Raw genomic sequence first — 144179 nt, 5'->3', positions numbered from 1 at the left:
CCCGATCTGACCCCCTTAGACTTTTATCTTTGGGGTCATCTGAAGGCAATTGTCTATGCTGTGAAGATACGAGATGTGCAGCAACTGAAACTACGGATACTGGAAGCCTGTGCTAGCATTTCTTCTGCGGTGTTGCTATCAGTGTGTGAAGAGTGGGAGAAGAGGGTTGCATTGACAATCCAACACAATGGGCAGCACTTTGAACACATTTTATAAGTGGTCAGAAACTTGTAAATAACTCATGAAAGAATAAAGTAACGTTAAAACCAAGCACACCATTGTTTTTCTTGTGAAATTCTCGATAAGTTTGATGTGTCACATGACCCTCTTCCCATTGAAAAAACGAAAGTTGGATACAAAATGGCCGACTTCAAAATGGCCGCCATGGTCAACACCCAGCTTGAAAAGTTTCCCCCCTCCCATATACTAATGTGCCACAAACAAGAAGTTAATATCACCAACCATTCCCATTTTATTTAGGTATCCATATAAATGGCCCACCCTGTATATAGTGCCACACAGCCCTCCCTCTCCTGTTTATAGTGCTACACAGTGCTCCCCTCATTGTATATAGTGCCAGACAGAAATCCACACCTTGTATATAGTGGCACACAGTGCTCCCCCCTTGTATATAGTGGCACACAGCGCTCCCCCTTGTATATATTGGCACACAGCGCTCCCCCCTTGTATATAGTGCCACACAGCGCTCCGCCTTGTATATAGTGCCACACAGCGCGCCCCCTTGTATATAGTGTCACACAGCGCTCCCCCCTTTTATAAAGTGCTACACAGCGCTCCCCCAAAAAATGTTTTACTTACCTTACCCCCCATGTAGATAGCGCCACACAGACAACCCTTTAAAATGATTTTTGTTTCCTTATACCATTGTTATTTTTCTCTGATTTTACTGTATTTTCAGTGAAATTCCCTTTAATTTGGTACAATCTAGTGTGTTACCTTCACATGCATGATCAATAAAGACTATTTCTATCTATAATTCTGGTTTTCTCCGTTTACCATGCCATACATTTAGCAACCCTATATTCTTTGCAATGAGAGAGAAGAAAACCACTATGCTATGCTTGATCTATTGCGGATTGGCAAAATTAAAAAATGTATGAACATGCGATTCTTAGTTTACATTTTGATCGAACTGTATGAGCCCACTTGCCACTTCACGGCAACCTCTTTAAAGTGGGTACCTACTCCAGAGGCAGAGCTGGGTTCTCCTGCACCCAGGGCAAAGATTCAGATTGGTGCCCCCCCAACTTCTTTCCTGACATCTCCTTCCCCCTCGTCGTGTTTGCTTGCTCTACCAATCAATTAGGTGTAGTTTTTTTTTCACCATTTTTTTTATGTAACTCGAGCATAAAACTATTTGTACATTTTACAAGCGATATAGTTCTATAAGGGAGTTACCATAACAATACATTTTAAGAAAATAAATTAAAGAGGCCACACACAGCCCCTTGTTGATAATGCCACACACAGCTGCCTGTAGATAGTGCCATACACGGACCCCTTGTAGATAGCGCCACACACAGCCCCCTCTTGTATATAACGCCACACAGCACCCTGTAGATAGCGCCACGCACAGCTGCCTGTAGATAGTGCCATACAGAGCCCCCTCTTGTATATAAAGCCACACAGCCCCCTGTAGATAGCTCCACACAGAACCCCCCCTTGTAGTTAACACCACATAACCCCCCTGTTGTAGATAGCGCCACACAGTGTCCCCTTGTAAATAGCGCCACACACAGCTCCCCTTGTAGATAGGGCCACACACAGCCCCCACTTGTAGATAGTGCCACACAGCCCCCTTGTAGATAATGCCACACAGCCCCGCTTGTATATAGCGCCACACTGACCACCTTGTAAATAGCGCCACACTGACCCCCTTGTAAATAGTGCCACACTGACCCCCCTTGTAAAATAGCGCCACACTTCCCACCCTTATAAAAAGCATCACACAGCCCCCCTTGTAAATAGTGCCAAACACAGCCCCCCTTGTAGATAGCGCCACACACAGCCCCCCTTGTAAACAGCACCAACACAGCCCTCCTTGTAGATAGTGCCACACACAGCCCGCTGCCCCCCTTGTAGATAGCGGCACACTCCCCCCCCCTTGTAAATAGCGTCACACTCCCTCTTTGTAGATAGTGCCACACACAGCCCGCCAACCCCCTTGTAAATAGCGCCACACTCCCCACCCCTTGTAAATAGCGCCACACTGTAAACAGAGCAGAGAGCGGTAGCCCACCTCTACAACTCTCCATTCTGCCTGACGTGACTCACCGGAGGATCCAAGGAGGTCATGCGGCGCAGGCAGCGGCAGAGTTCCTTCTGACTAGAGTCGGTGACAGCCCGGGAGTGGACCAGTGAGGTCAGGTGACAGGTCAGGCGACTGGTCCACTCCCGGGCCGTCACAGACCCCAGTGAGAAAGCCGCGGCATGAACTCCTGGCTCTTCCTAACGCAGATCGCTGCTACTGGTGTCCGACATACAGGGCACCTATCAGCAGAGATCAGCTGCTCTGCCACGGCACCCCCCCTTCCCTACCACCTAGTTACGCCCGGGGCACATGCCCCACCTGCACCCCCTAGCTACGCCCCTGCCTACTCTATCAAGTGCGATATCACATGGCAAACAGTGCCACTGCAACACAGTACAGGGAGCGGCCCTTTGGCTATGACAGCCAAAGGTAGGCAAAACTGTCATTAGTGAGTTAGCAAAGTAAAAGAATATAGGGTTGCTAAATGTATACCGTGGTGTAATGTGTCACTCCAGCATTATTGATTATGAAGTGGGAGTTGTGATCTCAGCAACACTCATTATAGGCCGGAGAAGATCTTCACACCCTAGGAAGGGCAAACTCTTTAAATACTTGGCATACAGACCAGGTTGTGAGACTAGTAAGTGGTCCACATGATCAGTGTTCATGACGTGAACTTATATTTCAATAATGACCATGCTGAATCCCCACCACAATATTTTGTTACATTTGGAATATTTTTAAGTGATATTGAAGTGTTAGTAAATACATAACTTTATGCACATTAAATCATTATTTTCCATGATTTGCCCTACAGATACCAAAATGCATTTTTAATTTGGTAGACTCATGCAAACTTGATCTTCAGGTCTAGAGAATGATAATAGGGAAGGATATTTACATAGCTTTCCATTTTAAAATGGGGATGAGGCCTGGTGTCACACCGGATAACTGTTTGTAAGATGTTGCAATACACGTAAGTTGAAAAATCTGACAGGTTGAAGTGAATAAATATGTCACCACATTGCATTTCTGACTCATAAATGCAGCCAATGCTGATAAACTGGCAGTGCTAGTTCTACTACTTTCCCCTAGTAAGGGAAAACAATACAACTGTTACCATAGCCTTTTTTTTTTTTTTTTTTTTTACTTTTTGATGTTTCTTCCACAAAAAGAGAACAGAACAGTTCAACATATTGTGCACAGTTAACAATACAGGGTAAGGCAAAGTAAACAGACAGCACAAACAAAGTGTGTGATTTAATATAATAAAAAAAGACGCATAGTACACTACTGGTAAAACAAACAATCATACAATATACACATAGTAATTCCCACTCTTATAAACTAGTATCCATAGCATATTAACCCCTTAATGACCAGCCTATTTTAGACCTTAATAACCAGGCCATTTTTTAAGTTTTTCCATCGTCGCATTCCAAGAGCTATAACCTTTTTATTTTTGCGTCGACATAGCTGTATAAGGTCTTGTTTTTAGTGGGACAAGTTGTATTTTTTAATAGCACCATTTTGGGTGACATATTATTTATTGATTAACTTTTATTAACTTTTATTTGGGGGGAAATAGAAAAAAACCTGAAATTTCGCCACACTTTTTCGCGTCTTAAATCTACACCGTTTACCGTGTGATATAAATAACACAATAACTTTATTCAGCGGGTTGTTACGATTGCAACGATACCAAATTTGTATAGTTTTTGTATGTTTTACTACTTTTACACAGTAAAAACGCTTTTTTTTCAAAATTATTTGTTTTTGTGTCTACATATTTGAAGAGCCGTAACGTTTTTATTTTCTCGCCGATGCGGTTGTATGAGGGCTTTTTTTTTGCGGGAAGACTTGTAGTTTTTATTGGTACCATTTTGGAGTAGATGCGACTTTTTGATCACTTTTTATCACATTTTATTTAAAGTCAGGTTTCACAGAAAACAGCAATTTTTCCATAGTTTTTTATTACATTTTTTACGGCGTTCACCGTGCGGGTTAAATAATGTAATAGATTTATAGTCGGGGTCGTTACGGACGCGGCGATATCAAATATGTGTAACTTTTTAACTTTATTTTGTTTTTTTAATAGTAAAGCATTTTGTAAGGGGAAAAGCTGGGTTTTTCATTTTTTTTCACAGTTTTTTTTAAATGAACCTTATTAAACTTTTTTTTCACTTTTTTACTAGTCCCACTAGGGGACTATAATATGCGATTCTGCGATCGCATTTATAATACACTGCAATACTTTTGCAGTGTATTACTGCCTGTCCGTTTAACACGGACAGGCATCTGCAAGGTCATGCCTGCGGCATGATCTAGTAGGCATTCACTCCAGGCAGACCTGGCGGCCTTTATTAGACCCCCGGCTGCCATTGGAGACACAGACACTCGGCGATCTTATCGCCGGGTGTCGGTGGGAGAGAGAGGGAGCTCCCTCCCTCTCTCCAAAACCACTCAGATGCGGTGCACGCTATTGTGCACCGCATCTGAGGGGTTAAACGGGTGAGAGCAGGGAGATTTGACGTAAAAAGTCTATGGCATCGGAAATTAGGCCTGTTAGTGACCGACGTAGAAACACGATGGGCAGGTCACTAACGGGTTATGGACAGACCAAGACCCGCAGAACTCCAGTTCATTGTCGTTCCTCTTAATACACCAGCAGTGTCGGCCCGGAGTACCTTGGGCCCACCAGAGGAAATAATTCTTGGGAACTTTTAAACTATATACAAATAATGCAAGACCACTCTTAATTGTATAGTAAAACAGTGTAGTAATACAAAGACCAATATTACCTCCGTACAATGACCATATAGTGGTAGATACCAGTTTTACACATGCACACTATGGACAATATAAGTGATTACAGTAAAGTGAAATCCAGTGACTCACAGGTAACATCGTCTCTCCTTGGAGTCGTTCACTTTCCCTTTTCTTTTTCATCCGGTTAGAATGCCATGACAACTTCTTCCAGCCACGACTCACCTCCACAGAATTTGGAAGACAAACATCTTTGGTTCCTCGCTTTTCCAGCACCCTCCCCACCTATTCAGCACCCTCTACAAAAACTCAGCATGTATTGCGCCCCAGACAAAAATAGTGATCCCTCTTGGTGCTTCACACTGTAATAGTAGCCCCCTTTTGTGCTCCATACAGTAATAGTGCCCCACACACAGTAATAATGCCCCATTTGTACATCCTACACAGTAATGCCTCCCTATGTATTCCACACAGTAGAATGTCCCCCATATTGCCCGCATACAGTAGTTAGGTCCTCTTTGTGTCCCTACACAATAGCAGTCCTCTTTTGTGCTCCCATATAGTGGTTGTCTTCTTTTGTGTCCCCATATAGTAGCTAGTTACCCCTTTGTACCCCATATAGTAGTAATTAGGACCCCCTTTGTCTCCATATATAGTAGTCAGATCCCCTTTGGGCCCCCATATAGTATTTAGATCCCCTTTAGCCCCCATATTGTAGTTAGGTCCCCTTTGTGTCCCAATATAGTACTTAGGTTAACCTTTGTGCCTTTACATATTAGTTGGGCCCTCTTTGTGCCCCCATATAGTAGTTAGGCCCCCTTTGTGCCCCTCATAGTAGTTAGGCCTTCTATGGCTCTCATATAGTAGCTAGGTCCACCTTTGTGTCCCTACATAGTTGTAAGGTTACCATTTGCGCCGATTAAAAAACCCAAAAACAATAGCCTTAAATAGCCTGTGGCCCACTAGAGTAAGCGTCAGGGCAAGGAACCAATGACTCTGCTCTGCATTAGTCAGCAGAACACTCAGGGGCTAGGGAGATGCAGTCCGATGCCGGCGGCCCTAGTCTGACACTGCACACCAGTAAAGTCAGCTAGGAGCAGAACGGTTCAGATCCATATCCAGCCCACTGGATCCTTATTGTCATAATAGGGCTAGAGAATCTGTCACCACGTTTAATACCCCCTAATTAATAGAACCACGAAATAGGTGCAAACACCCTAATTCTGAATATATTTAAATATTGTTGGCTAGTCACTAGAAATCCCTTGCTGTAATCCTGCAATTGGTCTGTGCACTAAAGCACCAAAAAGGCGGCAACACTTAATGAAACCTGACAGACCCAATTACCAGTCTATGAGGTTTCTTCAGTGTGTGTCGGAATCCGCATGAACATGGATCCGACGTAGCTGTAATAGACGTTTTGCCCGGAGTCTCTTAAAGTCATGCCACAAATTCTCAATTTAATTAAGGTCTGGGCTATGACTGTCACGATCTGTGGGTATGTGGATCCACTGGGCCATACCGCTGTAGCGGAATAGCAGCTGGCCAAACAGTGTACCAAGTAAAGTCTATAGTCCGAGCAAGGGTACCTGCAGGTCCTCGCGTCTCCATAATAGTGATGAGGTAGTGGCAAAGAAAATTGGGGGTCAGCACTGCCAGGAGGTGTAGCAGGAGGAAGAGCAGAGGCAATAGGAGCAGGTGTCCGGGGGACTGCAGCTTGCATATCCAGCTGATCTGCGATACTGTTCACCGCCTGGAGGAGTTGGTCCTGTCGTAATTGGCAGACTAGTATATCCACCTGCATGGCTTGTGATATCGTCACGGTCTTGGGTTAACCAGCGCGGTCCATGGCCTGAGCGTACTGTCACCATCTGTGGGTATGTGGACCCACTGGGCCTTACCGCCGTAGCGGGATAGCAGCTGGCCAAACATTGTACCAAGTAAAGTCTATAGTCAAAGCAAGGGTACCTGTGGTAGTACAGACAGTAGTGATGGCTAGGCTCAGATGGGACCTTGGCAGCAGACACCAGGCGCTGTGTAACACAACATGACTCCAACTCTTTTAAGGCAGAGGAACAAGGTAGCACGGGATACAGGATACAGGTAGCAGGAAAGGGAACACTTGGAACAGGAAAACACTAAGGGACCATTTGCTAGACTGACACAGGAAAACACAACAACGCTCAGGCAATGAATGAAGGGGCAGAGCTCTTCTCATAGTCCAGGGTGATTAGACAATTCTAAACATGTGTGTGCACTGGCCCTTTAAGGCCGGGACTGAGCTCGCGCGCGCACCCTAGTGGCCACTGCAGGCCAGTATGGCCGCATGTGCTGGCATCTCTGGGAAGGAAGGTGTAGGCAAGATGAGAGGTGTCTGCGGTCTGCGGCCATGGACGTTACAATGACTAGGCCATTCCAAGACTTTGAAATGTTTTCCCTTAAAGGGAATTTCCGGGGAGTAAAAAACAAAACAAAAAAACCCCACCAACTTTCTCAACTACGTGTATATTTTTATTCAACTACTTTCCATTAAAAAAATATCTCTGCGTTACTTACTGATCCCCGTTGTAACGCTGCAGCCGAGGTCCCACTTCCAGTTATTAGTCGGGACTTGTGGTTTCTGTGTGCCTATTAAACTACAAGTCCCATCGTGCACTGCTATCCTCCTCTTGCCATGTGTCCCCGCCCCCTCCCGCTTCCACCCAAGCACACAATACAGATTACATAGTGTAATCCCTGTGCTCTCCCACAGTGTCTCCAGTCCCCAATCTCCTTTCAGCTCTTGTACACCACACACTGTTATGGCAATGTGCATGCCCTTGAATTGGATGTTGTTGAAGCGGAAAAGCTTACTACTGCTGAAATGTCATAGCGCCAGCTCCCTAGTGGTCACATGACCCTCTGACGACACTAGAGGGAGAGCTCAAGTAACCCAATGACCCTGCTACAGCTATCGGTCATGTGACTTCATAATGCTCCGACACCATTGAAGGGGGAGAATGCTATCAATCACATGGTCGTGTGTCGGAGTGTCATCATTTTGACACGAACTACAGAACTTCTGGCATCAGTGGTGGCTTATGAAAATTAGTGAAATGGAGCCAGACTGGCTACACAAGTATAAAGGTAAGTAGGGTCAATTTCTAGTTTTAATAAAATAGGCAATGTTTATTTTGTGCCCGGTTAACCCCTTTAAATCACTCCAGAGTAGCTTTAGCTGTATGTTTAGGGTCATTGTCCTGCGGGAAGGTGAACCTCTCTCTCCTGGTCTTAAATCTCCGGCTGACGAAAACAGATTTTCTTCAAGAATAGCCCTGTATTTACTGCTATCCATGTTTCTTCCAATCCTAACCAGTTTCCCAGTTCCTACCAGTGAAAAGCATCCTCCACAGAATGATCATGCCACTACCATGCTTCACTGTGGTAATGTTGTTCTTGGGGTGATGGGAAGTGTTGGGTTTGTGCCACACATAACATTTCCCATGATGGACAAAATGTAAAATTTTAGTCTCATCTGACCAGAGAACCTTCCTCCATGTGTTTGGGGAGTCAGGCGCATGCTGTTTGGCAAACTCAAAACATGTTATCTTATGTTTTCTAACAGCAATGGATATTTTTCTGGCCACTTTCCATGAAGCCCCACTCTGTGGATTGTACGGCTTATAGGGGTCTTATGGACAGATACTTCTATCTCCACTGTGTATCTTTGGATCTCCTTCAGTGTTATCGTTGGTGTCTTTGTTGAATCTTTGAATAATGCCCTCCTTGCCTGGTCCCGGAGTTTTGGTGGGTGGCCTTCTGTACTCAGGTTTTTAGTTGTGTCATAATCTTTCCATTTTGCAATAATGAATTTAATGGTGCTCCGTGGGATGTTCAAAGCATGGGATATTTTTTTTAAAACCAAACCCTGATCTGTACATCTCGACAACTTTGTTTCTGACCTATTTGGAGAGCTTTTTGGTCTTCATGTTGCTTGCTTAATGATGTTGAAGTCATATTTAGTGGACATCACAAATATCTATCTAGAGTTCCAGTCAACGTTTACATGGTAACTAACCAAGCAAGAAAACACGTATATAAGACTGAACCTCATATATAAATAGAATCATTTTATTACAATATTACATAGTACAAACACAGGTAAAAAAAAATGTATAAACATTTAAGAATGCACCAAGAAGACAAATATAGTAGTCATCCACCAAAGACATGTAATATGTGTGAAAAGATAGACTATATAAACAAACCAAAAACGAAAAAAGATGCAATAAGCAATCTAAAATATATTCTAATAAAAAGGAGGCCCCAAAATCCTCTAGGTGCTCATTTGCTTCTGAGGCCGGTGCTTCAGACCATTTGCACACTAGGGCCACAGGTGGGATATTTCTAAAAACTGCAGTATCTGGGCAATAAATATTGAGTTGCATTTCTCTGGTTAAACCTTTTGTGTTACAGAAGAGAATGGATTAAAATTGATTTTCTGAGAAAAAAAAGAAATTTGAACATTTCCCCTTTACTTTGCTTTAATTCCTGTGAAACACCTAAAGGGCTAAGAAACGTTCTAAATGCTGTTTTGAAAACTTTGAGGGGTGCGTTTTTAAAATTGGGTGTTATGTGGGTTTCTAATATATAAGGCCCTCAAAGCCACTTCAGAACTGAACTGGTACCTATATAAATAGTTTTTGGAAATTTTCTTGAAAATCAGAGAAATTGCTGCTAAAGTTCTAAGGCCTCATGCACACGAACGTGCTTTTGCGGCCGCAATTCCCCCGAAAATCCACGGGAGAATTGCGGCCCCATTCATTCTCCTATGGTGCCATGCACACAACCGTGGTTTTCACGGTCCGTGCAAGGCCCAGGAGCCCGCATCGCAGAAAGAACGGGCAAGCCTTATTACGGCCGTGTTCTGCGGTCCGGGCTCATTGAAAATAATGTCCGCGGCCATGTGCACGACCTACAATTTGCGGGCGGCTCGCGGCTGTCACTCCGTGGCCGGCCGACCCGGAAATCACGGCCGTGCACATAACTACGGTCGTGTGCATGAGGCCTAAGCCTTGTAACGTCCTAGAAAAAAAAAAATGTTCAAAAAAAGATGCCAACATAAAGTAAACATATGGGAAATGTTAATTAGTAACTATTTTGTGTTGTATTGCTATCTGTTTTACAAGCAGATACATTTAAATTTAGAAAAATGCAAATTTTTGCTAATTTTCTCTGAAGTTTGGTATTTTTTACAAACAAATACTGGATTTATTGATCAAATTTTTCCACTAACATAAAATACAATATATCACGAGAAAACAATCTCAGAATCGCTTGGATAGGTAAAAGCATTCCCAAGTGACATATGTCAGATTTTAAAAAATCAGCTGCGTCCACAAGGCCAAAACAGGCTCAGTCCTGAACGGGTTAAAGTGCAAAATATCAAAAGATGCGTAAATATATCTCAATCAATAATAATATATACAAAATTAAACTAATCATAAATAAATAAATGCAAGTAACGAATATGAAGTGAAAAAAAAATATATATAAATTAAATATATACTAAAATACACACACACATATATATATATATATATATATATATATATATATACACAAGCAGTGCAATTGTGAAATAAATATATCAGAATTCGTAAAATGTATACCGTGTGAAAGTGCAAAATATAAAAATATATATGTGTAATATCTAAACATATCAGACTCCATATCCCATATGTGATGTGAAGTTTAATGATATAATTTATGGGTGTAGAAAAAATGTGCTGGGGTAAATATTGAATACATATATGAGTGCACCTAAGTGTGCACAAACATGCACACAATCACTCACCATGTGAACTTGTGGCAGTACAAGTGAAAAAAAGAAACAAATATTCAATATTATAAAAGCAACACCATGATAAAAAGTACTCAGTATATGACTACGCAAAATTCAGACAATAAAAATGCAATACATAAAAATAATACGACAAGCATATATACTTTTTTCTCATATTTAGGCCTCGTGCACACTTCCTTCACCGTTTTAGTGACCGTTTTTGACGGATCCGTGTGCCCGTTTTGTTGTCCGTGTGGTTTCCGTGTGCACTCCGTGTTTCCGTTTCCGAGTGCCGAGCATGGTACTGTCCAGTGTGCTGAAAGAGCAGGGTTGTTCAGCGCTAGTCACTGTACAGGGTGCTGAAAAGGTTAATGGGCTGCACTGATCGGCGGTAACTCTTTTAGCACCCTGGACAGTGACTAGCGCTGAAGAATGACCATGCTCGGCCCTCACAAAATACAATTTTAATGAGATAAAAAAATCAGTTCATACTTACCCAGAACTCCCTGCATTTTCCTCCTGTCCGGCCTCCTGGGATGACGTTTTATCCCATGTCACCGCTGCAGCCAATCACAGGCTGTAGTGGCGGTCACGCCGGACTGGATGACATCAGAAGGCCGGCCTCCTGGGATGACGCTTCATCCCACGTGACCGCCTCCGCAGCCAATCACAGGCTGCAGCGGCCACATGGACTGCCGCGTCATACAGAAAGGTCGGACTGGAGGAAGAAGAGGGACTCGTCACCAAGACAACGACCGGGGTACGTATGTACTGCTTTTTATTTTATTTTTATCAGCAGCCTCTTCTCTCTATCAGTGATGGATAGAGAGAATTGGCTGCTGATTAGTGTAATATCTCTAATGTACTTCTGCCCACCCGCCCGTTGCTAGGCAACGGCTCCGTCACACACGGACGGCACACAGATGCCTTCCGTGTTCCTTCAGTTTTTTGACGGCCTTATTGACTTGCATGGGCCTCACGGTCACGGAATCTCCGACCAAAGTAGGACATGCTCTACATTTGTCGGAACGGAGCAACGGGACCGTCAAGAAAACTGAAGTGTGCATGGCCCCATTGAAATGAATGGGTCAGGGTGCTAGCCGTCAGAAAAAACGCCTAGCAACCTGAAGAAAATGACTGAAGTGGGCATGAAGCCTTAGAATTGATTGTATGTTTTCTTCAATTGCTTCGCACCAAAATACTACATAATTGTAGCAAAAAATTCTGAGCAAATAGAGAAACATTTCTAGGATAAAAAAAAGAGGACCTAAACGTATTAAATGAAAAAACAAAAATTATTAAAAGGCAATCAAAAAATATGTTAAACAACCTAGTATAACTACCACATTGTTAACGGTCAAATAAATGCTGTAAAGCCTCATTCAGACCTTTGGGCTGCATCGTATTGAGTCGCCAGATCCATTTACATTCACATTGTAATAATCTTTTTTTGAGATCACCCCACCCCCGTATACCAAGATTAATATGATCAATTCCTCTGACTTTGAATAATCTATTGTCACATTTATGATAAAGTCGAAAATGTTTAGGAATAGTCTTAAGCTTCACAATATCCTCCACTTCTTGTGCTCCCTTAATATCACGAACATGTTCCCTTACTCTTAATCTCTCTGGTGGTCACATCAATGTAGATTTTAGGGCAAGGACACGTGGCATCATAGATTACGCCTTTGGTGGCACAACTGATTGGCCATTTTATTGAAAAGTCAATGATTTTTCTATATTAGAGCAACTGATACAGTCCCCACAAGGTTTACAACCCCATTTCGGGTTTGGTGCATGAAAAATATTTTTGGGTTTATCTGGGTAAAGATGACTGTTCACCAAAATATCTCTCAAATTTTTAAAACCTAATTCCCTTGATGATACCATATTTAAACCAGCCAATAAAAGCGGAAATGTTGTTATCTGGCCTCGACAAATGTATATAGCGGAAGCTAATAGGCAACTAAGAGACCGTACATGCTATAAAAGATTTACGTATAACCCACTTCTCTCTTTAAAGTTCACAGCTTCAAACCTTGATTCAAATTGATGAGGGTATGATATCCCAAGCTATAGCAGAAACTCTGATCCCATCTGATCCGACAATTGCCACTATGACATGTCAGAAGTTTGTCAAACGTTTAGCTACCCTTTGAGCATTTTTTCACGTTATAGCCCTGATATAATATACATGCATGTTGTCTAATGAGCATATTTAATATTTTGGATTACTGCCCATAATTTGACAGACAGATCATCATAACATGTTTATATTTATTGTTATCTATGTTATACTTATTTTTGTATTTCTTTTTCAATATAATCTAGTTTCATCTTTCCGTCCCCCTCTTCCCTTCCCCTTCTTTCCCCTTTGTTCTAATTCAATTATTGATTTAGGAATTATTGGTACCTTGAATTTGATAGCCAATGGACTTTGAATAAACATTCTGTCAGTTTTATTAATAAATTTGTTAATAATGACTATATTTTATGCTTGATAACTCATAATTGCTTTTTGCATCTTTTTTCGATTTTTGGTTTGTTCATTTAAGAATGCACTACAATGTATCGGACCCAAGTCCTGGCCCCCAGATAAGGCACAAGGACAAATAACTCATGGAAAAACAGAAACAAATAATTATATGTCATGAAGCATCAATTAAAGCAAGTGTAAGTCCACGTATCGTGAAGCAAATATATATTGAGTGCTAGTCACCTTAAACAATCTGAAAGCACAAAACAATAAACATATTCATGCAATATTAGCAGAGCAAACAGAGGTGAATATAATATATATGTGATCTCACAAAAAATAATTGTTTGTCCGAAAGCAGCGGAGTCGGTTCAAGACTCAAACTCCATGAGGTTGAAAATACTCCACGTGTAACGCCATGTCACTGACTTCATCAGGGGTAAGGTCCAAATAAAAACAAATGCTTGTTAAGTCGTATGCTGTATAGAATCTAATACAAGATATGGCAAAAACATCACATATACAAGGAAAAATGCTAAAAGACGGCAGTCCCAATCTCTGGATCCCCGCCCACAGAGTTCTAAGGTAATCAAGAGGAGGGAGGTTTAATGTAATGATATACAAGTAAATTTATACTGACATCATGTGACAGATCATGTGACACTTTGCACACAGGGGGATCTTATTCAACCGATTATGTGACTTCTGAAGTTAATTGGTTTGACAAGACCTTTTTAGGGGTTACATAGTAAAGGCGGTAAGTACATATGCACTCACAGCTGTTCCATTTTTAGTTATTTATTTCTCTAACAATGTATTTTTTTTCATTCCACTGTAACAATTTGGAGTATTTTGTCAGGTCCATTACACAAAATCAAATTTAAAATCTATTTTAACCCATTAGTGACCGCCAATACGCCTTTTCATGGCGGCCACTAACGGGCTTTATTCTGATGCATACGCCTTTTCACGGCGCTGCATCAGAATAAATCTGCGGCGCCGGGAGAAGTTAAAACTCTCTGTTCTCAGCTACGGGAGGTAGCTGAGAACTTGGGGCATCACTGCTCGAGTGGGGGGATCGAAATCCACCCATTTAACCCCTTAGATGCGGTGCTCAATAGCGAGCGCTGCATCTAAGTGGTTTTGGAGAGAGGGAGGGAGCGAGCTCCCTCTCTCACCCCACTGGCACCCTGCTATGAGATCGCAGGGTGCCAGTGTCTTCTATGGCAGCCGGGGGCCTAATAAAGGCACCCAGGTCTGCCTGTACTGGTAGTGGGACTAGTAAAAAAGTAAAAAAAAAAGCTTGATAAAGTTATTAATAAATAAGTGAAAGAAAATTAAAAAACAACTTTTTCCACTTACAAAATGCTTTATTATGAAAGAAAAAAAAGTAAAAAGTTACACATATTTGGTATTGCCACGTCCGTAATGACCCCAACTACAAAACTATTATGTTATTTAACCCGCTCGGCTTACGCTGTAAAAAAATAAAATAAAAAACAATGCCAGAATTGCTGTTTTCTGTTCATCCAGCCTTAAAAAAAATGTGATTAAAAGTGATCAAAAAGTTGCATTGTCCCGCAAAAAATAAGCCCTCATACAGCTGCATCGGCAGAAACTTTTGCAAGGCACTGTATCTCTGTATTCACAAGATGCAATATGTAATTATGTGATATGATATTTTGAGAGAGCTATCTGTCTATGACATATTTTTAATGTGCTATCTGTATTTGCTTTTCCAGTAACTACAGTATGTATAGCACTATACAAAGCAATACATTAATAGTAACCACATGTTCACTGAAAACTTTAAAGAAACAATTGCTAAAAATAATTCAAACATATTTTTCCCGAACTTTCAAGTTAAAAATAAAATTACTAAGCAGCATTTTTGTAGACAACTGAAGCAGAAAATGTGTCAGTATTCCCACTAATGCAACAAAAACTTTTGAAAATTATATGTTTTTGTGTCGTCATCTTCTGATTTTTTTTTTACGGTCGACAGCTCTGAATAAGGGTGACTTGACGCAGCTTTTTTATGAGAAATGCCACATTTTTTGTGCCGTTGTTTTGCGGCAAAAAACACTACTGCCAGACGTAAGCTGGAAGTCAAAGCAGTAATGTTGAACGCACTACAAACGTGGTTTTTCTTTACTGCATTTTTTTCATTTTGTCTTGTGTTTTTTGGCTCAGTTGTTTTTTTTCAAATTGTAACAAGAAAGAGTGGGTTTGGTATTATTTTCAGGCAGCAAAGGTTTGTTGTTTTTTTTTCTCCCATAGACCTCCATTGGTATTTTTATTCCCTCTTCAAAAAACGCATGTGTAAATGTGCGTTGCTTTTATTTATAGCATTTTTTAGAATAGATTACGTGTTGCAGAGAAGAACATTTGCAGCACATAATCTTTTAATCACATGATTTGCAATGTGAAAATTGGCATAAAAAAACGCAGGTAATAAAACACACTTTGTTTGAAAAAAAAAACACATAAAAGACACAACACAAAAGGTGTGTGTTCAGGAAGCCTAATGACTTGTTTTTTTGCAGGACGAGCTATATTTTTCATTGGCAACATGTAAATCTTCTTGATTAACTGTTATTAACTTTTGTTAAGGGAGAAATTGAAAAACCTGCAATTCTTGCCATTGTTTTTTGCGTTTTAAATTTATGCCATTTACCGTGTGGGGTGTTACCTTTTAATGGGTAGATACAATTACGGTATAGCCAAGTATGTATTGATTTTCCAGGTGCTATAACTTTTTCATTCTTTCATCGATTTAGGCTGGGGTTCACACCTGCATTGTGCCATTCCATTATTCTGCTTTGTCAGATGAGCAGAACAAGGGAATAACAGAACCAACTGGTCCGTTGCACAACGGACACCGCCAGTTGCTGACAGAACCCATTGACTTTATTAGATTTCGTCGGGGTTCCCGTGATTTTACCGGACACAATAGCGCAGCATGCGGTAATCTCCGTCAAACCCTGCCAGATCTGCGACGGAGGTCCCTAACGGAGACTCCCATGCATATCTGAACGAAGCATTAGTTGTAGGTGGGCTCGTTTTTTGCAGGGCAAGTCGTATTGTTTTTTTTGTCCTACTAAAAATAGCTTTGATCGCTTCTATAATGCTTTGGTATACTCGATGTAGCAAAGAACTATTGCCTGTCAGTGTAAAACTAACATGCAATCTATTAGGCCATGGCTAATAGACACATCACCATGGCAGGCATGGGGGACTTTATTAGGTCCCTGGCTGCTAACGCAACCCATATTCGCCAGAAACTGTGTCACAGGGCACCGATAGGGTGACAGAGGGAGCCCCGTGGCATCTAAGGTGTTAAACAGCTCCTGTGTCATTCGCTGAGCGTACCATTACATCCTCGAGCATTTAAAAGACTGCAATAAGGACGTAATGGTACGCCCATTTGCACAAGGGGGGTAATGAAGAAGTAGAAAGCACTACAAAAAATACACACCTAGAGAATACTACTTTTTAGAAAAAGTTTGCAACTCACGCAGTTCTTCTGAAAAGGACATGCAGATGATGCTCCAAGAGGGGAGCTGTAAAGGATCTGCCAGACACAGCTTCTGTGTCGTCGCCCGTGGGTAATCAGTCTGCACCTGCTCCTAAGTCTGAGAGAGTGACACGATCTTCTACCAGTCAGGCTGGGAGGCTGAGGAGTGGGAGAGCCTATCACAGCCTGGCCAGACGGAGCTAGCTCCCGCCCTCTGTCTATTTATACCTGCATTTCCTGCTCCTCCTTTGCCTGTGATTCTTTTCTGTTTCCTGGCTCTGCTGCTCCTGCTATGATTATTGACCTTGCTTCATTTTTGACCCTGGCTTTACTGACTACGCTCCTGCTCTGCGATTTGTACCTCGTGCACTCCTGGTTTGACTCGGCTCGTTCACTACTCTTGTTGCTCACTGTGTTGCCGTGGGCAACTGCCCCATTTCCCTTAGCTTCTGTGTACCCTTGTCTGTTTGTCTGTCGTGCACTTATTGAGCGTAGGGACCGTCGCCCAGTTGTACGCCGTCGCCTAGGACGGGCCGTTGCAAGTAGGCAGGGACTGAGTGGCGGGTAGACTAGGGCTCACCTGTCTGTCTCCCTACCCCGTCATTACATAATCACAGGCCCATATACCTTTTCTACCCTGGTCCCTGACACAACTATGGACCCCCTTGAGACCCTGGCTCAGCAAATGCAGGGCCTCTCCCTACAGGTCCAAGCCCTGGCTCAGAAGGGCAACCAGCATGATACTACCCTGGTAGTGCCCCCCACCTCACCTCTCGAACCCCACCTCAAGTTGCCTGACCAATTCTCAGGGGACCGGAAGACTTTTCTCTCCTTTCGGGAGAGTTGTAGGCTCTATTTCCGTTTAAAGCCCCACTCCTCAGGTTCTGAGAGCCAGCGAGTGGGTATAATTATGTCCCGGCTCTTGGACGGGCCCCAAGAATGGGCCTTCTCCTTGGCTCCTGACGCCCCTGAACTTTCCTCTGTTGATCTTTTTTTTTCCGCTCTCGGGCTCATATATGACGAGACTGACAAGACTGCCTTTGCCGAGAGTCAGCTGGTGACCTTACGTCAGGGTAAGAGACCCGTTGAGGAGTACTGTTCTGAATTTAGGAAGTGGTGTGTAGCTTCTTGGTGGAATGACCCTGCCTTGAGGTGCCAGTTTAGATTGGGTCTGTTGAACGCCCTGAAAGACCTGTTAGTTAGCTATCCCTCTTCTGACTCCCTAGATCAGGTTATGGCTTTAGCGGTATGTCTTGACCGACGTCTCAAAAAACGACGACTGGAACGTTTTTGTGTCTTCCCCCCTGACCCCCCCATGATGGCTCCCGAGGTTCCGTTGCTTCATTCTTCCACGGAAAACTCGGATGAACCTATGCAACTCGGGGCCTCCGTCTCTCCCCAACAACGTAGAGAGTTCCGCAGGAAGAATGGTCTCTGCTTCTACTGTGGGGATGACAAGCATCAAGTGAACAACTGTCCTAGGCATAAGAATAAGCAGCCGGAAGAACTTCCGCGCCTAAGTGACCATCGGGGAGGTCATTTGGGCGCACAGGTATTTCCCGTACATATAAAACCTAATAAGATCTTGCTTCTCTTTCAGGTCTCTTTTGAGGGTAGGTCTGCCACCGGCAGCGCCTTCGTGGATTCAGGGTCTTCTGCTAATATTATGTCTGTGGAATTTGCTATGTCTCTAGCTATGCCATTGATTGACTTGCCTAAACCTGTCCCAGTAGTGGGTATCGACTCCACTCGTCTTGCTAATGGTTATTTTACACAGCATACCCCTGTTTTTGAACTCCTTGTTGGCTCCATGCATTTGGAGCAGTGCTCTGTACTGGTGATGCAGGGATTATTGTCCAATTTGGTTTTAGGCCTTCCCTGGTTGCAGATGCATAATCCCATGTTTAACTGGAATACTGGGGATCTTACCAAATGGGGTAATGAATGCATGACGTCATGTTTTTCTGTTAATTTTATCTCTCTCCCTGAGGAGGTGAACACTCTACCTGAGTTTATTCAGGACTTCGCTGATGTTTTTTCTAAAAAGGCCTCCGAAGTGTTACCTCCTCATAGAGAATTCGATTGCGCAATCGATTTGGTACCAGGAGCTAAGCTCCCTAAGGGTAGGATATTTAATCTCTCTTGTCCCGAACGTGAAGCCATGAGAGAGTATATCCAGGAATATTAACCTAAAAGACGGAGTCTGACACACCAAAAAATTTATAAAAAGTTAAACATTTTATTGAAACAAATAACAACAAACACATTAAAAGTTAAAGATGATTGCCACAGTGTGAGAAAGATACCAGACAATGATACGTGCTCATTTAAGGTACAAAAAATGGGAAACAAGATAACACTATATGAATAAGTATTATGACACTTGAGGTGCTTGATATCGAGATCGAAAAAGCACAGACTGAACTTAGAACTAAACTGAGTGATGAAGAATGGAAAATCACATTCCAACAACTTGACTTGGAGATGGATAAATGGGAGAAAAACATTCAGGATACTAAAAGTCGCAAATTTCAACAAGACTTAAATGACAAAATGACAAATCGGATGTATAGGTGGCAATATCCTAAACAATTCAATGAGGATGGTAGAAGATCTCCCTCTGTGTCATCAACAGGCTCCATCTCGGAGCCTGAGGATAATACGCAGAGAGGTAGGACACGGAGTGGAATAGATTACAGAAGACAAAATACGTTCAAACAGAGGGGCCGGCAGAGAGTTAGGGTCGGGGAACAACGTATGCAGATGCACAATCACGATCCGGCCAATAGACAAAGAGGAGAAGGCTGGCGTAATCAAACGCCCACCCAATTGTTCGACAACTCAAGAATGAAGGTAATCAATTTATCTACTCATCATTTATCTGCTATTGATATTGGGGTACTATCTAGGGGGTTGACGTTTGCACCCTCCACTCAATTTGATACCTTTACAGCGATAAAGGATCTACATCTGTTCGCCAGAGGACTGATCTTTAAAAGATGGTTCCATAGGAAGGAGGATAAGATGTTTGATACACCGGAGGAGAGAGAGGCATTACAGGCTCTACAGCAATTACTCAATGAACAAGAAAATCCTGAGACAGGTATGATCCCCCAAACTATAAGGAAACGATCAACTAAATTTCCTCCATTCACTATTTGCCCACCGATTGACTTATTTGTTAAATTGGTAACCCAAGATTTTGAAAGAATATCCACGGGCATCAAGCATGATAATTTAACTTGTGCTGAGCGGAATAGCCTAAAGAGATTAAAAACCCTTGAGAACACCGTAATAAAACCAGCAGACAAGGGTGGCAATATAGTGGTGTGGCCGAGGGATATGTATGAACGGGAAGCCTACCGCCAATTGAGAAATGCTGTTTGCTACAAAAAGTTGACCTTTAATCCTCTCTCTTCTTTCAGTGGTTTACTCGATGATATATTGAGAGAGGCTCTGAATGAGGGCATTATTTCTGCTGCCCTTGTGGAATGTCTCACGGTACAGGACCCCACAGTAGCAAGTTTATACTTATTGCCAAAGATACACAAAGACCCTAAACTACCACCAGGGCGCCCCATTATATCCGGAAGAGGCAACTTGTGTGACAATATAAGTAAGTCTATTGATGCTACACTGAAACCAATGATTGAGACCCTACCATCATATCTCAGAGACTCATCAGATCTCCTCGAAAGATTGGAAGGGGTTCAATTAGTACCCAACATGTTGCTAGCCACTTGCGACGTAGAATCCCTGTACACTAACATCAGACACCAGGATGGTCTTCAGGCAGTGTCATATTTTTTGAGGATGACTGACAACAATTCATCTATATCTCAGTTCATCATTACACTTCTAGAATTTGTGCTCACACACAACTTCTTCACCTTCAATGGATCCTTCTACCTACAGCTCCAGGGCACGGCAATGGGGGCAGCTTGTGCACCTTCGTAGGCCAACCTGTTCCTGGGGCTGTGGGAGAGGGATCTTTTTCTGTCTGATCGGATATCATCAATGGACAAGATGGTCCTTTGGACCAGGTTCATTGATGATATCTTTATCATTTGGCATGGTACTAAAGAGGAGTTTGCTCTTTTTATGACAGAACTTAACATCAATGACCTCAACATCCGCTTAACTTGGAAGACCAGTAAAGTGGCCATTGATTTTTTTGGATGTACTCATCAGGCGTGACAATGACGGTCATATCCAGACAGATATACATAGAAAGGACACGTCAGTTAATTCATATCTACATGCCTCATCTTCGCATCCAAGTCATCTGATTCGCGCCATCCCTATTGGTCAGTTTCTGAGGATTAGGAGGTTATGTTCATCTGAGGATGATTTTGAGAAACAGGCAAATAATCTAAAACAACGCTTCCTTGACAGGGGCTACAACAGAAGATGCATTAACAGGGCATATGAGAGGGCACGGAGGTCAATTCCTTCACCCTGCCACTAAGAGAAATGTGGATCAAAAAATCAGGTATGTTACCACATATCATGATAGATGGGACCAGATGAGGAAATGCCTGTCCAAACATTGGTCAATATTACAAACCGATACGATCTTATCAGAAATTCTACCCATAAAACCTGCGGTAGCATCGAGACGGGCAAGGAATCTTCGTGATACAATTGTCCACAGTTACCATCAACCTCAAGGTGTAACACCAATTTTTGGAGCATCAAAAACAAAATGGGGCTGTCGTCCCTGTGGACGATGTATAGCCTGTCCAAATGTGGCCAATGGTGATGATTTTGTGGATTCTACTGACCAAGTGACATATAAAATCACCTGGCCAATCAACTGCAACACAAAGGGAGTGATTTATTACGCATGGTGTCCCTGTCCAAATATTTACATTGGTCTCACTACAAGAGAACTTAAAATCAGAACAAGGGAACATGTGAATAGCATTGAGGCAGCGAGGGGCACTGCCCCGGAAAATATAGAGTCATTGAAAACTCTTCCAAGACATTTCTTTATGTACCATGGATGTGAATCCAGAGACCTTAAAGTTAAAGGTATAGACCATGTAAAAATTGATCTGAGAGGTGGTTCATTGATAAACAAAACTGTTGAAATTGGAATCCAGATGGATCTGGAAACGAAAGACAGTACAACCTAATGGTCTAAATAAAAATTTGGGATTTGCAGCGTTCCTATAGGGGTGTCGGGGTCTTTCATGGTGTTGGTTTTAATTGTTTGGTAACGAGCTCAGCAATTTTCGTTTCTAACTTTTATCTATTTTTAGCGTTACAGATTCATGAACTTGCTGTGACTTAGTATCCGATGACTTTTTGAGTCCATAACAACTTTTCATCAAATCTTCGAGCAGCCTATTAGGGGATGCATTTAATTCTTTGTTATTGATCATGTACAAATTGTGTGGGTATGGTATTTCCATACATAGATATTCATAATTGTATATTTGTCCATCAATATTGTTTCTCCTGTTTGCAGGGTTTACATAAGTGAGTTTATCAAACTATTTTCACTTTTAATACTGTTTTGCACCACATATTCTATTGCTCACTTTTTTCTTCCACATCTACTTCACACAGTACCTTTACACTTTAGATATTTATGTTCATATACCTGAATACATATTAGTTATTTATTCCTAAAACATTTGTTACAACATGCACCCCACATCACAATTCATTGATAGTTTTTATTTATTATTTATTTATTTATTTCTATATAAAAATGTTAATAAAACATTTTTTTGTCATTCTTGCTTATGTACACGTGTTTTCCTGTGTTTTGTTGTTCAATTTGTACAATCTTTACACCATTTAACATTGGTATGTTCTCGGACATACACATGACTTTTACACTTATGTCCATCAAATACATCCTGGTCATCCCTGTCACCGCTATGTATAAATTATCATCAAGGTTCCTATATTAACTGCAAATCATAATTAGTGGACATTATATCCACGTTAAATGCTGATCTTCTGATTTCATATTCATTACACACATATATATTTTTTGACATATTGTAGATATATATGTATATATATGAGCAATTTATTAATTAATTAATTTTTTAATTTAATGCTATTTCACACCTTTTGATATGTACATAGCGGTTATTAGCACCTCTTGATCATGCAAAAACTTTTTATATATATACATATATATATATATATATATATATATATATATATATATATATATATATATTCCTTTTTCGGATGCGATATGATATATTGGTGTATTTATGTGTAGTTGTATATATGGAGTTTTTTTATATGTATGATTCTTGTGTGTATATATTCATATAGGTTCTGTAATGTTTGTATGCATTATCTATACATTCATATATGAAATTTCCATTTTTTGTATATATATATATATATATATATATATATATATATTTTTTTTTTCTATAGTTTTTATATGCTCCTAATTCATTTGTATGTAACCAAAAGTATTATTTATTATATATATATATTTTTGTATTACTTCACCTTGTAAGTGCAATACAGGTTTTTTTATATATATTTATATGTATTTGCATGTACATTTCATAATATATGCACTTTGTTTAAATTAAATTTTCTTATAACACTGATATTACGCATATTAATTTAATTTTATCTGTATATGCATGTAATGAATTGTATTTGAGATATGTATATATATGATACAGTATGTTCTAATATTTCAATGTTGTAATAGGGAAAGCAATAGGGACAGATAAACAAATAACAAAAATATGGATGTACGAATGATCAATTTTCTTTAATTTATTTATTTGTGCACAATCTTAAAATTTGTTCTTTTAAATATTCCATGTGGGTTTATACATCCCGATATATATATATATAATATGGTGTACAAGGTAATCAATTATACTGTGTCACTTCTTGATTTTTGCTGCCTCTCCCCTCCTTTCTGATGCGAATGCGTGGTGTTTCAGTCCGGGTCTCTGCACCCTGGGCCGGACTGCACTGCGGGACACGTGATCCGCGTGTTCCGGGTCCTGGAACCGTGCCCCGGATGTTGACACGCCGGACTTTCAGTCCGGGTCTCTGCGTCCCAGGCCGGACTGGGCTGCGGGACACGTGACTTTCGTCTTCCGGGTCTTGGCTCCGTGCCCCGGATGTTGACACACCGGACTGGCAGACTGCGGCACATCACTCAAATCTCTAGCAGCTTCAGCTGCTCCCCCTGCCTACGATTGGCTCTTTGTTGTTTAAATGGCTCTTGGTCACTCTCTGACACCACCCCCAGACGAAGGCTCCAGGGCCGAAACGCGCGTCGGGGCTGATGCCAGACAGTGCTGATTGTGATATGGGTAAGGTGCTCTATTTTAGAGCCATTTTTTTTATATATAAGCCTTTATTTGCTTCCCTTGTTGCTATCTCAATGTATACACCCATCAGTGTACTTCTATATGGGTGCAATTGTTTGCTATGTCTGAACCCTTGCATTCAGTGATGATTAATATGTGCCACTTATTTGTGGTCTTTACTGAATAGTCTGGATTCAGGATATTAAGAATCACAGCCATACTTTACCCTCATAATATTTATTCATATAGTGTTATCTTGTTTCTCATTTTTTTGTACCTTAAATGAGCACGTATCATTGTCTGGTATCTTTCTCACACTGTGGCAATCATCTTTAACTTTTAATGTGTTTGTTGTTATTTGTTTCAATAAAATGTTCAACTTTTTATCAATTTTCGGTGTGTCAGACTCCGTCTTTTAGGTTAATATTGCATTAAGAGGGTATCTTCACCGCTACCACCATGCTCACGATGGGCTTGTAAGCCGTGCCCCCCTTCTTTTCTTCTCTCCCCTTCCAGATATTATATTTCATATCTATTATTAACCAAGATATTTATCCATTTATTACTAATCTTTTGGGGACTGTGGGTTGGTTGGCTCTGCTCTTTTGGTGTTCTCCATATAGGCATAGTATATCCAGGAATGCCTGGCCAAGGGTTACATTCGCCCCTCTACTTCTCCGGTAGGTGCTGGCTTCTTCTTCGTAGGGAAGAAGGACGGTGGTCTTAGGCCGTGCATTGACTACCGAAACTTGAATAAGGTCACTGTAAGGAACCAGTATCCCCTTCCTTTGATTCCTGATCTCTTCAAACAGGTTCAGGGGGCCCAATGGTTCTCTAAGTTTGATCTACGGGGGGCTTATAACCTTATCCACATCAAAGAAAGGGATGAGTGGAAGGCTGCGTTTAACACGCCCGAAGGTCATTTCGAATACCTCGTCATGCCCTTTGGGTTGTGTAATGCTCCCGCGGTCTTCCAGAATTTCATAAATGAGATTTTAAGAGACTACCTGGGGGTATTTCTTGTAGTGTACCTTGATGACATACTTGTGTTTTCCAAGGACTGGTCCTCCCACATTGAGCATGTCAGGAAGATGCTCCAGGCCCTTCGGGAAAACAAACTGTTTGCTAAAACCGAAAAATTTGTGTTTGGGGTGCAGGAGATACCATTTTTGGGTCAAATCCTCACTCAAGAATTCCGCATGGACCCTGCCAAGGTTCAGGCTGTGGCTGAATGGGTCCAACCTGCCTCCCTGAAGACGTTACAGTGCTTCCTGAGGTTTGCTAATTATTACAGGAGATTTATTGCTAACTTCTCGGTCATCGCTAAGCCTCTTACGGATCTTACTCGCAAAGGTGCTGACCTCCTCCACTGGCCTCCAGAGGTGGTCCAGGCTTTTGAGGTCCTTAAGAACTGCTTTATCTCGGCCCCTGTGCTGATTCAGCCTAAACAAATGGAGCCATTCATCGTGGAGGTTGACGCCTCCGAGGTGGGAGTGGGTGCTGTCTTGTCCCAGTGTACCAGGTCCCTCACCCATCTCCGTCCCTGTGCCTACTTCTCCAGGAAGTTCTCGCCCACTGAGAGTAACTATGATATTGGCAACCGCGAACTCTTAGCCATTAAATGGGCATTTGAAGAGTGGCGCCACTTCCTGGAGGGGGCTAGGCACCAGGTAACGGTCCTTACCGACCACAAGAATCTGGTTTTCTTAGAAACTGCCCGAAGGCTAAACCCGAGACAAGCTCGATGGGCATTATTTTTTACTAGATTCAACTTTTTGGTCACCTATAGAGCTGGGTCTAAAAATATTAAGGCTGATGCACTGTCGCGTAGCTTCATGGCCAGTCCTCCTTCGGAGGAAGATCTTGCATGTGTTTTGCCTCCAGGTATAATCATTTCCTCTGTTGATTCTGACTTAGTCTCCGAAATTGCGGCTGATCAAGGTTCAGCTCCCGGGAACCTTCCTGAGAACAAGCTGTTTGTTCCCCTGCAATTCCGGCTAAGGGTACTCAGGGAAAATCATGACTCTGCACTATATGGCCATCCAGGCATCCTGGGTACCAAGCATCTCATTGCCAGAAACTATTGGTGGCCTGGGTTGCTTAAAGACGTTAAGGCCTACGTCGCCACTTGTGAAATTTGTGCTAGGTCCAAGACTCCCAGGTCCCGACCAGCGGGCTTACTATGTTCTTTGCCCATTCCCCAGAGACCTTGGACCCATATCTCCATGGATTTTATCACCGATTTGCCTCCATCTCAAGGCAAGTCGGTGGTGTGGGTTGTAGTAGACCGTTTCAGTAAGATGTGCCACTTTGTGCCCCTCAAGAAACTACCCAATGCTAAGACGTTAGCTACATTGTTTGTCAAACACATCCTGCGTCTCCATGGGGTTCCTGTCAATATTGTTTCTGACAGAGGGGTACAATTTGTTTCATTGTTTTGAAGTCCTTAACCCTGTCTCCTTCCGACTGGAGTTACCCCCGTCTTTTCGAGTACACGACGTGTTTCATGCCTCCCTCCTTAAACGCTGCTCCCCGTCCTTGGCTCCATCGAGGAAACCTCCAGTCCCTGTACTCACCCCTGAAGGGGTAGAATTCGAGGTGGCCAAGATTGTGGACAGCAGGATGGTCCAAGGCTCCCTCCAGTACCTGGTCCATTGGAGAGGATACGGGCCTGAGGAGAGGACTTGGGTACCCGCCCGGGATGTTCACGCTGGGGTATTGCTCAGGAGGTTCCATCTTCGCTTCCCCAATAAGCCAGGTCCACCTAGAAAGGGTCCAGTGGCCCCTCTTAAAAGGGGGGGTACTGTAAAGGATCTGCCAGACACAGCTTCTGTGTCGACGCCCGTGGGTAATCAGTCTGCACCTGCTCCTAAGTCTGAGAGAGTGACACGATCTTCTAACAGTCAGGCTGAGAGGCTGAGGAGTAGGAGAGCCTGTCACAGCCTGGCCAGATGGAGCTAGCTCCCGCCCTCTGTCTATTTATACCTGCATTTCCTGCTCCTCCTTTGCCTGTGATTCTTTTCTGTTTCCTGGCTCTGCTGCTCCTGCTATGATTATTGACCTTGCTTCATTTTTGACCCTGGCTTTACTGACTACGCTCCTGCTCTGCGATTTGTACCTCGTGCACTCCTGGTTTGACTCGGCTCGTTCACTACTCTTGTTGCTCACTGTGTTGCCGTGGGCAACTGCCGCATTTCCCTTAGCTTCTGTGTACCCTTGTCTGTTGTGCACTTATTGAGCGTAGGGACTGTCGCCCAGTTGTACGCCGTTGCCTAGGACGGGTCGTTGCAAGTAGGCAGGGACTGAGTGGTGGGTAGATTAGGGCTCACCTGTCTGTCTCCCTACCCCGTCATTACAGGAGCACTGTCATTTAGTGGGTGGGGCTTAGTGAGGGAGCACTGTTATTTGGTGGGTTGGGCATAATAAAAGGGGCATGGTCACACACGGACCGATGCATTTATTATAATTGTCACCACAAATTGGCGTAAATTATGGCGTAAATCTATGCAAGCCCCTGACTGGCATCGTTTTTTTAAGTGTCGCACGGACAGCTGAAGATACGTCAAATTTATTAAGAGGCGAGTGCCTTTTAATAAATTTGTCGTATATTACTCCAGCTAAGTAGAAATGTGGGACTGTCATAACTAATGTTCCCACTAAGCCTTCGTAGCTAGTCAGTGGGACAGTTAGGGATCCGGGCACTGTATCTACTTACATGTTCGATCCAGAAAAGCGTCAATATACACAGTCGAGTCACATTATTATGACCACCAGCTAATATCAAGAGTAACTGCCGTGTGCAGCACGGACAGCAGCTAGACGGGCTGGGAGTGACTCAATAAGGTGCTGGTAGGTTGTCTCAGTTATCTGGAGCCATGTTGACTGTAATTCATCACACATTTACTGGAGGGTGCGTGGGGGAAGATCCATAAAGCTTACAAGACGATTGAGGTGGCCTCACAGATTCTTAATAAGTCTGGCAAATAAGGGGGCCAGGGAAGTACTTGGAAGTCTTGGTCGTGCTTTTCCAACGACTGTCTGACTTTCCTAGCCATGTCACATGTCGCATTGTCTTGCTGGAAGATTCCATCTGCCCCGAGAAAGACAAAAAGCATGTATGAGTGGACGTGATCTGCAACAATGGATTCTTACCCAAATCGGTTCAGAGTGCCTTCCACATGGATGAGTGTGCCTACAGAATGCCATGAAAAAATTCCCCGACCATAAGGCTGCTGCCACCAGCTTGTGTTTTTCGAGCAATGGTTGCAGGGTGTTTGTTCTCTGATGTTTCTCGCCTGACACGCCAACGTCCATCCGTTCGATGAAGCAGAAAACGTGACTCATTGGAGAATGCAACCTTTTGCAAATCATTGGTGCTTGAATTCCGATACTGTCGTGCAAATTGAAGCCTTTTTTCTGATGCACTTGTGTTAGCATATGAGCAGTGACCATCCGTCTGCTTCGAAGCTCTATATGCAGTAAGGTTCGCTGAACTGTTGTTTTAGACACATGTCTGGTAGTCGCCTGGTGGATTTTCACGGTGAACTGCTCCACTGTAGCGTGTCGTTCGGCCCTTGCGCACCTTCGTAGCCGACGTTCACCTCTCACCTGGCACATGGTGCTCCGCAGTCTCCACGTCGGTTATTTCCAATGGTACCATTTGTCCACTCACGATACACTTTCACCACAGTAGCACGCGAACAGTTCACAAACCTTGCTGTTTGAGAAATATTGCCACCCTTGGCCCGAAAGCCAATAATCATCCCTTTTTGCAACTCTGATCGCCCCATTTACCTATGGCAACAATGATTGATATGTGTTGAGACAGCCTATCACATACCTTATATACTCACCAAGCCAGCCCAGGACACATCACTTCCTTCATGGGCTACGCGATGCCGATGTCGAAAGTGTCATAATGTTGTGACTCGACTGTGTATATATTTCTGTATAGCGCCAAATAATTCACTGTACAAAATCAAGATACACAGGGCCACATGGCATCCAGGTGAATAGGTTTATATAGCATCCAGAGGTAAAGTTTCTAGAATGTAGATACTATAAAACTCTATAAAAATATTGCATACAGCACCTAAAACTGGGCAGCCCATAGAACTTCTGGGCCACCTGACAAGGCAAAATGTTGACTCACTAGGGGTGTATTGAGGTGACGGAGAGATTGTAATATCTTCTGTAGTTTATGGTAGTTAAGGGCTGTGGCGTAGCTATAGGGGTCGCAGTAGTCGCAATTGCGACCGGGCCCAGAAGCCAGGAGTGCCCGCAGCCCCCCGCACCACATCAATGAAAAGTTACTAGAGTAACTGGGGCCTATGTAATAAACTACACGGGGCCCTGTTACCATAGTAACTGACAGTACTTACCCCTCCACTTCCAGGAGCGCATTGGAGGCTCTGACGTCACAGCGCTGTGCGCAGCGCATAACGTCACGATGCTATGTGCTGCGCACAGCATCCCGACACTTGATGGAGTGAGGACCTGCGGCCAAAGAGGAGGTAAGTTTAATTTTAGTGTCTTGCTGATGGGTTGGGGTCAGACACCCGGGACCCCCGCTAATCAGCTGTTTTGAAGGGGTTGCAGCTGCTCGTACGAATGCTACTTCCCCTTCATTCCGGTCAATTTCTCACAATGAATCGCCGATTCACGGACGTGTCAGCGATTCACAGTTTGAGCAAGTGAGGAAAATGAAGGGGAAGCAGCACTCGTACGAGCTATGCACCCCCTACAAGACCGCTGATTGGCGGGGCTCTCGGGAGTGGGACCCCGACCCATCAGCTGTTGATGGCCTATGCTGAGGATAGGCCATCAATGTTTAGGATCTGGACAACCTTTAAAGCATACCGTGTGTTAGACATAGATAAAATATTTTATTGAAATAAAGATTCCACACAACCCTCGTTATCCATTTTAGATACAGGGCCCCAGCTTATACTGCATAAGAATACTGTCTGCTGGACCCTGTATTTAAGCCTACATTAGGCTTAGATACAGTGTCCAACAAACAGTATCACACATGCACAAGGGCCCTGTATCTAAGGCCCTGTTCACATCACCGTTGCCCTTCCGTTGAGAGGTTCCGTCTGGTTAACCCCTCAACGTAAAGGCAAACGGAAACCTTAGCTTCCGTTTGCATCACCATTGATCTCAATGGTGATGGAAATTTTGCTAATGGTTTCCGTTTATCACCGTTGTGAACGGGTTCCGTTGTTTTGGCGGAATCAATAGTGCAGTCGACAATGCAAAACAACGGAACCCTGCCACAACGGTGAGAAACTGAAATCTTTAGCAACGTTTCCGTCACCATTGAGATCAATGGTGAGGGAAACTGAAGCGTAGGTTTCAGTTTGCCTTTCTGTTGAGGGGTTAACCCGATGGAACCCATCAACGGAAGGGCAGCGGTGAAGTGAACAGGTCCTTACTAATGGTTTTTTTTGTGTTTTTTTTTACAGGTTCGGTTGTTGGACTACGTTGGATTCGAGGACTTCTTCGATGACAGCTTTTTTATTCTCAATAAAATGGTTAATGAGGGTTGTGTGGGGGTGTTTTATTTAAATAAATCTATTTTTTCTATGCCTTTGTATTTTCTTTTTTAACTTTATCGCTGCCAACTTACTAATGGCCGCTGACAGATTGATAGCATCCATTACTAAGGCGGGGCTTAGTGTTAGCCGGTGAAAAGGCTAACACTAACCCCCATTATTACCCTGGTACCCACCACCACCAGGGGTGCCAGGAAGAGCCGGGTACGATCCAGTACCCGACCATCTGTAGTGATGGTCGGATACTGGGGTGACCGCAGGCTGGTATTATTAGGCTGGGAAAGGCCAAAAACAGTGGACCTTCCCACCCTGGTAATGCTAGCCTGCAGCTGCTGTGTTGTATCTGGCTGGTTATGAAAAATGGGCGGACCCCACGTCATTTTTTTTTTAAATAAATAATTGGACAGCACGATGTTGGGTTCCCCCATTTTGATAACCAGCCAGATACAACATAGCAGCAGCATAGCATTACCAGGGTGGGAAGGGTCACAGTTTTTGGACTTTCCCAGCATAATAATAGCAGACTGCGGCTGCCCCAGTGCCCCTCTGTCACTACAGATGGTCGGGTACTAGATCATACCCAGCTCTAACTGGTGGCGCTGGGTACCAGGGTAATAATGGGGATTAGTGTTAACCTCTTCATGTCTAACATTAAGTCCCCCCTTAGTAATGGGCATTGTGAATCAGTCAGCGACAATTACTAGGGCGGTAGTTATAAAGTTTAAACAAATACAAAGACATAGATAAAATATTTTATTGAAATAAAGATTCCACACAACCCTCGTTATCTATTTTATTGAGAATAAAAAAAACACGCAGTTATCGAAGTCGTCCTCGAATCTGAAGTAGTCCAACAACCGAACTTGTAAAAAAACAAACACACAAAAATAATTAGTATCACGTCAGAAAGGAAAATAATTATTCTTACCTTTCCTGGGTCCAGCGCTGGATCTGCAATGTCAGCGAGCTGGGCCCTATATCTAATCCTATCATGTGTGATACTGTCTGCTGGGCACTATATCTAATCCAATCATGTGTGATACTGTCTGTTGTATCTAATCCTATCATGTGTGATACTGTCTGCTGAGCCACTGTGTCTAATCCTATCATGTGTGATACTGTCTGCTGAGCCGCTGTATCTAATCCTATCATGTGTGATACTGTCTGCTGAGCCGCTGTATCTAATCCTATCATGTGTGATACTGTCTGCTGAGACACTGTGTCTAATCCTATGATGTGTGATACTGTTTGTTGAGCCACTGTATCTAATCCTATAATCTAATCTTATCCATAGCTTTAGGGTTGTAGCAGGGGCGTAACTAGGAAAGACTGGGCCCCATAGCAAACTTTTGACTGGGGCCCCCCCCCTCCCCTGGGTGTCACACAACCCCCCCCCCTTGTAGATAGTGCCTTTTTTACAGCCCCCCTGTAGATAACGCCATACAGTCCCCCCTGTAGATATATACAAAGGGGGCTGTATGGCGTTATCTACAGGGGGGGCTGTATGGCGCCATCTACAGAGGGGGCTGTATGGCGCTATCTACAGAGGGGGCTGTATGGCGCTATCTACAGAGGGGGCTGTATGGCGCTATCTACAGAGGGGGCTGTATGGCGCTATCTACAGAGGGGGCTGTATGGCGCTATCTACAGAGGGGGCTGTATGGCGCTATCTACAGAGGGGGCTGTATGGCGTTATCTACAGAGGGGGCTGTATGGCGTTATCTACAGAGGGGGCTGTATGGCGTTATCTACAGAGGGGTCTGTATGGCGTTATCTACAGGGGGTCTGTATGGCGTTATCTACAGGGGGACTGTATGGCGCTATCCACAGGGGGACTGTATGGCGTTATCTACAGAGGGGGCTGTATGGCGCTATCTACAGGGGGGCTGTATGGCGTTATCTACAGAGGGGGCTGTATGGCGCTATCTACAGGGGGCTGTATGGCGTTATCTACAGAGGGGGCTGTATGGCGCTATCCACAGGGGGGCTGTATGGCGTTATCTACAGGGGGGACTGTATGGCGTTATCTACAGGGGGTCTGTATGGCGTTCCCTACAGGGGGGGTCTGTAGGGAACGCCATACAGCCCCCCCTGTAGGGAACGCCATACAGCCCCCCACTGTAGGGAACGCCATACAGCCCCCCACTGTAGGGAACGCCATACAGCCCCCCTGTAGGGAATGCCATACAGCCCCTCTGTAGGGAACGCCATACAGCCCCCCCTGTAGGGAACGCCTTACAGCCCCCCCTGCAGGGAACGCCATACAGCCCCCCCCTGTAGGGAACGCCATACAGCCCCCCCTGTAGGAAACGCCATACAGCCCCCCCCTGTAGGGAACACTAAACAGCCCCCCCTGTAGGGAACGCCATACAGCCCACCTGTAGGGAACGCCATACAGCCCCCCCCTGTAGGGAACGCCATACAGCCCCCCCCCCTGTAGGGAACAATATACAGCCCCCCCCTGTAGGGAACGCCATACAGCCCCCCCCTGTAGGGAACGCCATACAGCCCCCCCTGTAGGGAACGCCATACAGCGTCCCCAACCCCCCAACAAAAATGCGACCTACAGTGTGAAAAGACAAAAGACAGCGTCTTACTTATGGTTTTGTAGCCCATTCCAGCCTTGTGCAGGTCTATGATCTTGTCCCTGACATCCTTAGAAAGCTCTTTGGTCTTGCCCATGTTGTAGAGGTTAGAGTCAGACTGATTAATTGAGTCTGAGGACAGGAGTCTTTTATACAGGTGACCATTTAAGACAGCTGTCTTTAATGCAGGCACCAAGTTGATTTGGAGCGTATAACTGGTCTGGAGGAGGCTGAACTCTTAATGGTTGGTAGGGGATCAAATACTTATTTCTCTGTGCACAATGCAAATAAATATATATAATTTTGTCTATGTGATCTTCTGTTTTTTTGTTTTTTTTTATAATCTATCTCTCACTGGTAAAATTAACCTAGCCTAAAAATTCTAGACTGTTCATGTCTTTGACAGTGGGCTAACTTACAAAATCAGCAAGGGATCAAATACTTATTTCCTTCACTGTATATATATGCACATATTCATACACGCACACATTTTTTTTGGGGGGGGGTACATTATGAATTGCTATTCCCCCTGATGTTTTAAGTCCTTAGTGACCCCCCTGGCTGCTAGTGCTGCATTGTTGGATCACTTAGGCGACCCAGCGATGCAGCGGAAAGCTGCGGATCGTCTTCCATGAGAAGTTTTGGGGGGGCCCAAGAAGAACCTTTGCATCGGGGCCCATGAGCCTTTAGCTACGCCCCTGGTTAAGGGGTAATGGTACCAACATCTCTAGCCGATTTAATCAGTTAAAGCATTGAACGGAACCGGTCAGCAGTTTTTAGGCCTCAAAATAGGGGATATAGGGGAAAGGGAGGACATTTTAAACATACTTGTGCCGATCGCAAGTGCCACTGAGGTGGGACTTGATGTGCAAGTGCTCCTGCACGCAGCAAGTCTTGCGCCTCTGCTCTGATGGCTCTAGCGATCTCCTGATTGGCCACTAGAGCCGTCGCAGAGTGGCACTTGCGACCGCCACGCCGGGGAAACCAAATGTGGGGTTTCTGACCGAGAAAAAACAGTACGTTTACAATGCCTTTCGGCCTCCCCTATATCACCCTGTCAGCAGTTTTGAGGCATCAAAACTGCTGTCTGGAATAATAGGATTTTATAAGTACTCACCGTAAAATCCTTTTCTTGTCCAGTTCATTGGAGGACACTGGCTGTGGGTATATGCTGTTGCCACTAGGAGGCTTAACACTAAGAATTGAAAAAGTGGCCCCCTCCTACAGGATATACAGCACCCACAGACACTGAGCTATTCAGTCTGTCTGCAAGCAGTAAGAGAAGCAGAGACAAGGTAAGAAAAGGTATGTCAAAACAATAGAGGATAATTCCTCAAAATGAGAACCATAAACAATAGAAAAAACTGAAACAACAATTCGTGGGAGCTGTATCCCTCATTGAACTGGACGAGAAATTTTTTTTACGGTGAGAACTCAAACAATCCTGTTTTCTTGTTCATTACTTTGGGGTGCACAGTCTGTGAGACATCCTAGAGAGTCACCAGGGGCGAGAACAGAACTTAGGACATTGCCAACTACTTCACAGATGCCTGCAAGACCTTGCGACCCAGGGAAACATCAACAGAGGCAAAGGCACCTGATAGAACATGTGAAAAGTGTGTACTCCTGAAGGGCAAAGGCCAGGAAACTCCAACCGCTCTGGTAGAGTGGGCCGTAATCCGAAAAGGGGCTCCTTGCCCGCACCCGGTAAGCTTTGTGAACAGTCATTCAAATCCAGCGAGCGATAGCGGCCTTGGAGGCCATGAACCCCGTCTTGGGACCCTCCTGGAGCATGAAGATGGAATACGACCTCCAGACGAAGCGGTGGCAGAAAGGTAAGTCTGCATGGCGCAAACAACATCCAGGTTGTGGAGGGAACGCACCCTCGAATGACTAGGAGATGGACAAAAGGACGGAAAAACGATGTCCTCTTTCATGTGAAAAGTTGAAAAACTTTAGGCAAAAAGTAAGGTACTGTTTGGAGAACCACCTTGTCCTGATGAAAAGTCAGAAATGGAGAACGGCAAGATAGAGCCACCAATTCAGAGACCAGACAAAACACTTTCCAGAAAAGACGAAGAGAAATTTCTCGCAAAGATTCAAAAAAGAGATGACTGCAAGACCTCCAAAACCAAATTGAGAACCATGGAAGGAATCAGAGGATGATATGGGGGAACCCCATGAGCAACTCCCTGCAGGAAAATCTTTAGAAAAGCATCTTGAGCCGTTGGAGGAGCCAGGGCAGAAGAGGCAGAGTGGCAAAAACGTACAGGAGCCTGAAGTCGGTCCACTGAACAGGCCTCCGGCTCCCGGGCTTGGCAGATGAAGCAGGGAACCTGATGATTGAACCTGAAAGCCATCAGGTCCACGTCCGGCTAGCCCCATCTGAGACATATCTAGTCGAAGCACCACTCCCCGGGATCCACCTTTTCACGAATAAGGGAGTCTGCGACCGCGGGAATGTGTACTGCTATAGTCATGGCCTCGGTCATCACAGTTACGCTGGGAGATCCACCCTGGGGATTGAGATATGCCACGAACTTTGCATTGTTCGTTTGAAACCGCACTGGATGCCGTGACAGCGTTGATGTCCAGTGTAGCAGACAAAGAAAGATGGCTCTCAACCCTAGCAGGTAGATGGGGAGAGAGGATTCCCGTGGCCCCTGAGTTGTGAGGCTCTAAATGATGCTTCTCCACCCCTTGAGACTGGCATCTGTGGAGAGGATCAGCCAGTTTAGGGGAAGGAAGGGGCGACCCCTCGGAAGGGACAGGGAGGAGATCCACCACCAAAGCGATTGACGGATTGCGAGGGAAAGGATGAAAAGTAGATCCAGGGAACAGTTCCACCCGGAGAGGATAGCCCGCTGAATGGGGTGTGTGTAAAACTGTGCAAAGGGGATGGTCTCTATCGAGGCCACCATGGTCCGAAGAACCATCATGCATAGGCAGAGGGATGTCGGAGTGGCTATCCGCAACAAGCAAATCCCGTCCTGAAGGACCGATAGTTATTTCGGGGGAAGAAAGACTCTCGCAGACAGGAACACGATTTGCTGGGAAGAAGACAGGCAAGATTTGGAGGTGTTGATAATCCAACTAAACCGACAGAGGATGTCCAGAGTGATATGGAGCGCTGTCTCGTTGTCCTCCCTAAAGGGGGACTTGATCAAAATGCTGTCCAGGTACGAGGTGACCAACACCCGCGTGGTTTAAAGGAGCGCCATCATGACCGAAAGGACCTTTTTAAAAACTCTCTGGGCCGTGGCTAGGCCGAAGGGAAGAGCCAGAAATTGCTAATGATGGGACAGCACTGCATAGCGTAGGAAGCGCTGGTAATCTGGAAAATAGGAATGTTAAGATTTGCGTGCTTGAGGAAAAAACTCCCCCTGTTCCATGGAAGCGATGACAGATCAAAGGGTTTCCATATGGAAATGACGGACCCTGACGTGTGTTGAGACGATTGAGGTTGAGGATGGGCTGAACCGAGCTGTCTTTTTTCAGTACGGCAAAAAGGTTTCAGTAGAACTCCCAAAACCTTTGGGTTGTGAGTGCCGGAATGATGACCCATGCAAGGAGCAGAGAGTCAATTGCTTGAAAAAAGGTGGCCACACTGGAGGGGGATTGAGGAACAGCAGACTGAAGGAAACGCTCTGGAGGAAGGCTAGTAAATTTGATTTTGTATCCGAAAGATACCACTTCCTGAACCCAGGCATCCAAATGTGTAAGAGCCAGACATCCTTGAAGTGCAGAAGAATGCCCCTCAGTCAAATTGAATTGAGCGGAGGCGCACCACCAGGCGGAAGTGGACTTACCAGCTCCAGCCTTTGCAGAATGAGGTCAGGGTCGCCAGGAGGGGTGAGCCTTAAAGAAGGTTTGGTCTTTTGGTCCTGGTGAGACTGTTGTCTGGAGGACATAGTTTAGGAGAACACATGAATGCACCGAAAAAGAGGACCCGCCTTTTTGACAGGAGTAGTCCGCTTGACCCTTTTTTGGAGAAGGTGGGTGCTCTTGCCACCAGTAGGCTCTGAGATGATTTCGTCCAATCTGGTTCTGAGGAGATGGGAGAACTGAAAAGGGGAGCGCAATCAGGGATCACTTGGAAGCTGTATCAGCAGATCAAGCTTTAAGCCAGGTTGCCCTACAGATAGCAATGGAAGAAGCCATAGCCCGAGTAACGAGATGGGCAGCATTAAGAGAAGCCTTGCATAGGAACTTGGATGCATTGGAGCTCAGATAAGACAGATGCACCAGTTCCCGGTAGAAGTAAACCAAGAGCAGTCCATAACGGAGTTTGTGCGCCCATTCAGTGACAGCTCTGCTGACCCAGATTGAGGCAAAAATTGGGTATAGGGCGTACCCGGAGACCTCAAAGCCGAACTTGGCAAAAGATTCCCCATGGCAATCCAGGGGATGTTTGGAGGAAATGGAGTCCACCGTAGTAGCTTTGGCCAGATGAGAAAGAGGAGGGTCTTCTGCCGGAGACTTAACCCATTTGGAAGAGGTCCCTTCTTGAAAGGAATAGAAGACGTCCAGTCAGCTAAAGTGAGAAAACTTCTTGTCCAGGTGTTTCCACTCAACCATACCTTCATGTTCAAAATGAACTATAAAAACTGACTGGGACCGTTGCGGTTAAAGAAAAGAAATTGAGATAGTTGAAGGGGTAAGGCATGGAATCAGTGGCATGTAAGATATCACGAACAACCCTAATAAGCACCTCCTCAGAAGTGGGGAGAGGGGCAGAATTAGTTGCCCTCCGACAAGACCTCTTTAGAGGGAGAGGAAGTACCAGACCTCCCCTCCGGTGGGGGAGGTGAGACAGAAGAGGCTGGTGAAAGTGAAGATAGGCAAGCAGAACTGGTCTCCCACGTGAGGAAGACATGAATGTAGAGTCCAGGGGAGGACCGCCAGAACAAAGAGGCATCATGCCCATTATGGACTGAGTGATGTTCGCTAGGTTATCAACAGTTCTGAAAAGGGAATGGGCCCATTCCGGATACGGACTCACCATACTAGGCGCGAGCAACACTGGGGGTGGCAGGGTGCAGGAGCTGCAGGTATTAGGCAAAGAGGCCGGCATGCATTGCCTAGAGAAGTAGACAGACCACAAGGAAACAGTACTGCATTTGGAACATGCATAATGATGTCTGGCGTGAAGGTTCTCCCTTAGGGTCAGACATGGCAGTAGAAAGGGTCACTAAACCACACACTGCAAAAACTGTGGTAGAAGAGAAACCAATAGAGCGACTCAGTACTGCGCAGCAATAACTACTATCTTAGGAAGTAGGGGCTACCTTCAATTTAGTCTGCTTGGAAATAGGAACACACTCTTAAAGGGAGTAAGCTCAGGGACTGAGGCTAGGGCACCTGCAAGGGAAGGAGGAAAAGGCTGGTTTCAGAGTATCTGATGTCCATCCTGAGGCAAAGATGCAGAAGCTTACTCACCCAGGGCCGATTCTAGCTTTTCTGCTGCCTGAGGCGAAAATTAAAATGGCTCCCCCCAGATTTTGATTCACATCCCCCTGGCTGTTCTATATCACTATCAGCCACCTCCAACTCTTTCGGATGAGCCATTGCCTTGTGTCACTTTGGGTTCATGGACCCACTGGGCCGTACCGCCTTGGCGGTATGGCAGCTGACCAACAGGGCGCAGGTAACAGTCTATAGTACGTATAGGGTACCTGTGGCAGCTCAGACAGTAGCACAGCAGGCTCGGCTGGGACTAGGCAGCAGGAAGACGTCAGGAGTGGTGTAGCAGGACAGGCGTGGTATGCAGCACAGCACGGCACTTCACCAGGATAGCACGGGATACAGGTACGGGAAACATTGGGAACTGGAAGACACTAGGAGACAATTTGCATAGACAAACTTTGGGTATGACAACAATGCTCAGGCATGGGAGGAAGGGGCTGGGCCCTTCTTATAGCCCAGGGTGCTCTGGGAGCAATCAGCTCAATCTCCCACCTGCGTGCGCTTTGGCTTCTTAAGTCTGGACTGAGCTCGCGAGCGCACCCTGGTGGTCACTGTGGAACAGGACGGCCGTATGTGCAGACTTCTCTGGAGAGAAAGGCGTCGACTGGATGGAAGGAGTTCGTGGTCAGTGACCACAGACATTACAGTATCCCCCCTGTTACACCCCCTCCTCTTGGGACCAGAACGAGAGAGAAACTCTTAATGAGGGTAGGAGCATTGAGATTCTCTTCTGGCTCCCAGGACCTCTCTTCTGGACCACACCCCTTCAAATCTACTAAATAAAAGGTTCTTCCTCTTACTTTTTAATGTCCAGGATCTCCTTAACCTCGAAGATGTCTGAAGGACTGCTGGAGGCAAACGTAGGGCTAGGAGTCTTGGTAAAGCGGTTCAGAACCACCGTCTTCAGGAAGGATACATGGAAGGAGTTGGGGATCTTGAGGGTAGGAGGCAGCCGAAGCTTGTAGGAGACAGGGTTGATCTGCTGTAGGATCTCGAAGGGTCAGAGGAACCTGGGAGCAAATTTGTATGATGGCACCCTCAGTCGAATATTCTTGAAGGATAGCCAGACCTTCGTGCCAGGGAGAAACTGAGGAGGTTCTCTTCTCCTTGTGTCCACCTTCCGTTTCATGCGGTTGACCACCAGCAGGATCGAGTCTGCTGCCAGATCTGCAGAAAGTCCCTAAAAGCAGTGTCAGCTGCTGGTACCTCGGACGTATCAGGCACTGGGAGAGGAATTTGTGGGTGTTGGCCATAGACAATAAAGAACAGTGTATTCCTTGTGGACTCGGTGGTGTGATTATTGTATGAGAATTCATCCCACGGGAGCAACTGCACCCAGTCATCATGCTGCTTTGAGATGAAGTGGCGTAGGTAGTTCTCCAAGATCTGATTGATCCTCCCGACCAGACCATTGGACTGAGGATGGTAGGCAGAAGAAAAGTCCAACTTTACACCTAGGAGTCCGCAGAGGGCTCTCCAGAACATTGAGGTGAACTGAACTCCCCGATCAGACACGATATGCTGTGGCAAGCCGTGCAGGCGGGAGATGTGTTGAATGAAAAGCTTGGCCAGTTGAGCAGATGGAAGACCGGTCAGAGGAATGAAGTGGGCCATCTTCGAAAATCGATCCACCACCACCCAGACAGTACTGCATCCAGTAGGGAGAGGCAGGTCAGTGATAAAGTCCATAGCTATATGCTGCCAGGGAGCATCGGGCACAGGCAATGGCTGGAGCAGGCCAGCAGGTCTGGAGTGAGCGACCTTGTTAGCTATACACTGAGCAGGAAGAAACAAAGTCCATAATGTCCTTGGGCAGCGTGGGCCACCAGAAATGATGGGCAATCAGATCTTGGGTCTTACGGGTCCCCGCGTGACCTGCCAGTCTAGAGGAGTGTCTCCAGCGGAGGATTCTCCCTCTGTCAGCCAGGCGCACAAAAGTGCTCCCTGGAAGAATGTCCCCAACTTGCAGGGGGTTGACAGAGACAACGCAAGACGGATTAATATCGTTCTGTGGAATTTCCATCGTGTCTTCTGTCTCAAAAGACCTGGACAAGGCAACGGCCCTCACATTTTTATCAGCCAGGCGATAATGGAGCTCAAACTGGAACCTGGTAAAAAACAGCGACCACCTGGCCTGACGATGATTCAGCCGTTGGCCCGTCTGGTGATAGGCGAGATTCTTGTTGTCCGTAAAAATTAGGATAGGATAAGCTGCGCTCTCTAGTAGATGTCTCCATCCTCCAGAGCCAATTTGATGGCCAGTAAGTCCTGATCCCCAATCGAGTAGTTGCGTTCTGTGGAAGAGAAGAGCTTAGAGAAATATTCACATACCATTGACTTGCCCTTGGAACCTCTCTGGAACAGGAGTGCACCAACACCTTTAACGAGAACTGTAGAGAAACATCTGGATGATGGAGGATAGAGGCTGACGTGAAGGCACATTTTCAGGCTATTAAATGCAGACTCTGCCTCAGGAGTCCACACCTTGGCGTTCATGCCCTTCTTGGTGAGGTTAGAGATAGGAGATGTCAGTGAGGAGAAGTTTGGAATGAACTGTCTGTAATAATTGGCGAATCCCAGAAAGCGCTGTATGGCCCTCAAGCCTTGAGGGCGTGGCCATTCCAGGATCCATCTCGAGACCTCGATTCGAAACAATGTTACCCAGGAAGGGTAGAGCATCTCTCTCAAACACGCACTTCTCCAACTTAGCGTACAGACGATTCTTCCTTAACCGCAGCAAAACTTGACGGACATGTCTCTGATGAGTCATAGGATCTGGAGAAAAAATCAAGATGTCATCAAGATAGACTACTACACAAACATAGAGGAGGTCACAGAAGATATCATTAACAAACTCCTGGAAGACCGTGGGAGCATTACACAGGTCGAAGGGCATTACTAGATTTTCATAGTGTCCATCATGGGTGTTAAATGCAGTCTTCCATTCGTCACCCCGGCAAATCCGGATTAGGTTGTAAGCCCCACACAGGTCTAGTTTGGAAAAAATCTTGGCACCATGTATACGATCAAATAGTTCTGATATCAATGGCAACTGGTACTTATTTTTCACCGTGATCTGGTTGAGACCCTGGTAGTCGATACAGGGACGCAGAGAACCATCCTTTTTCTTGACGAAGAGGAACCTGGCTCCTGCCAGGGAGGAAGATTTCCGTATGAAGCCCCGCTCCAAGTTCTCTTTAACATAGGCAAACATGGACAGAGTCTGGTAAGGAGAGAGGATATACCCTACCACGGGGAAGGGATGCACCAGGAATCAGCTCGATAGGACAGTCATACGCCCGGTGTGGGGGCAGCGTCTCCGCCTCCCTCTTGCTGAAGACGTCCGAAAATGCAGCATAATGACCAGGCAATCCTGCCAATGACTGAGGCAAAGGAGGCAGAGCCGAACTAATCTGTCCCAGGCAACGGTTGTGACACTCGAGGCCCCACTGGAGAACCTCTCCAGAGTTCCAGTCCAGGACTGGGGCATGTAATCGAAGCCAAGGCAGGCCCAGCAGCATGGGGTTAACGGCCTTGGACAAGACAAAGAACGATAACAGCTCGGAGTGGAGAGCTCCCACTTGGAGCCTCAGCGGCTTGGTCACAGCTATAACTGGGTATAACTTACCGATGCAACCGTCAACGGCCTCTCCAGAGGGGTAGTGGGTAATTGAAGAAGATCCACCAGGTCCACCAGGTATGGACAATTTAGACGGAAGTCCTTTTTTACCCAAGGTTGTCTCTCATAACAACCCTAGGCTTTGGTACTTTTGGGGACAAAGATGCACAGGATGGCCTCCAAGGCCGCAATATAGACAGAGTCCCGAAGTGCGTCTGCGTTGTTTCTCCTGGGTGGATAGCTTACACTGGTCCATCCTCACAGTCTCCTTAGGAGGATCGGCACCTGAGGACAGCAGAGGTTGCTGCAAGAGTGGGACCGGACTAGAAAGGCCTCCCTCCCGACGAGCTTCTTGGAGCCGTTCTCAGATCCTCAATTCAATCCGGGCGGACAGAAGGATGAGGTCATCCAGGTTAGACGGTAGATCTCGAGCTGCAAGTTCATCCTTAATTTTAGGAGGCAGTTCCTGCCAGAATGTAGCCACCAGGGCCTCATTGTTCCACAACAGTTCTCCTGCCAGGGTGCGGAAGTAGATGGCGTACTCGCCCACAGGGGTGTCTCCTTGGCGTAGGTTTAGTAAGGAAGCCGCTGCAGATGAGACTCGTCCAGGCTTCTCAAACACCATGCGAAAAGTCCGGAGGAAGCACTGGAAGTCACGGGTCTCTGGTCTTTGTCTCTCCCAGATAAGATTCGCCCATGCAAGAGCCTTGCCAGTGAGGAGAGAGATGATGAAAGCGATCCTTCAGATGAAAATGCCCTTGCATACAGGCTGAAGTGGATCTGGCACTGGTTCAAAAATCCACGACAGGTACCTGCGTCTCCATCATAGCGGTCAGGAAGTGGCAAAGAAAAACGGGGATCAACACTGCCAGGAGGTGTAGTCTGAGTATCAACACTGCCAGGAGGTGTTGTGCCTCCTGCCAACGTGCGAGAATGTTCAAGGCCTGGAGGAGTTGGACCTGTTGAGACCGGAGGTCCAGCATATCCGCTCGCATCTCCTGTGACGTCATCTTGGTGTTGAATAGACCAGCGGGGTCCATGGCCTGAGCATACTGTCACGTTGGGTTCATGGACCACTGGGCCGTAGCGCCTTGGCGGTATGGCAGCTGGCCAACAGGGCACAGGTACCAGTCTATAGTTCGTATAGGGAACCTGTGGCAGCTCGGACAGTAGCACGGCAGGATTGGCTGGGACTAGGCAGCAGGCAGACGTCAGGTGTCGTGTAGCAGGACAGGCGTGGTATGCAGCACAGCACGATTACAGCTCAGCACGGCACTTGACAAGGATAGCACGGGATACAGGATACAGGTACGGGAAACACTGGGAACTGGAAGACACTAGGAGACCATTTGCATAGACAAACTTGACAACAATCAGGCATGGAAGGGGCTGGGCCCTTCTTATAGCCCAGGGTGCTCTGGGAGCAATTAGCTCAATCTCCCACCTGCATGCGTTTTGGCTTCTTAAGTATGGACTGAGCTCGCGAGCGCACCCTGGTGGTCACTGTGGAATAGGACGACCGTATGTGCAGACATCTCTGGAGAAAAGGGCATCGACTGGATGGAAGGAGTTCGTGGTCAGTGACCATGGACGTTACACCTTGTACCGCACTGGCATGCGCGGTGCAGCCTGGCAGAGTACACCTCGCTGCATGGTGTGTGCCCAAGGAGTACAAGGCAATGGCACATCCGGGAAAGTCAATCACGAGTGGAAAGGTGGGTATGGAGGCAGGACCACGTGACTCTTCAGGATAGTGGCACCGCCCCATGACCCTTTAATGAGTAGATAGCGTGTGCCGTTTTAAAAGTTGATTTTATAGATTTTGCAACATCTGAAAAAAACATACAAGGGAATGTTTGGAAATATTGTTAGGTCATGTATTATTGCATGGTGGAGGTTCAAGGGGTTAAAATTACCTGACAAATTCCCATTAAACATACAATGAACTAAAAACAACTCCATCTGCCCTGCAATTTTGTTATTATAAATATATCCTACATAATTACAGCTTCAGAACAAAGCTAATACATATATACAGTACCACAACCAAGCTCAGTACATAAATTAGGCACCAGAACCAATCTCATACATATATACAACACCAGAACAAAGCTCATACATATAGACAGACCATGGCTGGAGGCAATGTCTTGTCATTCTCCCGATGCTCCGGTGAAGGAACTGTGGGAGCAAGTGACGGCACAGCGTGATCTCGCTGTCCTGTGACTAAAGCTAGACATGAATGAAGAGAAGTGTATGACTTTGATTGGTCAGCGTCATACATTTTTCTTTACAACGCCCACTTGGTTAAAGTAAAAAAAACGCCCAGTTGGTCTTTTACAAAAAAATAGGATACATTTTAAAATGCTTATAACTTTGTCACCTAATAAAGTTTTTTTTTTAAGAAAAACAACACAGTAGTTATCAGCATTAAAGCATTTATTAGATTAGGTAGGAGATAGAGAAGTATGAAACTGGTGACAGAGCCTCTTTAAGTGACTCACCGGTGATGTCTCAGATTCTAGTTCTTTTTCTCTTTTCTTCTCCATCCGGTCCAGACCTCTATGATGGATTTCTCTCGGCCACAGCCCATTTCTGCAGTTTGCCGCTCAGATGTCTTCAGCTTCTCATTTTCAAATATTTCTGCACCGATAAACGAAGATAAAATTCTCATGGTGCCACACTCAAAGCCACGAATTATAATAGCGCCATACACTGCACCTGTAAGTATAATAGCGCCATAAACTGTGCCCCGATTATAATAGCATGATACACTGTGTCCCTGATTATAGCACCATACACAGTGCTCCCTGTAAATAGAGCCTCCTGCAGATAGTACCCCACATAGATACCCCTGTAGATAATACCCAACATACAGCCCCCTGTAGATAGTGCCCCACATACAGCCCCCTGTAGATAGTGCAGCACATATAGCCCCCCGTAGATAGTGCCCCACAGATAGGCCCCCTGTCGATAGTGTCCTACATACAGCCCACCCTTGTAGATAGTGCCCTACATATAGCCCACCCCTGTAGATAGTGCCCCCATATAGCTCCCCCTGTAAATAGTGCCCCACATATAGCCACACCCTGTGTATAGTGCCCCTTATATTGTCCACCCCTGTATATAATGCCCACATATAGGCCACCCCTCTATATAGTGTGCCTCATACAGGCCACACCTGTATATAGTGTCCCTCATATACCCCACCCCTGTATATAGTATACCTCAAATAGCCCACCCCTGTATAGTGCCCCACATATAGCCCACCCCTGTATATAGTATCCCTCATATAGCCCACCCCTGTATATAATGCCCCACATATAGCCCATCCCTGTATAGTGTCCCTCATATAGCCCACCCCTGTATATAGTGTCCTTCATATAGCACAGCCCTGTATATAGTATCCCTCATATAGCCCACTCCTGTATATAGTGCCCCAAATATTGCTCCCTCTGTAGATAACGCCACTCACATTTGTATTAGAAAAAAAACCCAAACACTTTACATACTCACTTTGATCCTGTTCCCACGCCGTCCGGTGGCAATGCAGACCTGCTCTCTTCTGAGCAGGTTTGCTGGGGCTGAACGACGAAAGGCGTTGATTGACAAGGCATATCAGTCTGCCCTGCCAATCAGCGCCATTCAAAGATGCAAGCAGCGCGATTACGTCATCGCACCGCTTGCGCCGTTGAAAGGCGTTGATTAACAGGGCAAGTAATTCTGCCCTACCAATCAGCTCCTTTCAACGACGCAAGCGGCACACGCTGCTTGAGTTGTTGAAAAGCGCTGAATGGTCGAGAACAGCACTCAGCTATTCATCGCTTATGCAATTATAGTGGAAGAGGGGGTGGCTACCGCCACCTCAGGACACTCAACTCAGCGCATGGACGGTGTGGCCCTGCACTCACCCTTAATACCCACACTCTCCATTCCTTCATCTCCCAGATGTGTAACCAGTTATCTTCCAATGCAGGTTGGACAACGGGGCATTTGTAGTATGAAAGGCTACAAAACTATCCAATTAACCATCTCAGTCAATGTAAATAATTTTACACGGTGCTATCCAGATTACATAAAAGATATGAAGGGCAAAATTAAAATTCCGGACAAAAAAACAGCATTTAATGAGTAACAAAAAAATATTACATTTAATCCCAATAGTATTAAAGTCTAAAATGTATAAATAGCATTTCCCTGGACAATACCAATTACAATAGTATAACAAACCATTATAAATTAAAACATTGCCTAAATTACCTGGCCAGGCATTGGAACAACAGAACCACAAATACCAGAATAGAAAGTTAACAGAGCCCTGATATAATGACTGCATTTGTAATATGACACCGCATGCCCGCCTTGGAGGGGACAACAGGCAGTCCATGTCAACCCTGTTTCCCCAGCTAAAAAGGGAAAGAGTAAAAAAATAGCTAACATAAAAAATAGTAAAGACTCTGTTCTATTAGCAGAAGTGTCTGCCTCCCAAGGACACTAAGGCTAGATTCACACGAGTGTTTCCGTTTTGCGTCCGCAAAAACTGACACTTTTTTCATGCGTTGCAGTTCCGAGTGCCATAAGTGTTTGTTCCGTGTGGCATCAGTTGTTGACGTCAGTGTTGGTGCACATTTCTTTCTTTTTTTTGTCTGCATTACAAGGAACTGGTACGTGAATCACGGACAGCACACGGATGTGCGTCCGTGTGCTGTCTGTGATTTTCTCGCACCCATTGACATCAATGGGTGCGTGATCCGCAAAAAATGCACAAGAATAGGACATGCAGTGAGTATCACGCAAAGGAAACATGCTGCGTGAAAAACAGTGCATGTCTGAATGGCCTCATTGAATTGCATAGGTCCGTATGACGGTCGTTGTTTTAACCCCTCCCCGACATCCGCCGTATATATACGGCACAGTTGGGCAGGGCTTCCGGCAAAGTTCAGTACCATTAGGTCGCGGTGATAGTGCAGGCTCAGGAGCTGAGCCCGCACCATCACCGCCGGGTGCCAGCTGTATGTTACAGATGGCACCCTAAAGTAGCGGCCAGGACCGGAGCTAGCATCCGATCCAGGCGATTAACCACTCATATGCTGCGTTCAATAGAGATCGCAGCATGTGAGGCGTTTTTAGCCACCGGCACCCCAGCAATGTGAACGCTGGGATACCGGTGGCTGCAAAGGCGATCGGAGGTCTAATACTTACCTCCTGGTCTGCCAGCAAAGGAAGCCTCCTTTGCTCCGCTCGGTGGCGGCGCCTAAAAGGCTTCCGGTACCATCGGCAAGATGGCGCCGGCTCAGAAGCTGACCCGGCGTCATCAGCAGTGGGTGTCCGCTGTATGTTACAGCGGACACCCCGATGTATCGGCAGGAACTGGAGAAGCTCCGATTCCTGCCATTAACCCCTTCGATGCAGTGATCCAATGCGATCGCTGCATCAAAGTGGTTTGTAGCAAATCGGCAGCCTACCATGCGATAGCAAGGCTGCCAACTGCTACTATGGCAACAGAAGGCCTAACAATGGCCTCCTGTCTGCCATTACGGAAGCCGATTAGGCCCTGACCGGAGCCTGATCGGCTTGCTGTCAGTGAATAACTGACAGTTCTAATACATTGAGCTCCGTCGACGAAAAACTTTAAAAGTTATGTCTCTTACAACTTGGCAACAGAAAAAATACATTCTTTTCACAAAAGTAATTTTATTGTGCAAAAAGTTGTAAAACATAAAAAAGTTCTATAAATTAGGTATCGCCAGGATCGTACTGACCCGCAGAGATGCGTGGTGAACGCTGTATAAAAAAAAACTAAAAAAACTATGCCAGAATTGCTGTTTTTTGATTACCTTGCCTCCCAAAAAAAAGGATAACAAGTGATCAAAAAGTCGCATGTACACCAAATTGGTACCAATGAGGGTATGTTCACACGCAATGTTTTCAGACGTAATTCAGCGTTTTACGCCTCGAATTACACCTGAAAAATGGCTCCATTACACCTACAAACATCTGTTCCCACGAGGTTTTATTTTACGCGTCGCTGTCAAAATACGGCGTGTAAAAAGACGCCCGCGAAAAAGAAGTGCTTTCTTTTTGGGACATTTTTGGAGCCATTTTTCATTAACTCCATTGAAAAACAGCTCCAATAACGTTCCTAAAATACGCCGCGAAAAACGCGAGTTGCTACAAAAATGTCTGAAAATCAGGAGCTGTTTTTGCCTGAAAACAGCTCCGTAATTTCAGACGTATTTTGGTAAGCCGTGTGAACATAGAACCTAACAACGAACCAGATGGGACATATCCCTTAAGAAAATATTGTACTCAATAATAAAAGCACAAAAAATATCTTTATTAAATATAATGACAAAATAACACAGTAATAGAAAAAGAGAGATAATACAGCATATACGGAGACATATACAGCAGGGTCAGATAGAAAAGACCATGACCAACAGAATCAACCATATACTAATGATCACTCACACGCTCAAATAATATCCAATAATAACACAAGCCCAGGGGTGTGTAATATAAATCCCACATGTAGCAAATAGAAATGAGAAGGTGGCCTGTACAATATCAGAACCTATACAAAAAGGGGAGGGCAGGATAACATGTGGCAGCATGCATATAATGATAATACGTCAGAGCCAGCACAGAAAGGGTGCAGCTAAATCGATATGTATACAATAATACGTATAAAGACAGCGCAGTATAACTAAATAGATATATGTATACTGCTAAATAGGAGTCAGCACAAAAAAAGAGTGTAGCTATTGACGTATATCAAGAGATAGTGTAGCTCAGATAGCTATAGAAAAATGCAGCTGCCATAGTTAGACAATATAGCCCAAAAGTCAGTATAGGTTTAGCAAAAGCACATACACATACCCTGAGACATGTTGAAAGAGCGTGGAGGATCAGAAGATCTGGGTGAACAAGCGCCTCGACGCGCGTTTCGCCCGATAGACCGCTTCGTCAGGAGGCTAATTTAAAATGGTACTCCAGGGTTATAAATAGAGGACATAAAGTTAGGCTCACCTGTGATGAGCGCAAATCGGCGCTCAGAACACACGCCCAGTGACGCCCACATCACGGGACGCGCCGCGCGTCAGATGGAGAGGACGCCGCATGATGAAAGATCACCATAGCGACGTAAGACGCTAAGCGGCACTCCCGGATGTAGGCCACACTGCGCATGCGCAACCGAGCGTCTGTGCGGACACCACAGGGGAGACAACAAAAAACAAGACTAACACAATGGCAGTTTAGGAGTGGGGAGTAACTACGAGAATGCAATACATTCAACGGAATCTAGCAATAGAGGGTACATGTAGATAGAACAGGATGTAAAAAATACACAAAATACCAGGGGTCGCGTAACTAAGAATAATAAAATTAAAATAGGACGGGGGAAAGTACACATATGACAAGTTATGCGACGTGTTAGTCTTGTTTTTTGTTGTCTCCCCTGTGGTGGATCTTTCATCATGCGGCGTCCTCTCCATCTGACGCGCGGCGCGTCCCGTGATGTGGGCGTCACTGGGCGTGTGTTCTGAGCGCCGATTTGCGCTCATCACAGGTGAGCCTAACTTTATGTCCTCTATTTATAACCCTGGAGTACCATTTTAAATTAGCCTCCTGACGAAGCCGGTCTATCGGGCGAAACGCGCGTCGAGGCGCTTGTTCACCCAGATCTTCTGATCCTCCACGCTCTTTCAACATGTCTCAGGGTATGTGTATGTGCTTTTGCTAAACCTATACTGACTTTTGGGCTATATTGTCTAACTATGGCAGCTGCATTTTTCTATAGCTATCTGAGCTACACTATCTCTTGATATACGTCAATAGCTACACTCTTTTTTTGTGCTGACTCCTATTTAGCAGTATACATATATCTATTTAGTTATACTGCGCTGTCTTTATACGTATTATTGTATACATATCGATTTAGCTGCACCCTTTCTGTGCTGGCTCTGACGTATTATCATTATATGCATGCTGCCACATGTTATCCTGCCCTCCCCTTTTTGTATAGGTTCTGATATTGTACAGGCCACCTTCTCATTTCTATTTGCTACATGTGGGATTTATATTACACACCCCTGGGCTTGTGTTATTATTGGATATTATTTGAGCGTGTGAGTGATCATTAGTATATGGTTGATTCTGTTGGTCATGGTCTTTTCTATCTGACCCTGCTGTATATGTCTCCGTATATGCTGTATTATCTCTCTTTTTCTATTACTGTGTTATTTTGTCATTATATTTAATAAAGATATTTTTTGTGCTTTTTATATTGAGTACAATATTTTCTTAAGGGATATGTCCCATCTGGTTCGTTGTTAGGTTCTATTGCTATAGGGGACCCCACTACATGCCATTTCTATGGTGCGAGGTTTTTGGTTAGGTTGTCTAGCCGTGTGAACATAACCTAATAACTACAGCTCGTCCCGCAAAAAAACAGCCCCATTAGCACTACGTCTATGAAAAAATAAAATTAGTTAAGGCTCCAATAAGTCAAGAAAGAAAAATATGCAGTTGTGCCGGCCCGAGGGGAACATTTCTTCTATTTCAAGTGGTGATTTATTAAGGCCCTAAAATTAGGGAACCAGGAAGGGGAGGGCCCAAACATATCTGCTGGAAGCAAGGGAGTCCGTATTATACCAGGACAACACTTCCCAGCAAAATTCCTCAAACTGCAAAGGTGCAGAGTGAGTGTGTACGAAAAGAGGGATAAATAACGACACCATATATCAGTGCGACACCGGCCTGTGCAGAAAGAATTTCTTCACAGCGTAACAAATATTTATGGAATATTTTATTGTTTACCCCATTATTATACCACCTGACTATGCCCCTAATATACTCTGTCCGGCATACAAATGCGCCCACATTATAAACTGAAATACCAGTAAAACTCAAAACAAAACTACTACCAAGCAAAATCCACGCTCCAAAGGCTAAATGGCACTCCTTCCCTTCTGAGCCCTACAGCATGCCCAAACAGCAGTTTACTTCCACATATATGGCATCGCCATACCTGGGAGAGCCCTTTTAACAATTTTTGGGGTGTGTGTCTCCAGTGGCACAAGCTGGGCACAACATATTTCCCACTGAAATGTCACATCTAGGGAAAAATTAAAATTTTTACTTTGCACCATCAGGAGCATTCATTTATGGAAAAGACCTGTGGAGTGAAAATGCTCACTACACCCCTTAATAAATGCCTTGAGGGGTCTAGTTTCCAAAATGGGGTAACTTCTCGGCGGTTTATTTTATTATTTCACATCAGAGCCTCTGCAATTGTGAACCAATACTTTGTAAGTTGCCAAATTAGGCCTCAATTTCGCATGGTACGCTTTCACTCCTGAGCCCTGTCGATAGTCCAGGCAAAAGATTAGGGCCACATGTAGGGTGTTTCTAAAACCGGGAAACACAGCATAATAATTAGAGAGCTGTCTTGTTATGGTGACACAAGCTGGGCACCACATATTGGCATATCTATGGAAAAAATTAAATTTTCACTCTGCAACATCGAGTGCACGTTAGGGATCTGCCAGGTACTACGTCTAGGTATACTCCTGGGATAAATGAATCCACACCTGAGGCCAGACCTGTTCGACTGACACCATCTCCCACCAACCAGGGTGGCAGGCTCAGGAGTGGGAGAGCCTATCGCGGCCTGGTCAGTCGGAGTTAGCTCCGCCCCCTGTCCTTTATTACCTGCTGTGTTCTCCTCCTCAGTGCTTGTAATTCTTTTGGATTCCTGGCCCCACTGCTGCTAGCTCCAGCCTGCTTCTGCCGTGCTTCTGCCTTGCTGCTGTTCTGCTTAACCCGCTTTGCTTTGCCTCCGGCTTGCTTCCTCCTCCGTGCTCACTTGGGTATACTCCACTTCATCCTGGTCCTGACAACTCATTCACCGCTCGTTTCCTCGCGGCGTTCCGTGGGCTACTGCCCCTTCCCTTGCGTGTTTCCTGTTTGTTCTCCCGTGCACTTAGACAGCGTAGGGACCGCCGCCCAGTTGTACCCCGTCGCCTAGGGCGGGTCGTTGCAAGTAGGCAGGGACAGGGCGGTGGGTAGATTAGGGCTCACTTTCCCTTCACCTCCTTCCTGCCATTACATAATTACAAGCCGCTTACCTAGTCTACCATTTCCACTACGCCGACGCTATCATGGACCCCCTTGAGACCCTGACCCAGCAGATGCAGGGCCTCTCCCTACAGGTCCAGGCCCTGGCCCAGAGGGTCAACCAGGGTGACGCTGCCGTAGTAGTTCCCCTCACCTCACCTCTAGAACCCGACCTCAAGTTACCTGACCGGTTCTCAGGGGACCGTAAGACGTTTCTCTCCTTCCGGGAGAGTTGCAGACTGTATTTCCGCCTTAAACCCCACTCCTCAGGTTCTGAGAACCAGCGGGTGGGTATCATCATATCCCGACTCCAGGTAGGGCCCCAAGAGTGGGCCTTCTCCTTGGCTCCTGACGCCCCTGAACTTTCCTCTGTTGATCGCTTTTTCTCTGCCCTCGGACTCATTTACGACGAGACTGACAGGACTGCTTTAGCCGAGAGTCAGCTGGTGACCTTACGTCAGGGTAGGAGACCGGTTGAGGAGTACTGTTCTGATTTTAGAAAGTGGTGCGTAGCTTCTCGGTGGAACGATCCGGCCCTAAGGTGCCAGTTTAGGTTAGGATTATCTGACGCCCTGAAGGATCTGCTGGTTAGTTACCCCTCTTCTGACTCCCTTGACCAGGTTATGGCCCTAGCAGTACGACTTGACCGACGTCTCAGGGAACGTCAGCTTGAACGCTTCAATGTGCTCCCCTCTGACTTTTCTGCGATTCCCCCCGAGGTCCCGTCTCCTCGCCCCTCCACGGAGGACTCGGAGGTACCTATGCAACTCGGGGCCTCCATGTCCCCTCGACAACGTAGGGAGTTTCGCAGAATGAATGGTCTCTGCTTCTACTGTGGGGACGACAAGCATCTTCTGAACACCTGTCCCAGGCGCAAGAATAAAAAGCCGGAAAACTTCCGCGCCTAAGTGATCATCGGGGAGGTCACTTGGGCGCACAGGTATTTCCCGCTAATGTGAAACGCAATAAAATTTTGCTTCCCTTTCAGGTCTCGTTTGCTGGCCGGTCTGCCACGGGCAGTGCTTTCGTGGATTCTGGCTCATCTGCTAATATCATATCTGTGGAATTTTCTATGTCTCTAAAGATGCCATTTATTGATTTACCTTATCCTATCCCTGTAGTAGGTATCGACTCAACTCCCCTTGCTAATGGTTATTTTACTCAGCATACTCCTGTTTTTGAACTCCTGGTTGGCTCCATGCATTTGGAGCAGTGCTCTGTACTGGTGATGCAGGGATTATCGTCTGATCTGGTATTAGGTCTTCCCTGGTTGCAGTTGCATAATCCCACGTTTGATTGGAATACTGGGGATCTCACCAAATGGGGTAGTGAATGTCTTATGTCATGTCTTTCTGTTAACTCTATTTCTCCCCGGGAGGAGGTAAACACGCTTCCTGAGTTTGTTCAGGACTTCGCCGATGTGTTTTCTAAGGAGGCCTCCAAGGTGTTGCCCCCCCCATAGAGATTACGATTGCGCCATCGATTTGGTGCCTGGTGCCAAGCTTCCTAAGGGTAGGATATTTAATCTTTCATGTCCTGAACGTGAAGCTATGAGGGTGTATATCCAAGAATGCCTGGCCAAGGGTTTCATTCGCCCCTCGACTTCTCCTGTAGGTGCTGGCTTCTTCTTCGTGGGGAAGAAGGATGGTGGTCTGAGGCCGTGCATTGATTATCGTAACCTGAATAAGGTCACCGTAAGGAACCAGTACCCACTTCCTTTGATTCCGGATCTTTTTAATCAGGTTCAGGGAGCCCAATGGTTTTCTAAGTTCGATCTACGGGGGGCATATAACCTTATCCGCATCAAAGAGGGGGATGAGTGGAAAACTGCGTTCAACACACCCGAGGGTCATTTCGAATACCTGGTCATGCCCTTTGGGTTGTGTAATGCCCCTGCTGTCTTCCAGAATTTTATTAATGAAATCCTGAGAGATTACCTGGGTAATTTTCTTGTTGTGTACCTTGATGACATACTGGTGTTTTCCAAGGACTGGTCCTCCCACGTGGAGCATGTCAGGAAGGTGCTCCATGTCCTTCGGGAGAATAATCTGTTTGCTAAGACTGAAAAATGTGTCTTTGGGGTACAGGAGATACCATTTTTAGGGCAAATCCTCACTCCTCATGAATTCCGCATGGACCCTGCCAAGGTTCAGGCTGTTGCGGAATGGGTCCAACCTGCCTCCCTTAAGGCGTTACAGTGTTTTTTAGGGTTCGCCAACTATTACAGGAGATTTATTGCCAACTTCTCGGTCGTCGCTAAGCCTCTTACGGACCTTACTCGCAAGGGTGCTGATGTCCTCCATTGGCCCCCTGAGGCCGTCCAGGCCTTTGAGACCCTCAAGAAGTGCTTTATCTCGGCCCCCGTGCTGATTCAGCCCAACCAAGAGGAGCCATTTATTGTGGAGGTTGACGCATCCGAGGTGGGAGTGGGGGCCGTCTTGTCCCAGGGTACCAGCTCCCTCACCCATCTCCGCCCCTGTGCTTACTTCTCTAGGAAGTTTTCGCCCACGGAGAGGACTTGGGTACCTGCCCGTGATGTTCACGCTGGGGTATTGATCAGGAGGTTCCACCTTCTCTTCCCTACTAAACCGGGTCCTCTTAGTAAGGGTCCGGTGGCCCCTCATAAAAGGGGGAGTACTGTTAGGGATCTGCCAGGTACTACGTCTAGGTATACTCCTGGGATTAATCAATCCACACCTGAGGCCAGACCTGTTCGACTGACACCATCTCCCACCAACCAGGGTGGCAGGCTCAGGAGAGGGAGTGCCTATCGCGGCCTGGTCAGTCGGAGTTAGCTCCGCCCCCTGTCCTTTATTACCTGCTGTGTTCTCCTCCTCAGTGCTTGTAATTCTTTTGGATTCCTGGCCCCACTGCTGCTAGCTCCAGCCTGCTTCTGCCGTGCTTCTGCCTTGCTGCTGTTCTGCTTAACCCGCTTTGCTTTGCCTCCGGCTTGCTTCCTCCTCCGTGCTCACTTGGGTATACTCCACTTCATCCTGGTCCTGACAACTCATTCACCGCTCGTTTCCTTGCGGCGTTCCGTGGGCTACTGCCCCTTCCCTTGCGTGTTCCCTGTTTGTTCTCCCGTGCACTTAGACAGCGTAGGGACCGCCGCCCAGTTGTACCCCGTCGCCTAGGGCGGGTCGTTGCAAGTAGGCAGGGACAGGGCGGTGGGTAGATTAGGGCTCACTTTCCCTTCACCTCCTTCCTGCCATTACAGCACACCAATTTCTGCAAAACACCTGCGGGGTTAAAATCCTCTCTACACCCCTAGGTGAATACCTTGAGGGGTGTAGTTTCCAAAATGGGGTCACTTGTGGGGGGTTTTCACTGTTTTGGTCACACAGGGGCTTTGCAAATGCAACATAGTGACCAGAAATCAATCCAGCAAAATCTGTACTTCAAAATCCAAATGGCGCTCCTTCCCTTTTGAGCCCTGCCTTGTGCCCAAACAGCAGTTTATGACCACATATCGGGTATTGCCGTACTCAGGAGAAAGTGCTTTAGAAACGTTGTGGTTCTTTCTTTTCTTTACTTATTGAGAAAATGAAAAAATTTGAGCTAAAGCTATGTCTTATTGAAGAAAAAAAGATTTTTTTTATTTTCACTGCCCAATCCAAATAAACTCTATGAAACCTCTGTGGGGTCAAAATGATCATAACACCCCTAGGTGAATACCTTGAGGGGTGTAGTTTCTAAAATGGGGTCACTTGTGGGGGGTTTCCATTGTTTTAGTCCCACGGGGGCTTTGTAAATGCAACATAGCAACGAGAAACCAATCCAGCAAAATCTGTACTCCAAAAGCCACATGGCACTCCTTCCCTTCTGAGGCCTACTGTGTGCCCAAACAGTATTTTATGACCAGATATCTGGTATCGCCGTACTCAGGAGAAATTGCTTTACAAACGTTGTAGTTCTTTTTTTCTTTTATTTATTGAGAAAATGAAAAATTTTGAGCTAAATCTACGTCTTATTGTAGAAAAAGGATTTTTTTTATTTTTACTGCCCAATTCTAATAAAATCTATAAAACCCCTGTGGGGTCAAAATGCTCACTACACCCGTAGATGAATTCCTCAAGGTGTGTAGTTTCCACTGTTTTGTCCCTTTGGGTGTTTTGCAAATGTCACATGGCCTCCGCAAACTATTCCTGCTAAATTTGAGCTCCAAAAGCAAAATGGTGCTCTTACTCCTCTAAGCCCAGCCGTGTGTGCAAACAGCCATTTAGGGCTACATGTGGAATGTTGTTTTAATTGGGAGAAATTGGTTTACAAATGTGGCGTGCTTTTTCTCCTTTAGTCCTTGTGGAAATGAGAAAAGATTAGCTAAACCTACATTTTCTTTTGAAAGAATGTAGATTTTAATTTTCACGGTCTACTTCCAATAATTTCTGTGATAAACCTGTGGGGTCAAAATGCTCACTATACCCCTAGATAATTTCCTTGAGGGGTCTGGTTTCCCAAATGGAGTCACTTTTGGGGAATTTCCAGTGTTTTGGCCATGCAAGAGCTCTTCAAACCTGACATGGTGCCTAAAATATATTCTAATAAAAAGGAGGCCCCAAGATCCACTAGGTGCTCCTTTGCTTCTGAGGCCGATGCTTCAGTCCATTAGCACACTAGGGCCACATGTGAGATATTTCTAAAAACTGCAGACTCTGGGCAATAAATATTGAGTTGCATTTCTCTGGTAAAACCTTCTGTTTTACAAAAAAAAATAGATTAAAAATGAATTTCTGCAAAAAAAAAGGAAATTTGTAAATTTCACCTCTACTTTGCTTTAATTCCTCTGAAACGTCTAAAGGGTTAAGTAATATTCTAAATGCTGTTTTGAATACTGTGAGGGGTGAAGTTTTTAAAATGGGGTGACTTATTGGGGGTTTCTAATATATAAGGGACTCAAAGCCACTTCACAACTGAACTGCCCCCTGTAAAAATAGCCTTTTGAAATTTTCTTGAAAATGTGAGAAATTGCAGATAAGTTCTAAGCCTTGTAACGTCCTAGAAAAAAAAATAAAACGATATTCAAAAAACTATGCCAATCTAAAGTAGACATATGGGGATGTTAATTAGCAACAATTTAGCGTGGTATAACGGCATGTCTTACAAGCAGATACGTTTAAATTTAGAAAAAAGCAAATTTTTGCAATTTTCCACGAAATTTTGGTGTTTTTCACAATTAAATACTGAATGTATCGAGCAAATTTGGCCAGTAACATAAAGTCCAATGTGTCACGAGAAAACAATTTCAGAATCGCTTGGATAGGTGAAAGCATTCCGAAGTTATTACCACATAAAGTGAAACATGATTTGAAAAATGAGGCTCTGTCAGGAAGGTCAAAAGTGGCCAAAGCGGGAAGGTGTTAACAGTCGTCACACGGAAGTATTCAACGTTCGCATGGATAAGGCCTAAGGGTCCTATTACACCGGCCAATATTGACCGTAACAACGAGCGCCGATCTATGAGACAGCTCTTTGATTGACGCTCTTTTTGCTCCTTTCACGAGGAGCTATGAACAATAACGTATAGAGCCTCGTCCCCATACATTACCATCATGTCGGCAGCACAGGGAGATGTGCTGCTGACAACGATATTTTCTGTGCATAAACGATACGATCAGCTGATGAACAAGCGTTTTCTCGATCATCGGCTGATCGTTGCGTTGTTTACACACGGCAATGATCTGGAACGAACGTTCACATGAATGCTCGTTTGCACGGTCATTGGCCCGTGTAAGGCTGAATAGCTCAGTGTATATGGGAAGGGGAGGAGGAGGAGGAGGAGGAGGAGGAGGAGGAGGAGGAGGAGGAGGAGGAGGAGGAGGAGGAGGAGGAGGAGGAGGAGGAGGAGGAGGAGGAGGAGGAGGAGGAGGAGGAGGAGGAGGAGGAGGAGGAGGAGGAGGAGGAGGAGGAGGAGGAGGAGGACGACATTTGGGCCCTCCATCTATTAGCCATTAGAGTGAAAAGGGCTACAAGGTGCATCTCTGGAAGACCCGCCACCACTTCTGGCTGCTGCAAAACAGTAATTCCCAGGCAGATATAGAGTCTATAGAATATGTCCGTGCTGTGATTGGCCGGTTACACAACGCCAGTGAATGCATTCACAACCTCCGGAGCAGTGCGATCACCTAGGTGATAACACAGAGAGTTCCCGCGATAACCCTCGGGATTGTCGCTCCCACCCCTCCTTCCAGCAGTCTATCGCCTGCGTCATGACACCACGGGACCGGATCCAGGAAGTGAGCGGGGCTCAGTGCAGCGGGACCGCAGCTAGTCAGCGCCCTGGCTTCTCCTGTCACTGCGAGCCACGGCTTCGACCTGGTGACGTCACTGCCCGCTTAGCTGGGCCTAAAGCTTCTTAAGCCGGACAAGCAACCCCGGGATAAGCTGATAAGCAGCCGCCTCCCTGGCATGCAGCAGTGAGTGGCTCTGGGGCACCCCCTACCACCTGGACGAGGATATGGGAGATGAATGAGCACAGCTGTTTTGCAGGTAGGATGAGTGTTGTCTGTCACTGCCGTTCTCAGAGCTAAGCCGGCCAGATGGGACCTGGTCACTGGCGCCCGTAAAACCTACAGTATTGGTCTGCACAATAACGACTGTTAGATATGTACAAATAATCTGGGAGGGACACCATACTGTTCTCTGTTGGAGACACTGGCCCATCTATAGAAAACCCCCAAAAGTTAGGTGTCCATGGCAAATGCCTCCCTTTTTCCTGGATGGGAGTGAAGCGCAGTCATGAGCGATGTATACCTGTTTATTGACCTGGACTATTAATGCTATTGCCAGTGTCTGGTAAAAGTATAAATCCCTGTGTTGCGCTTATCATCCTATCTAATCTCTATGATCGCGTGCTATGTGGCTTCCGAGGACAGGTGTATGGCAGCCATGTTTATATTTGTGGACAAGTACCTGGAGTCAGGCGGCCAAGGCACCTTAATCTTATTAGTGGTTTCTATAGTCCTTTTTCTATCTCTAATTTTGCACTAATGAACCATGGGAGAGGCTTGTTTATAGAGCGTCTCCACCTAAATGTTTTCACACACATTCTCCTTACAAGGCGAGAGATAGACAATCCTGCCTTGAACTGTAGATCTTTCTAAGAAAGACTGGTTGCTAGGGATGCACTGCCTGACAACCAAACTGAAATAGTTGTAGACTCCCTGGCAACCAGGTTGTTAGACATTATTCAGTGGTTTGTTCTAAGACTGAATTGGTACAGTATGGAGAACAGGACAGGGGGACAGGTAAGGCCTGGTCCCTATCCATCTTTTTGTTTTTTTTTTCATGGCTGAGGTACTGGACAACATTCCACTCCTAAGGTTACGTCCACACCCAGCGTAAACACTGCGGAACTTGTGTCTGGAAATTCTGCAGCATTTTCACAAAAGAAATTGAATCCGCACCCCAGGTCAATTTCCCCACGTCTTTTCTGAGGATTTGTGGTCAGATATGTTCAAATCTTAACCCCTTCCCACTCATTACGATAACTGTACGTGATAAGGGGAAGTATGGAGCGCCCCTATACTCAGCGGGGGACGGCTGTGTTACACAGGCGACACCTTACTGCAATGGGTGGAATCAAAGATCACTTTGATTATTTTATTTTTCTAGGACGTTACAAGGCTTAGAACTTTAGCAGCAATTTCTCACATTTTCAAGAAAATTTCAAGGTTATTTTGTCAAGGACCAGTTCAGTTCTGAAGTGGCTTTGAGGACCTTATGTACTAGATAGACCCCATAAATCACCCTATTTTAAAAACTGCACCCCTCAAAGTATCCAAAACAGCATTCAGAAAGTTTCTTAACCCTTTAGGTGTTTCACAGGAATTAAAGCAAAGTAGAGGTGTTGTTTACAAATGATTATTTTTTTTGCCGAAATTCATTTTGTAATAAAAAAAATTCTGTAATACAGAAGGTTTTATCAGGGAAACGCAACTCCATATTTATTGCCCAGATTCTGCAGTTTTTAGATATATCCCACATGTGGCCCTAGTGTTTTAATGGACTGAAACACCGGCCTCAGACCAAAGGAGCACCTAGTGGATTTTGGGGTCTCCTTTTTTTAGAATATATTTTAGGCACCATGTCAGGTTTGAAGAGGTCTTGTAGTGCCAAAACAGTTGAAACTCCCCAAAAGTGACACAGTTTTGGAAACTACACCCTCAAGGAATTTATCTAGGGGTATAGTTAACATCTTGACCCCACAGGTCTATGCTATATTTATTGGAATGTCTGTGAAAATGAAAATCTACTTTTTTTTTCTGAAAAAATATAAAAATTTACAAGGAATAAAGAAAAAAAAGCACCCCAAAACTTGTAAAGCTATTACTCCCGATTACGGAAATACCCCATATGTGGTAATAAACTGCTGTTTGGACCCACGGCAGAGCCCCAGAAGGGAAGGAGCGCCATTTGGTTTTTGGAGTGTGGACTTTGCTTGGTAATAGTTCTGTTTGGAGTATTACTGGTAACTCCCATAGCAGTAAATAGAGAGAGCGGCGTGCGTGCATGGCCACATTTCAAGTTTTTGATTCTCCACCTCCATTCCATCACTGGTTAAATGTGGCCACCACTACCTGGCGGGTTGGGGGACTACAGTACTCTACCTGGGGTGCAAGTCCCAGAGGATTGGCCTGCATCTATAAGGCTCCATGCACACTACTGTAAAAATCATCCATAATTGCGGACCGCAATTACAGTCCGCAATTACGGACCGATTCCCTTTTATCGTCCACGGACGCCTTCCGGTTTATTTACGGAAAGGTGTCCGGGCTGTAGAAGTGTACGGCAAAGGATAGAACGTGTCCTATCTTTGATTTTTATGGTCCGTGCTCCCATACTTTGTATGAATGCACGGGCCAAAAATGCGGCTGGCCGTGCCCACAATCGTGGCCCGTGATTACGGGCATGACTGTGTGCATGAGGCCTGAGGCATCAATGGCATATCCCTATAGCTTTTAATCTATTCTCAAGGTCATGGCGCTTTATTTGGTGCAATTTTTGCAAAATCAAGGCAAAAATGTGATCGGACCACACCGTGTGACTAGACCCTAAGCTTTCAGTGATTCCTCTCAGCCAGTCTGCAACCTTAAGGCCACGTTCACACAGGGCGGATGTGCTGTGTAAAAGTACACCGTGTATCCATCCTAAACTCGCAGAGAAACCGCTCTAAATTGTGGTGCGGTCTTTTGGGTTTTATGTCCGCTGCGGAAAACACTAGGTAAAGGAAAAAAAGCTTATATGTAGCCCGTTCGCCATAGTCATGGCGACATGCCCCTCTGTTGTCCGTGCAACCCACCCTGACGTTTCATCCCATGTGACCGCTGCAGCCTGTGGTTTACTGTGCAGCAGTCACATGAGATGAAACGTCCTCCCAGGAGGCCTCACTGGAGCATAGAGGGACGTGTCACCATGAAAAACGGGGCAAGTAAGGCGGGATTCACACGACCGGGTCGTTCCTGAGCCCGGGTGTCGGCCGGTAAAATCGGCCATTTTGCCCAGCCGGTTTGCATTAAGTTTTCCCGGCCGTCAAAAAATCGGTCGTGTGAATAGCCCCATTAGGGGTCTATTATTCCTAATGCAGCCGGGTGCCGGCCGATTTATGAACGGCCGGCACCCGGCCGGGAAACCCTGCCGTGTGAATGAGGCCTTAGATTTATTTTTTTCCATCAGCCCATAACTGTAGGTGAAAGTAGCAGATTTTAACATCTTGATGACTGGTTCAATTTTGGCCTTGAGGACTAACAGTTTTTTTATTTATTTTTTTTTTTTTTTTTTTTTATTTATTTTTTTGCCTTTTCACATTCCAGTGGTCACAACATTTTTATTTTTTATTCGATTTCCCCTTTTGTGACTTTATTTTTTTTTTTTTTTCGGGACAAGTTGTGCTTATGTATGTGCTATTTTTTGGTACAAATAAATGAAATGCTAATGCTAATAGCAATAATGAAGAAAAATATTTCCTTTTTTTTTTTTTTTATATACACCATACAACTATCATCATAACTTTATTGTACTTGTTTGTTACAGGTTTTTAGATGCTAAATATGTGTATTTTATTTCTTATAATTTATAATCCTTTTTAGATTTTTTAATTTTATTTAAGATTTTTTTACTGTTTTGTTTTTTTTAACATTACTTTAGTTGTGTTTTTGTTTTTTTTTAAATCTTACGGGGATTTTTATTTTTTTCTGCTATAGTGTACTGGCATATCTATATATGTTAGTACACAGGCAGTTGTTATTACATACTGAAGTATGCACGATCAACAGGGAATGTGGTCAGACAGCTCTGGGGTCCTTCAATGAACCCTTCGCTCTCTGCTCATATGGGCACATATTGCATTACAGAAATTCCCTGTGACGCGATCATAGGGGGCTCCACCTCCTCAGTCTCTCCCTTTTTATATACCACAATTAACACTAATAAAAAGGGTTTCTCTGTTCTCCACCGTTACAGCGAGGCTGCAGCCGTTGCCCCGCTCCTGATCGCACAGCCACAGTAACCGCATACTCTTCATGGGTTAGGAAGCAGTTAAGCCACATTGGCTACTTGGCTCCTGAAATTTGCCCGACCCTTAGGGTATGTTCACACGGCCTATTTACGGACGTAAATCGGGCGTTTTTGCCCCGAATTACGCCCGAAAATAGCGCCTCAATAGCGCTGACAAACATCTGCCCATTGAAAGCAATGGGCAGACGTTTGTCTGTTCACACGAGGCGTATATTTACGCGCCGCTGTCAAATGACGGCGCGTAAATAGACGCCCGCGTAGAAGAAGTGACCTGTCACTTCTTTGGCCGTAATTGGAGCCGCTATTCATTGACTCCAATGAATAGCAGCGCTAATTACGGCCGTAATTGACGCGGCGTTCAAGCGCCTGCACATGCCGGTACGGCTGAAATTACGGGGATGTTTTCAGGCTGAAACATCCCCGTAATTTCAGCCGTTACGGACCCCCGCCGTGTGAACATACCCTTACTTAAAGCGACTTTTACTAACCTGACATCATACTGTCCATCATGTTTACATATATTTTACTTATTTATTAGTGAGTTTCTTTGTGAGTGTTTTTAGTAGTGATTTATGTGTGTGCTGTTACTACAACATGTGTTACTACATGGTGGATCACTAGGCGTTGCACTCCTCAATAGATATTCATTATGTGAACACCCCCATGTTGAGTTTTGACAAGAAAGTAATTACATTACAACACCTTATAAATAGTCAGCAACTAGTACTATAATGTAACACTTGTAGGGTTTACAGATAAATAAATATATGTTGGACACTAGTGCAGATAGCATACCGTCTCTAAAAAAAACTATTTTTTTCTCATATCAGCGTCACCCTTCCGTTCACAGGTTCCGTTGCATCTTTCCTTTGGAGGAACCTGTGAAGGGAAAGCCAAACAGAAATGAAAGCTTCAGTTTGCATTATCATTGATTTCAATGGTAATGCTTCAGTTCCATGGTTTTCGTTTGTCTCCGTTCCGTAGCGTAAACGGAATTCTGTGCGGAAATTTGGCAGCATTTACAGTAGCAGCAAAGTGGATGAGATTTGAACAAATGTTTTGCACACGCTGCAGAAAAGAAGTTCATAACTTGACCTGCAGTTTGGATTTTAAATTTGCAGCATGTCTGTTTATGCTGTGGATTCATTGTTTTTCTGTTATGGGTTTTCCCTACTGATCTCAATTGGGATGTAAAACCCGCAACATATAGCCAAGTGTTGCGACGGAAACGTTGCAATCCCGCCGCAAAAATCGCAAATAAAAAAAAAACCTTTTTATGTAAAATGAATAAAACCAGATCATACTTCAAGTTGTAATATCGACGCTTTCTTCTGTTGTCCGTCGAGGCCGGCCTCCTGGGATGACGTTTTATCCCATATGACTGCTACATCGTCATCCTAGGAGGCTGGGGTCTGCACGGACAGCAGAGGGATGCATTACCATGACTACTATGGAATACTCACGGAAATAATAGCGTAGTAGACGGAATGGAAACAAACAGTGGCATTACCATTGAAATCCATGGTCATGCAAACAAAAGCGATAGTTTCCGTTCATAGGTTCCTCTGACGGAAAGGTTGAATGGAACCCAAACGCTGATGTGAACAGGCCCTAAGGCTCTAGTCACACGACAGGCTCCGGATGTCGGCCGTTAAATACGGCGGTGTTCGTTTTAGACGGCAGTTTTGCATCCGTTCCGGGCAGTGTTACCGTTTTTGACAGCTGATTGTGACCTGTTTTGCGTCCAGTTTTCATTTTGTCAATTTTTTGGTAATGCCACAGTGCCCCCTGTAGATAATTCCACAGTACCCCCTTACCAACATCTAACATTCACCCGATGTCCTCGCCACAACTCTGGCCAAGTCTCCTCACATGCACTTCGTTCTGTGAGTAGGAGGAGAGAAAGAGGGAGATGCAGAAACCATGTCCATCAGTCGGATGGCATTCGAGTGACGGCTGTTTTTTACATTGAATCGTATGGGAGCCGTGTGGCCATGAGAACGGCCTGAAATAGGGCATGTTTTATTTTTTGATGGGCTGTCAAAAAATCGTCCGTGTGAATAGCCCCATTGGGGTTAACAGATTTGATTAAATTAATAAATAAATAAAAAAACGGCTGCAAAAAAAAACTGTTGCGTGAATAGTAGTGTATCTAGATAGTTAGTTACGTTTTGACTGATCCTGCAGGCTTCAAAATGCCTGGAAGTGAGGGATCATTGCACCTGATAGTGACTTGTGACTCGCTTCCATTAGAGACAGACTGACAGACTTTGATGAATTGCTGTTATTTTCAGGAGGCATAAATGTGTGCTTCTTGGTATTTTGGGTTCTTCAGCGTCTACTGCAGTTGCTCGATGATATTCAGAGAGCGAGATGAATCCAGTAGGGGCCATTATTTGCTGTTCTTGCATGATTTATTCTAGACATTTAAATGCTGGGGTCAGTTTCACCCAACTGTGCAAATGTAGATTTATTAGTCTGACTCATTTCTAATTATATTGCTCCCCGCACAAATTGTTACACGAGGTTTCATGTGTGGTACGATGCACTATTTTATTATCCGTTATAATGTGCATCTCCGTTAATACAACTTTAAAGTAGCTTTAGTCAGTAGGAAAAACACCTATGCACTCCCCCTCCTTTCTTTTTTACAATTCAAAAGCTTGCTGGTCTATCAAAAAACTCCTCTATGTTTTAAAGAACACTTGTCAGCCCTCCTGACATGCATGTTTTCCTAATGAAAAGGGTTGTCCGGTTTTATCACATCCTGAAACGGTTTCATCCTTTGGTTATGCCATAAATGTCCAGAATGGATGGGAAAACCCCTTTAATGCGATAAAGGTGACAACCAATATGGCTGCACTTCCGGTTGTCACCCTTGCAGAATCTAGGGTTGCATGATGCATCAAAACTTCGATACCGTGCACCCTCAAACGGTTCAATACCATTAATTCATGTATTTCGATGCTTAGCTGTATAGGCAGCTAAGTATAGTAACACCTGAATGTTGTTAGTGTGATACAGCCATTGCCACGCTCCGGAGTCGTGTGTGTGTTCAGCATGATGTGTTGCGACCAGCACTGCACTAATGATTGCTGGCACTGAAGACAGAACATGGTGGGCGCACTGTAAAACACCCCCACGTTCGGCCGCATCACCTCATTCAGACCGCGTGTGCACATTTGTTGCCAGGAGCAGGGCAATGGCCAGCCTCAGCCCTGCTCAAATGGCAAAGATCAGAGAAACCGCTAATCTTCGCCACTATTCCCCTGAATGCTGCACTCAAAGCTGACCGCAGCATTCAAGGGGAAAATGAGAAGGGGGGTGCCCTTTGGATCGTGTGACGCGATCGAGGGACATACCATATATGGGCAGACCGCCCAGCGTCCATGAAGGACCCCATGGCTGTCTGACCATACTTCCTGTTAGGGCATACCTGGGTATGTCCTATGTACTATCCGTACATGTAGATATATGCCAGTACATTAAAGTTTAAAAATAAAAAAAGTTAAAAAATAAATAAATAAAAAAACTAATTTTTTACAATAAACATTAAAATAAGTCTCAATACATAAAATATACACATTTGGTGTCGCCGCGACTCTAATAACAAATCTATAGCGCAATGATACAGCGTCCAGCCGCTATCAGCACCACTAGCGCTAGTTTATACAGTTTTCCAGCACGGCTCAGTGCCTGATGACGGTCGCCTTTGACCGAAACGTCGCACTCTGCCACTGGAATTAAAAAGAAAACAAAATAAAAATACCTTGTTTCAAAAATTGGTGTGCCGGATACTCTTTTATACGCCTCTTCGGGTTGGGCCCCTATCCGTGCAAAACCCCATCCTTCCACATATCTGGTGCTGTCTGAAACTATACACAAACAAATCTATAGCGTCATTTATGTTCTAAAATAAAATAGAAACTGCTTTCTTTCACTCGTTAATGTGGGGCACGTGGTGTTATGAATTTTGAACCTCCATGTGCCTCATTAAGTCATAATGGACAACATTGGGTTAACGTGTGAGGTACATGATGGGGTTAATTACTATTAATGTGAGGCACATGGAGGTTCAAAATTCATCACACCACGTGCCTCATCAGAAAACGGAAGAACATTTTTTTTTTTAATTATTGTTGGCAAAGTATCGTTTTGGTATCGCATATCGCAATACTACACGAAGTATTGTTTTCGAAGTCCAAATTTTGGTATCGTGACAACCCTAGAAGAATCCGCAGCCATATTCCAAAATCTAGTGGAAAACCTTCTTTCAGTGAAGAGGCTATTTACCAGCAAAGGAGTAAAAACTCCATATGAGTCCAGTCACGTGGCGTACTTGTGCTGTAACTCGGCGGTGTAAACATACGCAACACGTATATTTCGCAACGCTAGAACTATAGGAGTTGCAGAATATTTTTTCCATAGGCATACTTTGTTTTTCTGCAGCGTAACCATGCACTGCGGAAAACTACAAAGTCAGTATGCCATGTGTTACTGCACACTATTAGTGCCCATTGTTTTGGAATGCAAAGCTCAAACGCATGCTGTTGGTCAAGTAGGGATGCAGTCCTTTGTCATGTAAGGTTTCTTAGATGAACTCTTCTGAAATGTCCGAAGTTTTTCAATAGTAAAGAATAGAGCTTCATCCAGCTCCTTTACTGTGCATGGACTCAACTCTGCATTACCATCCCCCTTCTTACCGTACACGGTCAGCACTCATTGGACAGTGTAGGGACCGATCTCATTTACAATGGTATTGCCCAGTTCTAAATTTATTCATAGATTACAAGGAGAGATAACTGTAACTTTAAAGGGGTTTTACAGAAATAAAGCTTAAGCACTATATACTCAATTCTCAAGTCCGTGAATAAGAACACTCTTGTTTACATTTAGGGGCTGCAATCCAGTACACAGCTAGTCCTGCTCTCCGCTAAGGCTGGGTTCACACCTGCGTTGATCCATTCCATTGTTCTGCTCCGTGAGAGGAGCAAAACAAGGGAATAACAGAACTGTTGCACAACAGAACCCGTTGGCTACAATGGGTTACGTCGGCTTTCCGTCTGGGTGCTCGTGATTTTACCAGACACACTAACGCAATATTGTCTCTGGTAAACCCTGCTGGATCTGCGACGGAGGCCCCTAATGGAGCCTCCAACGCACATTTGAACCTAAGGCCCTGTTCACATGGAGTTCTGTGCAGGTAGAAAATTTTGCCTGGAAAAATCAGCTCCGTTTTTTTTTTTAAGTGGTTTTTCACTAGTCGTTTTTTGCCGCTATCTTTGATGTGTTTTTTTGAGGCGTTTGCCTTCTGAAAAAATAAAATAAAAAAAATAAAAGGTAAGAAAATGCAGCGAGTGTTTTTTCACAATAAACGTGTAGAAAAATGCAGCAGAACGACTCCCATTGATTTGATTTAAATGAGGTTTTGGAGGCGGAAAATGCCTCAAGATGGGAAACAAACGCCTCCAATTTCGGCCGCAGCAAATAAACTCTCTGGGAACAGGGCCTAAGGTGTGTACCATTGTATCCAGTCTAGGCAATTCTCTGTGCTCAAACACCCTGGACTCCAGACTGATACATTGTAGCAAACTATTAGTGAGGTTTGCGTTGCTGCTGTGGATGTCTTTAGCTCACAGAGCATTGCCTACACTGAATCCAATTGTATGCCCTTCTCACCTGAGAGCAGGGCTAGTTATGGGGTTGCTCTCTCTGAATGTAAATTAGAATGTTCTCATTCACTGGCAGAAAAGAAATCTTGAAAATGGTGATGAATTAAAACAAAATATATTAGAAAGTTGTATAATCTTTCATTTATATGGTGCTTAAGAATTATTAACCTAAAAGCAGATAAGACCTTTTATCTTTTCCACAAAGTTAAGGCTCTAACCAGTTTAATTATCGCTTGAAAACCACGAGTTTTCGTCTTTGCGTGATTTTTAGGTCCGGTAATTTTGGATATTTTTTATTGTTCTCTATGTTCTCAAAAATAGCTGACATTTGATAGGAAAAGTGGTAAAGTCTATTGAGACCACACTCTTAGACCTATTTCTGTCAAAGTACTTACTGAAGGGAGGACCTTTCTTTGGGCATAATGCTCCCCGCAGCTAGTATCCAGTTGCTTTTACCCAGCATTAGGCATTAAAGTGGTTTTCCTGCCACTAAAAATTGATGGCCTATCCTCGGGATAAGCCATCAATAGCCGATGAGTCGTGGTCCGACTTTCGGGACCCCCGCCAATCAGCTGTTTTGAAGGGGTCGCAGCGCTCATACGAGCAGTGCTTCCTCTTAAACTAGTGAATGGGAGAAAAAGTTACAATACCTTTTGGTACCTGTGAATCGTTGCTAAATGCGTGTCGACAACTCTGTGAGCAAGAAGGAATTAAGGGGAAGCAGCGCTCGTACGCACTATTAAAACAGCTGATCGGCGGGGTCCCGAAAATTATCCGCTATTGATGGCCTGTCCCGAGGATGGGCCATCAATTTTTAGCGGCTGGAAAACTCCTTTAACTTGAATATGTTCTTGTAAGTGCTCGATGTGCACTCCTGCTCTGTAGGTGCCCGGCTGAGGAGTCACTTTCTTCTAGTCACTCAGTTCTCCTAGGTCAATGGCGTAAAGTAGTCTCCCCCTTCCTCACTTTTGCTTTTGTATACAGGGCTTAGTGCAAAGAAGAGCAGCTAGAATAGGGCATCTGCTTACAAGCCCTCTGAGAATACCATCATAAATGTAAATTTCAAAGTAAATACTCTAAACTTTTTATGTAAGGACATTGCTTTGTATGGTCAAGCCTTCTGAGATTATTGAACGTTCCAAGCAAATTTCATGAAAACACTTCCTGGATTTGGTGGTTAATAAAACAATGGATGGAAGGGAGTGTTACTGTAGCTTTAGGTCCAATGTACTTTAACCCTATAATGACAAGGGGTGTTTTTGAATCATGATGCCCAGAGCATAACTTCACATTTTGAAATTTTGCATTCTAAGACTGGATTTGTTTTTTGTTTTTTTTATAGTTCACGTATCCACTGTGTGGGAACATACCCTAAGGCCTTATTCACACAAACGTGTTATACGTCCGTGTGACAAGCGTCACACGGACCTATGGAATTCAATGTTTCAACAGACCGTGTGAAGGGTCTGTGAGAAAATAGGACATGTCCTATTTTTACACGCATCCCTCCATAGAATCTAGTCCCGCAGCGCATGGATGCACCTCGGATGTAAATAACGGCAGTTTTTCATTTCCGAGTTGTGCAACGCTCATGTGAATAAGGCCTAAGGCTGAGTTCACATGGAGCGGATACAACTGTGTGATAGCACGCAGCATATCCGCCATGTGCGCCGCAGAGAATTCCGGGAGAAAAACCGTGCCAAACTGTGGTGCAGTTTTTTGCCCAGAATGTCAGATGCGAACAACTGCAGCACTTAGCTGGCCTGTGATTGGCTGCAGCGGTCCCATGGGATGAAACGTCATCCCAGGAGGCTGTGCTGGAGGGAGGAACACGGACTTCAGGGTAAGTATAAGATTTTTTTTATTTTTTTTCTTGAGTTGCGTTTTTTGAGTGCTTTACCTCCCCGTTGAATTCAATGGGGATAACCCGCAACAAATAAGCAGTGTTTACGCAAATATAGATGAGATACTGCGGAAAAAAAATTCTGCACCGCATGTCAATTTGGTGAGCGTTTTTTCCGCTACGTACATCGACTTCAATGGGCGGCTAGGTGCGTGAAAAAGAACCAATATAGGACATGTAGTGAGTTTCACGCAACGGACACTCGCTGAAAACTCACGCACTCAATTGAAATCAATGGGGCTGTGTGCTGTGCGCTGTTTCAAAGCACAGCACACGGACAAGATTCAAGCTCGTGTGAATGAGCCCAAACTGTAATTCCACAGAAGACGACTTGGCAGGTCAGAAGAATAGAACTTTGTGAGTCAGTCTGACTTGCTGCAGGGTTAGGTCTGATTCACACAAATGTCAGTTTTGCATTGGCAAAAACGCACCCTTTTTCATGCGTTGCAGTTACGTGTGCCATCAGTTTTTTTTATGTCAGCGTTGGTGCATCTTCTTTTTTTTTTTTTTTTTTTACAAGCTTTTCTGTAGCAACTGTTGCTTGAAACACACACAGCACACGGATGGCGTCCGTGTGCTGTCTGATTTTCACTCACCCATGGACTTAAATGGTCGTGTGGTCAGCAAAAACTGACAAGAATAGAACATGCAGTGCATTTCACACTGCGAGAAAAATCACACATGTCTGAATAGCCCCATTGAATTGCATAGGTCCACGTTCTCTCCGTTGTTTTAACGGACAGCACACTCGGACGTATATAACGTTCGTCTGAATAAGGGTATGTGCACACGATGAGAGGCTTTTACGTCTGAGAAGATAGCCTGTTTTCAGGAGAAAACAGCTGCCTCGTTTCAGACGTAAAAGCTCCTCCTCGCATTATGCGAGGCGTCTGTGACGCTCGTAAATCTTGAGCTGCTCTTCATTGACTTCAATGAACGGCTCAAATGACGTTGCAAAGAAGTGTCCTGCACTTCTTTGCCGAGGCAGTCAACTTACGCGTCGTCGTTTGACAGCTGTCAAACGACGACGCGTAAATAACAGGTCGTCTGCACAGTACGTCGGCAAACACATTCAAATGAATGGGCAGATGTTTGCCGACGTATTGTAGCCCTATTTTCAGGCGTAAATCGAGGCATAATACGCGTCGTTTACGCCTGAAAATAGGTAGTGTGAACCCAGCCTAAGGCCTTACAGCAGGTTACATATATTCGTGAAGTTGGCAGTATTTTAGAGATTTTGCTCTCCATCATTTCAGCTGAGCATATACCTATGAGCACGGACCTATACAAGTCTATGGGGGCATGCAGACAGTCCGTGAGTTTTGCTCAGCGTGAGTGCGCTGAAAAAAACTCACGACATGTTCTAAAAATCTGCGTTTTTCGCGCATCACGCACCCATTGAAGTCAATGGGTGCGTGAAAACCACGAAGGTCGTACGGAAGCACTTCCGTGCGAACTGCGTGATTCGCGCAAGAGCTGTCAAACTGAATGTAAACAGAAAAGCACCACGTGCTTTTCTGTTTACAAACATCCGAACGGAGTGTCTTAGAGATGACCGAACCGAACTTCACCGGGTTCGGCCGAACTCGTTTTGACCGAACCCGGCAGGAGACAGTCACTGTCCATGGTGCTGAAAGAGTTAAACTGTTTCAGCACCCTAGACAGTGACTTCCGATCCCAATATACGTGAACGTGTGAAAAAAAAAAGTTCTGACTTACCGATAACTCCCGGCTTCTTCCTCCAGTCTGACCTCCCGGGATGACAATTCAGTCCAAGTGACAGCTGCAGCCAATCACAAGCCAAGCACAGGCTGCAGCGGTCACATGGACTGCCGCGTCATCCAGGGAGGTGGGGCCAGATGTCAAGAGAGGCGCGTCACCAAGGACGCGTCACCAAGGCAACGGCCGGGAAGTTCTCGGTAAGTACGAACCTCTTTTTTTTTTTTTAAACAGGTTACTCGATATGGTGATCGGAATTCACTGTCGAGGGTGCTGAAAGTTACTGCCGATCAGTTAACTCTTTCAGCACCCTAGACAGTGACTGACTTCGACTAGCCTCATCTCTATGATGACAGCTGCGCGAAAATCACGCAGCCACGCATCATACACTGATGACACACGGAGCTGTCAAGTGCCTTTTGCGCACGCAAAACGCTGCGTTTTTTTGCGTGCGCTAAACGCACACGCTCGTGTAAATCAGGCCTAATAGTACTTGAAATTTGCATTTATTATTGTAGTTTTACTAATAGTACTAATCGTTTTTTTTAGTACTACTGCTATTGATGTGCGGAGTAAATTAGCTTTGATATTCATTCAGGGCTCATTCAGACGAGCGTGATTCTCGCCCATATGCTGTGCGTAGAAACAACGCATAGCACACAGACCCATTGATTTCACACAGCGTGTGTCCGTTGCGTGAAACTCACTGCATGTCCTATATTAATGCGTTTTCACACACACCTAGTCGCCCATTGAAGTCTATGGGTGCTTGAAAACCACGGACGCACATCAGTGTTCTTCCTGTGTTTCAAGCATCAATTACAAGGAAAAAAAAGTGCTTGCAAGTGCATGAAAAACACATGCCACACGCAAAGCACAGTGATGCAAAACGCAACGTACACTGACCGATTTACACACGTTTTTTACGCAAATAAATTTGTCACGCTCGTGTGAATTTAGCCTTATTTGAATTTGAAAGCGTTAATTTTCAAGTGTTAGGCCTCATGCACACAACCGTAGCCATGTGCACGGCTGTGATTTTCGGGTCGGCCGGCCGCGGAGTGTCACCCGCAAGCCGCCCGCGAATCGCGGGCCTTGCACATTGCCGCGTCCATTTTCTATGAGCCTGATCACGGCTGTAATAAGACATGTCCGTTCTTTCTGCGGTCAAGGCTCCTGGGCCATGCACGGACCCCCCATAGATGGCACCCCCCCCCCCCTACTTTCCTGTATGGATAGTGAAGTGAGGGACTTCTCCTGGATCTGAATCCCCGGCCACAGCGGTGGGGATTCCTCTTCAGAAGTCTGATGTCACTGTGTCCATATATGGACAGTGAAGGCAGGAAATTCTCCTGGAGCGGAATCCCCAATCCCCGGCCACAGCGTTGCCGAAGCTGTGGCCGGGGATTTGGGATTATGTTCCTACAGGGAGCAAAAAATACCCTCCTCCTCCTCACATGCACTTCGCACTGTGGGGAGAAGGAGAGAGCGAGCGACGGAAGACACGGCCGTCTCTTGGAGACTTCTATGGGGGCCGGGTGAATGGCCGAAAATAGGGCATGTCCCATTTTTTGACGGTCGGGGTCTATTGTTCCTACTGCGGCTGTGTGACGGCCGTTTTATGAACGGCCGTCACCCGGCCGGGAAACGCTGTCGTGTGAATAAGGTGTAAGACTGGAGACTGTGCAGGCCATTCCGTTCTTTGAAGCCCACCGGCTGCTGCTTGTCGTTTTAGGTAATTCTGACATAACCTAGAAGTATGTTTTGGATTGTTGTCTTGCTGTAATACGAATCCCTGACCAAGTAGCCATAAACAAATATTGCATGGTGTATCAAAATGCTGTGGTAGCCCTTTTTGTCCAGTGTGCCTGTAACCCTGTGCAAGTTGCCATCTCTGGATCGAGCAGAAGAGCCCTAGACCATCACGCTTCCTCCTCCATTTTTGTCAGTTGGTGTCACACCCTGAGGAAGCATTCTTTCACGTACTAGATGACTTACAAAACACGTGATGTACCAAATATGTCACATTTTAATTAATCAGTCCACAAGACCACCTTCCACTCTTCAGTAGGCCACTGGAGGTGCTGCTTGGCCTATGGAAGTATTTTTTTATTTTTACAGTCTTAGCAGTGGCTTTCTTACTGATACTTGACCTGTAAAACCTGCAGATAGAATTCTTCTCTTCATAGTTGAAATGGAAACTTGTTTATTTTTTGCTGCATTAAGCAGGGCTTGAAGATTCTGTGCTGCGAGGCGCCAATCACGCAAACTGTTGACTCTCAAAAACTTGTCCTACCCGATTTTCTTCACTCCTTATACTTCTCTGTCTAGTTCAGATATCTGTGTAATCTCTCGACACCAGAGGCCTGAATGATTCCAGGAAAAGGAGTCAAATCCTAGCACTCCTGAAAAAAAGAGAGGGTTGATGTCGTTCTGTTTACAGGAAACACATTTAAACCACTCAAACTACCCACTCTCCCTCATTATTACTACAATACATGGTTTCATAGCACTCTCCCTTCCTTCTCCTCCAGGGAGGTTGACATAGCCTTCAAGAAAAACATACCCTACATCCACTCCACACCTCAACCTGACGGCAGATTCCTTTTCGTTAAGGGAACTCTTAGGGTATGTGCACACGAGAACTGGCTTTTACATCTGAAAAGACAGACTGTTTTCAGGAGAAAACGGCTGCGTCGTTTCAGACGTAAAAGCTCCTCCTTGCATTTTGCGAGGTGTCTTTGGCGGCCGATCATTTGAGCTGTTCATTGAATTAAATGAAGAACGGCTCAAATTATGTTTCAAAGAAGTGTCCTGCACTTCTTTGACGAGGCAGTCATTTTACACGTTGTCGTTTGACAGCTGTCAAACGACGACGCGTAAATGACAGGTCATCGGCACAGTACGTCGGCAAACCCATTCAAATGAATGGGCAGATGTTTGCCGACGTATTGGAGCCGTATTTTCAGACGTAAAACGAGGCATAATACGCCTCGTTTACGTCTGAAAATAGGTCGTGTGAACCCAGCCTCACAGGCTCACCTATTTCCTTTGCTAATTTATACGCTCCAAACCAGGGACGATCTCAGTGGTTACTTAGAACGTTCAATTTATTCATAGATTTTGCAGAGGGACTTTTGGAGGTGGGTGGAGACTTTAATGTTTCACTAGATCCCTTGCTTGATACGTCAACTACCAGACCAATTACTGCACATGTGGCGACTATGCTTTTTATTCACATGTCCATGGGACCCATCATAGGATAGATTATCTCTTTATTTCCAATAGACATCTGCCCATAGCTACTGTACCTCGAATAGGTTTGATAACCCTATCTGACCATGCCCCAATTTCAGTCAACGTCAATACGGAGAACCAAGGCATGGACTTTGTCTCTGAATGAAACCCTCTTAGATGATCCACGCAATATAACATACGCGTCTGTCCACCTTACAGACTTCTTTCAGAGAAAGAAAACTCCTGATGTCTCAACACCAATTGTGTGGGAAATACACACTGCCTTCATCAGAGGCGAACTTATTGCACTCGATGCCTATTCTAAAAAACAAAGGGAGAAAGCGCTGAATTCCATCCTCTAATAGATCTTTGCTCTGGAGAGAGTTGGTAAACGCTCGAAATTTTCGTCCCCTTACTGAACAAAATGAAAACGTAACTAAACTCCTTGCGAAGTCCCTTTCTATCCTGGGTGGGTAGAGAAATTTTTCTAAAGACTTACATTCTCCCTTAAATTTTGTACGTGCTTCAAACTATACCCATTCATTTGCCCAACACTTTATTTAACTGAATCAAATATCTATTTTCTGGAACTCTACAAATCCGCGACTAGCACACAGACACTTAAATCTCAAATCACATTCCGGCAGAAGGGGCATCCCAGACATTTCTACTTCTTATGAGGCTCTACACCTTAGCAGATGGGTTTCCTTGAATAGACTCGGACTCGTCCCTGACCCTGGAAGCTGACAGAGCTTTACTTTCTCAAGGTTTATAAGCCTGACTTTGGTGTCCCTCTCTAAAACCTGGTCTTGCAAATTCAATTCCCATGATTAAAGGTACCAGTTTAGTATCTCAGAAATGTTTCCACGATTGTACCCCAATGATAAAAATATTGGCACTTACACCTCTCCACCTACTCCCTACACTAACAAATTGCACAGCTAATCCTGAGGCTTTCTGGCCCTCTTTAAAATACAATACTGTAGCTAACACTCTTGGAGATGGTAAAATCCCCACCTTACAATCACTTTTACCTGAAGCTTCACATTCGACACTCCCTTTTTTTACACTCCCTGGGCTCCAGAGAAACATGAAATCTTTCTGAAGATGTTCCCCAATGTCTCGGAACTCTCCTAGCTGGAGGCTTATTTGTTATTACCTTCTCTTCCTTAAAGAGGGTCTGTCACCAGATTTTGCAACCCCTATCTGCTATTGCAGCAGATAGGCGCTGCAATGTAGATTACAGTAACGTTTTTATTTTTAAAAAACGAGCATTTTTGGCCAAGTTATGACAATTTTTGTATTTATGCAAATGAGGCTTGCAAAAGTCCAAGTGGGCGTGTTTAAAGTAAAAGTCCAAGTGGGCGTGTATTATGTGCGTACATCGGGGCGTTTTTACTACTTTTACTAGCTGGGCGTTCTGACGTGAAGTATCATTCTCTTCAGAACGCCCAGCTTCTGGCAGTGCAGACACAGCGTGTTCTCGAGAGATCACGCTGTGACGTCACTCACAGGTCCTGCATCGTGTCGGACGAGCGAGGACACATCGGCACCAGAGGCTACAGTTGATTCTGCAGCAGCATCAGCGTTTGCAGGTAAGTAGCTACATCGACTTACCTGCAAACGCCGATGCTGCTGCAGAATCAACTGTAGCCTCTGGTGCCGACACGATGCAGGACCTGGGGCAGGAAGTGAGTGACGTCACAGCGTGATCTCTCGAACACGCTGTGTGTCTGCACTACCAGAAGCTGGGCGTTCTGAAGAGAAGTGGATGATACTTCTCGTCAGAACGCCCAGCTAGTAGAAGTAGTAAAAACGCCCCGATGTACGCACACAATACACGCCCACTTGGACTTTTGCAAGCCTCATTTGCATAAATACAAAAATGTTCATAACTTGGCCAAAAATGCTTGTTTTTTAAAAATAAAAACGTTACTGTAATCTACATTGCAGCGCCTATCTGCTGCAATAGCAGATAGGGGTTGCAAAATCTGGTGACAGAGCCTCTTTAACTATCTGAAGGTGTGGACACCATGGCTAACTTTCCGTGCCTCTATCCCCTCCCCAAAGAAGAAAAAAAGACCCTGATAGTTGGCGGGCACTAGAACATCATATATACAAAATTGCCAACTGGCAAAGAACCCTATTTCCCAACTATCCCTAAATAATTTAATATCAACTTTATTAGGCTATTAAAGCAAAAAGACGAACCACATGTATGTTTAAAAATTAAATGTGCATGCTGCTGGAAGATTTAGTACCGTCGGACAATGCCTATATAGTATGTGGTACACAGCACTAAAGATGGCCGGAGGCTGCAGGACGCCAAGCCTGATTGACATTATAATTGTAAAATTGTGAAAACCAGCAGCAAAGCACGTTATTTTAAAAGTAATTCAGAGACCCCCGACATGTTTCGCTACACAAGTAGCGTTTACAGGCGCTAATGAATCAGTAACTCAAATTGGAAACCCTACAACTTCACTAGTCCCCCACCAAATATGAATACCCTAACATTCCTACTCTTATACTATGTATTGCATCAGATTTTTTACAAACATCTCATTGATTTAATTTTCTCATACCGTGCCACAGGTATCATGTATATAGTTACTACTGTTTATATTCTGTTTCTCGTCCTATATTATCATTCTTTCTAGGGACTTTGGCCTGCGTGCCGTACGCTTCCTCACGTGTTCCTCATGATCCTCAGTAAGGATGTTTTCCTTGTTAATTTTCAATAAAAGCAAAGATTTGAGAAAAGAAAAACGGCTGAAAAGCAGGGGCTGTTTTCGCTGAAACCAGCTCCGGAATTTTCAGCCGTTTTTGATCTTGCGTATTAACCTACACTAAAGGTAATAATTGTCTGTCTGTCTTTTAATTGCCTTTTTCTTGCCATTATGATAGCAAAGTGCTCTGTCCTGAAGAGCAAAACTGTAGGGCAGGATTTGGACAGTGTTGTAATGTAGTCTGTTCTAACACTGGTTATATAGAATCAGAGCATTTTAACGCAATCTCCAAAAGTTGACACCTGTAGGAATAGTTTGCATCCAATTTCAAACCTTAATTTTCTTTCTGTGGTGCAGAGCAGCTGTCCTTGATGTCTTCCCTGAAGAAAGCCCTTTGGTTGACATCAGAAATTCAGACTGTTTTTGCGTTTGAGGTTAGAAATTAATATTTTTGTTTTTAACTTGCTTTTGAACCATTGATTTGCTGTACTAGAACTGTTAATGTAAAAAATAACTGGAAAAATTGGGGCGTTCTAAAACTTTTGACTAGTGTACATAAGTTGAGAACCTAGAGCCCGCAAAGTGGAAAAGGAAGAACGCTAAGCTTAAGAATGAATGATAATTGTAAACTGAAGGGCTCGCTCACAGTGTCTGTCAGTCAGCAGGATTATCTTAATAGAGAAGTGGGTAAATTTCCTCCTGATCTCTCCTGTTCTTGTCTGGTAGAGAACAGAGGGCGGAGCTAAGCCATGGGGTGGGAAATACATTTTTTGTCTCCTACTGCAGACAGAGCAGTGGGGGAAGGCTCCTTCTGTAGCCAATTGTCTCAACCCCTTCCCGACATTTGACGTATGGCTACGTCATAGCCGGGTAGGGGGAAGTCTGGAAAGGGCTTACGGAGTGAACCCGCTCCATTAGATGCGAGTGTCTGCTGTATGTTACAGCCGACACTTCACAGTAACGAGAGTGATCCCGCTCGATACTGTGAAGTGTCGGCTGTAACATGGCGACCGGGGCATTTAAATCGTTAGAAAGAGGGGGCGACCCCCTCTAGCAGCTCATCGCGCCCCCTGCAATGCAATCACGGGCTGGAGATAGTTGCTATCGCTGCCTGGTGGCCTAATGAAGGCCCCCAGGGCTTAATAGCAGCCTGTCAGACTGTATACTGCAATACATTAGTATTGCAGTATATCGTGCAAGCGATCCAATGATCGCTGGTTCAAGTCCCCATTGGGGGGACTAATTAAAAAAAATTGTCAAAGTTTTGGGTTTCTTTTTTTGAAAAAATTAAATAAAAATGTCATATTTAAAGTTAACCCCCCCCCCCTTTCCCATTTCCCCCTAGAGCATAGTAAAAAAAATAAACCTAATTGGTATCGCCACATCCGTAAAAGTCTGAACTATTACAATATATCACTATTTAACCCGCACGGTATATGCCGTAAAAAAAAATTGTAAATGCCAGAATTTCTATTTTTTTGGTCACCTTGTCTCCCACAAAAAAAGGAATAAAAAGTGATCAAAACGTTGCATGTACCCCAAAATTGTATCATTAAAAACTACAGCTTGTCCCGCAAAAAATAAGCCCTCATACCACTTAATCGACGGAAAAATAAAGTTATGGTGCTCAGGATTTGGCGACACAAAAGAAATGTTATTTTTTACAGTGTTTTACTTGTAAGAGTAGTAAAATATATATATATAAAAAAAAAAACTCTATCTATATATATATATATATATATATATATATATATATATATATATATACTTTATACTTGGTACCACCTTAATCATATTGACCCGCAGAATAAAGTTAACATGTTGATTTAATTGCACAGTGAATTTCGTAAAAACAAAGTGCAAAAAACTGTCGGAATCGCAGTTTTTTTCATTTTCTACCCCACAAATTCCCCCCCCCCATTTTCCTAGTACATTATATGGCACAATAAATAGCGCTACGAAAAACTTCAATTCGTCCCGCAAAAATCAAGCCCTCATAGGACTATATAGAAGGAAAAATAAAGACGTTATGACTTTTTGGAAGGTGGGGAAGAAAAAACTAAAATTATAATCTGAAAGTTGTTTACGACGGGAAGGGGTTAAAGGCAGGCACAGGGTTGTGAGCAGGGGAAATGGCTGATTTCCAGAGACACATATAGAAGAATTATTTATCTCCTCTTGCAATCAAAACTCTGAGAAATCCATATAATGGGATAAATAAAGGATATTCAAGGGAATGTGTCGCTAGAATTTTTTTTTTTTTTCAGTTAAACAATTAGTATTTAAGTGATTACACATTGTTTGAATTTTTTCACAAGTCAGGAAATATTAAATTAGATTCTAATTTATAACATTTCCATCTGCTGGCCACTAGAGGGAGCAGTTCCCAAAATTGCAGCATGGTCACTGTGGTAAAGCAACCTCATTGGTGTATGCTGCAAATTTGGGGTGGACACACTCTCCTCTAGTGTCCTCACACAATCCCCCCCCCCCCTCCCTTCTTCTGGCTAGTGCCAGGAGAAGGAAGGTTTTGAACGTCTTCAAACCTCCTACACTATATGCCGCCATTTTCTGAGCGACTGCACAGTGTAGGAGGGTTAGATACAGGGCTCAGCAGACAGTAATACACGAACCTAATGCACACGAACATAATTTACCTGCTCCTTCTGCCGCCTCCGCTGATCTACGCTCCTCTTCTCTGCGCCTTCGCTTCGTTGAACATATGGCCGGAAGGCGCGGCCGGAAGTCGTCATCTTACTGTCCGGCAGCGGCTTCCGGTCTACATGAAAATGGCGCTGGATTTCTCTCTACGAACAAGCTTCCCACACAGACGGCGCATGCAACTGGGAATGGAACGGCTCCCGTTCGCATTCTCTATGGGGTTGTATGTGCCGTATTCCATCTCTGTATGTATCGTTATACGACACATACAGAGATGGGAAAAAAAAATGGCAGCCCCCATAGAGAAGTAAAAGTAAGAACCTTAAAAAGTAAAACATGAGAATACAATTAAATAAATTTTTTGAAAATAGTTTAAAAGCAATATGATTAAAAAATTCATGACACCTTCCCTTTTAAGGGCAGAATTTCTTGCAATATATAGATTTTTTTTTATTTTGTGTAGTTACTACTTTATTCACGTTCAGTGAAATATTTAAAGAATTCTACTAAGCCATAATTCCCAACATCCCACATACACCTGTTTATTCCCACTCCTGAATGTGTGCAGCTTTTAGTATGATGAGAAAAAGAAATGGCTTGTAAGGAATAAGTTGCATAAGTTCGCATTCTGCCAGTGATCCTGTATGCTTGCATGCAATTTGAACAAAAAGTTAAATCTAAAATTTTCATACAGACTTCAAAGAATACAAATTGATCTTCGTGCCTTGAGATCACGTTGTCCCTTTAAGCCCTCTATTTCCTTTACCGTACTTCTTATATTTCAGTAAGCTTTTTACAGTGTACTGGAATGTGTCTCCACCAACTAGGAAACCTCAAACAAGTAACACCATTCCTTTATCTACAAATAGACACTGACTGCGCTTCAGCAAAGGAATTCTACATAGAAGAGAGTGAGAAGTCATCAGACTTATTTCCTAAAGGTAAACTTGGTGACATTCATGCAGGTTAGATCTGTGCATAGGAGGGATGAAGTTTTTTTAGAGAATATTCTATTAAAATCCTAGTTTAAGCCGAGATAGTGACGGTATTCTTTTCATATGAGATTTGAAGCATAACTTTTGCACAGATTTCCCTCACATTTTAAATTCTCTCAGCTGTTCCTTAGCAACAGACTACAAATGGTCATTTTGTTAGTAACCGTAGCTACAGTAGCACTCGGGGGATGCTGTTACTCTTTAACCCCTTCTCAAACCCACACGTGAATGGTCTCGGGATGCTTTACTGTTGGCATGACACAGAACTCATGGCAGCGCTCATCTTCTCGACACCAGGCTAGCCTCCAAAGCCTTCGCATGCAGATGCACTGACACCTGCCTGCTGCATTAGCTGAGCAAGCTCTGCACTGGTGTTAAGTCAATCCCGTAGCTGAATCCTCTTTAGGAGATGGTCCTGGCACTTGCTGGATTTTCTTGGGTGCCCTGAAGCCTTCACAGCAATTTAACTTCTCTCCTTTGAAGTTCTTGAGCCGATAAATGGTTGATTTAGGGGCAATCTTACAAGCAGCAATGTCCCAGCCTGTAAAGCCATTTTTTGATGCAAAGCAACGATGCCCTTGTGTGTCCTTGGAGGTAACCATGGTTAACAGAGGAAGACAATGATTTCAAGCACCATTCCCCTTTTAAAGCAACCAGGTTGCTCTTCTAATTCAACCAGTATGAGATCAGCTGCTTTGTTCTCGCTAACACTTTCTCCTGAGCTTACGAGCAGATCACTGAAATTGTTAGCAGGTCATTTTGTGGCAGGGCTGAAATGCAGTGGAAATGGGATTCTTGTCATTAAGTTAATTTTCATGGCAAGGAATGACTTTGCAATTCATCTGATCACTCTTCATAACAATCTAATGCAAATTGCCACTATAAAAACTGAAGCAGCAAACTTTGTGAAAACCCAAATTTGTCGGTCTCAAAACTCTTGGCCATGACTGTAAGCTCACCCTACAGCCAAATTTACATGAACGTGTTCGGTCCGTGGTACACAGTCCGTATGTCGGCCGCGTTTCCCGGACCAAACACACTGCAGGGAGCCGGGCTCCTAGCATCATGGTTATCTATGACACTAGGAGTCCCTGCCTCGCTGCGGTAAAACTGTCCCGTACTGTAATCATGTTTTCAGTATGGGACAGTAGTTCCACGGAGAGGCAGGGACTCCTAGCGTCATAGATAACTATTTTTTTTTTTTTTTAGCCCCCTAGGGGGCTTCAACCTGTGATCATTAGATCGCTTATGCCATAGACTGCAATATCACTATTTCCGTATATGGCAAAATTAGTGCCACAGGCAGGTCTCCATAGCAATCTTCCTATAGCAGGACTGGGAGTGTTCTCTAGTCTACCAGCTGCTATAGGAATACACTGGCAGTAAAAAAATATATATTTCTCTTCATTAATGGGCATATTCGCGACGGGAAAGGGTTAATGTACATGTCATGAGCTTTTTATGACTAACATGTTAAATGAGTGCTGTAATAACCTATGGGCGACGGATGCCACTTTTAGGCGTACCTTACAGCTTCTGTTTAGCATATACGTCAGCTTTTCCCGACGTAAGCTCTTAAAGTATGGGCCATAGAAATGTATTGCCTACGGTTTATACATTGAACTCCATAATAAGATAATCAGCAAGCTCCTAAGCGTCGACTAGTGGTGGCAAAATTGTATTTAATTGAGCTTTCAGCAGATTTGGAGCTCTGTATCAGGAAAACTGAGCTTTAACCACTCGGCACAACATTTTGACCTAAAAACGACATGTGTAGCACAAGTGTAAAGGCATTCAATTCTAGGCCTTATTCACACGAACATATTTCTTGTGCTGTCTGTTTTAACATTGAACAGCACACTGGCCAATTCAATAGGGCTATTCACATAGATCTGTTTTTGTTTTTGCACGGAGCATGTGTCCATTACGAGAAAACTCACAGCATGCCCTATTCTCATCCACTTCTGCGGGTTAGATTCACCCTAAGTCTATAGGTGCATGAAAAAAAGTCGGCTGCCAAAGAAATGCAGTAAAAATAGTGAAACCAGGAAGTGCTTGCAGAGGAGAAACATGGACAAGAAAAATGGATGGCACACGGAAACTACACTGATGCAACAAGGATATTCATAGGCGTTAAAAACAGTACATTTTCACGGACGCAAATCGGACCTGCCTGTGTGAATAAGGCCTTAGACTTTCATAAAATAATGCGTAGACTTTTTTGTCAGGGCATACGTACCTAAAGTTTTCCCTGACGAGCATTACCTTAGGACACTTCTGGGGTGCTTTTTTTTAGGACCTGGTTTGCCTGTGTATGTATAATATTTAATATAAAAAAAAAACACCTTTAGGTGCTATGATCGTTACTGACCTTCTCTTGTAAGTGTATGAAAACACCACATGTTCAGGGCGGATACGCTGCATCAAGCTGCACCGTATCCGCCCTGAACACCGCAGGGGATGCCGTCTGAAAAATCAAATTTTTCTGGCGGAATTTCCGCTGTGTAAAGCAGCGCCGGGGGAAATAAATTCATACTTACCCCCCTCCCTCTTCTCCGCGCGTATTCCGGCCTCCTGGGATGACGTTGCAGGCCATATGTCACATGGGATGAAGCGTTATCCCAGGAGGCCGGACTGGAGAAGAAAAACGGGACCCTGGGTAAGTATAACTTTATTTTTTATTATGATATTTGCGGTGGAATCGCTGTGATTCAGCTGCAAATGTCGCAACACACACACTACTTTGTTGCGTTTTTAAGCACCCCATTGAATTTAATGTGGAAAACACACAGCAGGTGTCCTGCTATTCTGCAGCGTTAATTGGACCGCTGCGGCTGAAGAAACCGCACCACAGGTCAATTTATTTGTGGGTTTTTTTGGGCTGCTTTTTTTCGTCCGCTGTGTGGGGGTGAGATTTGTTGAAGTTTCACCCAATTTGCTGCTACTGTAATACTCTGGATTTTTCGCAATGAATCCGTTGCGGATAATCCACAGTCTTTACGCCTAGTGTGTTCGTACACTAATAGCCGGGTTTGGGGCTATGGCTCCTTTTTATTGTAATGTAAGTATATGTTGTTTAAAAGCACATTAAAGGGTAACTAAACGTTCAACAAACTTCTGACATGTCATAAGTTTTGATCGCTGGGGCTCTGAGCACAGAGATTCCCACTGATCGCTAAAATGAAGCTGCAGAAGCATGCGTTTGAGCGCTGAGCCACTTTGGTTTTGTTTGGCTTTTCTCAGAAAGTCGATGTAGCTGCTAGACCGTTTGGGGTTTCTGTTCATCCAGTCCGTCAGATGAACGGAAACCATAGCTTCCGTTTGCATTACAATTGATTTCAATGGTAATGCTTTCGTTGCAGTTGGTTTCCGTTCCGTGAGGTTCGTTTTTTGTTTCACAGAAATAATAGCGTAGTAGACTATGCTATTGTTTCTGTAAAAAATCAAAAACTTTACCAAGCGGAAACAACTGCAACGGAAGCATTGCCATCGAAATCAATAGCAATGCAAACGGAAGCGAAACAATCCATTCGGCTTTCCGTTCATCTGTTCCTCTCATGCAATGGATGAACGGAATCCCCAAACGGAACCCGATGCTGATTTTGTCAAATGTTGGAGAAGCCACTAAAGTTTTGCTCAAAAACTACAATTTATATATTTATTTTATGTATACACCACCTGTTCTGTGGCTCCATTCGTGTAAGATGTAATTATGGGAAAAAAAGTGTAACTCTAAGGCGATGTTCACAGTTTTTTGCAGGCAGAAAATTCTGCCTCAAAATGGCGTTTGCCGCAGTTTTCGCCTTCGGCCATTGAGCGCCGCAGGCAAAAAACGCAGCGAAATAAGCTTTCTCTGCCTCCCATTGATGTCAATGGGAGGTCAGATGTAAACGCCTGAATATAGGGCATGTCGCTTCTTTTTCCCACGGTTTTTCTGCTCGCGGGAAAAAAAAAACACCTCCACCTCCCATTTTAAATCAATGGGAGGCATTTTCGGACGTTTTTTGGCGCGGTTTCCACGTCAAAGGAGCTGTGTGAACTGGCTTTAACAGAGTTTATCCGGGGATGGATATCGCTCCTAAAAGCATTCTTCACTGTCCGTCTTAAACCACTATATGAAAAGTAGGAACTTTCCTAGTAACACCAAATACAACCCTGGATCCCAGCAATCATGTTCCTTTTTCTGTCATTATTGTGCAACTAGCCCTTCTGATGAATGTACAGTATTGTGACTAAGTCAAGTTTCTACAAGAGCACTGAGATCTGACCATGTCTCTTGTTACTAAGCAGCTGACTAAAGCCGCCTTCACATCTTGTTGCACTACGTTTGACGTATGCACTGGGAAAAGCTCCGACATATACGTTGAATGTGGCATCTGTCACCAAAGACTATAGTGGTAATGGATTTATCATGAACTGGGGTCATGAGGGTTCATGAAAAGTCCATTTATGAATAGGTATGTCAGGAACTTTGCCAGGACTCCGGCCCTGGGTAAGCTACCCGACATATGTTTAACCTATATATGTGACGGATGAGGTTGTCAGTCACCCATAGTCACCCATGTTCATGGAAAAAAAAGTGTACTGCGCTGTACACGTTGTTTTTGAGGGAACCCTTTGGATGGCATAGCATGTACCAAGTCAACGGAACCCTAAAAAAAGAAACACTCCTAAAAGTTATGTGAATGGGGCCTCAGATTGTTTGAGTTAAAGACTTGAGATATTTGTTTTATAAATAAGAAAATTCTGAGAAATATTGTTTCATTTTTTTTAATTTATTTTTTTCTGCAGAAAATGCCAGAAGGGTCAGAAGACCACAACCATTGGTGGCATTCTGAGTCCCATCCTATCCCATCCTAATTCCGCATACATCCGGAGATGGCACAGAGCAGTCATAAGCTTGACATCCAGGTATTAAATGATCTTCAGCAACGCTTCCCTGAGATTCCACTTGAAGTGGTGTCTCAGTGCATGGTGCAGGTATGTGTTAGTGTGATGACAGTATCTATAGACTGTGTATTATCCATAATCTGCTATATTACTAATACTCTGGTCAGGATAAAAGTTTGGTGCTACCACCTAGTTACTGTTTCATGCCTTCACCCGCAAAATCCAATGATGTATAGTTATGTAAGGCTCTGTTTACGTTCTGTTTGAACATACAGGTGAGGTATACTTTGTGCAGAAAAAAACATTGTTAAGCATGTGACTGTTTTTTTTGGGCATTTCCTTGGCATTGCTGAATAGCCTAGTGGGGGTACAGGCATAAACCGATCAAACATGCCGAAGGACGTGCCTTTGGCGCACTTTTTTTCTATGGGAACATTACGGTGTATATTTGTGAGCATATCTTAATATATATCTACTGTATATCGTAATAAATATATATGTGGGTTTGCGTAAACTGAACTGGTGCAGAGAATTTCTTTAAATGTGTAGGTCTATCTTATGAACACCTTTTTCCAGTTTTAGATGTTAGTGGGGAGGTCCTCTGCTGGGGTCCCTCTTCTATTAGCAAGAGTGGAGAGCTGCATGTGAATAGCAAACATGTTCTACTATATTTTCTGTGCTGCAGAACTACATGTGTGGTTGCTCGCAGACTCCCCCCAACCACAGCCTTAGTTTTATGGGGGTCTCAGCAGTTGCACCTGTGGCAGTCATTTGATCGTTGGGTTGGCTTTCTTTGGAGAAGATTAGATTTTATTTTTTTTAATACATATTTCATTCATCAATGTCATTAGTTTTGTACTAGCATGTTATTTGCATGTTTATTTACAGGGTCTTTTTTTAGGTACCATCACGCTAAAATTATATATGACCAGATGAACTTCTGGTTTAACCTCCTCCGAGCTACAAGTGCCCTAGGTAGGCAAGCAAAAAAGAGTGCGGTCCCTGATGTATTATCGAGATTCTAAGCCCAGTTGTACATGACCCATTCGGGCCGTTTTTTACAGCATCCGAATAGAACCCGATTTTGTTTTCACCGACCCATTTAATTTAGCAGGTGAATCGGGTTAGTAAAAACAGACCCGACTCTCCGATCCATGGAAAGATGGGACATGTCCTATCTTTCCACGGATCTCGGACAAGTCGGGCGGCACACGCGGTCGTGTGCATTAGGTGTAACGACTCCATCAAAAATATGCAGAGGCAGCATCTGTGAAAGGAGGCTACTGAACAAACCACTCCTAGTATAGTCTTCTCTATAGCCTGCTGTAAATCTATGGAAATTTAATGAAATACACAATATGCTTTAACATTTTTCCCTCTTCACAAAAATCTAGATCCGTATTGTCACTAGATTTTAGGGCACTAAACCACCAGCACGTGGTTATACTACTGAGGTTTAGCGTGTTTAAGAGAACCTTTCACCTGCCCATACATGTGCAGCATGTAATGGGCAGTGCTTCACAAACACTGTCTCACGTTACATTTTTTTTTCCTATCTTCCGCTGTTATTTACATATCGGTGCTGTTATATTTGGCTCCTGATATGTAAAGAAGTCCCTGAACGGTCAATGGGGCGTGTCTATCTAACTAAATGGCAAGGGGGCGTGATCTCTTCACTCTGACACTGTCCAATGGGCTACGGAGAGTGATGGCGGCTTGCGCTGTGTTCCCTCCCGCGAGAACACACACAGACTGGTGGTTCTGCAAAGACTGCTCTCTGTGTGTTCTCGCGGTAGGGCACACCGTACGAGCTGTCCTGACACTGTCTGTAGCTGACTGGACAGTGTCAGAGTGAAGAGATCACGCCCCCCTGCCATTTAGTTAGATAGAAACGCCCCATTGACCGTTCAAGGGCTTATTTACATATCGGGCGCCAAATATAACTGCACAGATATGTAAATAACGGAGGAAGTTAGAGAGCTAATTTCAAGCGAGTGTTTGTGAAGCTCTGCCTATTACATGCTGCACTCAGCTCCACATGTATAGGCAGGTGAAAGGTTCTCTTTAAACATGCCCCTCTCAAATCTGATATTTTACACAGTCCCTGTTTTTAGAATTCTGTCTTAAGAGACGTTATAATACATCGTGCAGAGTCCTGAGATGAATCCAGGTGCACTGGCTTTGGCTTCATCTGAGCATGTGCAGGATGCTGTTGGACTTCTCTCCAGAATCTTCTCTGGTAATTTATATATAGCACCCGCTGCCAGTGGCGGATTAAGTAGACCATAGGCCCTGGGCTGTTCCCCCAAACTTGGGCCCCCCTTCCCCACCGCCGATCTGCCGTGTCTATAGTGAACACCACCTTTTTGTGCGAGCATTGACAAATGGGTGTTACGATTACCCTTGTCAAAGGGCTGTGTCACTACATACTGACTGTCTCAAACCATCACTGACAGTATCACACTTCCTCTTGACAATGTGAGTGGTAACACACATTTGTCTATTAGTCCTGGGTGCACAAAGATATGTAGAATACAAGGATTTCCTACAACAGACATTTCAGGGAGGGGAAAGATCCCCTATAGATCCAGTGACTCACAGGTCATGTCTTCTCTGATGTGAGTAGTTTTCTTTTCTCCTCCATCTGGCGCAGACCGTTATGGCGACTTCTCCTGATCAATTCTGCAGCCATTTCCAGCCTCTATAGAAACACACAAATTTAGACACCAAGGCCCAGAACCATACATTAATGGGGTTGTCCGGGCACAGACCGTTTTTTATACTGATGACCTATCGCTGTGCCCGGACAACCCCTTTTAGGCTGGGTTCACACGTGGCGGAATTTCACTTAAATTCCGCTGCGGACACTCCGCAGCGTTAATCCGCAGCGGAGCCGTTTGTCCATTGACTTACACTTTAATTTAGCAGTGTTCGTTTAGACGAGGCGTAAAATTCCGCTGCGGAGCATAGGCTGCGGAGCGGAATTTTGTGTCCGCAGCATGCTCTGTCTGTTGCGGAGCAGTGGCGGACTCATGGCGGAATTTCTCCATTGACTTCAATGGAGATTCTAATTTCCGCAATGAAGTCCGCAGCTGTCATGCACATGTTATGTGTGCTGCGGATGCGTCTTGCTTTTTTAACTTGACATTTCTTCATTCTGGCTGGACCTATGTATTTCTAGGTCTACAGCCAGACTGAGGAAGTCAATGGGGCTCCCGTAATGACGGGAGCGTTGCTAGGAGACGTCAGTAAATAGTCACTGTCCAGGGTGCTGAAAGAGTTAAGCGATCGGCAGTAACTGTTTCTGCACCCGGGACAGTGACTACCGATCCCAATATACATGTATCTGTAAAAAAAAATGAAGTTCATACTTACCGAGAACTCCCTGCTTCTGTCTCCAGTCCAGCTTCCCAGGATGACGTTTCAGTCTAAGTGACGGCTGCAGCCAATCCCAGGCTAATAACAGGCTGCAGCGGTCACATGGACTGCCGCGTCATCCAGGGAGATCGGGCTGGATGCCGAAGGAGGGACGCGTCACCAAGACAACGGGCGGTAAGTATGAATTTCTTTGACTTTCACAAGGGAAAGTGCTGTCCCTTCTCTCTATCCTGCACTGATAGGGAGAAGGGAAGTACTTTTACCGCAGTCCGCAGCAGCTAGTCCGCATCAATTTACTGCACATTTTGTGCAGATCCGCAGCAGAATCTGCAACGCAGATTCTGTGCGGCATTGATGCGGACAGTTGCGGAGGAAATCCGCCACGTGTGGTCATGCCCTTACTCAGACCAATAAATTTGGGCCCCAGACTATCATAGAATACATACAGACCCAGACCTTCTAAACGATTGCAGTCCCCAGACCGCCTAAACAAATACGGACCCCAGAACAAGCACCCTAAATAAATAGACCTCAGACAGGACCCCTAAATATAGACCCCCAGACCCGACCCTCTACACTAATGACCCCAAACCTGACTCCCTTAATACAGACCCCAGACCCCCTAAACTAACAGACCCCCTAAATCAAGACCCCTAAACGAATAAAGACCCTAGACCAGGCCACCTAAACACAGACCCCATAAACGAATACAGACCCCCTAAATACAGACCCTAGACCTGACCCCCCCCCCTACACTAATGACCCCAGAACTGACTCCCTTAAGTAATAGACACCAGACCCCTAAACTAATAGACCCTAGAAAAGGCTCCCTAAATAGACCCCACAAACTAATACAGACCCAGACGTCAAACTAATAGACCCCATAAATACACCTTAAACTAACACAGGCCCCTAAATATACAGACCCTAAACCCCTAAAACTGATACAGAACTCAAACACCCTAAATCCAGACCCCTTAAACTAAGACACCAAACTTCCTAAATACAGTCTCCAAACCAGACCCCCTAAATACAGTCCCCACACCAGACCCCATAAACTAATAGACGTCAAACTAATACAGACCCCCTAAATACAGACCCCAGATCCCTTAAACTGCTACAGATACCAAACCCCCTAAATACACACGAGACCCCCTAAGTACAGTCCCCACACCAGACGTCAAACGAATACAGGCCCCCTAAAGCTGCGGTTATGTGACCAGCAGGTCTCTAAACAGTAGTAAGAACTTCAGAGATGAGGTCATGTGACCTTATGTCTAAAGGTCCTTTTGCAGGACATATACAATGCTGTTTCGTCGAGGTTTTTGCCACGATTCGCGGCAATAACGCGACAAAACTACATTGTACTTTTTCAGCGGCCATGGGTGCCACGCACGAACGCCCTATGACGATCCGCCATTGCCCACTGCATTATAACTTCTTTTAGACAAATGCTAAAACTACATGGGGCATGTTTAGGGCGCTAAACCCTAGCAGTTTAATGACATTCTAGTGGTTTAGTGCCCTAAAATCTAGTGACCAGGTTTTATCTGATATCACTGGGCTATGTTTTAAAACATTTCAAGCATAGCAAAAGTTGGATAAACATATTGGTCATATTGTTTGTTTGTTTGTTTTTTTCAGTTAAACAATTTATTATTTAAGTGATTACACATTGTTTTAATTTTTTCACAATATTTTTAATTAGATTCAAATTTATAACATTTCCATGTGCTGGCCACTAGAGGGAGCAGTTCCCAAAATTGCAGCATGGTCAATGTAGTAAAGCAACCTCGTTGATTTATGCTGCAAATTTGGGGTGGACACACTCTCTCTAGTGTCCTCACACAATCCCCCCTCCCTTCTTCTGGCTAGTGCCAGGAGAAGGAGGGGTTTGAATCTTCAAACCTCCTACACTGTGACGCCATTTTCTGAGCGACTGCACAGTGTAGGAGGATTAGATACAGGGCTCAGCAGACCGTATCACACGAACGTAATACTCACATACACAAACATAACTTACCTTCTCCTGCCGCCTCCGCTCCTATTCCTTGCACCTTCGCTTCCTTGAACATATGGCCGGAAGCCGCGGCCGGAAGTCGTCATCTTACTGTCCGGCAGTGGCTTCCGGTCCACATGAAAATGGCGCCGGATTTCGCTCTGCGAACAAACTTCGTTTTGATCTGTGTGGGAGCGGCGCATGCGTCGTTCCCACACAGACGGTGTACGCTGCAGTGAATGAAACGGCTCCCGTTCGCATTCTCTATGGGGTTGTATGTGCCGTATTCCATCTCTATATGTGTCGTTAATCGACACATACAGAGATTTAAAAAAAAATGGCAGTCCCCATATAAAAGTAAGAATAAAGTAAAAAGTAGAACATGACAACACAAATAAATAAAATGTATGTTAACCCCTTGAGTACCCAGCTCATTTTGGCCTTGAGGACCAGACTCATTTTTTTCAAATCTAACTCTGGAATGCTTTTACCTATCCAATTGATTCTGAGATTGTTTTCTCGTGACATATTGTACTTTATGTTAGTGAAAAAATGTGGTCGATTAAATTCATTGCTTATTTGTGAAAAACACGAAAATTTAGAGAAAATTTGAAGAAATTATGATTTTTCCAATTTTAAACGTATCTGCTTGTAAAACAGTAATACCACACAAAATAGTTACTAATTAACATTTCCCATATGTCTACTTTGTTTGCATCATTTTTTGAACATCCTTTTCTTTTTCTAGGACATTACAAGGCTTAGAACTTTAGCAGCAATTTCTCATATTTGTAAGAAAATTTCTAAAAGCTATTTTTTTCAGGGACGAGTTCAGTTCTGAAGTGGTTTTGAGTGCCCTATATATTAGAAACCCCCATAAAACACCCCATTTTGAAAACTGCACCCCTCAAAGTATCCAAAACCGCATTCAGAAAGTGTTTCAACCCTTTAGGCGTTTTACGGGAATTGAAGGAAAGTAGAGCTGAAATTTTCAAATTTCATTTTTTTTTCAAAAAAATTCATATGCAATACATTTTTTTTCTGTACCACAGAAGGTTTTACCTGAGAAACGCATCTCCATTTTTATTTTTTAGAAATATCCCACATGTGGCCCTAGTGTGCTAATGGACTGAAACACAGGCCTCAGAAGCAAAGGAGCACCTCGTGGATTTTGGGGCCTCCTTTTTTCAGAATATATTTTAGGCACCATGTCAGGTTTGAAGAGGTCTTGTGGTGCCAAAACAGTGGAAACACCCAAAAGTGACCCCCATTTTTTAAACTACACCCCTCAGGGAATTTATCTAGGGGTATAGTTAGCATTTTGACCCCACAGGTATTTTGCTATTTTTATTGGAGTTAGTCTGTGAAAATGAAAATTAACTTTTTTTTTTTTTTCTGGAAAAAAGGAACCATTTCTAATTTTTGCAAGAAATAAGGGAGAAAAAGCACCCCAACATTTGTAAAGCAATTTCTCCCGATTACGGAAATACCCCATATGTGGTAATAAGCTGTTAGCACCCACAGCAGGGCTCAGAAGGGAAGGAGCGCCATTTGGATTTTGGAGCTCTGATTTTACTGGAATGGTTTTCGGTGCCGTGTCACGTTTGCAACGCCCTGGAGGGACCTAAACAGTGGAATCCCCCCCAAAAGTGACCCCATTTTGGAAACTATACCCCTCAAGGAATTTTTCTAGTGGTATAGTTAGCATTTTGAGCCCACAGTTTTTTTGCTGAATTTATTGGAATTAGTCTGTGAAGATGAAAAGAGACTTTTTTGGGGGGAAAAAAAACTGAATTTTCTTATTTTTTCATAAGCAATGTTAAATACTTTTGTGTCAAAAAAGACAAAAAAGTATAATAGGTATGATACCTTTATTGGCTAACCATAAAAGTTCTATATGCGGCTTTCAGAGCGCAGAGGCTCCTTCTTCAGGCAGTTTCCAAATGAATGACTTAGAAAAAAGCACAACATTTAGATGTTACACAAAGACAATTAGTACATGAGGTGATATATCATTAAGATAAGCCGGGGCAATAAAACTGAGGTTATAGGGGTGATGACTTAGGAGTTAAGGCATCTGGAGTCAGTCTGATGGGGGACGTGACGTGTGTCCATGTAGTGGCTCATAAATCCAGGTGTTCGATTGAGGCCTTGTGTCAATGACTGGAACTTTATCATCATCTTGAATTCCCAAATTTTTCTTTCTCTGTTGTTTTTAAAATGACTAATGAGAATGAGTACCTTTAAATCTGCCAAACTGTGATCAGGTCCAGAGAAATGTTTTCCCACGGGTGTATCCACCACCTGTTTTATTGTATGTCTGTGAAGATTCATCCTGGTTTGTGTAGTTTTTGTATTGTTTCTCCAATGTAGATTCCTTTATTGATGCACCTTGTACACAGGATCATGTACACTACATTGGAGGATGTACAGGAGAACGTGCCAGTGATTTTATAGTCCTGCTGCGTGTTTGGTATCTGGATGGTGTTTGATGACCAGATGTTGGTACAGGTCTTGCATTTTCTACTGTTGCAAGGAAAAGTGCCAGTCTCTGATGGTGGTGAGAGGGCACTTCTGACCAGGAGATTCCTTAGGTTTGGTGGCTGTTTGTAGGCAAGGAGTGGTAAATCTGGGAATATTTCCTTCAGTTTATTGTCTTTGTTAAATATAGGTTGGAGATCAGCAGCAATTTTCCTCAAGATGTTCATTTGGGGGTTGTATATGACCACTAGGGGAACCCTGCTGTTGTCTTCCTTCTTTTTGTACTCCAGAAGATTGCTCCTTGGAATTCTTGTTGCTCTGTAGATCTGATCATCTATAATCCTTGGATGGTATCCCTGTTGTAAGAATGTATTCCTCAGTGATAGCAGGTGTTGTTTTGTGTCTTCACAGTCTGAACAGATCCGTATGTATCGCAGAGCCTGGCTGTAGATGATGGATTTCTTTATGTGTCTCGGATGGAAGCTGTTCCATCTCAGATATGCTGGACGGCCTGTAGGTTTATGGTAGATTGTTGTTTGTATGGTATTGTCTCTCATGTATATGGTCATGTCCAGAAAATGTATTTGAGATGTAGAGTAGTTGAGAGTGAGTTTGATGGTAGGATGGAACTTGTTGAAGTTTTTATGGAAAGAAAGCAGTTCATGTTCAGAGCCTGTCCAGATTATCAGCAGGTCATCAATGTACCGGAAATATACTAGAGGTTTAGTTGCGCAGGTTGATAAAAACTCTTCCTCTAGTTTGGCCATTGACAGGTTAGCATATTGTGGTGACATTTTGCTACCCATAGCGCTTCCCATACATTGTAGATATGTCTTTGTCAAATAAAAAATAATTGTGAAGGAGTACGAACCTGATGAGTTGTAGGGCTGGCTCTGTCGCTAGATTGTTCTTTTGAAGAAAGTGTTAGCATGCGGCTATGCCATCCTCATGGGGGATGTTAGAATATAAAGATTCCACATCCATAGTTGCCAATATTGTTCCCTCTGGTAGTGGACCTAGGGCTGAGAGTTTGCAGAGGACGTCTGTGGTGTCCTGGACATAACTTGGTGTGCACCTCACCAAGGGCTTTAAGATTTTCCACCCAGCCAGAAATATTCTCAGTTAAAGTCCCAACACCTGAAATGATTGCTGAATTGGTTTCTGGGGGCCATGTCGCATTTGCAGAGTCCCTGAAGTACCAGTACAGTAGAAATTCCCCAGGTGTGATCCCAATTTGGAGACTATACGCCTGAAAGAATTAAATTAGAGGTGTAGTGAGCATTTTGATCCCTCAGGTGTTTTATAGATTTTATTAGAATTGGTCTGTGAAAATGAAATTATTTTTTTTCCAATAACCTGTAGATTTAACTCATAATCTTTCATTTCCACAAGGCATACAGGAGAAAAGACACCCCAAAATGTGTTACACAATTTCTCCTGAGTAGGGAAATACCCCATATGTGGTTGTAAACTGCTATTTGGACATACGGCAAGGGTCTAAACGGAAAAAGTGCAATTTCGTTTTTGGAGTGGAGATTTTACAAAATTTGTTTTTGACGCCATGTTGCATTGCGCTGAGGTACCAGTACAGTGAAAACTCCCGAGAAATGACCCCATTTAGGAAACTACACCCCTCAAGGAGTTCATCTAGAAATGTAGTGAGCATTTTTACCCCATATGTGGTCATAAACTGCTGTTTTGGCACACTGCCAGGCCCAGAAGGAGCGCCATTTGGCTTTTGGAGTGCAGATTTTGCTTGGTAGTAGTTTTGCTTAGTGTTTTACTGGTGTTTCAGTTTATAATGTGGGGGCATATGTAATCTGGATGGAGTACATTAGGCTATATGTAAGCTGTGCAGAGTACATCAGGGTATATGTAAGCTGTGCAGAGTAGATCAGGGTATATGTAAGCTGTGCAGAGTACATCAGGGTATATGTAAGCTGTGCAGAGTAGATCAGGGTATATGTAAGCTGTGCAGAGTAGATCAGGGTATATGTAAGCTGTGCAGAGTAGATCAGGGTATATGTAAGCTGTGCAGAGTACATCAGGGTATATGTAAGCTGTGCAGAGTACATCAGGGTATATGTAAGCTGTGCAGAGTACATCAGTGTATATGTAAGCTGTGCGGAGTACATCGGGGTATATGTAAGCTGTGCGGAGTACATCGGGGTATATGTAAGCTGTGCGGAGTACATCGGGGTATATGTAAGCTGTGCGGAGTACATCGGGGTATATGTAAGCTGTGCGGAGTACATCGGGGTATATGTAAGCTGTGCAGAGTACATCGGGGTATATGTAAGCTGTGCAGAGTACATCGGGGTATATGTAAGCTGTGCAGAGTACATCGGGGTATATGTAAGCTGTGCAGAGTACATCGGGGTATATGTAAGCTGTGCAGAGTACATCGGGGTATATGTAAGCTGTGCAGAGTACATCGGGGTATATGTAAGCTGTGCGGAGTACATCGGGGTATATGTAAGCTGTGCGGAGTACATCGGGGTATATGTAAGCTGTGCGGAGTACATCGGGGTATATGTAAGCTGTGCGGAGTACATCGGGGTATATGTAAGCTGTGCGGAGTACATCGGGGTGTATGTAAGCTGTGCGGAGTACATCGGGGTGTATGTAAGCTGTGCGGAGTACATCGGGGTGTATGTAAACTGGGCGGAGTACATCGGGGTGTATGTAAGCTGGGCGGAGTACATCGGGGTGTATGTAAGCTGGGCGGAGTACATCGGGGTGTATGTAAGCTGGGCGGAGTACATCGGGGTGTATGTAAGCTGGGCGGAGTACATCGGGGTATATGTAAGCTGGGCGGAGTACATCGGGGTATATGTAAGCTGGGCGGAGTACATCGGGGTATATTGTAAGCTGGGCGGAGTACATCGGGGTATATGTAAGCTGGGCGGAGTACATCGGGGTATATGTAAGCTGGGCGGAGTACATCGGGGTATATGTAAGCTGAGCGGAGTACATCGGGGTATATGTAAGCTGGGCGGAGTACATCGGGGTATATGTAAGCTGGGCGGAGTACATCGGGGTATATGTAAGCTGGGCGGAGTCCAGCAGGTCATAATAGGATGATGTAATAATGGGGTGAATGAATAATACAATTATCCATGGATAGTGACGTACGCTTTGAACCAATCCTTCATGCACAGGCCGGATTTTTGGGTGCAAGAGTCGCACTTCTAAAGGGTGTCCGTGGTGTTGTACAAAACATCCGCACTCCAGCATTGCCTAATCTTTGACTCCTTCATTAGCCCCATATGTAGCACAGACCCCAAAATGTCATAGTTTCCGCTACATTTACAGGGTCTACCAATGGGGGTTGCAAATGATGACGTGGGGTTTTAGGTGAAGAGCTGCTGCACATATGAATTAGTCTGGGCCGTCGTTTTGCATTATTGCGTTCCAAGAGTCATAACTTTTTATTTTTCCGTTGACGAGCTGTGAGTGCGCTTGATTTTCATGGGATGAGCTGTAGTTTTTATTAGTATCTGTTTTTATTCCATTTTTCGTGAGGTGAGGAGACCAAAAAACAGATTCTTTCACTGTTTTTTTTTATAATTTTTTAACGGCGTTCTCTGTGCAGTATAAACAACATGTTTACTTTATTCTGTGGTTCAATACGATTATGGCAATACCAAATTTATATTGTTTTTATATGTTTTACTAAATTTACACAATAAAAACACTTTTTTCTAAATAAAATGTTTTAGTGTCACCATGTCCTGAGAGCTATAACTTTTTTTATTTTTTTGTCGACAGTGCTTTGTGAGGGCTTGTTTTTTGCGTGACACACTGTAGTTTTATTGGTACCATGTTTGGCTACGCGCGACTTTTTGATCACTTTTTATTCCATTTTTTTGGAAACAACGTGACCAAAAAAGGAAAATCTACCATTGTTTTTTATTGTATTTTTTTTTTACGGTGTTCACCATGCGGGATAAATAATGATATTTTTTTTTAGGTCAGGCCAATACGAACGCCGTGATACCTATTATGTCTAGTTTTTGTCTTTTTTTTTCCCCATTTTTTTTTTCTAATTACAAAGGGCTTGATCAGGGAAACAAGATGATGATTATTGTTTTTATTACGTAAAACTTTTATTTATTTTATCTAAAACTTTTTTTTTTTTCTTTTTTTCACTTTTTATTTTACACTTACTAGGAGACTGGAAGATCTGATCTTCTGATCCCCTGTACAATACAATACACTGCACTACTTCTGTATGTACTTGTGTAGTGCAGTGTATTGTAACTGTCACTTTACAACTGACAGTTGAGCCTATTAGGTCCTGCTTTGGGCAGGACCTAATAGACTCCCGTACCTGGCAACCAGGAAGCCGTTGCTAGGCTTCCTGGTTGCCATTGCAACCATCAGAACCCTGTGATTTTTCGCGGGGGGGGGTGGCAATGGGGTGCAGACGGAGCCTCCTCCCTCTGTATGAATCACTTAAATGCCGCTGTCCCTATTGACCGCAGCATTTAAGGGGTTAAACTACAGCAATCAGAGAGGACAGTGATCGCTGTTGCAGTGGGATGTCGGCTGTATATTACAGCCGACAGCCGATGAAGATGGAGCGAGCACAGCTCCTGTGCCCCCTTCATCCTCAGGGCGTTACTATACGCCCATTTTTGGGAAGGGGTTAATAAAAAGTGTTTTGTTTTTTTTACACCACTTTCTGATCTCACGGATCTCACAGAAATGAGGAGATCAGAGAAAGTGACAGGAGCTTTCTCCTGTAGACGACGTCACAGACGGCTGTGATTGGTCAGTCTTCAGATATCACAGCAATCGCCGGCATGGGGGACTGCTAATTGGTCCCTAGGCCGGTAGCAGAGACGGTTAGCTGTCAATGACAGCTGCCGCCGCTGTTATATCACTATGTGATTTCACATAGTGACAGTTTATTCCTTCTCCGCAATAGTACGGCAAAGGTCCGCTGCAATGAGCGGCCTGCGACGTACTATTGCGGAGAAGGTACGCAAGGGGTTAATATCATATTAAAAGCAATATAACAAAATATAGATTTCATGACACCTTCCCTTTAAATGGTGTTACCTTTTAGATGAATATTTTGTCCTTCTAGAAAAATCTTGTGGTTTTTTTAAAGTGTTCCACATAATATGTAACTACACCGTTCCAGATTATTATGCACATTGGATTGAAGTGTCAAACATTTAACCCCTTAATGACCAGCCTATTTTAAACCTTGGCATGTAATGTAATGACCATGCCATTTTTTAAGTTTTTCCATCGTCGCATTCCAAGATCTATAACCTTTTTATTTTTGCGTCGACATAGTTGTATAAGGTCTTGTTTTTTTTTTTTGGACAAGTTGTATTTTTTAATAGCACCATTTTGAGGTACATATTATTTATTGATTAACTTTTATTAACTTTTTTTTGGGGGGGGTAATAAAAAAAAAACCTGAAATTTTGCCACTCTTTTTCGCGTCTTAAATCTATGCCGTTAACCGTGTGATATAAATAACACTAACTTTATTCAGCGGGTTGTTACGATTGCAATGATACCAAATTTGTATAGTTTTTGTATGTTTTACTACTTTTACACAGTAAAAACGCTTTTTTTTCAAAAGTATTTGTTTTTGTGTCTCCATATTTGAAGAGCCGTCACGTTTTTATTTTTTCACCGATGCGGTTGTATGAGGGCTTTTTTTTTGCGGGAAGACTTGTAGTTTTTATTGGTACCATTTTTGAGTAGATGCGACTTTTTGATCACTTTTTATCAAATTTTTTTTTAAAGTCAGGATTCACAGAAAACAGCAATTTTTCCATAGTTTTTTATTACATTTTTTACGGCGTTCACCGTGCAGGTTAAATAATGTAATATATTTATAGTGGGGGTCGTTACGGACGCGGCGATACCAAATATGTGTAACTTTTTTTTACTTTTATTTTGGTTTTTTAATAGTAAAGCATTTTGGAAGGGTGGGTTTTTCATTTTTTTTTCACTTTTTTTTAATTAACTTTAGTCAACTTTTTTTTTACTTTTTTACTAGTCCCACTAGGGGACTTTAATATGCGATTCTCCGATCGCTATTATAATACACTGCAATACTTTTGTATTGCAGTGTATTACTGCCTGTCCGTTTTAAAAAGGACAGGTATCTGCTAGGTCATGCCTCCGGCATGATCTAGCAGGCATTCGCTCCAGGCAGAACTGGGGGCCTTTATTAGGCCCCCGGCTGCCTTTGGAGACACAGACACTCGGCGATCGTATCGCCGGGTGTCGGTGGGAGAGAGGGGGAGCTCCCTCCCTCTCTCCAAAACCACTCAGATGCGGTGCACGCTATTGTCCACCGCATCTAAGGGGTTAAATGGGTGAGATTGATACTAATATCGATCTCACACGGCAGAGCAGGGACGCCCCCAGCACTCAGCTGCCTCCGGCAGCTGAGAACAGGGAGATTTGACGGCTCCATGCTCTTTTTACTTTATCCTGATGCAGTGCCGTAAAAAGGCATATGCATCAGAATAAAGCCCGTTAGTGGCAGCCGTGAAAAGGCGTATTGGCGGTCACTAAAGGGTTAATTATTCGTTTTTCAATTAAACTCATGGATGGTATTGTGTCTTAGGGCTCTTTGGATCATTGTAATCAATTTCATGTATAATTTATTTGAAAAAACGGGACCCCATACGGCGCTGCTACTCAGGAACGGATACAGTAGTCGTTTAGAATTGAAACTTTATTGTAGGCTACGCGTTTCAATGCCGCACCGGCATCTTCCTCAGGCCACAAACATTGTAGTCTGAACAACAGCCCTTTAAATACACCACGCGGGAGAAAAAAACCGCCAATGTAGACAGGGTTAAAGTGCAAGATGACGTAATCACTGTGAACAGTTCAAACATGACAGGTACAAAAAAAGAGAAATCCAATTATGTATAATGCTAATTTAAACTAAAATCGGCAGAGTGGAAATAAAATGCGGTATGAGATCTTGTCATAAGAAAAAAGGGGGGGGGGATTGCAGACAATCATATAAAACATTAATATCCATATCGATGAATTTAAGCAGTTGCTAAAACACAATAAAATATACAGAAGTTTAGCGATGTATCGTACTTGCAATATTTCGCGGTAATTCACCATTTAATTAGGATGAAAACGAATTGAAACAAAATAAACTGAATAAGTGAAAATCATAAAAACTGCTATTGAACCCATATAGCTGGGAACTCAACTGGACGTGGAAACCATAAAAATAATGTATATTTCAGTGAAAAAACAACAATCAACCATTAAGTTGATCTGAATGTCGTTTATATTTTTATTTCTAGTAATTATCCTATGGAATAAAATAAGAACATTCCATCATATAAAGATGTAGGTGTCAAGTAATTAATTTGGATAAAAGGGAGGGCTATTTTAGACAATCTAAAATATGATTAAAGATAAAAGTTTTAAAAACTCAAGAAAAAATACAGAAGTTTGTGCTGTATCAAAACAGCGATATTTTGTGGTAATTCACCAATTATTTGCAATCAAAACGAATTTATAAAAAAATGGATTCAGGAGGAGAAAATGATTAAAAATACTAAAAACCCGTAGCGGCCAAACCCCAAAATAATCAGGGAAATTACACCCAATGATATTAATATTAATAGAACCATTACTCATCCTTTACGATGATCATGATAGTATTAACAGTGATTACCCTGTGTAGTAAAATGTGGAAAATTCACTACAGATTCTACCAAAAAAATATATAAGTATTAAGTATACATATATAAGTCAGAATTGGGTCCTATATGCTAAAAAAACACAAATGTAACTGTGATAAAAAGGGGCATTAATCAAGATTAGTTTCTGAAATGTCATTCAAACCGTTTGGATGTAGGGTCAATAATTTAAATATCCAAAAATTTTCTCGTTGCTTGAGTTTTTGGAACCGGTTGGGAACGTCACAAGAAATTTGCTCAATAGGCGTAATGATAATTCTATTAAACTGGCAGTTATGGGATGAAGCACAGTGTCTCGAAACACTGTGTTTTAAAAACCCCTTAAGGACGTTATATCTATGTTTGTTGATTCTGCTTCTCAAACATTGAATGGTCCTCCCAACGTACTGTAAGTGGCATGAACACTCAAGGAGGTAAATTACAAAATTACTACCACAATTAAGGAAAGCCTTAATAGGGAAAATTTCTTTGGTTGTATTGGAACAGAAGGTCAGTTTTTTGTGTGAGATATTATTACAACACAGTTATTTCTTGGGCTTACTCACACTATGTGGCGCCGTGCTTTTCTCTCTCAATTCTGTAATCAATTTCAGACACCTGTGATAATTAGTTTGCCAGGTGTGCCCAATCAAAGGAAAACTGCTTAAGAAGGACGTTCCACATTATTAAGCAGGCCACAGGTTTCAAGCAAAATGGGAAAGAAAAAGGATCTCTCTGCTGCCGAAAAGCGTGAAATAGTGCAATACCTTGGACAAGGTATAAAAAACATTGGATATTTCAAGAAAACTTAAGCGTGATCATCGTACTGTGAAAAGATTTGTGGCTGATTCAGAGCACAGACTGGTTCGTTCAGATAAAGGCATAATGAGGAAGGTTTCTGCCAGACAAATTAATAGGATTAGGAGAGCAGCTGCTAAAATGCCATTGCAAGTGTGCATAAAGTTATTATTCGGCCACCCCTAAACAATGCTCACAAGCAGAAACGGTTGCAGTGGGTTCAGAAATACATGAAGACTAATTTTCTAACCGTGTTGTTTACTGATGAGTGCCGTGCGACCCTGGATGGTCCAGATGGATGGTTGGTGAATGGCCACCATGTCCCAACAAGGCTGCGACGTCAGCAAGGAGGTGGCGGAGTCATTTTTTGGGCTGGAATCATGGGGAGAGATTTGGTAGGCCCCTTTAGGGTCCCTGACGGTGTGAAAATGACCTCTGCAAAGTACGTAGCATTTATGACTGACCACTTTCTTCCGTGGTACAAAAAGAACTGTGCCTTCCGTAGCAAAATTATCTTCATGCATGATAATGCACCATCTCATGCTGCAAAGAATATCTCTGTGTCATTGGCTGCTATGGCATAAAAGGAGAGCAACTCATGGTGTGGCCTCCATGTTCCCCTGACCTCAACCCCATTGAGAACCTTTGGAGCATCCTCAAGCAAAATATCTATGAGGGTGGGAGGCAGTTCACATCAAAACAGAAGCTCTGGGAGGCTATTCTGACATCCTGCAAAGATATTCAAGCAGAAACTGTCCAAATACTCACAAATTCAATGGATGCAAGAATTGTGAAGGTGATATCAAAGAAGGGGTCCTATGTTAACATGTAACTTGGACTGTTAAGGTTTTTTTGATTGAAAGAGTTTTGATTTCTGTAAATATGACCTCCTGATGCTAAAAATTCAACAAATTACCATTTTAGTTCTCTACAACCTTTAAAATGTTTTGTTCTCTGTTGTGCATAATAATTTGAAACAGTGCATTCTGAGTTCTTTAATTCTAAAAATCTTTTATTAGGAGGTTTGTTCAATAAAATTCGCATTATACTCCAACGGTTGATGGCTTGAAGATTATACTGACTGTCATTTGCATCGACTATTTAGGAAAATCAGCGAAAAATAACATTTGCATAATAATTTGGAAAGCGGTGTATGTAACCTCTTCCCAGTTCTGCCTATGAGCAGAGAATACTTTCAGGATGGAACATAAGGAAGTTCATGCACTGGTACATTTTCTCTTCTCCTAGAAGTGTCATTTGTTTATAGGCAGAACTAGGAAGAGGTTCATATGTTTGTGGGATAATGTTTGTGGCAAGGAGTACACTGCACCTTTGGTGCAGGAAATGGGTTAACAGAGCCTTCTGTAGCAACCTTTTTGTTTTTCTAGTCTACTTCTATTCATAAAAAAAAATCTTTACCGACGGTTTTAGGGCTGGGCAATTTTTTGCAAAAAAAAACAAAAAAACTAGATGTCTTTCAACACTATGGGCAATTTTCGATTTGAACCTCCATCTTACTTTTTTTCCCATTTTATTTAACCGTAGTACTAAGAGATAATTTAATAAATTATTTTCTTTTATATAAATAACTTAACATATATTCCTATAATAATTGTATGTAACGTCACAACTTTTAACCTCTCCAAATACTTTTTTTTTATTCGAAATACAATTGGAAAAATGTATATCTAATTGATTATAACTTGTGTTCCCAGGCAGGGAAACTCTAATCAATGATGCACTGCATGCATGAACATCCCTCCCTGCCCAGCACCACCTCAGCCGGTCTCAGACATTGCAGGTGAGAGTAGTGTAAATTGCAGCAGGGCCGGGCAGACCGCGCTGAGCGGGCATTCTGGGGCGAGATTACATTATAGTGTCTGAAGTATGGGCAGGGCCCTGTGCTGTACGGCCCCTAATGGGGTTTTAAATCAATGAAATTCAGGCCGGATTCACACAACCGTGAAAAACGGTCCATGTGTCCCCGGCCCGTCCACGGTACATGTGAACGGGACTCTTTGCATCATTGTCATTTAGGAACAGCAGTTCCGTGGTGAAGCAGAGACAGAACAGGGCGCAGCTTTCCAGATAAGGCAGAACAGGCAGGCGGCGGGCGGCATGATGGCGCCATGATGGCGCCACTAAAGAATCTATCCGGTGATTCTGTTAATCAGAACTGTCAGAGACCTTGAGGGCAAATTAATCGAATTAATTGCCCAGCCCTAGACTGTTTTCAAACAATTACTCAACTTTTTTTTTTTCTGTACGTTTTGCGCTAAATGATTAGTTTTAATTTTCTGCTGATATGGCGTAGATATCAGTCCGTGTAATATCACACTTGTTCCACTATTCTGCTTGTCATTCCTCTTAACAGGCTAATTCAGGGTGATGCTGCCCAGTGTAATGTCTGTCATGCTTCTATTCTAATCTTATATAAAGAGTCTTGTATCCGTAATTACCTATCATAAATCTGATTATTTCTTGGCAATGTAGACTGGCTAGCAGTTAATCTATGCTTCTTCATTAGTCTTGTGGCAAGGAAAGGTATTAATATTTTCGGTACAAGTACAGACCACAAATAAGTGTTTTGTCAGGAGTACTGACTAAATAGCAAGGTTACCAATAAAAAAATGAAATACTTCCGGCAGCAAATTTAAAAAATTGGCCCAGCACAGGAATGTAATTTGGAAGTTGGCACTAAAATATGTTGTTCCACCATGTATGACCCCCATACGCTCACCCTTGTTTTATCATTAGATGGGTCCCCCGACAATAAGCTGATCACATTGTGTTCCACAGCTAGGACCCCCAGCAATAATTTGTAATCTGTGGAGGAACCTGACAGCAAGTGTTCTATTCCCCTGCAGTGGCACCACAAAGAAAATGAAGCATTACATGGTGCCCTTTGAAATCTGGGGGTTGTCTGTGTAATGTATGGAAGGGCTGGGTCTAATAGAGCATGATATGTTGTTAGTAGTCTTTTTTGTATCCTCCTTTCTACTCTGTCTAACAGATGAGGGTCCGGAACAAGGGAACCCGCTATTAACTCAGAATTCTTTTAATAGGGTGTTTAAAAATGGGGTTTCTACACCTGACAATTCCTTTTTAATGGATTGCTTTTTAATTTTTCTTTCGAGGTAAGTTGGTCTGATCTGAAATTTGGAGAGAGAATAGCTTTATCTATCATCGTTTTTCCTAACTGCACTTAGAATCCGTCTGGATGATTGTGCTGTAACACATTACTTTGTAAAGCAAAGTATATACAAGATTAAATGACGTTTTCATACAGCTAAAACCTAGATTTAAATTGCAAAATTGAAAATTTTTAAATGTGCAACTTTCTAATATTCTTGGGGTGTTAACTCCTTCCCGCTGTGGTCACACTTGATCTTCCTGACAGAGCCTCATTTTTCAAATCTGACATGTTTTACTTTGTGGTAATAACTTTGGCATGCTTTTACCTATCCAAGCAATTCTGAGGTTTTCTCCAGACATATTGGACTTCATGTTAATGAAAAAATTTGGTCGATAAATTCAATATTTATTTGTGAGAAACACCAGAATGTAGAGAAAATTTACTAAAATTAGCATTTTTCTAAATTTAAATGTATCTGCTTGTGAAACCGATTTTAATACCACACAAAATAGTTGCTAGTTAACATTTCCCACGAGTCTACTTTGTATGCATCATTTTTTTGACGTCCATTTATTTTTCTAGGACGTTACAAGGCTTAGAACTTTAGCAGCAATTTCTCACGTTTTCAAGAAAATTTCAAAAGGCTATTCTTTCATGCATCAGTTCTGTTCTGAAGTGGTTTTGAGGACCCTATATATTAGAAATCCCTCATAATCACCCTATTTTGAAAACTGCACCCTCAAAGTATTAAAAACAGAATTTAGAGAGTTTCCTAACCCTTTAGCCGTTTCTCAAGAATTAAGGCACAGTAGAGGGGAGCTTTACATATTTCATTATTTTTTTGGGCGGAAATTCATTCATTCATTCCTTCTGCAGTTTTGATAAATATCCCACATGCGGCCCTAGTGTGCTAATGGACTGAAACACAGGCCTCCAAAGCAAAGGAGCAACCTAGTGGATTTTTGGGCCTTCTTTTTATTAGATTTATATTTTAGGCATCATGTCACGTTTTGAAGAAGTCTTGTGATGCCAAAACAAAGGGGAGACTGCAAAAAAAAAACAAAAAACATTTTGGAAACTACACCCCACAAGGAATTCATCTAGGAGTGTAGTGAGCATTTTGAACCTACAGATGTTTCATAGATTTTATTAGAATTTGGATGTGAAAATATATTTTTTTTTTTACATTTTTCCAATAGAATGTCGTTTTAGAAAAAAATAAAACATATTCCACAAGAAATAAAGAAAAAGCCCCTGTGGAATCAAAACAGTGGAAACCCCCCTAGAATTGACCCCATTTTGGAAACTACACACCTTGAGGAATTTATCTAGAGGTGTAGTGAGCATTTTGGCCCGACATGTGTTTCATAGGTTTTATTAGAATTGGGCAGTGAAAATAAAAATAATTATTTTTTTTACCAATAAGATGTAGCTTTGCAGAAAAATTTCTAATTTTCTCAACAAATAAACAGAAAAATCAACCTGATGTTTGTAAGTGCGATTTGGTATTTGGAGTGCAGATTTTGCTGGATTGGTTTCTGGGCCCAATGTCGCATTTGCAAAGCCCATGTGGGACCAAAACAGTGGAAATCCCCCAGAAGTGACCCCCATTTTGGAAACTACACTCCTCAAGGTATTCTTCTAGGGGTGTAGTGAGCATGTTAACCCTGCAGGTGTTTTCCATAAATTAGTGTGCACTAGATGTTGCAGAGTAAAAATGGAAATGTTTCCATAGATGTGCCAATATGTGGTGCCCAGCTTGTGCCACCGTGAAAAGACAACTCCCTAATTATTATGCTGTGTTTCCCGGTTTTAGAAACACCATATTTGTGGCCCTTATCTTTTGCCTGGACGATCGACAGGGCTCAGGAGTGAAAGCGTACCATGCGAAATTGAGGCCTAATTTGGCGACTTACAATGTATTGGTTCACGATTGCAGAGGTTCTGATGTGAAATAATAAAATAAACCCCTGAGAAGTGACCCTATTTTGGAAGCTACACCTCTCAAGACATTTATTAAGGGGTGTAGTGAGCATTTTCACACAGGCCTTTTCCTTAAATGATTGCGCTGCAGATGGTGCAAAGTAAAAATAGCACTTTTTCCAAATATGCCATTTCAGTGGCAAATATGTCGTGCCCAGCTTGTGACACTGGAGACACACACCCCAAAAATTGTTAAAAGGGTTCTCCCCGATTTGGCGATGCCATGTATGTGGACGTAAACTGCTGTTTGGGCACGCTGTAGGGTTCAGAAGGGAGGGAGCATCATTTGGCTTTTGGAGCGTGGATTTTGCTAGTACTTTTGTTTGTAGTTTTACTGGTATTTTAGTTTTATAACGTGGGGGGGCATATGTAAGCTGGGCAGAGAACATCAGGGGCATAGTCAGGTGGTATAGTAATGGGGTAAAATAATCCACAGATGTGTGTTACGCTGTGAAGTAATCCTTCATGCACAGGCCAGTGTCGCACTGATAAATGGTGGTGTTTCTTATCGCTCTTATGGTACACACTCGGCACCTTTTGCAGTTTGGGGAATTTTGCTGGGAAAGTGTTGTCCTGGTATAATACGGGCACCCTCGCTTCCAGCAGATATGTTTGGGCCCTCCCATTCCTTGTTCCCTAATTTTAGTGCCTTGATACAACGCCTCTTGAAACAAGAAATGTTCCCCTCGGGCCTGCACAACTGCATATTTTTCTTTCCTGAATTATTGGAGCCTTTCTTTATTTTTTCATAGACTTAGGCCTCATGCACACGACCGTAAAAACTCCCGTTATTACGGGTCGTAATTACGACCCGTAATAACGGGCTCATAGACTTTTATTGGCGACTGGTGCCTTCCCGTTTTCTCACGGGAAGGTGCCCGTGCCATTGAAAAAGATAGAACATGTCCTATTTCAGGCCGTAATAACGGCACGGACAGTCCATAGAAGTCTATGGAGCTCTCGTAATGACGGGTGGCTACATGTGTGCACCCGTCATTACGGCAGCGTTGCTAAGCGACGTCAGTAAATAGTCACTGTCCAGGGAGCTGAAAGAGTTAACTGATCGGCAGTAACTCTTTCAGCACCCTGGACAGTGACTACCGATCAGTATAAACCTGTAAAAAATAAAAGACGTTCATACTTACCGAGAATTTCCTGCTTCCTCCAGTCCGGTCTCCCGCCCGTTGCCTTGGTGACGCGTCCCTCTCGACATCCGGCCCGACGTCCTGGATGACCATGTGACCACTGCAGCCAATCACAGGTCAATCACAGGCTGCAGCGGTCACATGGACTGCCGCGTCATCCAGGGATGTCGGGCAAAACGGGTCGAATACGTGTGACACCGGACCCGTATTTACGGGTGGGAAAAAATACGGTCGTGTGCATGAGGCCTTAGTAGTATGAGGGCTGCTTTTTTGCAGGATGCACTGTAGTTGTTGTTGGTACCATTTTGGGGTACATGTGACTTTTTGATCACTCACTCTTTACCTTATCCTCCTTTTTTTGGGAGGCAAGGTGACCAAAAAACAGCATTTCTGTATTTTTTTTTTTTTTGTTTTTTTTTTATGGCGTTCACCACGCTTCATAAATTACATGCTAACTTTATTCTGCGGGTCAGTACGTCTCCGGCGATACCAAACTTATAGCGCTTTTTTATGTGTTACATTCTTTCTACAAAAGTCGTTTTATTGTGCAAAAAGTTGTATTTTTTCTGTGGCCATGTAAGAGCCATAACCTTTTTCATTTTTTCGTCGACTGAGCTGTATGAGGGCTTGTTTTTTGCGTGACGAGCTATAGTTTTATTGGTACATTTTTGGATGCATGCAACTTTTTGATCACTTTTTATTTCAATTCTGGCAGTTTTTGTTTTTTACGGCGTTCACTGCGCGGGACAAATAATGTAATATTTTTATAGTTCAGGTCGTTACGGACGCCGCGATATCAAATATTTTTTCACAATAATAAGTGACTTAAGGTAAAAAGGGTCTATTGTGTTTTATTTTACTACTTGAAACTTTTATTTTATTTTTTTAGTCCCACTAGGGGACTTGAAGGTCAAACTCTTTGATGATCTAATACATTGCACTGCCTATGTAGTGCAACGTATTAGAGCTGTCCGTTGTTCACTGACCGCAAGCCGATCAGGCTCCACCTCGGGGCGGGGCCTGATCGGCTTCCGTAATGGCAGACAGGAGGCCATTGTTAGGCCTCCTGTTGCCATAGCAGCAGTCTGCAGCCCTGCCATCATATGGCAGGGCTGCCGATTTGCTACAAACAACTGAGATGCAGTGATCGCTGCATCTAAGGGGTTAATGGCAGGGATCAGAGCTAGCTCCGGTTCCTGCCGTTACAGTGGGTTGTCCCCTGTAACATACAGCGGACACACACTGCAGATGACGCCGGCTCAGCTTCTGAGCCGGTGCCATCTTGCCGTTGGACCTGGAAGCCTTTTAGGCCCTGCCTCCGAGCGGAGCATAGGAGGCTTCCGTTGTTGGCAGACCGAGAGGATAGTATTAAGCCTCCGGTTGCCACCGGTAACATACAGCTGGGACCCAGCGGTGATGGTGCAGGCTCAGCTCATGGTAATGGTACTGAGCTTTCTGGGAAAACCTGCCCGGCAGCTATCGGGAAGGGGTTAATGTTTCAACATATTTTTATATTAGTCGTCTTGTTAATTTACCTTCTGATACTGAAAACCTATCTTACAAAATAGCAAGTGGGCTTACACACTGATCAAGGTGTACTAAAATCTTAAAAATAAAGGTGCTGCAGTGCTTGTTGGTGCACCGTGGCCCCTCTATTGTTGAGCTCGGGTTAAGCTTCAGTACACACTGTCCGGTATAACCGTGAAGGAGCCGCAGTACGCTACCTTGCATTCTGCTTATCAATGAGAATCGTAAGGATAGGCAATCCATGTCTTAATTTACTGGAAAATCCCTATAGGTAGACAGATTTTTGAAAAAGTGTTTAAATTATAGTAATTCTCTCACATTTTCATAATATTGGCACCCTGTATGACAACACTTATGCCTGATATAGAATAGAGCTTTTCATGATCTTAGACTGCAATTGTCTTCTCTAATCTTATAGTTGCTTCCCTGTAAATTGGTGGGAAACCATTGCCTTGTGGTTTTATCTGTACTGCATCCTAATGTTTTATTGTTTTTAACTTTACAAATACATATTTGTGCTTTAGGTCTTGTTCATACCTATCAAGTTTTTAGCATTTTCTTTCTCTTTTGACTTCAGTGAGTCTGACTGTTCCTTTCATCTGAATGGGGCTTGCAGAAATTCATGCACATGCTGCAGGGACAACCCCAGTTATAGATAGATATCCATTATGCTATACATCTCTATCACACATTTTTTTTTTTGTACTTCACTTTCCTCTGCATTTTCCGTTTTTTCAACCACAGATATATGCCAGGTATAATCAAGGCCTTACAGTTTTTACTAATGCATGTGTTTCAAGATTGCCTGCAGATATAGATTCTATGCTCAGATTGAATTTGATTTAGCCGTTTCTAATGGATTTCCCTTTTTTCTTTTTTAAATCTCATTAAAGAACAACTGCAACAGTGAGGCTTGCTGCCGAGCTCTGAGACAAGAAAGCTGCAATTACCTTTATATGGAGGGCCACAACCCAGAGGACAGTAGAACAAACGGCAATCTTTTGCACATCAATCTTGGCATTCATACAGGCACCAATTACCAGGGAGGAGATGGAACACAGGTGAATGGACGTTCCCTGGTTCACAGTTCAAGTGATGGGCACATTGACCCACAGCGCACTTCTGGCAAGTTTATCTGTTTGGTTGAGCCCCATTCGGCGCCAGCAACTGTGGCACAAAATTTTAGTCCATTTTTCTTGAATGACCAAAGCCGGAACTCGCCGACTCCACCCCCACAGCCTCTTCAGCATCAAGGTGTAAACACGTCCGCTATGCAAGCTTCGCTGCCAACATATATGCACTTACCTCGCTATAGTCCAAATCCTATTACCGTAACAGTGTCACAAAATATACCTTCTGCTCACAATGTGCCAAGAGCTTTACAAATTGTTCCCCAAGTACAGAGCAATCTTTATGGGACGCCAAATTCTATTTACATAAGGCAGCCATCACAAAATTCTCCAAGCAGGCAGACTCCACAGAACTCACCTTGGACACAATCTCCTTCAGTTCCTCTGCCTATCTATAGTCCTTGTCCTCTTCCTTTGTACACTCAAGGTTATCAATCTACACAGTATTCTCCAAAGCAGTCTCAGATTCCACAGTCTGCTTTCTGTTCCCCTCCTACATCTCAATGCACGTCTCCTTACAGCTCTCCACAGCATCAAGTGCAGCCAAGTCAATTAGGCCACCAGACTTCACATGTGTTTTTGCCACCTAGTCCATCGACTGCTTCACCTCATTCTTTTCAGCAGACTCCACCTTCCTATCCGAAGCAAGGTAGCTTATCCTATCTTCCCTATGGATCTGCCATAAGTAAGTCTCCTATGAACAAGATAGAAATTACAGTGGAGTCACCACAAAGACCAGGAACTGCAATGAATAGAAGTCCTTCACCAATAAATAATCAGTCTTCGCAGAGGAGTCAGCAGTCTGTATATGCCTCAAATGCACGGTCAGGGTCTCCATCCAGAGCCATGCCTGGCCAGCCAAAGACTCCTTATGGTGTTAACCCATTATATATTACATACACACAACCTCCAGCCACCGCTGGCTCTCCAACTCCTTCTCCGCGTGTACTGATGTCCCCGTCTAACCCAGCATTTTTAAAAATTACCGTAGCACGGGCTCCTACTGAAAATCTTTTAAATATTGTGGACCAAGAGCAGCATCCAGGAGCTCCAGAACCTATACAGCCCATTTCATTGATGCCAATATCAGGTGTAGAAAAGGGTGTTCCTAAATACCACAGAAGTTCAAGTTCTGGCTCAGATGATTACGCATATACTCAAGGTATTATTTATTCTACTTTTTAGTAAGTAAGCAAGAACTGTTTTGTCTTTTTGTCTTCATACTCATTAATTTTTACTCCTATTCATTAATCTAAGTTACAGGCCCAAAGCCTGAGCTGCATTACTGACAGCTGATGACATCATTGCCCTGAAGTCTGTCATGCACTGTGTTGTCATGGAGTCCTTTTATGGCGTCAAATAGATCCATGTCCACACACATCCACTTCATTTCAGCCATTCAAGACGGATAGATGTATGAAGATATTTTTGTATTTGAGCATTTAGATGCACTCAAAATCAGCATGGCAACACTTCCCCTGTTCAAAAGTTGAATAATGTTCCCATGAAGCAGCCTAAGACTCACATAAATAAAAAGCTGTGCAGATTTAGGCTGGGTTCACACTGAGTTTTTGCAGGTGAAAAATCTGCCTCAAATTCCGTTTGGAATTTTGAGGCAGATCTTGCTCTGCCTGCACGCCGATTTTCGCTGTGTTTTTCGCCCGCGGCCATTGAGCGCTGCGGGCAAAAAACGTAGCGAAATATGCTTTCTTTGCCTCCCATTAATTGTCAATGGGAGGTCAGAGGCGTAAACGCCCGAAGATAGGGCATGTCCCTTTTTCCTTCGAGGATTGTTTTTCCGCTCGCGGGAAAAAAACGCCTCCGCCTCCCACTGAAATCAATGGGAGCGATTTTCGGACGTTTTTGCCGCATTTTCTGACGCGGATTCAGCATCAAAAAACCATGCGAACTCCCCCTTAAAGAGGTTGTTCAGGGTTAAGAAAACATGGTTAGTTTCTTCCACAAAACAGCACCACACCTGTCCATGGGTTGTCTAAGATTGCAGCTCAGTCTTCATTGAAGTTAATGGGGCTGAGCTGCAGTACCATATACTACTTGTGAACAGGTGTAGCACTGTGGCTGTAAGAAAGCAGCTGTGTAGGTCTGTTGCAAATTCGGAGTCCAGTAGCTGAAACTGTCTAAAGGGTGTTCATAGCAAGAGAAGTCATATAACAGTCTAGATTCGATAGGTTGTAGTGTGAGGCAGAGACAGGAAATAATCCAATTTCAGTACTGTTGCTGCTCATTAGTATACCGAATCTGGATAGTTTCCTGACCACGTCTCTGTCTCGCATTACAACCTGTTGCTGCTTATCTGTGTACCGAACCTGCACTGTTGGGGCACATTTAACAACACTAGTGTACTGCTCTATCGTACACCCTTGTTTAAATTTAGATGTAGTGTATGCCATATTCCCCTACATTTCGCAAAGCTGTTGAGGAATATCACACAGCTACTGAACAATGCCAGTTTTCAGCCAACTCACATGCCTACTTTGCCATTACGATGAGTGCTCAAGATCACTTGCAAGCCCCTTTAAACAGACCAACCAAATTAATAACAAAAAAAGTTAATTAACATTGCATTGATCTACAGCTCTAACAAACCAACTTGATATGTATAATATTTTATGAAAATACTGAGCGGTTTTGTGGTTAGATTAAAAATGACTTTGGAACCACATTGTTTTGAATTCCCATTTTAAAGTGATCTCCCGAACCATAATAACCTCATGTTACTAAAATTTGCGCAGGTAGACAAATACACAGTGCAGCAAGACTGAAATAATAAAGCTTTTTACATAATACTGGTCAAAATAAATGATGCTGTGCTGCATTGTCCTGCAGACTCCCTGCACTTGGCATTCATCATTTGTGTATAAAGGTATTGAAGATCCAGAGCAGGGCTGGCGTCAGGTATATGCCATCTAAGTGTAGTGTTGGTAGCGAATCAAGGTCCACTTGGCTATATTATACAAATTTTTACGCCTGCTGCCCCTTAATATTGTTAGGCATTTATTCATACTGTCCGTGTCTATTTATCCTATAAATGGCCAGTAGCGACAGTCTTCAGAGGAATATAATCATTGCCACCATAATTGAAATTGATCCTCCAACATTCATGCGAATTAAAGGTGTTTTCTGGAACTCTAGTGCAATTTCAAGCCCTTCCCCAGAAAGCTTTCCCAGCAGAGACACATGCTGGTGAGTAGCACTGGACTCGCTGGATTTTACATATAAAAATTCCCTATCTGCGTTCTGCTGACCTGTGAATTCCTGCATGCTGTCCGATCTGACAGGTTCCAATTTAATACAGCAGGCAGTTGTGGTTGTAATGTTTCTATGGTGTCTGTAGTGTCTACATTGTGTAATGTTTCCTATGAGTCAGAAGTATGCGCTGTGCTTAATCCATAATCCATGTGGGATTATGCTACTAATGCTACTATGCACATACTGAAAATATGAATTGCATATGCATTAAAGGGTTACTTTCACTGGATTTTGAAGGTATGTGTAATGTTGAACATCTTCTTTGCTGTTTATAGCAATAATGTTTGTTAAAATTGCTTGCGTATTTACTAGGCATGCACAGAAACCTTACAATCGCTTCACATAGATGCAAAATACATGTCGGTAATGTTACCAATGTACTCGTCACGTTAACAGATCAGATGTAATGCTTTTATTCTTGCCTATTTGACAGTCCACGTCTAACTAAATATAATGAGAAGTGTATTGATATAGAATGCGTTGTTTATTGTGAGTGTTCAGATGGGATTTAGTGGCTGCCTAGTAGATCCGGATGTAAGAGTAGTGACTTAGGGTATGTTCACACGGCAGCGTCCGTAACGGCCGAAATTACGGGGCTGTTTTCAGGAGAACAGACAAACGTCAGCCCATCGTTGGCTAACTACAGCATATAGGAAGCCAACAGAACAGTGGGCCATATCGCTGGAACGGGAGGTGGGGTCCAGGAAAAAAGGCGCTGGAATCGGGGAGACAGCGATATGCATGTCCGTTAACCAGTTCAACTTATATGACCTAAGGACAGGGAAACCTATTTTTTGTATCAAAATGGGAAGTTAACTAGAATGGAGAAGTTTTACTTTGAACTAGGGAGGTCAGTAATGTGTAGCTGGAAAAAGGCTAGTGGAAGTATGAAGTGCAAACCCTCAGTTCTTAAACTTAGCTTTTTATTATTTAATACCAATTTCATGTCTAGGTTACCTGACATTTTTTTTTTTTCTAAATTGTGTTATTATATAATTATTATTTTTTTCTATTTTATTTTTTTCTAAGTGGATACAACTTCTTGGTGAAGTATTGGTCCATAAAAATATAAAGGGTTTTTGTTTGTTGGTAATTTGATACCACTTTCCTCTTTTAAATTTTAAATCTTTTACATTAAATTTCCAGAGACAGCGCTACACTTGTCCATGAGTTGTCTGGTACTGCAGCCGTGCTTCATGAAAGCAAATGGGGCTGAGCTGCAAAACCATATGCAACCTGTGTACAGGTGTTCACTGTTTTTTTTGGAAGAAAGCAGCCATGTTTTTCTAATCTCTGACATGGTGGATTTTCAGTGCAGATTCCTGAGAAAAAAAATCCACAACAAAGTACAGGACAATACATGTCACTGGGGTTTTCAAAACCCCAGTCACATATATTGGAACGGTCTGCTGTGGATGCGAGGGTATGCTTCAGATTTTATGAGCCAGAATGGAGAGCGTCTGTGTGAGATCAGGTCCCACTCTAGACTGGAGCCGTTCATGTATTACATGGACAGCCATTCATCTGAATGGCAGCCATGTAATACTATACTTGTCTTGTAGCGGCTGCTGCATTGGAATTGTCATGGCTTCCACCAGCAAAATGATCTTATTTCAAGGCTGCCGAGAGCCGGCCGATTTAATCTAAAAGTTGTTGACTCTTATGAGACAACCACTTTAAAGTGATTGTCCAGAATTAAAAATTCTTCGCTTTATTTATCTTTATAGTAGTCGGAGCTTTTATTGTTTAAAATCCCTTGCATTGACCGTATTGAAAACATACCATGCTGGTTGACTGCAGCCTCCATTCGAAGAGCTGTCTTCAAGTCGCCAGCATGTGTTGTTTTTTGTTTTGTTTTTGTCTTGTTTTTTTTTTTAAACCTACAGTGTAATCTCTACATTTAGACCAAATTTGAGTAGGCCACACCTCTAGAATACCATTTTTTTTAAATTCATCTTCGTGTGGTCAGTAGTGGGGGACTTAGTTTTTGAGAGACAGACACATATATGTATGTATGTATGTATGTATGTATGTATGTGTGTGTGTGTGTATGTGTGTGTGTATGTATGTGTGTGTGTATGTATGTGTGTGTGTATGTATGTGTGTGTATGTATGAAACGGACTGGTATCTAGGTGTGCACTGGCTGACAACCGCATTGACGACTAGGTAGCCGTTTGAGACCAAACTAGTTGCCATGGATACATTTCCAAAGTAAAATCTTAAAAAAACATTATGTACTAACCTGGAAGAACAAGGGTCACAATCAAGTGCAGACAATATATAGAGGTGAGCAAGCATGTGTTTGGTGATAGATACTCGGCATTTGCTTTTTGGCAGCAGTCGGATTTTGTCAATCTTCATAATTAACTGGCATAAATATGATTTTTCTAGACCTACAGTAAGGTGGAGAAATTTTTTTCACATTAAAAGCATAAAGTAGCAATTGAAGGACACTTTGCATTTGGTTTGACAATGCAAGATAGTGTTTACATGGAAAGCATAAAATAATATCTGGTGTTCTTATACATAGCATTATTGTTGCACCAGCGTGCAAGAATGGAAAGACTTGCAAAGGAGCTGAAACTTGAAAAAGAGGGTCTGGAGATGTTGAAGGCAGAAGTGAATGGAATGGAACACGATCTGATGCAAAGACGCCTGAGGAGAGTGAGCTGTACCACATCAATTCCAACTGTAAGCTGGCTGCCATGCCTCGCCCACATCTGTCTCTTTAGTAAGAATAAAGAGTCCATAGTGTAAGGCTCTTTTCACACTGTCATGGCTTCCATTTGTAAAGGATCTATGACCGATCAGTTTTGTAACGGAGCCCACTGACTTATAATGGGTCCGTTAGGTTTTAAGTTTACGACCATTCCAAATGTTTATAGTAGTTTTCATGTTTTACTACTTTTACAAAATCAATACCTTTTGTTAAAAAATTATTTGCTTTGTCACCGAATTCTGAAACCCAGAACTTCTTTTTTATTTTTCTGTTGATTGATCAGTTTGAGGTATATTGCACTATATTGTGTCTTTTACCTGCTCCTCTGGCAGAGCTTAATAGGAGCACACAGATGGCAGACCTGGGAGCCTTCATTAAGCTTGCAGGCTGCCATGACAACCATCGGCACACCACGATTGGGGGCGGGGGGGGGGTGATGGACTGGCAGAGGGGGCCACCCCCTCTTTCTAACAGCTTAGATGCTGCGGTCGCTATTGACCGCGGCATCCAAGTGGTTAAACAGCCGGGATCAGAGCTATTTGCAATCCTGGAGCAGGGTGTCAGCTGTTATATTATGCTGACACCTGCAGCGCATGGAGCGGGCTTAGCCCGTGAGCCCGTCCCATACAACTCCCCTCCTTCTTTGACGTACATGTACCTTTGTTGGTCTTCATCAGGTTAAACTTATGATCTTAGTCAAGCTTTTACATTGGTTGAAGTTTCATAGCTTGCAGTTATTTTATTTATGGATTGTCTTTGTGGTCTTGAATGGTTATTTCCCTCCCCCCCACACACACACACACGTAAAGAAAAAGCATAATGCGACAATGTAGCCGAGAGCCGAGCTGGTTGTGCTCATGTTTTTCTGTTTCTTACACGGTAAGGAACGTGCCTTCCATGATGTTTTCTGATCATTCTTATTAGATACAGAGGGGATAGTTATAATTTATTGTCATCTTGTTTGCTGTGCCACTTATGTTTTATCTATCTTCTCAGCCAGAAGAAATGACCAGACTGAGGAGCCTGAATAGGCAGCTCCAAATAAATATAGATTGTACACTGAAAGAAGTTGACCTGCTTCAGTCAAGAGGTAGACATTAAAGATCTAATATGGCATGCAACATTAATACACCTACCATAATGATAATTTCCTATAGTGCTGCTCAGACACTGACAATATACCACTTGTACTCTGATTTTTGTGTTAACAAAATGTGACTACTGATCATTTTACATTTATGCAATTGTCTGGATTGGACAACCTCTTAATATAACCGTTCCCCCCCATAAAAATTTGCTGATCGCATGTATTACAGCCCATTGAAGCTAATACACGTACGCAATCATATAGGGATATACACCAGTTAGTCATGACATTAAAACCGGTGAAGTGAATAACCTTGATTATCTTGTTTCATTGGTGCCTGTCAAGAGGTGGGATATGTAAGGCAGCGAGTGAATCCTCATATCTTAAAGTTGGTGTGTTTGAAGCAGCAAAAATGGGCAAGCATAACGATGAGAGACTTTGACGAGGGTTAAATTGTGATGGCTAGACGACTGGGTCAGAGCATCTCAAAAATGGCCGGTCATGTGGGGTGTTACTGATATACAGTGGTTAGTACCTACCAAAAGTGGACTGGGCACAGTCTGACGGGCTAGTCTTCGCACCTCACGTGCATCAATGAGCCTTGGGTGCACATGACCCCACTCATTGATGCGCGTGAGGAGTGAAGGCTAGCCTGTCTGGTCCGATCCCACATAAAAGCTACTGTAGCACAAATTGCTGCAAGAGTTAATGTTTGCGATGATAGAAAGGTGTCCGAACACACAGTGCATAAGAGCTCCCTGTGTAGCTACAGACTAGTCAGAGTGCCCATGCTGACCCTTGTCCACCGCCGTAAGTGCCTACAATGGGCATCAGAACTGGACCAGGGAGCAATGGAAGAAGGTGGCCTGGACTGATGAATTACGTTTTATCTTGCATAATGTGGCCGTGTGCATTTCATTCTGGTGCCGTCTCTTTCCCTGGTAAGCACTTGCAGGATAATTCTCTGGGCAATGTTCGGGCAGTCGATGGAGGCAGGATGATGCTCTGGGCAATGTTCGGGCAGTCGATGGAGGCAGGGTGATGCTCTGCGCAATGTTCTATTGGGAATCCTTGGGTCCTGACATTCATGTGGATGTTATCTTGACACATACCTAAACGTTGTAGAGCAGGCAGGGGCCTATTTCAGCAGGAAAATGTGCCCTGCCACACTGCACAAATTGTTCAGGAATAGTTTATAGAACATGACAAAGTTCAAGGTGTTGATGACTTAACCTCCGAATTCCCCAGATCTCAATCTGATCGAGCATGTGTGGGATGTGAAAAGCAAGTCCGATCCATGCAGGCCCGCTTCACAACTTAAAGGATCTTCTGATAACATCTTGGTGTCAGATACCAGAGGACACCTTGAGAGTTCTTGTGCAATCCATGCCGACGAGTCAGACCTGTTCTGGCAGCACGAGAATGACCTATTGGCTCGGTATTAAGGTCCTCTTAGGGTATGTTCACACGGCGGGGGTCCGTAACGGCTGAAATTACGGGGTTGTTTCAGCCTGAAAACATCCCCGTAATTTCAGCCGTACCGGCATGTGCAGGCGCTTGAACGCCGCGTCAATTACGGCCGTAATTAGCGCTGCTATTCATTGGAGTCAATGAATAGCGGCTCCAATTACGGCCAAAGAAGTGACAGGTCACTTCTTCTACGCGGGCGTCTATTTACGCGCCGTCATTTGACAGCGGCGCGTAAATATACGCCTCGTGTGAACAGACAAACGTCTGCCCATTGCTTTCAATGGGCAGATGTTTGTCAGCGCTATTGAGGCGCTATTTTCGGGCGTAATTCGGGGCAAAAACGCCCGATTTACGTCCGTAAATAGGCCGTGTGAACATACCCTTACACTGGCCAATTTTGGCCGGTGCAACAAGCGCGGATCAACAAGACCGCTCGTTGATCTGCGCTCATTTACTCCAGTCACAAAGCGCTATGTATGGGGACGAGCGGTCGTTACTCCGATTGCTCATCCCCATATAGTATCATGACGGCAGCGTGTTTCCCTGATTACACAGGGAGATGTGCTGCTGACAACGTATCGTTTTAAACTATAAAATATTATCTATCAGCAGATGAACAAGTGTTTGCTCGTTCATCTGCTGATCAGTGCCCGGTTTACACAGGGACATTATCGGTAACGAGCCTTCTACGAACGATCGTTTGCACAATGGTTGGTCCATGCAAAAGGGATTTTAGGCTGGTGGCTTTAATGTTCTAGCTGAACAGTTTACATATGCAATAACGTTAACAAAGATTAGAAAACTTGGTAAATGATTACAAAATTGCTTTTAGTATTGAGTCAAGAATTCTGCAGTTTAATTGCAAATTTAATTTTAGTCGTGTCGTAAGTATCCATTAGTATTTACTGACCTCACCTTAACTCTCATAACATCCTATGCATACAGATACTATTTTCAGTGTACCAGGTATTGCATTGGTCTCTAAAGCCCTTCAACGAAAGTTTGCATTTCATTCCATAATAATCTCCGCCCTTTCATTTTATTTTGTCCAGTTAAAGCTGTGAATTATTAGATTTCAAGCATAAAATAAATGTAGTTTCTGACCAGGGTTTACAATATCTACATACTATTCAAAACTTTAAAATGATCATTTGTTAGAAGGAAAAGTTTGGTAATTTAATTTTGTTTATGCAAACCGAGACCTTGGCATTTTTTACGTTTTGATTTGACGGCCAAGTATGCAAAAGTGACAGCAGGAAGTGCAAACATTGGTTGTCCCTTTTTAATGAGCTTTTCTGCTAATCTTTGTTTTTTGCTGACATACTGATAAAATGACAGCTTGTTGTCATCGTTCTATGATTAGGGGTTTGCCAAGGATAGAAATTTAAAATCATACTTTTTAACCCCTTAGCGACTGCCGTATAGTGTTTTTACAGCGGCCGTTCAGGGTAGATTTCTGAAGTGCCACCGTGAAAAGGCGGTGCTTCAGAAGTTTTCCCGGTTTGGGCGGTGTGCTCCTGAAGCCCAGGCTGTTGCTAACAGCCTCTGGCTTCAGGGCGTGGTCTCCGATCATTTGTAACCCCTCAGATGTTGCAGTCAATAGCGATTGCCGCATCTGAATGGTTTTAAAAGGAGGGGGTTCCCTCTCACTCCACCATCACACCTGCGATGTAATTGCGGTGCGCTGGTGGTTTTTATGGCATTCTTGGTCTGCCTCTAATGAATGCCTGTTAGGCCATGCAAGAGGCATGGCCTAACAGACGCCTGTCCGTTTTACACTGACAGGCAGTAATACACTTCAAAACGGAAGTATTGCAGTGTATTATAATAGCGATCAAAACATCGCATAGTAGAGTCCCCTAGTGGGACTTAGAAAAAGTTTAAAAAAAAAAAAAAGTTTAATAAAGTTTGTATTAATTAAGACCCAAGTAAAAAAACAAAAAAAAAACCGGTTTTTTTTCTCCTAACAAAATATTTTATTATGGGGAAAAAAAATGTAAAGTTACACATATTTGGTCTCGCCACATCCGTAACAACCCCAACTATAAAACTATTGCATTATTTAATCCACACGTGAACGCCGTAAAAAAAAAAATCAAGTAAACAATGCCACAATTGTGGTTTTATGTTCGTTCATCCTGTCTTCAAAATAATTTGATAAAGTTAGAAAAAAGTTGCATGTACTCCACAATGTAGTCCCGCAAAGAAAAAGCCCTCATACATCTATGTCAGCAGAAAAATGAAGTTATTGGTTCTTAAAATATGGCAACACAAACAATTTAGAAAGAAAGTTTTTCTACTGTGTAAAACGTAAAAATAGATCAATTTGATATCGCCACAATCGTAACTACCTGCTGAATAAAATTGTAATTTATACCACATAGTAAATTAATTTGAAACCCAAAAAAGAGTGGCGAAATTTCAGGTTTTTTTTTCCTATTACCACCAAAAAAGTTCTAAAAGTTAATCAATAAATTAAATATACCCCAAAATGGTGCTATTAAAAAATCATTCTATAGCTATGTCGACGGAAAAATTACGTTATAGCTCTTTGAACGTGACGATGGAAAATTGCTTTGTCATTTAGGTTTAAAATACCTTCGGTATTAAGGGGTTAAATAATAAAATACTTAAAGAAACTAATGCTGCCCTCTTAAAAGCATTTTAGCAGTTACTTATATGGGAATGTTATGTGATTTTGGATTACAGTTTAAACGTTGTAGCGCTCAGAGAAAGGAGTCCAACATATTTATTTTCGCTCCCCCTGCCAAACCGCCGATGATTGACCGCTTTCTCCATAATACTGTGCGTAGGGAGAAAGCTGTTTGTGGCGGCTAGGCTAGGGGAGGTCGACTGCTCATAAACAAGCCAGACTCCTTCCTCAGCCCTCTCATTGTGCTGCAATGTTTACGCCAAGTTAAAAAAAGATAAATATGAAAGCACGTTCCCACATAAGTAATATACCGCTGAAATGCCGTTAGAAAGTGCATCATAAAGTTGCTGACCGGTTCCCTTTTGTATATCCAACAAGGGAGAGTGAAAAACTAGGCCCGCATATCCACTTATACATGGATTTTTTGCGGCCAAGCAAAATGTATAAATCTCAACATGAGGTTCTTAGTAAACATTTTGATCAAACTGTATAAGCCCACTTGCCACTTCACGGTGGCCTCTTTTAAGTGGGTTGCTACTCCATTAGGTGCAATATTTCATGGCAAAGTGCCAGTGCAATTAAGCACCTGCAGAAGGAACAACCCAGATGCCCAACAGCACCCGTGCTACCAGGCTGAACCATCTTGGCTCTGTGCCACAGCCGCCCCGGAGATACAGCATCTCGACCAAGTAAACCAATTGAAGAAAAACCTCCCCTTTCTGTATGATCTCAGAGGACAAACTGGGAGCAAATAGGTGGTAACCTTTATGTAGTCTCTATAGCAACTCTATCCAACAAGAAAGTAAAAGTCCTGAACCGCACATCAATTTTTATACATTGATCTATTGCGGCTAAGCAAATTTTCCTCTTAATATACATACTTTTAGAACTCTTCGCTGTTCCCTCGCTGCGGCTATTCAGTTTCACTGCGCACATATGTTTACACTTTTGCATGCTAACGTGTCACATGAACGGGCCTACCAATCATGGCCTCTGTGGTTTTCACCACATTGCAGTGACGTCACTAGATCAAACTGAATTACTGGTTCATATGGAACAGACGTTATTACACAGAAGTGTGAACGGACATGCCGCTGAGGCAGTTAGGGGACCGTAAATAATTCTAAAAGCAAGTATATTGAGAAGTTTATTTTTGCAATTTTAATATATCCCTGGAAAACCCACAAAAGCACTACGCAATTTAAAGCCTTGCATTCCAGAGCTATATACTTGGATTTAGAAAGTTCCGTTTATTTGTTCACTGGTCTTCACAAAGATCTGCACAGTTTGTACTCAGATGTATGTTTCTCACCAATCCCATCATAGTCATCTGTTCTTAAAAGCCCTATCCCTTTTTATTTCCGTAGGTGTGGGAAAACTCGACCCAAAGGCAATGAGCAACTTCTATGATAACATAGCACCGGGTCCTGCTGTACCTCCCAACACGTGTAAAAAAGGTATTTAAAAAAAAATAAAAATATTAGAAAACATAAGTTCCATTAATAGCAAAAAAATAAGACTGAATTCAATGTAACTTGAAAGACCTAAAGAAATTAGCCTCATGGTCTTTATCTCTCTACCTTAGTTCTGTCAGTATATCCTGCTGAGAGTCTAATGCCAATGGGTCCTTGTAGACAATGGCCCAGGAGCTGCCATCAGGAGAAGAACAGGCTTTTCTCTACCTTGGTTACATTTTTCTCCTGTGAAATAAGTGGCACCAGAGCAAATTGTTGTGACATTGGTAGCCCAATGATTTTAAAATTGTTTTCCAATAGATTTATTTGATTTTTTTTTTGCCTCTTAACACCTTTTTAGTATTACAATTTTTTTTGTATAGTTCAGTCTTTTAATGTATATGATAAAAATACATCTGTTTTTCATATTTTTAAATACATTATAATAAAAAAAATATATATATTTTTTTTTAAGAGTCTTCTGAGCCTTCATCAGGAGAACGAAAAGCCAGAAGAATAAGTGTGACCTCAAAATTAAAAGTTGAGCCGTCTAATATTCCTATTTCAAGTGCTGTGGACTTTGGTATGTAGTAACGTACCTTCAGAATTCCCTTTTTGAATAAAAAAAAATTTACTCTCTTTGTCATGTGTAGCACTTACAGCTACCATAGTTGTATTAAAAAAAAAAATTTTGGGACACACATACTTTCTGTATATTTATGCTAGTATGTAAAATAAGATGTTTTGTGAGACTCGATTTTTAGCTTTGCTGTGTAGTCTGGGACAGGGTCAGGAGAATTATCTCATTAGAGGAGGGGGTTATTGTGGCTGGATGTATTATTTGAGGGCTAGATAATGCAGGCTTACCACTGACAGCAGGTGACTGGTTTGTGCTGTGATTTGAGAACGTTTTTAACATTTTTGTTTTTAAATCACAGCACACTGACTATTTTTTCTCCATGTACTTTTACAGGGGAAAAGACAATGATAAAGTTTTTTTTTTTGTATATTTTCTGGTTAACATACATAATATTTATTACACTTTGTTTTCCAGCTAATCGAAACCGATCGAGTCAGAGACCAGCAAGAGATGAAGATTTTGAAGGGTCTCCGTGGAACTGCAATAGCTGTACTTTTCTCAATCACCCGGCACTAAATCGCTGTGAGCAGTGTGAGATGCCTCGGTTCACCTGAGCTCGCCACCAACTGCTTCACTTTGCTTGAAGTTTTTATAAAGATACTACTATCTAGCATGCAAGAGAAAGTAAGGGACCTTTACTCTAAGTTAATCCGTGAGCTGAGCCCAACTCCAGTCTGCAGTTGGAGACACATTGGTAACAAGCTCTATTAATGAGCGTCAGGACAGTTTTGTTGGTGATCCACCAAAGCCCTCTCCGCAACTTTGTACGTGAATGATGGAGGTATAAAAATGCTGGTCATTTGGTTTCGCCTCCAGAAGACGAGACATTGTGGAGGGGCGCTGGCGGATGCAGTCTTGTACACCAATAATTGGATTTACTTTTGGTTCATTCTGCTTCTCCGAAGTATCCTACTGAATGAAGACTTTGGCAGGGAGCAGGTGTTGTGGTATAAAATATCTTCTACAGCATATTCACAGACGTAATTGCTGCTTTCTTCAGGGTAATTAAGTCCATCCGAAATGAAAAATTCTGTTCTAAAATGTTGCTGGTGATAAGAAATCAAGGTTTTAGCCTTCTCTTTTTAGAGCACATGATCTGATGTGATATTGCAGTCCCTTTTTTTGTTTTGTTTGTGTTGTGTCTGGCAGGATGTGCCATCAAACTACTGGTTATGTTCACAATTTTAATATATAACAAGCTAAAGATGGAAATCTTACTGCATGTATTAAGTCTGTATTCCTATTGAAGTGATTCCCCAAAGCTGTCAGGCCCATTTAAATGTGGCCATCTTGTATGACTACTCGGTAACGTTTCACGGCACCTCTGCCAAACGCTGATTTACGTTCTTTGACCTGTATACACTAATATATATCTATATATTGTATATTTATCAGCAGTCAAAAGCAAGAAGCAAAAATTGTCCACCTAATGCATACTACAGCGTTACTTTTATCTGTTCATTTGATGGTGACGTTTTACAAAAAGTGGACATGTCCAGACCTGTGTGTGTTTAGACACACATTCTGTTTCCTCCATTGTCTTTCCCTTTTTTTCTTTACGCGAACCTGCTGTTGAGCTTCCCTTTTTGTGAAAATTGCTTGATGTTTACAGCAAAGAAGGTACCTTGTGCCCTCGATGGACCCACTTGACTTTATTTAAATGAAAATGTCAAAATAGCTGTGTTATTCGCACATTGTTAATGAGACTACTTATAAAAGTGGAGGCGGATTTAGAAATGTTGTGCACTGCATACTATTTTTTTTTTTTATTAAGGTAATATTTTTAATGTTTTTTTTTTTTTGTTAGAACAAAATACATGATTAATTAAAATATATGGTTGAAAAAAAAAATCATACTGGTACTTTAATGCATCTAAATTCCTGTATTGTCGAGGTGATTGGTTTGCATCATGCAAGTGGCTGAAAAATAAAACAATTTTTTTTTTTTTTTTGTGAAATCAAAGAATTTGTGAAACTTATCATTCTGGGATTTTTTTTAAAGAACATAGTATGGTCTTTTTGATCTTTTGAGTTTATTTTAAATGTTTTTGTATCTATCTTTTCTATCTGATTTTGAATGCTTAAATTAATGAATTTCTATGTGTATTCACAATATATTATGAATATATGGACATAAATCTATTCGGTATCAGTCAAACGTTTGGACACTTCTACTCCCAAATTTTAAAAAAATCATCAAATTGCAATAAAGCAAAAGGAATGTTAAATCAAGTTTTTTAGATTCTTCAAAGAAGTCCTCCTTTGCTTCAATAACTGCTTCAACATTTTCTTGACCAATTTCTTGAGGTTTAACCACCTGGGATGGCTAGTTCCCATATGCTGAACATATGTTGACTGCTCTTCTTTCACGGTCTGATCCAACTCATTCCAAACCTCTCTTCGGGTTTGACAAGTCAATATTGAGGCCAGAATTAAATGAGTCATCAGGTGATCAATCTATCATTCTTACAGCATAATGATATATGTTTTGGGTTATTATACAGTTGAAAAAAAAACTACACAAGCTAATGCTTTGCACTTAGCTGGCCAAAGCGTGCCTCTTCTTTCCTTCAGTATTGATTTCTTTGCAGCAATTTGTTTAGAAAGCCCTCCGCATTCTTGATCATACTGCATGCCCCGCAGGTACCTCGCATGCTTAAAGAGGCTCTGTCACCAGATTTTGCAACCCCTATCTGCTATTGCAGCAGATAGGCGCTGCAATGTAGATTACAGTAACGTTTTTATTTTTAAAAAACGAGCATTTTTGGCCAAGTTATGACCATATTTGTATTTATGCAAATGAGGCTTGCAAAAGTCCAAGTGGGCGTGTTTAAAAGTACAACTGGGCATGTATTATGTGCGTACATCGGGGCGTTTTTACTACTTTTACTAGCTGGGCGTTCTGATGAGAAGTATCATCCACTTCTCTTCAGAACGCCCAGCTTCTGGCAGTGCAGATCTGTGACGTCACTCACAGGTCCTGCATCGTGTCGGCCACATCGGCACCAGAGGCTACAGTTGATTCTGCAGCAGCATCAGCGTTTGCAGGTAAGTAGCTGCATCGATTTACCTGCAAACGCCGATGCTGCTGCAGAATCATCTGGTGCCGATGTGTCCTCGCTCGTCTGACACGATGCAGGACCTGGGGAAGTGACGTCACAGCGTGATCTCTCGAACACGGCTGTGTCTGCACTGCCAGAAGCTGGGCGTTCTGAAGAGAAGTGGATGATACTTCTCATCAGAACGCCCAGCTAGTAAAAGTAGTAAAAACGCCCCGATGTACGCACATAATACACGCCCAGTTGTACTTTTACTTTTCAACACGCCCAGTTGTACTTTTGCAAGCCTCATTTGCATAAATACAAAAATGGTCATAACTTGGCCAAAAATGCTCGTTTTAAAAAAAATAAAAACGTTACTGTAATCTACATTGCAGCGCCTATCTACTGCAATAGCAGATAGGGGTTGCAAAATCTGGTGACAGAGCCTCTTTAAATTAGCAGTAGCCAATCAATCGACATCAACTGGACAGACTACGCCTTATCTATGTCACAAATAACATCCTAAATCTAGCCCACATCAGTCCCTCTATTAGAATACAGGAGATTTATGTCCTATATATAATATACTGTATGTTGACCCCTTCCTGACATTTGCCGTAAATCTGTTATGGCTGGGAAAGGGGAGTCTTTTACTGACCGATATTTCACTGTAACGGCCAGGATCAAAAATTGAAGCCGTTAGAAAGAGGGGGTGCTTTGTCATCCCATCGGCTCTCAACTCGATCGGGGGGTGCCAATGGTTGTCATGGGAGCCGAATAAAGGCCCTCAAGTCTGCTTTCTTTTAATTGAAGCTGGTAAAAATCACAATATATGGCATTACGTAAGTATTGCAGTGTATTGTACCAGAGATCAAAGAATTGCGTGTTCAAGGCTCCTAGGAAGTCTAAATTTGTTAAACCGTTAAATAGATTTATTTATTTTTGTGATGTAAAAGCAAATAAAAAATATAGTTAAACAAATTCCCCTTTTCCCATTTTTCCTTTAAAGTAATGTAATAAATAAACATAATTCGTATCACTGCATCCGTAAAAGTGAGAATTCTAATATAACGTTTAACCCGCTGGGTGAGCGCCGTATGAAAAACAAATCGATTACTGTTTTTTGGTCACATTAGCTCTCCCAAAAAAATGGAATAAAAAGTGATCAAAAAGTTGCACCGATGAAGTACAGTTTACCCCGCAAAAAAATAAGCCCTCACACTTTATTGATGGGGAAAAAAAATTATCAGTTTAAAAAAAAAAAAAAAAAAACCGTTTTCTTTGTAAAAGTAGTACATCCTGAAGAAAAACTATATAAATGTATCTTTTGTATTCATATTGACCAGCAGAGTGACGTTTAATGTCCTTTTTTAAAGCTCCATGAATGCCCTAAAAACGAATCCTATAAAACAATGGAGAAAACGTGTTTTGGTTTTTTTCTGATTTCACATAACAATCTACAGGGCTGGTGGCCGTTATGGATATTTGAGCTATGGAGACAGAGCAGAGCGCTCTATCTCCTAATGTAGAGGTATTAGTAGCTGGCAGCATGGACTACGGCCTGTCCGTGCTGTATTTAGCAGCAGAATCGCAAAAAAATAAAGTCATTTAGAAAAGCGATTATCGTGTACACTTCTGCACTATAATCATTTTTCTAGATAATGTCAGTGAAGCTGGGGGTATTAATGAATTGAATAATAATTGGTCGTGCCAGAATCTGAGTGTCTTACAGGGAGCAGCATAATGACACATTTTACAGGGATGGGACCAACAACGTTAGAAGCCCTTGTAATGAAGCCACGTTTTGCTAGTGTTAGAAGACACACACATCCTAGGTGATAGGACATTAGCTATAGTTGGAGCTTTCTCGATACCACCTGGAATCCATTCTCTAAACGTTGCTGTAGCTGCTCATCTATCCATTTAATATGGTGAAACGGTTTGCTGCGTTGAAGTACCAATGGTTGTTTATCCATAATAATAATTTTATCACTATTATAGAAAATGTAAATTTGCATGACTTCTGAAGAGCCAACATCCAGTTGGGATAACCCCTTACTTTGAAGCGCTCACGTGTATGACTAGATTCACGGTGGAACCCCTCTGAGCTGCTACTACTCCCTTTTTTTTTCCTTTTTTTTTTTTTTTTTCCCTCTTTCACCCTAACCAATTTTCCGACAGGGATGGATTTCATGGTATGTTCTGAATTACCGCTTCTGGCGTGTGAGATCGTATTACCTGCTGGTTTTGACAGTAACTTTAAAGTTGAGATTATTTCATTTTCTTTACCAATTAACTTAAAGAGGCTCTGTCACCACATTATAAGTGCCCTATCGCCTATATAAGGAGATCAGCGCTATAATGTAGGTGACAGTAATGCTTTTTATTTAAAAAAAACGATCTTTTTTCACAACGTTAGGAGCGATTTTGGTTTATGCTAATGAGCTTTCTTAATGCCCAAGTGGGCGTACTTTGTACAACCAGCCTGGACGTCATGTGTACTCAGAATCCTGACAATTCTGACTCTTTTTTTATTTATTTTTTGTGAGATTCCGGCAAGTGAAACCAAATCTCGTTTAGCTCCGTAATCTCGCGAGATTTGGTTTCACTTGCCGGAATCTCACAGAAAAGATTCAGAAGTGTCAGGATTCTGAGTACACATGACGTCCAGGCTGGATGGTCATGTGTATTCATTATCAGGACACTGTAGTAATGTTAGGGCTTGTGTATGAGGCTGCACATAGTGATATATCTATATCGCTAGTGCAGTGTAAATGAATGGAGAGGAGTGCATGATGCCGATTGGTCAGCGTCATGCACTCCTCTGTACAACGCCCACTTGGTCGAAAGTAAAAGTACGCCCATTAAGAAAGCTCATTAGCATAAACCAAAATCGCTCCTAACGTGAAAAAAAGATCTTTTTTTTTAAATAAAAAGCATTACTGTCACCTACATTAAAGCGCCGATCTCCTTATATAGGAGATAGGGCACTTATAATGTGGTGACAGAGTCTCTTTAAGGTCCAAAGAAGAGATTTGAGAGGGGTAAGGAGTAATGGGTGAAGCGTAAATTATATTTATTATTGATGTACTCTAGGAACATTGCATTCCCGCACCATATAAGCAGATCGTCATCTGTATATCTGCCATACCAATGCACCTGATCTCAAAAGTGGTTATGTACATTGAAGATGACCAGTTACTGCCATGGCATCACCAAGTTTGCTAGAGATGGGGAGTATTTAAAGGTCTTACACTTAAATAGGTTTTTCTTTTAACAGACAACACTACCTATGTGTCATCAAAAAGGAGGTGAACTAAAATCAATTCCTTTAAATCTCTGAAAAATGAACTAGAATGTGTTACGTGGTACTCCAGTGCCTCCAAAGCTAGATGATGGGGAATTGTGGTGTAGAGGAAAATAACATCATAACTAAGCCTCATTGAATCCTTAGACCATTGTTTGTTGTAATACTTCCTCAAGATGTCCCGTGTCTCTTGACTATATCCCAGAGTTCCCTGAACGAGAGACTGCAAGGGGCCATCCAGCTATTCACACAGCCCTTTATAGGTTTGGCTGCTGGCCATCTTGTCTAAGTTAAGCTGTTCTTTTCTGGTTGTAGTAGTCTATAATATAGCAAGATGTGGCGCTTTAGTTTTAAGTGCTGGGTTCTGAAGAAGTATCCGCTGTGTGACTCCCCCCTGGCTTCTCCCCGCCCAGCTAAGCTTGATTGACAGTTCTCTCTATTTGTGCATAGCGAAAGACAGGTCAGTCAAAGTAAGCCAAGCATACTGCAAGTTTCTCCAGGCATTTATTGTTTGACAGTGGCATGTTTTATGGTGCTGCAGAATAAAGCCTGCTGTAGTAATGTGGTCATGCGGTGATTAAGGGTCAAAGAGGTTTTCCAGTTTTATAGATATAAAGCTTAATCACTGAGTAAATTAAAAGATACACAACCTGCGAAGATATTGTTTCAATTCCTCACCATTTTTAAGATATTAGTTTGCCATTCGTAAATGAGAACACTGTTTACATTCTGAGCTTGTATACCCTATATATATATATATATATATATATATATATATACACATGCGCACACACACCCCCCCCCCCCGGTCCTGCATCTAGTCTAGGCAATTCTCTGTGAGCTAAACTGCCTGGAATTCAGACTGATACATTGTAACAAAGTATCAGAGATATTTGCTGTTGCTGCTGATTTTATGTAGCTCAGGCCCCATGTACACGACAGTAAAAACACCCGTAATTACGGGCCCATAGACTTCTATTGGCCACGGGTACCTTCCCATTTTGCTTACGGGAAGGTGCCCGTGCCGTTGAAAAATATAGAACATGTCCTATTTCAGGCTGTAATTACACACGGGCAGGCCCATAGAAGTCTATGGGGCTCCTGTAATTACGGGCGGCTACGTGTGCACCCGTAATTACGGGAGTGTTGCTAGGTGACGTTGGGGGATTCCCCTGTCTGCAGGACTCAGCCTGATTTCAAAGAGTAGCAGAGAAAATGTCCTTCACCAAACTACAAGTTGAAAGCCTCATTCTATTCATTGAGTAGGTAAGTTGCCACCCCCTCCCCCAAATGTTATTGCAATCACCCTTTTTTTTTTATTTTATAAAATATACAATAAACTTCTGTTTTGTTTTTCTCTCACAGTGGCCAATTTTACGGCCGCGACCAGTTCAGGCGGGAGATGGTGTCCAAAGGCCGCAGCGGGGAAGGACAGACCAAGAAAAGGCCATACATCTACACCCAGCAGTTAGTTTTTGAAAGCTGTGATGGACATTTGGCCATAAGTTATACAATTATGTCAAATGTCACATTTATTTTATATGCATGGGGATATATTATGTCCCCCAGTTACCTGTGTGACCTTTCATACCCCCATCCGTCACACCTTGATATGTTTCCAGGAGACATGCTATTGTGTTTAATTTATACGCATGGGGATATGTTATGTCCCACAAGTACCTGTTGGACATCGCATAGCTCCATCCGTCTTTTTTTTTTTTTTTTTCCTTAAAGCTTTTTTTTTTTTTTTTTTTTTTTTTTTAATAATATTTTAGCTAGCTATATTGAACTGATTCAATAAAAACAATTTTAAACCTAGAACTACCGATAACCTTCAGGAAGGGGACTCTGATGTGACGGTGGAGTCGCCTTCAGGGACCACGAATCCCTACACACAAGTCGAAAGTACGGATCAGCCTGGGCTTGAAGATACAGCATCGCCCCCACCACGTCGTCGTAAGCGAAGACGTCAAGAAGAGACAAGGTCGTCCATAGACGCCCAATGCCGGCCCATCTCCTGCGACGAGCAGAGGACAGTGTGGAGGATGTGTTTGAAACGGATGCCTTGCTAAAGGCAACTATGATGCCAATCGGCAATACTTGGAGTCCTGGAGGCCTTCATGATCAAGCATACTCCGATGGAAGTCTGCAGTGCAATAGTTTCATCGGAGCAGGCATGTCATCCATGTAGCACCTCTCGCCACTCCACTGCCACCGTGTGCCTCCACCTATCGTGGATATATTCCCTTACAGCCTCAATTCTGCCAGGGTCGGCCCTCATTCAGTGCCCCCGGCCAGTTTCCCAGTGGCCAATACGCTTACCAGCAAGGGCAGGGAGGGGAACCGCAAGGTGGTAATGTGGCCGGGCCTTCAACTGAGGACTTTTGTTCACTTTAAAAATCGTTGCACCAAAATAATTGGCGGTCTTTTTTTCCCGCTAATTAGGTACAATACATTTCAGATAAATGTATCGTTACGTACGTTGTATGTGGAATGTATGTAGAGTTCAACATTACACTTCATATTGGTATGGATTTTAGCAACATGTATTTGTGAACGTGTTATTTTTAACCAACAACAAAAATTATCATTTTCATATTTTATTTAATTTTTTAACATTTTAGGCAGATCACAAACTGTTCGATGTAAAAGTGGTTATCCTGCCTCTTAAGAAATGACGACTATCCTGGGAATAGCTCTATAATAATAGCTGATGTGGCGGGTTGCAAATGACTGGTCTCCCGGCTTTGTTCTGTTTGGAAGTAGCCGCAGCGCTCGCAGGAGCATTTATTTTCCCTCATTTCTTCTAGCTCCGTGTATTTTGCCAACATACATGTTAGGAGGTATCATAGTTATTTCCTCCTCTACTTTTGAAGTGAAAGGCAGAAAAAACTGAATTACCTGTGAATCTACCCAATATCGCCATTGAAGAGTTTTATAGAGAGCAGGAACAAATTATTTGAAAACCGAGTTCGGACAACTGCTTCGGCCCCTATAGAAATGCCACTGCAGGACTTCTATGCAGTGTGTATCTACACTGCGTCGACGTCAAGTGTGAACTCTGTATTGTGTTTGCATTTTTAATTATTGAAAAAGTGAAAATATTGTAGTTGTAATGAGGTATTGGTATGTATTTCTGCACACCATGCCTTTAACCATGACCTTACATAACATACAATGATATTGCGGCAGAAATATATAAGCTCGCAACCCACGTCACAGGTCCTCATTGGCTTGTGAGTCCCTAACTAATATCTCCAACCAGGATCAACTAACTAACTAAAAGAAACAGTCCTGAACCAATTCAAAAATGACAACTTCCCATATCCAGCTATGTTCCACCTTGGATTGAATCTATCTGCCAAGGGACCGCCCCAGCGGAGGACACAGTAGTCCGCATAAAATTCCTGCGTCAACAGTCCTGCTGCTCCCGGTCTTCCATGCAGGGTGTTGTCCACAGGGATGCAAGAATTTGCAGGTACATCGTCCAGGTCAATGTCTAGCGCTGACTTGTGAAGCCTGCAAAAATTGTGCAGAATGACACTGGCTTGGATAACCAGCATCACATTCTGGGGATCCAATTGAAGGGGGCTCTGGAATAAATGCCATTTGTTGCTCAGAATCCCAAAGGCACATTCCACGTACTGTCGCACGTGTGAGCCGGTAATTGAAAATGCGGCTCCGGTCATCAAGATCACGGCAGGGGAATGGCTGCAACACATGGAGTGATAGCCCAAAACCTTCATCTGCCAAGATGACGAGTGGCACTGGTGGTCCTGAAGATCCAGGAAGTTGTCTAGGTTCAAGAATGGCGAGCTGGTTGGACAGAAGACGTTCACCCATTTGGGAAGCCTTGAAGATGCCAGCATCTGAGGAGCTCCCATAGGCCCCTATATCAACAATCACAAACCGGTAGTGGCTGTCAGCCAAGGCCAACAGCACCACCGAGAAAAACTGTTTGTAATTGTAATATAGGGAACCAGAGTGAGGCGGCTTCTTCACACGAATCTTTCCCATCCAGCGTGCCAACACAGTTGGGAAACTACAGATTGGCTACGGATTGCTGAGGGCTTCTACCAATCTTCTGCCTTGGGCTGTGGCATCACCGACGCTACCAGATGACTTCGCAGGTCAGATGGATGATCTGCAAATCGGTTGAGCACCCCAGCAAAAACTCAAAATGCAGTGATGCAAATGAGTTGCCGGTTGCCAGGAATCTGTGAAGAAAACAAAAAAAAATAGTACTGCTGGTACAGGGTGACAGGACACCATTTCACACGGGACAACTACGGTTATGCAGGACATGACGGTAATGGGCACAGGGGATAAGTACGATTATACTAAATGTAGCAGGGAATGGGCACAGGGGACATTATGTGTTCTTACCGGAGGGTGACAATGAGCCGTTTCTCTGGAGAGATGCACCGTTGCATGTTGGTGTCCTGTAAGGTTATTCCAGGACGGTGGTCCGACAACAGACAGTCAAAGCTGGAGATCGACATGCGGCAGAAGTTGTGAAACTTCTCTGGGTGCTTCCGCAGGTTATCGTATAGGGTATGGAAATGGCCCTTCCTAGGCCTTTGGGAGAATTTGGGGTGAACCCAATACCTCCTCTTCTTCCTCAACGGTTCCTCGTCCAACATAGTTCGCTGTCCAAATCGCCGCGAGACAAGCCAGCACAGCAGAGCATCATCCACACGAGTGTCTATTTCCTAGCAAGGATGTCAAACGCCAAGATCCCAAACTATATCAGCACAGGAATCCCACACAGCTCTCACAATGCACAAATGCCAGATAAAATGGCGTCCGAGCGAACATGTGATCCTTTTAAGGGGTTTACACATTATTGTGACATTTCCAACTCCCCCTTTTTTTATGGGTCCGTAAATACGTATGACAACGGACCTGTATTTATGGGAATGGGTCCGTAAATACGGGTGGAATACGTGTGACAAAGGACCCGTATTTACGGGAGGGAAAAAATACGGTCGTATGCATGGGGCCTCACAGCATTGCCTACACTGGATACAATTGTATTCGCTTCTCAGCTGAGAGCAGGATAAGCTTATATACTGGATGGTTGTCTCGGAATGTAAGCAAGTGTTCCTATTCACTGACGGCAAACCAATATCCTGAAAATGGTGAAGTATTAAAACACAAAGTATATTGGAAAGTTGTAGAACTTATATTATACACTGAATAAACTTTATTTATATAAAAACAGAAAACCTCTTTAAGATGACAGTACTTTCAAGTCATTTATGTCTAAATTTTTGCCTGGCACAGTGTACGTAGTAATAACACCATTTGATCTATGGCACTAGTGCCACAAAAAACTGCGTGTCTGCATTCAGTACACAGTGACCACAATGTTGCTGAATGTAACCTAGAAAATGGATCTGTATTATAATGTACTTTGAACAGTCTGTGCCCTTCCTGTATGATGCATCTACTAAATTTACAGTTTGTCGTAGTTCATTGCCATGGTTACGTCTGTCAACTGAGCCCCACCTAAGTTATGTACGTAGCTTTAGAAAACTACCGCCAGTTATTCTAGAGCAGTGTCTCTTAGGCCTCATGCCCACTTCAGTTTTTTCCTTCAGGGTGCTCTCCGGTGTTGTCACAGACAGCACCCTGAACCCATTCATTTCAATGCGGCCATGCACACTTCCGTTGTTTTAACGGAACCATGCGACTGTTCCGTCAAAAGTAGTGCAGGTCCTACTCCTGCCCGTTTTTGATGGAACAGTCTCGGCCTTTGTATTGAATTTGGTCCGTGAAACAACGGGCTGCACATGGAAGCCATCCGTGTGCAGCCCATGTGTGACAGGGCCGTCATTAACGGCCGTACAACGGCCGACGGAAGTGTGCATGAGGCCTTAAACTGTGAGATGACCCCCAATTTTCACAGAAGTGATCATATTATGCACACATCTTTCTCTGGCTGCACCGGTCTTTTGTTTAGCAACATAATTGACTTTGTGCTTCTTTTAACCCCTTCAGGACTGAGCCATTTTAGAGCTTTGGGACGAAGCCAGATTTTTGAAATCTTGAATGTGTCACACGTTTTTTTTTTATCGGAGAATAATTACAGTTTACATATCGAAGTAACTCTGGCATTGATTTCTCGTCGCATATTGTACTTTGTTTTTATGTAAAATTTAGATCAATGCGGTTTACATTTTCATATAAAAACCGCCAAGAATGGCAAAACATTAAAAAAAAAAATCTTTTTTTTTCTCTTCCTAACTCTAACATGGAGTATATATATATATATATATATATATATATATATATATATATATATATATATATATACACAGTATATTGTATAAATATGTTCTTAAATTAGTTTTACCATTTTGTCTACTAGATTTTGACCAAAATTTTCAACACTTTTTGTCACTTTTCCGGTATATCACAATGGTTTAGAAAATTGTCATTTATGCACCTAGCCACTTTGGAAGAGCACTGCAGGTGCTGGAATTATTAAAAACCCACAGAAATAACATTTTTCACAAATGCTTCATTTTATAGGACAGCATTTTCGGACACAGAGCATGCAAGTGAAGAAAAGCACCTCAACATTTATTAGGCTATTTCTTATGAGTTTAGAAATACCCCCAAATTGGCCCTAATCTGCTGTTGCTGGACATATGGCAGGGCCAGAAAGTATTGGAACACAACAAGGATTTTTAGCCCTTATTTTACTTGGATGATTTTTTTGTCACGTCATGTTTGCATAGACCTAAAAAATTGTGCCGATACTACACCATATTACAAATCCTAGGTATTCATCTAGGGGTATATTGAGAATTTTTCGTTTTGTTATGGGGATGTTACATTTTTAAATGGTGAAACGGTTATGGTAAATGAAAGGGACGTATGAAAATAAAATTGAGTGCTCCAGAGAGGTATGGTATATGAGGAAGCACTTCTCTGTGGGCGGCTTTTTTTCTCTGTGGGCGGCACTTCACCAGGAAAGTGCTGCCCTGGAACTATCCTGGGGACATCGCTACTTGCAGAGGTAGAACTTTCTCCTACCTCTGCCACATTACCAAAGAGAGGGGATTTTATTACCTTCTCCTGTCATTCATAGTATGTACCTTCATGACTAGTGCTCCTGTAAATTACAAACTGGTTGTACAATGCCTTTTGGATAAAGTACACCGCCAGTTTTTTTGTACCACATTTTTTTATTTCCGCATGGCTTTGTTCGGCTTGAGCATCGATAGATCCACTCCATCCATAAATTTATTATATGCCTAGATGACGTGGTAGTGGATGTTGCACCACGCACAGGGACAAGAGAGCAGGTACCGTCATTAATGGATGTTGGCATCAATACATCCTTGTCCTTGAATTTAAAAAAAAAAAGGAACCCTTCGCTATGGAGTGCCCTGCTCTCCCCAAGCTGCAGTGTTTGGCTCAGAGGTGTCTTTGATTCTTGTGGACCGTCCCACATGGCACTATTTTTTTTGGGCTCCGCCAGGCACGTGAACAAGGGTACACTAGTGTACCAGTTGTCAATGTACATGTGGTACCCTTGATCAAACAGCAGGTACAGGAGGTCCCACACAATCTTCTCAGTTATAGTCAGGACAGCAGGACAGTTTGGGGGCTCAATAGGACTGTCCCTTTCTTCATAAATGTTAAAAGTATGTGTGTAGCCCGACTCTGATACACAACTTATACATTTTAATGCCATACCTGGCATGTTTGTTGGGCAAATACTGCCTGAATTTCACCCTCTCCTTGAAATGCACCAGGGACTCGTCAATAGCAATTTCTCTTATAGCGGTTTATGAAGAGAATTGTTTTTGGGCCAAATAAGAAATAAGGGGTCTAATTTTGAAGTCGGTTGAAATTGATGTCATCCGAGGGGGCACTGGGAATTATCTTTATAATGTATACATTTTTGGATTGCCTCAAAATAAGCCATGTCATTGTAATGCGGTATAAGGGGTAGTGGTAGCGCACATCAGTGGACCAATGGGCCCTTACTGATGGCTTCTTAGTTAAGCCCATATTTAGGACCAATCCCCAGTATTGCAGAATTTCTGCTTGATTGGTGGGATGCCACCTGTAGGGTCTGGCATAAAAATTACTGGGGTTCACATCAATAAATTGTTGAGCACATAGATTCGTCTGTTCAATAAGATTGTCAGAAAAGAAGAGCTGAAAACGTTTCTGACATCACTGCTGTCTGTACTTGGAACCCTGCAGCAGCAGTACAGTCAGGTACTTGGGGCGTGTAGGAGGTTGGGGGAACTAATTAGGTGCAGGTGTTACCTGAACGATAACCCTCCTGCGACTGCGGGGTGGTTCCTCTGTGTCAGTTGAGGAGGAGGACAGCAAAAGCGGATCCAACATCACTCGCGCTCTCTGTGTCCGACGCGAGCATCTCATACGCCTCTGTATATATACCAATCTATACTGCGTATGTATAGTACAGAACTTTTATTTTTTTTGGTTGTTTTTTGTTTTTTTTTACACGTAAAACAACACTAACGTACACTGATATACACAAAGGGAACCCATGAACAGAGCCCTGACGCAGATGTGAACGAAGGCTTACTTACACTGACTAAACTACACTGACAAAAAGACGATGTCTAACTAATGCTGGCTTACAATCACACACTGACTGACACTAACTGATGCTGATTGACTGATGCACTGACTAACGAACTGACGCACTATTGATTCCGTCAAAAAATGGAAACCTTATGGAACGGAGTTAAAAGGAAACCATTATGGAAGCATTATGAATGAACTCAATGGTAATGCAAACGGAAGTGTTTCCGTTTGCCTTTTCGTTGATGGGTTCCTCCGACGGAACCCATCAATGGAAAACGACGCTGAAGTGAACAGGCTCTAATAGACGATCTGACGCTGACTATCTGGCTGACCCTAAATTGACACTGACTAAACACTTTTTAGTGTTTTATTAATCTTGAAAAAAAACTATATACTGGGAGAGGTAAGGGAGTGATCAAGGTGTTAGTGATTTATTTTTATTTTTTTACTTTTTTCCTCTCATCAATGATACAGGCTCTGATCTCTCCGGCTTTCATATACCAATAGAGGAGATCAGAGCCTGTCGTAAAGTTTCACTGTACTACTTCGCTCTGAATTGGTTAGTCTGTACAGACTAACCAATCAGAGCAATCTCTGACAAGGGACCGCTCTGATAGGTCCCTTGTACTCTGGCTGGAGACATGGGCAGACGCTCTGTGCAGTTAACCGCCGCTGTGGTGTAGCGCCGCACGGTGGCTAACTTAAAATGCAGACGTATCTGCACGTCTAGGTGCTCGAAGTTACTTGGAAGTACAGTTATGTTAAGGTGCGGGAAGAGGTTAGTGTTAGACTCGGTTCAGAAAACGCTAAGGAAATGAAGTCATATTTTTAAATCGGAATGGACTTGGAATGGGTGTGGTGAGGCCCAGGCAGTATCATGTTCTGACTGGTGAGGCCCCAGTAGAAAAAGACTGAGAAGCCCTCTTTTAGATCACCTGTTCCTTTTATTTTACAGACAAAAATGCGAGTACAATAAAGAAATTCAAAATCACTTCTTGGTGAACATTCACTTTAGGATGTAATGGTGCTGCAGAAAGCCACATGATTTCTGCACATCTAAAATTGCTTGAAGGGAACTGGTCAGCTCCGTTATGCTGCCCTTTCTGAGGGCAGCATAAAGTAGTGACAGACACACAGATTTCAGCAGCCTGTTACTTTTATGTTAATGTGAAGTCATTTTGGAGAATGCTAGAGATGAGTCTGACATATTCATAAGCCGCCACTTTCCCCACCCAGCCGCCTCTGATTGACAGATTTTCCTCTATTAGGGTATGTGCACACACACTAATTACGTCCGTAATTGACGGACGTATTTCGGCCGCAAGTACCGGACCGACCACAGTGCAGGGAGCCGGGCTCCTAGCATCATACTTATGTACGATGCTAGGAGTCCCTGCCTCGCTGCAGGACAACTGTCTCGTACTGAAAACATGATTACAGTACGGGACAGTTGTCCTGCAGCGAGGCAGAGACTCCTAGCATCGTACAGAAGTATGATGCTAGGAGCCCGGCTCCCTGCACTGTGTTCGGTCCGGGACTTGCGGCCGAAATACGTCCGTCAACTACGGACGTAATTAGTGTGTGTGCACATACCCTTACTGTGCATAGCAAGAGATCAGCAGCGGCTTGTTGGGGGGGGGGGGGGTGTGGTCATGAATATGCTGGACTCATATCTAGCAGCGCATTGAAAAAATTACAATGAAGTTCTCTAAAACCGCTTCACATTAACATATAGGTGACAGAACGCTGAAATCTGCATCTGTAACTTCTTTATTCTGCCTTCAGTGAGAGCGAAGGTGACAGGTTCCCTTTAATACATGTGAGTTTTGCTGCAATATCTGATACGCTTATATAAAAGAAGCCATAATATGTACATTTTCCTATTACTGGGTCTATGGAAACCACAATGGAAAAATCTTGACCAATCTGGGGTTTTGGGATTATAGTTAATTGTTAACTTTGTAACTTCTTTTGTACCCCAATGCTTGAGCTACTCCTCAGGTCTGCCGCACCACGCCGTCTTGTTTCTTACTGCTCACCCCCAACTCACACCTCATCTTCCAACACACAAATACACAAACAGACTTGCTAGATTCCAAACAGACGGCTCAAAGTTAAAATCTAGTTTGGGATAGTTTTTGTCGGATGCTGCACATGTGATAGATACTGCTATGAGGTGTAAGATGGATGGAATTTTAACCGCATTTTGTGGTCCTTCATGCCTTGTGCAGTTTAACCTTCTGGAATAACACATTCGAAAGGCGAATATATTCTTATATCATGGCCTGCAAAATATTATGGGTTTTTTTGCAGGACAGTTGGGGCTTTCCTATGGTGCCATACTCAAAGCAATACTCTTATGTTGGGTTCACACATGGCATAATTGTTGCGGAATTCCACACCGAAGTACAGTACAATGCAAGTGAATTGTTTTTTTTAAGATCCCCATTCACACACTGTGAAAAATAAATTTGAATGGATTGTATAACATGCATGTTTGCACCAGATTTCTGCCTTTCAACAATGCAAACTTAGAAATCTGTTGCAAAATCCTCTGCCTTACTTTTAACCCCTTAACGACATCCAACGTATGGGTACGTTGTTGTTAGGAACTTAACGCAATCTAACATAGGTGCATTGGGGCATTAAGTGGTCACCGTGTCTGAAAACTCGGTGACAGAGTAAAGATGGCTGCTGTCCCTGACAGCAGGTTATCTTTACACGTGGCCCAGGGGGTGGCGGGCCCCCTCCCACATCGGCGATCACTGCGATTGGTCAATCTGAACTGACCAACCAATCAGGCTATAAGCTATCACACAGTGATACGGTGGATATTGGTGCTGTCTAGGACAGCACGAATCCCTGGCATGTACTTGTAAGGCAGTAGTGATGGTGCCACCCCCCGATCGCTACCATTGGTCGGTCTGCATAGACCGACCAATCGTAGCCATGGCGGGCATTTCAAACACTGCACCAGCTCTGCCCACCTCATTCCGGTTAGGAATGGTGAGCAGAGCTGGTGTTATAGTCTGTGAACCGAATACTTACCCTTGCTGAGGCCTTCTGTGTTGCGATAGTCCTCTTCTGCATCCTGCTGTGTGATCAGTCACTGATTATCATCATCATCATCATCATCAACTGTACTGCTGCAAATTTTTTTTTTTATTAGCAGCAGCACCAGTGATTTCTAAATTTCCCAGTCCCTGTTCCAGCCCCCCCCCCCATTCCCCTCCTCCGTGTACGTCCTGCAGTCACTGATCAGTGACCGCCATCACTGATCAGCAATTTTTGGCACAGGACTTTTTTTTTTGTTAGTTTTGTACCATCTCCATATGTGAGGCCACTGAGTGCTGATCAGTGATTGACATCACTGATCAGCATCTGTGGTAAAAAAAAAAAATATTTTTCTGCCAGCACCATCTCCGGGTGTGTGCCTCGCTGCCTCTGAGCGCTGATCAGTGACCGCCCTCGCTGATCGGCATTTGTACTAATTTTTTGGAACAATTTTTTTTATTTTGGGCCCGTCTTTACTGCACCATTTTCTTGTGTGCGCCCTGCGCCCACTGAGTGCTGAGTCCATAATCAGCCTCAGTGGTAATTTGACAGGTTTTTTTTGGGCTTTTTTTTCCATTTTTCTGCCAGCTCTGCAGCCCTTGAGCACTGATCAGTGCCCACCATCACTGATCAGCATCTGTGCTAATTTTTTGGCGCAGGTTTATTTTTTGGCCTATTTTTACTGCACCATCTTTTTGTGTGCGCCCTGCGGCTACTGAGTGCTGAGTCTATAATCAGCCCCAGTGGTAATTTGTTGACGCAGGTTTTTTTGGGCCTTTTTTTTATATATAAAGCTG

The 144179-nt window shown here is 43.3% G+C and overlaps 1 protein-coding gene across 5 annotated transcripts; it reads left to right on the top strand.

The window, feature by feature from the left end:
- Positions 1 to 58448: 58448 nt before the first annotated feature.
- Positions 58449 to 126617, top strand: TAB3 (TGF-beta activated kinase 1 (MAP3K7) binding protein 3). 5 transcript variants are annotated; one of them, XM_075852732.1, is made up of 8 exons: positions 58449 to 59006; positions 86740 to 86859; positions 111870 to 113268; positions 117908 to 118068; positions 119093 to 119186; positions 124674 to 124763; positions 125236 to 125343; positions 125815 to 126617. In XM_075852732.1, exons 2-8 carry the CDS (start codon positions 86827 to 86829, stop codon positions 125952 to 125954), a joined length of 2025 nt encoding a protein of 674 aa, XP_075708847.1. In that variant the 5' UTR covers positions 58449 to 59006; positions 86740 to 86826; the 3' UTR covers positions 125955 to 126617. The 5 variants fall into 5 exon arrangements, with proteins under 5 accessions (XP_075708847.1, XP_075708845.1, XP_075708849.1 ...); XM_075852730.1 differs by having other exon boundaries at positions 86740 to 86928; XM_075852731.1 differs by lacking the exon at positions 58449 to 59006 and adding an exon at positions 81808 to 81894 and having other exon boundaries at positions 86740 to 86928.
- The last annotated feature ends 17562 nt before the right edge of the window (positions 126618 to 144179 follow it).

Source organism: Rhinoderma darwinii, chromosome 2, assembly GCF_050947455.1.
Source record: "Rhinoderma darwinii isolate aRhiDar2 chromosome 2, aRhiDar2.hap1, whole genome shotgun sequence".
NCBI classification, from domain to species: Eukaryota; Metazoa; Chordata; class Amphibia; order Anura; family Rhinodermatidae; genus Rhinoderma; species Rhinoderma darwinii.
Note: the sequence above shows the minus strand (reverse complement) of the source record. Positions and strands in the feature narration are given on the sequence as shown.

Bases quoted from the DNA above. Each gene is read 5' to 3' on its own strand.
- TAB3 (XM_075852730.1), top strand. From the start codon at position 86,827: ATGGCACAGAGCAGTCATAAGCTTGACATCCAGGTATTAAATGATCTT. The intron at 113,269-117,907 runs GTATTATTTATT...TCTTATACATAG, and splicing joins TGATTACGCATATACTCAAG to CATTATTGTTGCACCAGCGT. The intron at 119,187-124,673 runs GTAGACATTAAA...TTATTTCCGTAG, and splicing joins TGACCTGCTTCAGTCAAGAG to GTGTGGGAAAACTCGACCCA.